Source organism: Salminus brasiliensis, chromosome 23, assembly GCF_030463535.1.
Source record: "Salminus brasiliensis chromosome 23, fSalBra1.hap2, whole genome shotgun sequence".
Classification (NCBI taxonomy): Eukaryota; Metazoa; Chordata; class Actinopteri; order Characiformes; family Bryconidae; genus Salminus; species Salminus brasiliensis.
In genome coordinates, this window is record NC_132900.1 from 28,156,041 (window position 1) to 28,278,955 (window position 122,915).

General features: G+C 43.6%; 3 protein-coding genes across 8 annotated transcripts; 1 reads left to right on the forward strand and 2 right to left on the reverse strand.

Moving 5' to 3' along the window:
* The first annotated feature begins 39,048 nt into the window (after nt 1-39,048).
* Nucleotides 39,049-54,851, forward strand: LOC140545864 (uncharacterized). Of its 2 annotated transcripts, none has more exons than XM_072668887.1 (21): nt 39,049-39,221; nt 42,400-42,490; nt 42,649-42,714; nt 42,801-42,967; nt 43,058-43,224; nt 44,018-44,106; nt 44,251-44,397; nt 45,688-45,792; nt 46,002-46,247; nt 46,687-46,778; nt 46,862-47,050; nt 47,392-47,574; nt 47,724-47,822; nt 48,957-49,046; nt 49,337-49,451; nt 49,716-49,834; nt 51,004-51,117; nt 51,205-51,271; nt 51,497-51,590; nt 52,625-52,793; nt 53,417-54,851. In XM_072668887.1, the coding sequence occupies exons 1-21, from the start codon at nt 39,180-39,182 to the stop codon at nt 53,597-53,599; spliced, it is 2,634 nt and encodes an 877-aa protein (XP_072524988.1). In that variant the 5' UTR covers nt 39,049-39,179; the 3' UTR covers nt 53,600-54,851. The 2 variants fall into 2 exon arrangements, with proteins under 2 accessions (XP_072524988.1, XP_072524989.1); XM_072668888.1 differs by having other exon boundaries at nt 53,514-54,851.
* impa1 (inositol monophosphatase 1) lies at nt 54,771-62,631 on the reverse strand. Of its 5 annotated transcripts, none has more exons than XM_072668891.1 (9): nt 62,576-62,631; nt 59,439-59,531; nt 58,838-58,971; nt 58,604-58,708; nt 58,447-58,492; nt 58,129-58,237; nt 57,436-57,544; nt 56,167-56,318; nt 54,771-55,169 (listed from the first exon to the last, which is right to left on the reverse strand). In XM_072668891.1, exons 2-9 carry the CDS (start codon nt 59,499-59,501, stop codon nt 55,048-55,050), a joined length of 840 nt encoding a protein of 279 aa, XP_072524992.1. In that variant the 5' UTR covers nt 59,502-59,531; nt 62,576-62,631; the 3' UTR covers nt 54,771-55,047. The 5 variants fall into 5 exon arrangements, with proteins under 5 accessions (XP_072524992.1, XP_072524990.1, XP_072524991.1 ...); XM_072668889.1 differs by having other exon boundaries at nt 62,580-62,630; XM_072668890.1 differs by having other exon boundaries at nt 62,559-62,623.
* Nucleotides 62,632-65,749: 3,118 nt separating this feature from the next.
* On the reverse strand, nt 65,750-120,253 carry fbxl7 (F-box and leucine-rich repeat protein 7). Its single transcript, XM_072669319.1, has 4 exons — nt 119,750-120,253; nt 110,555-110,644; nt 71,098-71,703; nt 65,750-69,124 (listed from the first exon to the last, which is right to left on the reverse strand). The coding sequence occupies exons 1-4, from the start codon at nt 119,784-119,786 to the stop codon at nt 68,388-68,390; spliced, it is 1,470 nt and encodes a 489-aa protein (XP_072525420.1). The 5' UTR covers nt 119,787-120,253; the 3' UTR covers nt 65,750-68,387.
* Between the last annotated feature and the right edge of the window lie 2,662 nt (nt 120,254-122,915).

A 122,915-nucleotide genomic window follows, 5' to 3' on the forward strand; every position in this document is an offset into this window, starting at 1 on the left:
GCCCCGCACACAGGCTTTAGCCCTGCACACACAGCCCCGCACACACACAGCCCCGCGCACACACAGCCCCGCGCACACACAGCCCCGCACACACACAGCCCCGCGCACAGGCTTCAGCCCCGCACACACACAGCCCCGCACACTCCAGCCCCCCCAACAACACCTACCTTGACGACTTTATTAGAAACCTCTACCTTGTGTTTCCGCTCTTGCTCTGTGCAGAGGGACCCTGTGGTCAGAAACTGAATTTAGTAATGAACTGGTTAAAACAGTAAAGCACTGAGTCAGGGGAAGTTTTTCCGGGGCTGTTTAGACACAATTAAGACGTGTCTGTTCGTGCCACAGACCCGTAATTACTGTCTGTACAATTAGGTCCCAGTGGCGAGGAATGTAATGTTCAGTAATTAGCCTTGAAATACAACTGTCCCCATTTCTTCTGGGCGGTGGCTACTTCAGGAAACGGGCTACCTGCTATGAGCCAAAATATGCAAATGTTGCCTCAAAAGAAGTCTATAAAAAGGTTATTACTGAAGGTACAGAAGCACCAAACCTCTTAAATATTCAGGAACGGATTTAATAAGTGAGAACTGTTCCGTTACCGTATCCCCCAAGTTTACACTTCTATTTCTGCCTCTGTATGAGGGAAGCAGTTGTACCAGAAGGAAAGTTAAGTTTAGCTCACTTATTGATACACTGGGAGGCAGTTACCTGTGACGTCCGTGCTCTGTTTCCACTGTTGTCCCCTGCCAAACGCAGGTCGGGCGGGCCGTGGCCGTGGGCAGACGGCGGGCATGCGCACACAGCCCCGCACACAGGCTTCAGCCCTGCACACACAGCCCCGCACACACACAGCCCCGCGCACAGGCTTCAGCCCTGCACACACACAGCCCCGCGCACAGGCTTCAGCCCTGAGCGCACACAGCCCCGCACACACACAGCCCCGCGCACAGGCTTCAGCCCTGCACACACACAGCCCCGCACACACACAGCCCCGCGCACAGGCTTCAGCCCCGCACACACACAGCCCCGCACACACACAGCCCCGCACACAGGATTTAGCCCTGCACACACAGCCCCGCACACACACAGCCCCGCGCACAGGCTTCAGCCCTGCACACACACAGCCCCGCACACACACAGCCCCGCGCACAGGCTTCAGCCCCGCGCACACACAGCCCCGCCCACACACAGCCCCGCGCACAGGCTTCAGCCCTGCACACACAGCCCCGCACACACACAGCCCCGCGCACAGGCTTCAGCCCCGCGCACACACAGCCCCGCCCACACACAGCCCCGCACACAGGCTTCAGCCCCGCGCACACACAGCCCCGCACACACACAGCCCCGCACACAGGCTTCAGCCCCGCGCACACACAGCCCCGCCCACACACAGCCCCGCACACAGGCTTCAGCCCCGCGCACACACAGCCCCGCACACACACAGCCCCGCGCACAGGCTTCAGCCCTGCACACACACAGCCCCGCACACACACAGCCCCGCGCACAGGCTTCAGCCCCGCGCACACACAGCCCCGCCCACACACAGCCCCGCGCACAGGCTTCAGCCCCGCACACACACAGCCCCGCCCACACACAGCCCCGCACACAGGCTTCAGCCCCGCGCACACACAGCCCCGCACACACACAGCCCCGCACACACACAGCCCCGCACACAGGCTTCAGCCCCGCGCACACACAGCCCCGCCCACACACAGCCCCGCACACAGGCTTCAGCCCCGCGCACACACAGCCCCGCACACACACAGCCCCGCGCACAGGCTTCAGCCCTGCACACACACAGCCCCGCACACACACAGCCCCGCGCACAGGCTTCAGCCCCGCGCACACACAGCCCCGCCCACACACAGCCCCGCGCACAGGCTTCAGCCCCGCACACACACAGCCCCGCACACACACAGCCCCGCGCACAGGCTTCAGCCCCGCGCACACACAGCCCCGCCCACACACAGCCCCGCACACAGGCTTCAGCCCCGCGCACACACAGCCCCGCGCACACACAGCCCCGCGCACACACAGCCCCGCACACTCACAGCCCCGCGCACAGGCTTCAGCCCTGCACACACACAGCCCCGCACACACACAGCCCCGCGCACAGGCTTCAGCCCCGCGCACACACAGCCCCGCCCACACACAGCCCCGCGCACAGGCTTCAGCCCTGCACACACAGCCCCGCACACACAGCCCCGCACACACACAGCCCCGCGCACAGGCTTCAGCCCCGCGCACACACAGCCCCGCCCACACACAGCCCCGCACACAGGCTTCAGCCCCGCACACACACAGCCCCGCACACACACAGCCCCGCACACAGGCTTCAGCCCCGCGCACACACAGCCCCGCCCACACACAGCCCCGCACACAGGCTTCAGCCCCGCGCACACACAGCCCCGCACACACACAGCCCCGCGCACAGGCTTCAGCCCTGCACACACACAGCCCCGCACACACACAGCCCCGCGCACAGGCTTCAGCCCCGCGCACACACAGCCCCGCCCACACACAGCCCCGCGCACAGGCTTCAGCCCTGCACACACAGCCCCGCACAGGCTTCAGCCCTGCACACACACAGCCCCACGCACACACAGCCCCGCGCACACACAGCCCCGCACACAGGCTTCAGCCCTGCGCGCACACAGCCCCGCACACACACAGCCCCGCGCACAGGCTTCAGCCCTGCACACACACAGCCCCGCACACACACAGCCCCGCGCACAGGCTTCAGCCCCGCACACACACAGCCCCGCACACACACAGCCCCGCACACAGGCTTTAGCCCTGCACACACAGCCCCGCACACACACAGCCCCGCGCACACACAGCCCCGCGCACACACAGCCCCGCACACACACAGCCCCGCGCACAGGCTTCAGCCCCGCACACACACAGCCCCGCACACTCCAGCCCCCCCAACAACACCTACCTTGACGACTTTATTAGAAACCTCTACCTTGTGTTTCCGCTCTTGCTCTGTGCAGAGGGACCCTGTGGTCAGAAACTGAATTTAGTAATGAACTGGTTAAAACAGTAAAGCACTGAGTCAGGGGAAGTTTTTCCGGGGCTGTTTAGACACAATTAAGACGTGTCTGTTCGTGCCACAGACCCGTAATTACTGTCTGTACAATTAGGTCCCAGTGGCGAGGAATGTAATGTTCAGTAATTAGCCTTGAAATACAACTGTCCCCATTTCTTCTGGGCGGTGGCTACTTCAGGAAACGGGCTACCTGCTATGAGCCAAAATATGCAAATGTTGCCTCAAAAGAAGTCTATAAAAAGGTTATTACTGAAGGTACAGAAGCACCAAACCTCTTAAATATTCAGGAACGGATTTAATAAGTGAGAACTGTTCCGTTACCGTATCCCCCAAGTTTACACTTCTATTTCTGCCTCTGTATGAGGGAAGCAGTTGTACCAGAAGGAAAGTTAAGTTTAGCTCACTTATTGATACACTGGGAGGCAGTTACCTGTGACGTCCGTGCTCTGTTTCCACTGTTGTCCCCTGCCAAACGCAGGTCGGGCGGGCCGTGGCCGTGGGCAGACGGCGGGCATGCGCGCGCCAGGCTTCTTTTGTTGAAGGCTGAAAGAAAGGCATAAACATGAATTTGGTGTGTGTTAGCTCAGCATCTCCTCGTGGCCCATGTGACTCACCCAAACAGCTAATTAGAGGCAGCCATGCTTGCCGGGTTACCAGGCAACCGCCCAGAGGGGCACTGGTGAGATTAGCGGGTTGGTGGAGCCCCTGCGCTGCTGATCCTCAGCAGGACTCTTTCACTCACTCACACCTGCATTTCGCGAACATGTGCTTGGCGCCCGGCCTGCTCTCGGAGACCCGAGGTGAGAAAGACGAAATATAGAACTTCTCGTCACCTGGATGAGTGGAGAAGTTGATTTTGTAGGTGGCGGCACAGCTGAGCGGATCCACTGGAGTTCCACTGGAACGAATGCACAGCATGTACCTGTACCTATGCCATGCCACAGACAGTCAGGTATGAGGTTGGTCAGTTGGCACCTGCTTGTCGTATGCAAATGAGGTACGCCTCATGAGACTCACATCATGAAACTTGGACTCACAAGTCTTATGATGTGAGTCCAAGTCGAGTCCTAGTCTCTGAGTTGAGTCTCTGGGGTGCGAATCGTATTTCTGGGATGAATCTGAATCAGGTCTCTGAGATGTGAATCTGAATGGGGTCTCTGGGATGCGAATCTGATTTGGGTCTCTGGGGTGTGAATCTGAATCGGGTCTCAGAGATGCGAGCCTGAATCAAGTCTCTGAGATGTGAATCTGAATGGGGTTTCTGGGATGTGAATCTGAATCGGGTCTCTGGGATGCGAATCTGAATGGGGTGTCTGAGATGCGAATCTGAATTGAGTCTCAGAAATGCGAATCTTAATCGGGTCTCTGGGATGCGAATCTGAATCAGGTCTCTGAGATGCGAATCTGAATCGGGTCACTGGGATGCGAATCTGAATCGTGTCTCTGAGATGTGAATCTGAATGGGGTTTCTGGGATGTGAATCTGAATCGTGTCTCTGAGATGTGAATCTGAATGGGGTTTCTGGGATGTGAATCTGAATCGGGTCTCTGAGATGCAAATCTGAATGGGGTTTCTGAGATGTGAATCTGAATCGGGTCTCTGAGATGTGAATCTGAATTGAGTCTCAGAGATGCGAATCTTAATCGGGTCTCTGAGATGCGAATCTGAATGGGGTGTCTGAGATGCGAATCTGAATTGAGTCTCAGAAATGCGAATCTTAATCGGGTCTCTGGGATGCGAATCTGAATCAGGTCTCTGAGATGCGAATCTGAATCGGGTCACTGGGATGCGAATCTGAATCGTGTCTCTGAGATGTGAATCTGAATGGGGTTTCTGGGATGTGAATCTGAATCGGGTCTCTGAGATGCGAATCTGAATGGGGTTTCTGAGATGTGAATCTGAATCGGGTCTCTGAGATGCGAATCTGAATGGGGTTTCTGAGATGTGAATCTGAATCGGGTCTCTGAGATGTGAATCTGAATTGAGTCTCAGAGATGCGAATCTTAATCGGGTCTCTGAGATGCGAATCTGAATGGGGTGTCTGAGATGCGAATCTGAATTGAGTCTCAGAAATGCGAATCTTAATCGGGTCTCTGGGATGCGAATCTGAATCAGGTCTCTGAGATGCGAATCTGAATCGGGTCACTGGGATGCGAATCTGAATCGTGTCTCTGAGATGTGAATCTGAATGGGGTTTCTGGGATGTGAATCTGAATCGGGTCTCTGAGATGCGAATCTGAATCGGGTCTCTGAGATGCGAATCTGAATGGGGTTTCTGAGATGTGAATCTGAATCGGGTCTCTGAGATGTGAATCTGAATCGGGTCTCTGAGATGTGAATCTGAATTGAGTCTCAGAGATGCGAATCTTAATCGGGTCTCTGAGATGCAAATCTTAATCGGGCCCCTGGGATGCGAATCTGAATCGGGTCTCTGAGATGCGAATCTGAATTGGGTCTCTGAGATGTGAATCTGAATCGGGTCTCTGAGATGCGAATCTGAATCGGGTCTCTGAGATGCGAATCTGAATCGGGTCTCAAGTCTCCAGCTGTGACTCTGAGATAGATCTTCAGGCTCTGTGCTTAAATCTGAGTTGAGTCTCTGGGTGGCAATGTGGGGCGACTCTCGGGTGTGAATCCAAATCCAGACATGAGTGACTGGGTGCGAGTCCAAGTCTCTAGTCTCTTAATCTTAAATCTCTAATGTACAAATCTGAGGTTAGTCCCTGTTGATTAGACTGTGGTTAGCATAGCAAGTATGCTAGCTAGCATAACTGTGAATCTAGCTGAAGTTTTAGTAAGTTTCAAAGCATATGAGACCCGTAACTTACTCAAACTTTAGCTAAATTAGCTATTATGCTAACTAGCTAGCATATTTGCTATGCACAGTTGTGCTGCCTGCATTTACGAATCATAGCACTTTGTTCTGTCCTTCAGATTGAAGGTTTCTCTGTAATGAAAGTGTCCTCATGTTAGGCCGTATCGATGGCAACTTCATGGATGGCGATGAGGTGCATGCAGGGTGCTGGGGGTGAAGTAGTCTTTAAAGAATTGACCACATCAGATTTATCCATTTTACCATCAGCAACATTACATCTAACACTCAGGACACACATGTAGGCTCACTGAGGGCTTTGGACAGTACGGAAAATGGCGGAAGTGCGTCCCGACTGTCTCTTGGTTAGCTGAGTTAGCGATTTTAGTTGCAGCATTTTCCATTTTGCCTTTAGTTGAAGCTCATCTGCATTCAAAAGCATCGTTGGTCATTTCAAGCTACATGCTCATTCCTTTCTGTGTGATTCTGCCCGATAGCTCATAGGCTGCTCCACAACAAAGGGAAATTATATGAAACGTGGCCATTAGCCATACGCCGGGTCAAGAGTGAATGCACTTGAACCCATTAGCCATAGCATTGCGTGCGTGCGCAGGAAGAAGTGTCTAAAGGCTGGGTTTGAACCTGCAGGACAGGGCTTTCATCCCTGTTGCGTCGCGTCTCCTCTGCCCTCCCATGCCTTTTGAGGCTAATTAAAACGAAAAGCAGATTTACGGGTGGGCTCCCTCCTGTCACTTTCGCTCGGCGGCCTGGGTTGTGACTTTCACCTTGAGGGATTGGTGCCTGTTAGTCACGGCTCTTCCAGCGCTGGACTCCCGGCCACTCGCTAACCCCAACCCCTCCTCCTGCCCACTGTACTGCCGTCACCCACCTCGCAGCTAAAAACCCTTCACTCTTTTCCCCTGAAACTCTTCCCCAACCAGCGAGCCTTCTACTCTGTCGGCCAACCAGAAGAGCTCATGACCCTCCCAGACAAAGCCCGTGCCCTCACTGAGAGAGAGAAAGCCAACACTACAGACAAAGCTACGTCACAAACCCAGCTTTCTGTCATTAGAGACACGTGTGAGGGGCTGCTGTTCCCAGTCATTTAATCAGGTCGTTGACTGATTATCACGATGATTAACAGAATTACTATGTGACCTTTTCAGGTGGGGTAATTTGTGTAGAAGAGTGCTAACACTCTAAGCCTTAAAAAATGGAAAACTAGTTTATTAATCAATTTTAAATAATAGTGTGTTATTTCAAAGCATTTATCAGTAATAAGAGTGTTTTTTTCTGCAAAAACTCATATTAGAAGAGATGCTAGTCAACATAAATACAGTAAGGAAGGTAGCAAGGTAGGTACAAGCAAGGTAGTGCTCCCCCTGTTCACTCTGGTGCATTGGACTTGTCAGTTTTTGCATTTTTCTGGACATCTGGACATTACAATAAGCCAAAACAACTGAAAAAAATGCAAAAGTCAGTGTCCAAATACTTATGGACAGCATGTTGTTTGTTTTTAAGTTGTACAAATGCTTAAAAGTGTTGATTTCTTAATAGGTACAGTGAAAAGAATTGCAAATAAAACAAAATATATTACAAAATATGTGTGAATATGAAACCTGGGAGGTGTAAATATTAATAATATTAACCCTTATATTGTTTTACCGATTTCTGATTTTTTTAACATGTACATAACATATTTCCTTCTTTCTAAAAAGGACAAATGACAGCTTACATAATCATTGCGACAACTCTTCTATATACTGTATACTGTACTACTACAATAGACTACTGCCTAACCTCAGGTGCGAATCGACATGTGGGTAAATATTCCGTCATCCTCTGGAAAGTCCTCTTTATTCTCAAGTAAGGAGGCACTTGAGGAGGCCTTTAGTATCGTTGTGCATGACACAGATACCTCTGGTCATTCAAGTATGTGCTGCTGTAAAACCCATAAATCCAGAATATGTGACAGGCCAGAAACAAGGCGTTGTCACTATGACCAGAGGATTGGATGCTGCTAGCCATCGGCAGCCGGGACCCCGAGAGAGCACAGTTGGCCTTGCTCTGTCCAGGCTGGACAGATGACACTTTCTCAACATATCACTCCAGTGCAGTGCTGGCCGACACTGGCATCTGGCGTCTGCTGGCCGGTACATCGGTTGGTTGCCTGGTGACGTTGCGTTGGCGGCAGCTTGGAGGAAATAACAGTGTATCAGTCTTCACCCTCCCAGTGTTGGGAGCATCGCATGGGATGCCTTAACGCCGGCCTTATAAGACCACTTGACTGTCCCTGTAGCGCCCCTTGTGGCAACGCTCAAATGCAGCTTGCGCTTGTGTTGCATTATGAACATGTCCATGTTTTGAGCCTTATGAACATGTAGCTGTTAATTTTCAAACTAACATTGGGCTCAAGACTGACACATGTAAACATCCTCACGTTCTGATTGGCTGTTCTGCCTGTACTGTGCCTCATTCAAGAGCAATCTGGCCTCAAAAACGCAGAGCTTTCAGCAAAAGTGGGCGGGGCTGTAGACAGGATGTACATTATGTGCAGACTACTTAGCGGCAGCAGAAGTTTGGTGGGTGAACAGTGATATTTGCTGTGCATTTGTCCTTTAAGGCATTAGCAGCCTTCTCCTTGTTTAACAGCGACGTGGCACCAGTGGATCCTCATGAGATCAGACAGTGTATAGAGATCAGACGGAGCTCATACAGCTGACTGACAGTCAGGCACAACAGCTGGCACCGCACCACTCAGTGTCACCGTCAGGGCAGCGTGTGCATACGCAATATGTCAGCTGTCTCTATCTTGACATGACAGTGTCTGTGTGTGTTTTTATGTCTGTGTGGGGACGTTTAGCTGCTCGATTTATTCCCAGGTCCAACTAAATGTCACTAAGACTACATATCCCAGCAGTCCACGCTCCACAAAGACCAGCTTTTGCTGGTAGCTGGTTTTAGAAGGTCTAAGCTGGTCAAGGTGGTTGAATATTTACTCATCTAGGCAAAAACATAACCTATGCTGTTGGATGGTCTAGTTGGTCGTCAGTATGGGTCCTACTGGTGGACCATTTTGGTAAAGCTGGTGGATGCATGCAATCAAATCTTCACAGCAATTCTCCAATTCTCCAAACTCTAGTGGAAAGCCTTCTTCTCTAGAGACAGTTACTGCAACAAAATCAGGATTGACTCTTTTTAATAGCCTTGATTCCAGAAGAAACAACAAATGAGCGGGTGTCCCAATACTTTCGTCCAAATAAATTTGGAATAAATGGTGCTTGGATGGCCCTAGCTGTGGTATGTGGTTTCTGGCCCTATGATTGTGAGGTCGCAGGGTTTCGTCCTCAGATAGTATAATGGGCCTCGCTCTCTTTTTGAGTGGGTAGGGCGGGAAAAAGGGATGTAGCCATCTTGAAGAACGTCCTCAAAAAGGTCTTGGCCATGTAAACATCCATGTTCTGGTTGGCTGTTCTGCCTGGACTGTGCCTTATTCCAAAGCAACCTGGCCTCAGTCACTCACACATTTCACACACTCACGTGAGTGGGCGGGGCTGCAGGCTGGATGGGAGGTTCTGATTGGCAGATCGATGCATTTGGGGTTAAGGGAAAACTCTGGGAGTCTGATTTTTCGCTAAGCAGTAAACTATTAAGAGTAGTGTGTGTGTGTGTGTGTGTGTGTGTGTGTGTGTGTGTGCACACGGGCAGCATCCTTCAAGGCTATCCCTCAACCTAACATCTCCTTTCACACTTTGCTGCACAGCGCATCTGCGTCCACTGGCCTGACTTAATGTCTAATTCAGGCAAATAAGGCTGCAGGAGAGCGAAACCAAGTCATCTGACGATACGTAACGCGCCTCCTCCAGAAAATTGGAGGTAATTGATTTCTCTCTCTCTTTCTCTCTCTCTCGCTCTCTCTTTCCTTCTCTCTCTCCTCCTGTTCCTTTCTGTCTCAGGTTCTCCACCTCCCTCCCCATTGTCTTCCTAATGGAATTAAATCAGACCCAACGAGAGAGGGGGTCTTTGGGACGTGTTGTCAAGGTGCACTCATCAGCATGCATTAGCGAGGCCAGGGAGGCAGCGGGAAGAGAAAGAGAACGGAAAAAAAAACAAACAAACCCCCCAAAAAAACGAAAAAGCACGCCTCACCTAGCGCCTGCCTTCAAGGGATTAGCGAACACACAACAATAGCTACAGAGATTAGCACGAGGCATGTGCACAATTAGCCGGCAAGCTGTAAACATCTTTCGAGACAGAATGCGATTAGGGACACTTGGGCAGTATGGGCGTCTTTACATGCTTAATTAATTGTGACCGTACTCCTTCGCAAGGAATTTGTGTCATTTGGTTGTTTGCTCTTGTTCCTTTTTCCTTTTTTTTCTGCTGTAGCATTGTAACTTAGCGCCGTGCTACAAGCGTGCGACTGGCGTTCGCAGTGTTGGGTCTTTCTGTCTTGTTGAACTAGCATATACTACTGTTAAACAAAGGCCCGGACCCAAGCCCACCAGCCTCATTTTAGACTGTAGACTTTTAGGGCCCTATATTACACCCTGCGCAAGGCGAGTCGTGATGCTCACTCCTGCTATGTTACACCCCGCCTTCCGGCTGCATCGCTTACATAGCAACAGTGCTTATACGTATATATATATATATATATATATATATATATATATATATATATATATATATATATATACGCTGATAGCCGTGGTGGTCTCAAATGAGGTGTGTTCAGGTAAGTTTCTGGTGTATTGCTATCTCGGCAACGGACATCACAGGAGCTCCACTGACCAAAAACAACCGAGGCAGACGTCAGCAGTCAGACGTTCGTTGCTTTCTTGCCCCAGCACCTGTATTCCCCAATCCCCCTGATGTTGTGGCCAAAACATCGTATACTGTACACAGACAGGGTCCTATATAGAGCCGTCCAAGAGAAACCCGGAACCGAGCTCGGTTCTTCAGTCTAGCTCACCGACAAGATCTCACTACTTTTTAGTGTTTCTGTGTTTACCTGCATCTGTTCTAATGGGGTCTGGAGTTCCTGCAGTAGAATGAGGTGCCTACAATGTCTGCACAGTACTGTACATATCATATACACTGTATATCAACACAATATTGCTTTTATATGCAACAAAGACCAGGAAATGATGTGATATATTCCATTTGAATGGAAATGGTGCTCACTGTTGAATCCGTGCACTACTTTCTCTAGTGGTACACTCTACACAGAAAGGGGTCCTATATAGAGCCGTCGCCTTTCAGAAAGAACCTTTGAAGAACCTGTTTTTAGGAGCTTGGCTGATGTTGAACTCAAAATTAGAGGACTCAAATGTTCAGAATTTTTAGAAGGAAACAAATTTCTTGTGTGTGTGAACATCCTTGGCCAATAAATCTGATTCTGGTTCTGAAAATCCTCAAATTTTTTTGGTTCAACATCAGCCAAGCTCCTAAAAACAGTTTCTTCAGAGGTTCTTTCGGAAAGGCGACGGCTCTATATAGGACCCCTTTCTGCGTAGAGTGTACCACTACAGAGAAAGTAGTGCACGGATTCAACAGTGAGCACCATTTCCATTTAAATGAAATATATCACATCATTTCCTGGTCTTTGTTGCATATAAAAGCAATATTGTGTTGATATACAGTATATATGATATGTACAGTACTGTGCAGACATTGTAGGCATCTCATTCTACTACAGGAACTCCAGACCCCATTAGAACAGATGCAGGTAAACACAGAAACAGTAAAAAATGGTGAGATCTTGTGAGCTAGTCTGAAGAACCGAGCTCGGTTCCGTGTTTCTCTTGGACGGCTCTATGTAGGACCCCTTTTTGCGCAGAGTGTACCACTACAGAGCTGAACAGTCGACTTGAAGTAGACGGCAACTTTAGGCCTTTTCTAGCTTTCAGAATCAGAATCAGATTTATTGGCTAAGTATGTTTTACACACACGAGGACTTTGTTCGTGTCTCTAACAATATACAGCTACTCTATATATAATTAACAGACATTGCACAATATCCAGAGAACAATACTATACACAGTATATTTCATCATAATTCGCTCAAAGCCATTCTGAGCCTGCGAAAGCTGGATTAGCGCCAGTGTATTTAATTGTAGGTAAAGTTTGTGTCTCCAATTAAGCATTCATTTGAAGCCTATTGCTGTTTCCTTTGACAAAGTTTGTTTCCATGATTAAAGCCCACATGCATAATTACGTTGAACGTTAGGCTCCCACTCATCACAACATCTTAAGAACTTGCAGCGGTGGTGATGGCGCACCGGCCGCGGTTGGAAAACAAAGGTCTTGGGTTCTTTATCCTCCATCAAACAGGTGGAATGATGAAAAGAGCCATTAGGAACGAGCGTCAAGTACGAGCTGAAGCCACCTCGCAAAAAAAGTTTCCTCGTAAGTCTGCTGAAACTTTCTCCATTTATCTTCTTCACTGAAGGTCAGAGAACTGGAGATGAATGCACGGAAAGTTTCGAACCTCCGTACGAATCCGTCACCGGCCTCAAGTACGGGCTCCTCGCGCTAATTAAACATCTGTGCCGGAGTACAGATCCACATTAAACCATGACGCATCCAGCGTGTGGAAAAAGCTGGAAAACAAAAGCAAGGCAGGACAATGGCACGTGGATTCTGGAAGCCCAGTTTCTGACAGGTAAGAGAAGTAATAAATAAAGGGGGCCCGGCGATGGGGCCCGATTGGAATTAAAGCGAAGAAATGTGGATTTATCTCCGTAAGAGATCTGTAATCTAATTTTAACCAATCATAATTCAGCCCGCTCTCATCCCGCTGTTATTCCTCTCCCCTTTCCTTCATCCGTCTTCCGCTGCCTTCACTTCATTTGTCCAGCGGCCCTGTCAGGAAGGGTCTCATCTGGCCGTTTTTCAGAAGTATCTGCACCCGGCTGAACATCCAGAACATCCAGAGTCGAGACCACTGAGAGAAAGTAGTGCACAGACTGAACAGTGAGCACCATTTCCATTCAAATTGAATATATCACATATTTTCCCATCTTTGTTGCATATGAAAGTAATAATTGTGTTGATATACAGTATATATGATATGTAAAGGTAAAGGTGCACGTATTTGTCACTGTACAGTGTGCACTGTACAGCGAAATGTGTCCTCCGCATTTAACCCATCTGGTAGTGAACACACACTCACACACACACATGTGTTAGGGGGCAGTGAGTACACACACCCAGAGCGGTGGGCAGCCAACTCCAGCGCCCGGGGAGCAGAGAGGGTAAAGGGCCTTGCTCAAGGACCCAACAGTGGCAGCTTGCCGAGCCCGGGAATCGAACCCACAACCCTGTTATCGGCGCTCTAACCGCTGAGCCACCACTGCCCCCACTGTACAGTACTGTGCAGACATTGTAGGCACCTGATTGTACTGCAGGAACTCCAGACCCCATTAGAACAGATGCAGGTAAACACAGAAACACTAAAAAGTAGTGAGATCTTGAAGAAATCTATGGTTTGAACAGTCAGTGGAAATGACTGAATCCAGGCAATTCAGGCCCTTTAGAATCTGGATATCCAGTTGGATCCTTTAGGACGTACTGGACCCTGTTCAGAGAAGGTCTACTGATGAAAACAATAGTTCATTTTTATTCAATAAAACAGTTTCGAATTTTAACATTTGCATAAAAAAGTACAAGTTATGTAGGTGATCTAGACGTGACACGAGACTGAACAAGCAAATTTAGCTTAGCTGCTTGCTAATAGTTCCGGCGTTGAGCTGCGATGAGCTGTGGGGTCTTCTGCATTCTTCTAGTAGATCTTTAAGCACTGATTTACCAAAGCAGGTGTTGATATGATGAGAACTATAAATAATACCAGACTCCCCTGAGGAGAACTGAGGTTTGGAAATTTGGTTTAATGAACGCAGTGATGGGAAAACCGTGACTTTTTCTAGGAATTTCTAGGAATACATCAAAGAGTTGATGTATTTACTGTCTTAAGATTGGTGGTCCTAATCAGGTTTGGTTTGGTTCTTAAGTCTTGATTCAAGGTAGTTAGAGGGGTATAAAGCCCCCCAGCATTGGTCGGTGGAGCAGTGGAGGTGCTCAGGGCTCCGTCACTCCAGAGAATGCAGTTCCAGTGGGTGCTTTTTAAAATTTTGTACCTAAGTCTAAAAGAAATCTACTAGAAAAGAACTACACGATGCAGAAGACCACCCTCACAGCTCCACACAGCAGAACTGTTAGCAAACAGCTCAGCTAAATTTGATCTGGCCACAGGCCAGTGCTGGGGGGCTCTGTACCCTCATACTGACTTTAGACTCGTGTGTATGGCATTGAGAATGCTTACCCACAGAGATTATACAGTTCTATAGAGGGGTGTATATAAGGGGTGTTGTGATACTTTTTGACATGTAGATTCAGTTGTTCCGAAGCGAAGGTGCCTCGTGTTCTTCCCGATGCCGCGCTGGCTCTGTGTTTTCTTCTTTGAAGCCTGCCATTTGCGCCACGCGGCCAGCAGCGCTTCAAGAAGGCGGCCTGAAAGGAGGCGCGCGCTGGTGTCACAGCAGGTGTTTGAACAGCACGGAAATATCACACGCCAGCGCAGAGGGAAGTGAGGGTAAGAAAGCCAAGCTGCGGTGAAGGTGGTGGAGGAGACTACATAAGCCACTCCAGGGGGAACATTACAAGCAGCTTTAAATATAATGTGCTGAGAGGTGTGTGCTTTGGACGCCGTCATCCATTTCCTTTGACTCTAATGTGTGCATCTTTGTGAACATCAATACAATTACAGACAGAAGAGCTGAAGAGTGGAAGACATCTGTGGTTTGAACGTGGAGATCTGAATCCAAGCAATTCAGGCCCTTTAGAATCTGGAAATCCAGTTGGATCCTTTAGGACATACTGGACTCTGTTCACACTTGTATCTAGTGCTGTCACTCAACACCCCCACATTTACAGAAAATCACCCACTGGAGAATTCTCTGGGCCAAGGCTGTAGCCATGAATTGCTACCCTGCTACACTGTTTTGAGTATAAGATCCTTGAGGAACTTTTGGAAGTTCTTTGAGAAACCCTTTTCTTCAAAAAAGGTTCCTCAAAGCATTTTAAGAGGTTCCTCCACAGGTTAAAACTGAAGAACCTCCAAAAGTTTCTCAAGGACTTTAGAGAAGTTCCATTGGTTGGGATTTTGGTAGAACTGAAGGCCTGTGGTGTTAGATTTATGCATATTTTCAGAACATCAAGACAATGACAGACAGAAGATCAGAAGGATGGAAGAAATCTATGGTTTAATGTGGAAATGACTGAATCAAGACAATTCAGGCCTTTTTTTCACTGTATAAATCTGAAATCCTGTTGGATCCTTTAAGACCTACTGGGCCCTGTTCACACTTGTATCTAGCACCGTCACTCAACCCCCACTTTCAGGAGAGGAGCACCACATTTACAGAAAATCACCCGTTGGAGAATTCTCTGCACCAAGGCTGTAGCCATGCAATGAATATTTGGGGGGATCTACCCACAATTTGCTGGGGGTGAGGTATGTGTGTGTGTCAGGGGGGAGTTCTGCAGGAAAGACCTTAAATCTGACTGTTGGAGGTTCATCAGTTTCATCACTGTGGAGGAGCTTCTTAAGGCGCCTTAAGGAACCTTTTTCTTCTAAAAACCTTTTCTTAAAGGTTCTTCAAAGCACCTTAAGAGGTTCTTCAACAGTTTCAAATTGAAGAACTTCAAAGGATTCTTATGCTTTTAACAGGATCTTACCTTTTCAAGGACATCAGAGAAGGTCTAATGATGAAAACAATAGATGCCTTTTATTGTAGTTCATTTTTATTCAATAAAACAATTTAGAATTTTATCGCAAGTTATGCAGGAGAGCCTGAGATCTGACTGTTGGAGGTTCATCAGTTTCTTCACTGTGGAGAAGCTTCTTAAGGCGCCTTAAGGAACCTTTTTCTTCTAAAACCTTCTGTGGGACTCTCCCGGCCAGTGCGGGAGAGTTGGCCGCAATAACCGTGAGTGGAATATTTGTATTCATTACATATTTGTATTTATTACATCAGTATATTGGGGGAGCATTTTGAGCATAGCTGAATATTGGGGGGGGGGGGGGGGGGGGGGGCATATCCTTGCTCTGGGCGTTCTAGGATTTCAGAGAAGGTCTAATGGTTTTCTAATGCTTGTCTGTAGTTCATTTTTATTCAATAGAACGATTCTCGCTTATCACTCAACCCCCACTTTCAGGAGTGGAGCACCACATCTACAGAAAATCACCCGTTGGAGAATTCTCTGGGCCAAGGCTGTAGCCATGCAATGAATATTTGGGGGGATCTACCCCCAATTTGCTGGGGGTGAGGTATGTGTTGGATCCTCGGATCCTTTTTGTTAATATGTGCATCAGTATGTTGGGGGAACATTTTGAGCATAGCTGAATATTGGGGGGGGACATATCCTTGCTCTAGGCCTTCTAGGATTTCAGAGGTCTAATGGTTGTCTAATGCATGTCTGTAGTGTATTTTTATTCAATAGAACGGTTCTTGCATGTGAACTCTTTAAATTCTTTTATTAAAGATCCGAAGCCACGTTATTTACATTAGCGAAATGCTAAATGGAAAAATTTCAGGATTGTTTTCCTCAATGTTTTTTGGGTAAATACAGCAAAACAAGCGCTTTAGTTGAATGGGGCTTCGCTGGTAGAACTGAAGGCCTGTGGTGTTCAGGCTTGGAAATCGGTAGGAAGCTAGTGGGGAATCTGTAGATAGTTTTGATCATCTTCAACCTTTTAACATGGCAGGGAAGAAGACTGGAATCTGCAGCAGCTCTTAATGGTTGTTTGTGGCATTCAATTCAAGGCACGGACTGTCTTTCACAAGCTTTGAAAGTTGGTTCGTAATCAAGAGCATGTTCAAGGGCAGTGCCATTAGCCTAGTGCTAGCATACTACCAGAATCGTACCCATCATACCCATAGTGGGGTAGCACTAATGTACGGTGGGTGAGTTTTGCTATTTATGGCCTAAACCTTTTTATTTGCATTATGTCCAAATGTTTGCGGACACCCCATCCACTAAATGCATTCAGCTACTTGCTCACACAGATTGATGATTGATGGTTGAAGGACTGCCAATAGAATAGGACTTTCTGGAGCAGATAAACATGACTACTGGCACCATGCTACTACTAATGCCAGGCGTGGGCTAGAGAGGGGTATAAAGGCCTCCAGTGTTAAACTGTGGAGCAGTGGAAGAATAATGGTTGGTGCTCCATCCAGTACTTTTGGGATAAGCATGGGGGAGTTGGGGAGGATTTAGGTGGGTTGGTGATCATCCAACAATAATAGTGGTAAATAGTGGTACTATTTTGACTATTTTCACCCAAACGCACCACCCTGCATGTACCCCTCCACCCTCTGAATGGGTTTTATAAATGTATATATTTAATATTTTAGAGCAAAACTTTTTAAAGACTACTTAAAAACATCTGTAAATGTTTGCCTCAGGCATCAGGCTGTGTATTAACAACCATTTCACGTGTGATCACCTTCTATAATGCAGCTTTTAGAGGCATTAAACTCTTCAGACGTCAGGTTTCATTCAGCACCGCTGTGAACATTTCCGACTTGGTAAGTTTTGCGATCGAACGGCTCTGAATGACTGTTTACATCTTAGCCATTTAATTGTACAGAAGTGTTCAGAAAACTCAGAGGAATTTAATGGTGAATGGAGTACAGTTTTGAAAGCCTGGCTGTGGTATGTGTATTGGCTGTGCTATGCTATAGACTAGGCTATTATCCAGTAATTATTAGCAACCCAAGCGTGGCGAGCCTTGTGCGCCGCCAGAGCTGCATAATGAGTAACACTGGCCTAAATAATGAATTGACAGTTTTCTTCTCCAAACTGTTGTTAAAGGCCTGTATTGAACAGCTCTTCACTCCCTGCTAGTTTCACACCTTATATTTAACTTTATACGGTAACATTTAACCCCTTAAAGCTCCGACAGCTTCATATCTGAGCTCGGGCCCAGGCTGCAGTTCCCCACCCTCATAATAAAAGCAAATTGTTTTGTTACCTCTTGTATTTTTGCCCCCCCCCCCTCGCACCCCTTGAATTCTACCCTATTCCTTCACCTTCCCAGAGCATGGATCCGCGCGGCGTGCCGGGTTATTTTCGGATGGTAATGTATGCATTTTAAAGACTCCCCGCATTTGAAGCGAGCAGGGGTTACCCACGCAGAGATATGCGTGAGGCGTTTGAAGTCAGTGCGTACTCTCTCACTTTCTCTCACTGACTCTCTGACTCTCTCTCTCTATTGCTCTCTCACTCGCTCGTTACATGCATGAATAATGGATCAGGGATTAGGAATTTATAATGCTCTTGTTTTCACCTTCCGCAGAGCCGTACTTTCTTCTTCTCGCATTCACCTGTGTTGGCCTGCGAGCCAAAAACTCATTATGGCAGGGGGTCCCCCGGCGGGGCAACGGCAGAAGCCGCAGACCGGGCCAGGACCAATCAGCAAGCTGGAGGAGGAATAAGCAGGAAGCTGATGAAGTCGGCATTTCGACAGACGAAGAAAAAAAAAAAAAAACAATAGAAAGCTGTGAAGGACGTATGAATCCGTGTAGTTTTCCCACATTCCCACAGATATCCTGGATGGAACTGTGATATAGCCTGGATGTTCACATCAGCATTAGACCACATCACACACTCTTAGTAATAATAGTATAATAATTAGGTTCTTATTATTATAGCTGCTGTGACACTGCAGATTCATACTGGATTAAAAAGTCACTGTTGATTCATGCTAGATTAAATTATATTATACTGTAGAATTATTATACACACAGTTCTTAGGTCACACACTGTTGATTCATACTGGATTAAAATCCTGTCACACTGTAAAAACTACACATACTGCAGATTCATACTGGATCAAAGAACCACCCCACAAGTATTACTGTCGGACAGTACAAAACAACACACACACACACACTGCAGATTCATACTGGATTTAAATTGCTCCACAATGATTAGTTCCAGATGGTAATAATTACTCTGCAGATTCATACTGGATTAAAAAGTCACTGTTGATTCATGCTGGATTAAATTATATTATACTGTAGAATTATTATACACACATTTATTAGGTCACACACTGCAGATTCATACTCGATTAAAAAGTCACTCCACAAGCAATACTGTCAACATTAACTTTTGATTAATACTGGATTAAAAATGATTACTTCCAGGTAGTAATATATAATATAATATAAATTATATTGCAGATTCATATTGGATTAAAAAGTCACTGTTGATTCATGCTTGATTAAAATCCTGTCACACTGTAAAAACTACTCATACAGCAGATTCATACTGGATTAAAATCTCATCACTGTTCTTATTTTCTAACCTTGAAAACAACATACACTGTTGATTCATACTGGATTAAAATGACTCCATAATTATTTCTCATAGACAGTAAAAACTACTCATACTGCAGATTCATACTGGATTAAATCTCATCCCAGTTATTAATGTCAGACTGCAAAAATTACACACACACTGTAGACATGTTAATGTTGAGGACATCAGATCCTGAGTACCAGGACTCTTATAATTCTCATAATTATTACTGTCACAACACTGCAGATTCATACTGGATTACAATTGCTCCACAATTATTATTGCTAGAGTTGTTGGACGTTCATGCATTGTCGTTCTTGGGTCCTGCCTACCAGGACTCTCGTGCCTAGTATTAACATGTCCACCTGGTACAATACTGTTTCATGGTAGGACATGTGAACTAGCTGCAGTGGATAGGTAGGCCCACAGTAAGTCGTGTTGCGTTATCAGCCTTTGGATTCCATTGGACAGTAGCCGATGGTGATTAGCCGATGACCATGACCCGTGATCATTTCCAGACTTGGTGTCCTTTTCCGAATGCACCGGGACATCCGGCCTGTCCTCAGCACCTCTGTACCACAAGGCGAGCATGCGTGGGACTTCAGCTGCTTCTTTATGTGCTGAAACAAAGGAACAGAACAAGGAAAAACTCCAAAACAAGCAGCGCTTGTTTGTTCTGCTCCTGCCGCTGCCGTTGCCCCGTGGTGATTTATGTTTTCTGGTTGTTTGAGTTTAAAAACCTGCTGCTGCAGCCGAGTCGGTCAGCCAACCCCGGTGATGAGGCAGCAGCAGCAGCAGCACCCGAGCCTTCACAGACACGGTTCAGTCAGGGACAGGAGAAGCTTCTGCGAGAAGATGCCTTTGTGCCCCAAACTTCTGTCGCAGTTTTGATGTTTCCCTACCTACAAATCGAGAGAGAGAGTAACTGCTAGAGCCCGGCTTTACAAAGACGCCGCAGCCATGGGAACGTTATGCCTCGCGGGATTTAGCCCTGCTCACATCTACAAAGCAGTTTTGTCTGGTAATGGAGAATATCCGAAGGGCGTTCCTTTCAGGATTCCCCCCCAAAAATATGCTGATTGGAGGTGGGTGAGAAAGCCCCGTGGCCCGCTGCTTCTATCTGGGAACGATTGTTCTTTTGTAAGAGTCTTGCGTGGGCGCGAGTGCTTTGAAACGGAGACGTTCACTGTGCCAAACATTATGTTAACCACTTAAAAGTAGGTGCTGAGAGAGAGGGGGTGGGGGGGGGTAGGAATCAGGCAGATGTGTCATTCCTCCACCCGTATAAATTTCACTGTATTTGTCAGTAATGGAATGTAGTGGTATGCTAGAAAGCTGGATTTGCAGAATGGTGAGATTTCTATACATATCTATAGCTGTAACTCTATTTTGTAGAAAGGTGACCTCTCACATTTCTGATCTGCCTCAAGTTTTCCATTTGCTCCCTTTATTATCCTTCTGTAAGGCTTCAGAAAGGTGACTTGTACACTCTACAGGCTTCAGCACTCAGACTCAGTGACCTCTCACTGTGAGTTCACTTGGTCTACCTTTTTGTAGCTGAGCTGTTGTTGCTTGTAGGCACTCCCAGTTCACAACGGCAAAACTTAGTGTTTGCCTATTGAGATTGTGTGGTTTGATTGTACAGGCTACACCTGTTAGCAATTGCTTAGTATGCTAATTAGTATTTGGTTAGTATATAAGCAATTCCCTTGAATGTATATGAAATGTGTATATTGTATATATATATATTCCTTGTACAACAGTCTAAACACCTCTTGTTTTAGAGTCTTATTGTTTAGTTGTAGACCGAAAATATCCAAAAAGAGCCTTATAGACCTAAAGCAGCATGACGTAACATTTTTACATCATTACATTAAAATTACATATTACACTGGGCTCTACCGCTCTCAAAATTCCTCCAAAATACATTTTTAGGACCTTTGTCATTGAATAACCCTTAGAATCGTCCTCGAAACTCCCACCCACTCAAGAAAGACCAATTCTGCATAATGCTGCTTTAAGTTGCCGTGCTAATAGATGTGCTACACTATAAATGTACAATAAATAAGCAATAATAAGGTGCTTTAAAGGGCTCTTTGAGTGATTATGGTTTCATAAAGAGTGATTTTTCATAAAGGAGATGTGTGTATGTAAAACCTTGGGATGTTAGGGTTCTTTACCAGTGTAAAGGTACTTAACGCTTGCATCGCTTTTATAATAAAGATCTGTTAGGAAGCAAAACATGGATCTTCTATAGCATCGTTATTTTTAGGAGTACTTATACAGGAGTTTTGCACCTTAGATTGCTTTTCGGTCTCTGCTTCTGCTACTGCCTTTGCTTCTGCTTGAGGCCCTGTTTTATTACAGTAACAGCACCTCTCCTCTGTATATAAGTCATGCCGCCGTGTTCATGGTATTAAACAAAACCAGCGATCCCTCTAGGTGTGTTTACAAGCTGAATTCAGTGCTCCAGATTATGTCTGGTGGAGGGGTAAACAGTAAATAAATAAATAAATAAATAAACAAGCGGCCAATTCATTACATGCATGAGTAAATGTGGTGTCTGTGACCCCCTCTATAAAAGAAATGCAAAGTCATCGAGGTACAGCTTTTTGTCGAGGAGGAGGGAGGGTGGGGTGGGGTGAGGAAGAAATAAAAATGGAAACCTATTCGTCTGCGCCGCCTATTGCTCTCCCTCGCTCCTTCCCTCCCTCCCGCCGTCCCGTCTCCCTTTTCAAACCTGTAAATGTATAACTATCAGCCTTTTGTGGGGGCTAAATCCGGCGCGGAGCGATAGGGCCCTCCCGTGCGGGGAGGCAGAGCGCGGGGCTAAGATGGCTTATTGAAATAGAGCTGGCACTCGTTCAAAGTCACGGGGCGTCCGGCACGCCAGTCCTAAATCTCTCCCGGACACCAGGTCGCGGAGGGTGAAAGCGCAAAACGGAGCCGGGACTGAGTCAGCAGGCCAGAAAGACAGATTTACCAAATTAATACAACACTCAGCAGATTATACGCTGAAGGAGAGGAGGGCTGATATTTATTTAATTCTGTGGCCTATATGTTTATTATTACCCATAAAGCCCTGCCACTCTGAGGGGATTATTTGTGGTGGGGGTGGGATGGCCTGGCCTGGCCTGTATACTCACTTGGCATTCTCGAAGTTCGCAGAAAGCTGCTGTGGCAGACTCACTTGGTTTAGTCGTTGGTTCTTTCACCAAGCTCCGCAGCAAGGAGGGTTTCTAGGTCACCATGGAAACCTTGGGACATTCCGGGTTATTTCAGCCACATTAGGATGGGAAAGGGTGTTCAGCTGTGCAAGCATCTTAATAGAAATGGAAAAACATTGCCAATTGAACAGAGTGCTCTGGTAGGTCACCATGCCCAAAACCTACCAAGAGTCTAGAGTCCCATCCACATCAACACAGCATTCTAGGTACTTTTTGGGCTTTTTATGCTTTTTTTGTGGTACTAATCAGGTTTTCAGCCAGAAATACATAAAAATGTGCTTCATTTAGATCTACTTTGCCTGTTACGCTTTGCTTCTCAAAGAATTTGACATCAAACTTTGAGAGGTGTTAGCACCCCCTTCTGGGCTGGTGTTGTTGTGGTGGTGGTGCTGTGTGAGCAGTTTAGGAACGTTATGGTGTCCTCGTATAGACACTAGAAGGACAAAAGTATTTATATATACATGACCTCTACTTACGGGACGTTACATCCTAGGCAGTTCGAAACAAGGTGGTAGCTGGTTGTGCATGTGTCAGAGGAGGTATGTGTCAGTCGTCACTCTCCCATTGTCGTGAGCATTACGTGTGATAGAGTATTAACGTGTGGGTTGGGTAAAATACATTTTGAGAAGGAAATTTGGCCTGACCCACACCTGCCCACTAGCAGAGATTACATCACTCTGCTGAGCCCTTTTCATTTGAGTGAGCTTTCAACCTCCTAAAAGGGGATATTTTAGGAACTATTGACTGTTCTGGGGTCCTTTTTTGTCCAAACAGGTTCCTGAAGTAAGCAAGACATTATAAGAGCCTGCAGAACGATGGAAAGCATGACTAAACCGGAATTTAGGAATTTGCATGTCCGCATTTGAACTTTCCTTTGGTGTGTAGGTTTCCGCTGACCTTTGCCAGTGCCAATATTAACATTTCATTCAAACTAAATATACAATGCAGGGTTAAGGCGATCTGTCTTTTACACCACTAGTAAAAAGAGAAGCCACACCTTCTTATAAAATGTAAAAAATAATATTAATAAAAACAAGAGGGCTACTAATGTCATTTATTTTATGTTTTTTTTCTGTAATGTCCTTCCAGAGAAAGAACAGAGAGCAGTTATATGGGTCGTGATTAGGCTGCTATTTACTCATGGCTATGGCAACACAAACCCATGTTTAAAGGAGGCATAAGGTACCCTAACTGATTCTTGACATGGACAAATTACTCTAAGAAAATTCTTTAATTGATATAAAAGCTTTACAGTTTGTTTCCTTAAAAATGCTTGTACGAACACCTGTACGAATCCTGAGCCATGCCAATTTGCCATCAGCGTCCAGAGTCTGGAAAAGCACAATTGCCCATACTCTCTCCGGTTCTGTAGATGGCACTCTCTCCTCTTATCACTCTTAAAGGGTTTGTTGTTTGGCTGCCCAGGTGTCTCTTAGCTGGTGAGGTGGAGTTGAGGAACCAGAGCTTTCCTCAGAGCGCGTCGGCTGCCTGACGATGCCGCATCGGCAGCATTTCGAAAAGAGGCGGTGCCCAAGAGTTCTTTATACAGACTCTTTTGGGTCCTATTGAGACCAAAAAGTGTAACCCTCTATTGTATGCTTGTCAGCACCTCTGTTTTTAAAGCATAACTGCACAGAGGTCTGTATCGCATTAATTACAGTAAGGTGCAGCGAATGGCCGAACTCTCGGTCATGCATTTCTGAACACTGCTAGCCTCTGTTTCACATCCAGGGCTGTAAAATGGAACATGACCCCAGAACATTCTTCTGACACACTAACCAATTAGCCTTGCAACTTCCACTGAAACTGGAAGCAAAACAGGCCCCTTTCATTGCCTCTCCTGCCCTCTCAGAACAGAAGGCTCTGATCTGTTTCCCGACCGAGTGTTGGGCGGTTCGGTATTTGCGGGAATTCCCGACATCTATGGGTTGAGGTGCTTTGATCATCAACTTGCAAACTGAATCTCGGCCCTCGTTCTGACTGAGCTGGTCTCAATCATGGTCTTAATCCAGAGGCCAGCACACATGTGAAACATCTGGACCTTTACAGGACAGTTCTCGTTTTTCAGATCTCTCTGAAGTAGCTGTTTTAGAGCTGGAGGTGCTTTCTGGAGGTGCTCGTGCCATGATTCAGGAGTCCTATGAGGTTTTGTTCTGACAGTGATGATATATAAAATATAAGCTTGCCAAGGTCTCGCCCCTTTGACGCCCCCCAGAGCTCCCCACTGCACAGTTACTCAGGTTCTCCACAACGTCCTTGCTTACCTTGCTTCATCTTTGTCTTTCCTGTTCAGCCACTCTGTTTGTTTCCCATTTACAGGTCCAGGTCTAAATAAGAACACCAGACATTTTTCCAGCACACAAATCGATCCGAGAGCTGAATTTGACAATTTTACAAAAATGATTGTGTTCGAATCCCGAGCCATGCAGATTTGCCATCAGTAGCCGGAGTCCAGGTGAGCACAATCGACAATGCTCTCTCCAGGTGAGTAGATGGCGCTCTCTCTCCCCTCATCATATGGGGCAGTGGTGGCTCAGCAGTTAGAGCTCTGGGTTATTCATGACAGGGTTGTGGGTTCAATACCCGGGCTCGGCAATCTGCCCTTGAGCAAGGCCCTTCACCCTCTCTTCTCCCCAGGTGCTGTGTGTATGTGTAGTGTGTTTATTACCACAACCCTTAAAGGGTTTGTTGATTGGCGGCACAGGCGGCTGGTAGCTGGTGTGGTGGAGCTAAGAACCCGGTGCTTTCCTCCGAGAGTGTAGGCTGGCGGCGATGCCGAAACTGCAGCGGTTTGAAAATTTCGAGGTGGTGGCTTGCTTTGCATGTGTTGGAGGAGGCATGTGTCCTTACCCTCCTACTGTGGGGAGCAAGGGGGGGGGGGTTACAAATGAAAACAAAAAAGTGTATTGTATTGAAGTCATACAGCACTTTTAATGCATTCTCCTGATCTATATATGATGTAGCTTTTGGCTTCTATTAGGTAAGAGATCATTGCAGTACCTCCAAATACACCCCCTAGTATGGCTTCCAGTGTACAGTGCACAATTACTGGTTTTAGATATAAGTTCCTAAATGGTTAAATGGCTACATGTAAATGCCAATATGTAGAAAGTGGTTCACACCTATTAATAATCAGAATCAGAAATACTTCATTGATCCCAGAAGAGAAATTGCAGTTGTTTCAGATGCAACTTTTCATGTAAGAATAAACACTCTATAAATAAACACTATATAAAATGAAATGAATTGAAAACAAAGCACAAAAATATATATATATATAAATAGTGGTAATAACTGTGATAATAAATATGGAAAATTATTGTAGTACAGTACTATTATTATTATTGTACATATGAACAGTATAACTTGAGTATTGCACAGATGAACCATAGTGTCACACACTGAGGGAGGAGTTAGAGAGTTTGATGGCCACAGGTAGGAATGACCTCCTGTGGCGCTCTGTGGTGCATTTTGGTGGAACGAGTCTTGCACTGAATGTGAATGTGTTGTAAAGGTGCTTCACAGGGTTCTTTAAGGTGATGCCAGACGGACCATTTTTGGTTCCATAAAATGGAAAATTTCAAAACGTTGGCGTTAAAAAGAGTCTATTCACCGTTATAGTGGACATCCCAGTTCTAGTCATGTAGCTAGACCTTAAAAATAAAGGTGGCTAGCAGGTAAACATCTCTTTAATGTAGAAGCGTTCCTCACAGTAATTTATTTTGCTTTTTTAATTCAGTTTATTACTGGTTTAACTGATATTCAGGCCAACTTAACAAGCAGGCAAGAGGGATTTTATTTGGCTTTTGAGAAATTGCAGTGTTTCAGTGTTAGTCCATTACTTGTCTTTTCGTGACCAAAGGATGGGACGGCAGCACACTCTCTGTTCCCTAAACCAGTCCAAGATGTTCTGATCACTGGTGCCCACTGTATTAATAAAAGTCCCTCCCAATCTTTCAGCTAACAGCCATAATTCATCCTACCAGTGACACACACTGTATTTCCAGACACTCCACAGTATTGCGCTGCGCTATCTCCTCCCGTCTCCTCTCGCTCCAGCCTTCCTCGTGGAGCCCAGCACAGCAGAGTGGCGTTGGCTTTCAGCCATTAATCACGGCTAAAGACCGAGAGTTGGCTTTGTTCAGACACATGAACCCAGTCCACCGACCGTGATGAGCTCACAATTCTATAAAAACCCAGGACCACGCTGAAGGCCTCTGCTTAGTGGGGGAAGCTCATCCTTTAAAGTGGAGGTATCTGTGGCAGGTCCGCTGCTGCTCTGCTGAGCGCTTCCATTTAGTTTTCTCAGTCTCTCTTATCTGGGCCTTCCTCCTGACCCACTTAATGATAGGATGTAGAGAACTCAGTTAAAAGTGTGCGCAGCTAGATCCGCTTCGTTTGTTTGTTTTGGTTAATAATCATGTCACCATGGCAATGAATCAAATAGATTGCTGGCAGTGTCATAAATAAATAAATGAGTCAACAAACAAATCAAATCGTTGTCATGCAAAAACCTCATATCTCCAAAACAGCAACTTCAAAGGAGGAGGAAAATCCTTATTAACTTATAATGGAAGCCAATGGTAAAATATTATATAATAATAATTTATAACAATTATATTTCTTCATCTTCTTTCATGTTTTTCTTATTAATATTAGTGTTGTAGTTGGTGTTACTATTAATAACACATTAAAATAGTATTTCTATATTAAAATATCATATTATAATAGTAATAACAACAATAATTATCATATGTTATTATTTCTAAACATTATTATACTATGAATATTTTATATTATTATTTTTACTATTAATAATATATTACAATTGTAACATTAGAACATTTATTACTCTTAAAACCTTACATTACATTAATAAATAAACTACATAACATTTACATTAAATTTAAATGATTATTCTTTATTATTGCTATAAATAATATATATTTTTAAATATTTTTAAATGTTATTAACAATAATATCTGGTAGTTAATTAATAATAGGCAAATAAATGCATTGAATAAATTAAAAAACTTATTCTTTTTTCTTTTCAATGTTATTAATGTTATAATACTAATAGTATTTAAGATTGGATATTCTTATTTATTTATTTATTATTTTAATAATTGCTATTCTTGTGTTGTTATCTGTTATTGACATTAATAATAATGTTATAGGTAGTAGTTATTAGTAGTTATTAATACTAAAAACAGCATAAATAACATGGTCACTTTTTCATACTGTGCATCATATTTGCCTGGTCAGATATTTTCCGCTAGCCTAGCGGTTTTAAGGCTTGGACGTCAGCCATCTCGAACTGACCCAACAGCAGATGGATATACAAGATAAATCTGACTCCAAACAAGAGTTGCTGAACCTACACAGCTTTTACTCCAACAAACGATCAGATACTGTAAAATCAGACCCTCTGAAATCTAATCGATAGCATTGGCCGCTAAGTCCAGCTACAACCCCACCCCTCCCTTACCCACAGCAATACCGAACCCGTCCTTTTCCTCCTGACCACCCAGGCATTCTGCATTCCCCACACAATAGCCTGGACTGTATATCCATCTGCTTAACCTTTTCCTCCTCGGCCTCCAACAGCGGCGGAGACACGTGATGGAATTGGAGGCGTGGTGCGGCCGAGCGCCCGGCGTGGTAAAGCATCCTCAATTAAAATGGATTACAAAATCAATCCGGCCTCCTTGCGCCGCACAAGGAGAATGGATTAAGTATAGAGAGCTGATCCGAAGGAATTCACGCTATGGAGCCGACACGCAAAAACAATAAGGTGATAAAACGTTTAAGCAGCTGGAATCGATGTCCTTAATGGTTTCGGGATTTATAGGCGGCGAAGGAACTCGTGATGGGTGGCCACTTCCATTTCAATACAGCACTTGCATCACTTCGGCGGCGAGCAAGTTCTTATTATGACGCATCTCAACCCTTTTCAGCTTAAATTGCAAAGACTGGAGGAAAGGAAAGGCTCACAGTTTGAGAGCATAATGGCGCTAAAACCATGCTGGAATTCTGCAGGGGATTAAAGTGCCCCATTATTTCTGCTAACTTCGGTACAATAGATGTCGGTTTCCCACACACAGTGACTTAATGTCTAGTGTCCTGATATAAATTGCATTTCCTGCTACATGCTGACTGGTGCGGCAGAAGAACAGATTGGCGGGATGTCAGAAATGTTGGAAATGATGAAATAACCACTAGGCTTTAGTTGGGGTTCATGTGGAACGCACTTCAGCTGACCTCCAGGCCTTAACATCACTATAGCACCATCTAGTTTACCACTACTGACAGCCGTTCTGTTGCCTTGTTGCCACCCAAGTGTGGCCCACCAGAAAGTTACCTTACGCCCCCCACTTCACCGTCTCATCCAATAAGAGTATGGTCATATGTGTATGCTATACCAACCGTCCACCTCATTGACATCCATTTTATCAGCTCCATGAGGTTTCTCATGTGAGAACCGACCACTACAGGACTGACCACCACAGACCAGCAGACCAGACTGTAGTATTTGGGTGGTGGGTCATTCTCAGCACTGCAGTGACACTGATTGACACAGTAACGCTGGTGGATCAGACAGTTTTTAAACACCTCACCATCATTGCTGGACTGAGAATAGTCCACCTATCAGAAATATCCAGCCAACAGGGTCCTGTGGGCAGCGGCATCCTGTGAGCACTGATTAAGGACTGGAGGATGTCCAACACAGACAAACAGTGCAGCAACAGATCAGAACTTCTGTCTCAGCTGACTTTACATCTACCAGATGGACCAACTAGGTAGGAGTGTCTAATAGAGTGGACAGTGAGTGGACAGACACAGTGTTTAAACACTCCAGCAGCACTGCTGTATCTAATCTGCTAATACCGCACACCACAATGTCAGTCAGTGTCACTGCAGTGCTGAGAATGACCCTTATAAAAGGCTCTTCAAACTCAGACGTCTCTATCTTATAAAAGAATAGTGGAACCAAAAGTGGTTCTTCTAAGGCGTTGTTGGAACAAAGAACCCTTTGGTGAAAATCAGTCTGGACCCCAGCCTCTGGTCGCTACAGTGCAGGCTGTGGTTGCAAATTTGACAGCATGGTGGTCAATGATGTCAGAGAAGAACCTTTTAGGGTTCCATGAAGAACCATTTTTGTAGTGGTTGGCGTGGCGCAACAAATAACACCACTACCTTCCAGTGAGCTACCACACCAAGTGGGAGATTGGGGTTTGATTCCCGGTCTGGGTGGCTATGCTGTGCTACACTAATAAGAGTCCTTGGGCAAGACTCCTAATGCTACATTGGCCCTCCTCTGTAATACGAGTAACCTTGAATCTTACCCCAGTCTCCCATATGGTGTGGTAGCTCACTGGCAGGTAGTGGTGTTATCTATTGCTCCCCAGGTGCTAAAGCAATGGCCGCCCACCGTTCTGGTCATATATGATCGGTGTACCAAGAACCTTCCCGAAGGGTTGCATGGAATTCTTGGTAAAGATCTGCTGACAAACCATGAACTTTACAGGCCAGAACATCTGTATTTTATTTACAATCCAGACAAATGAATGCATCTGTAGACGGGCCATGTACAGGTCAGTTCAGTAATGCTATCAGTGCTGACCAACATGCAGCGCCGCTGCAGGTAAACAGGTCAGCAGTAATGGAGTAAATGCTGCCGTGCCGCTGGGTTGGTTTCAAGGCGAAATGGTCCGCATTCAGGCCAATGCACACTGGCAGGTATGTGAAGGGTTAATGCAGGGTTTCAGACGGACTGCTATTCAGAGCCTGCTGTTAAATGTGCTGTGGCAGACCACGGGGGGGCTGTGGGTGTGTGGGTGTGTGTGTCTCAGTGTGTTTTGGGGGGGGGAGTTGACGGCTGACTGCTCTTTTCCACCGGGGCGGCTCCTCTTTTGCCTCGGCCCCTCCGGTGAAGCGAGCCGGGCCCCAGCCGGGGCTTCCCACTGGCTCTCATTAAGGGATACCAAATCATTATGGATCTCTTCGCTGTCCGCCAGGTCCGTCCAAAACCTCTGGCGGTTGCGACTGTGGGCGATCATTAGCAGATGACAAACTACATTACCCAGCCCCCCACACTGGACTGAAGTGGATCTGACAAGGCCTCTTTACTTCAACCAGATCAAATACATTAGAAGAAAAAAACACCCACAACACACACACACACACATACGTAGACTCTTGGATATTTAGTTTCACTGTAGGATTTCTCCGGCGAGGCTTCTTCTCCAGCGAGGCTTGTTTGGAATCCTTCATGTTGCAGCTGGTCTGGATAGATGGATAGATGAAACATTGGAAATGACTGGGTTGCTCTGCACATTCTCTGTTCTTCTTTTGCATGAAGTTAGAGGGCTTTTTTGTCATCTGGCTAGACTTTACGGTCCCACCCTTGTAGCCAAAGCCCCTCCACCCAAAACACATTCGCATACACATCTGTTTTACTGTAGTTATTCTGGAGGGATGGAGGAAACTATGAAAACTACTGGCTCATAGTAAGCCAATATTCAGACTTCTATTCATTTTAGAGTGCATCTGGTTAGGCGTTGTGGCCCCCAAACGTATAGCCAATGCCCCTTCAAACCCTTCAAGCCATGTGAATAAATGGATACAATTCATGATAAACTAACTGGGCTGTGATTGACGAGGTCAAAAGGCGGAAACATTGCTCTCTGTCACTTCCATCCGATTGTAGTTGCACAGACGAGCAGACACAACAGACCAATAAGGAGACATAACAGACAGGCAGATCCGCAAACATATGGATGGGATGTTGGCATGGGCCGAGAACACCAACCCCTCCAGATAGCACACACTCATACATCTACTTACGTCAAGTGGACACAGCTCTACTTTCGAGATCTCAGAATCGCTGTATGACGCACCCTACACCATGTTTAACGCCTGACCTGTTGTTTAATGTGGACGTAACGGTGCACACACTACATAAGAGCCTGCAGACAAGGCTCATAAATTATGCCAGAGATCCATGATGGAGTGCATCTCACTCATGCATGCTAATCCACCCATTTTGGACATTGCCTTTTGGGCTTAATCCCAAAAATAGGCATTAAAAATTGAGCTGTGTTGCCTGATTTGGTCCAAATCTAATCCAAGATGGGCGTCTGCCTCTGACCACATTCAGCTCTAATCAATTAATTCATTCAATTTTTTTTTATATTTATATAATTATTATAATTATATTTGTAAATTTGCATCCTTTGCCTTCATGAAAAATGTGGTACTTTCTTGCACCTGTATTGGGAATGTCCCAAATTATAGTGGAATAGCTGTAGTCATGCTGGTGAACCAGCTTGTTCTTGCTAGTCATGTTAGTCAACCTGCTTAGTCCTACCAGTCATGCTGGTTGACCAGCATGGTCGAGTTTGGTCATACTGGTGGTCAAGCTTGGTCAGGTCAATCATGCTTGTAGACCAGCTAAACCATCAAACCCAAATGAACCCATACCCTATGCTGGTCAAGAGCTAAGCTGGTCAACCAGCCTAACCAGCTGTTGGCCAGGCCGTTTTTCTTAGCAGGGATGCTAGTCGGATGTTTTTGTTTCTGCCCTCATTTTGCAGATCTACCCGTCGGAAATCACCCCTCTGACTGCTCTGAGACCAACTGTGCCCACTAGGACTCCCAGCTAAGACTGGCTGTGGCATCACGGGGGATTCAGCCGAGGACTGATTCTCCTGACAAACGAGCCAGCGCTTAGACGGCTGGACCACTCCAGACCCTGTGAGGATATTTGGGTTCTGCTGTTTTCCCCAGTAATGCTTCTTCTCTTCCATTGAACAGTTTTGAAATCCCGTTGGTGGTTTGCCTCTGTATTCTTGGCGTGGTTCTTTCTTTCTTTCTTTTTTTTTTTTCTTGTAGAGCGAAGTTGGAGGGTTTATTCATCTGGCTTGACTTCTTGGTCCCACCCTCGTAGCCAAAGCCCCTCCACCCAGCGCCGGGTTTTAATTACATCTCTTTGGTTGGGGCCATTAGCTTTACTTTGCACTCCAATCCATGTCTTGCGCACTGGCTAATTTAAAGGGCTCTCGAAGCCTGCGGGACTTTTTCATATCCTTTCAGGCAAAGCACGCGCAGAACGCCACCACTTTCATGTGGAAAACAGTGAGTGTGTGTGTGTGTGTGTGTGTGACAAAGGCACTTAGCTACTATTAATGTCTGCATCGCTAAGCCTCAGTGAGGTTTTTAAATGGGCTGTCAGGCAGTGCCAGGCTTTGAACTCAGCGTCAGGGTTGTGCCGCCTAACCAAGAACCAACAAAGGCTGCGGAGCTTCCTTGGTGTGCGTGCGATTGTGTGTGTGTGTGTGTGTGCATGTGTATGTGTGTGTGTTGATAGGCTTAATGCACAGCTGGGGTAAATTCACTCCATTGTGGGCAGCCTGATGTTTCTGAGCGTCCTCTAGAGTGAAGTGCGCGGAGAGCCAGTGTAATGAAGTGTGCTCCCATTGTCTGGAAGTAGGGCAGTGGCACAATGCACTCGCGCTGGACCAGGCTATCTCGCCCTGGCTGCAGAGAGCCATTATGCTACCAGCCAGGTGATTCACACTTAGAGACCCCAGAGTGCTTTCTCAGAAGAAGAAAAAAAAAAGAAAGAAACATCTTAGCGTTTCTTAGGCAGAGCTGTGCTGGTTTTAGCTAGGTTTTAGCTTCTCAAATGTGTTTCTTAAATAAAAAAGCAATTTAAAGCAACATTATGTAAGAATTTTACCCTAAAATTTACCCTCAAGATCATTCTCATGCTCCACTGACTTGAGGAAGAGGGAGAATGGCATTTCTGTCATTGCCACTCCGGGCCGGAGCGCTGCCACTGCACTATGGACCTTTGGTGGAGCTGCCCGAGACCTCCCTCCAGAACTGTGTAACGCTGCGTAACCCAAATCATATTTGTTCAAAACCCTCATGCTAGTGCAGTATCTCTCCACATGTCAACAAATGCATGTTTAGTACTGTCCATTAGGTGGCGCTCAAAGCACCATTGGTATTTATGGCAGCGGTGTAAAATTTGAATCATGCTCCACACCTGTAGGGGGAGCCCAGGAGCACAAATACCAATTCTTACATAATGCTGCTTTAATATAACTTAGTCGTGTATGTACATGTGAATGCTTGCATGTGGACACCCCTTCTAATGAATGCATGCAGTTACTTTAAGTTGCACCCATTGCTGACACAGATGTGCAAATGCACGCACACACACACACACACACACAGCTTGTTTAGTCCTTGTCGGGACTACTGCTAATAGAATAGGATTCTGTGGAGAGGATAAGCATGAACTTATTGGCACCATGCTGTCTAATGCCAGAGATTGGCTAAGGAGGTATAAAGCCCCCCCAGTGGGGGTAAGGGTGATGTGGTCTCATGAAGGTTCTTGTTGCTAAATACAGTCAAATCCTCACAGCAATCTGGCACCAAGACTAACGTTAGCAGCAGATCCTTTAAGTTCTGTAAGATGTGACGTGGGACCTCCGTGGATCATATCAGTGAGCCTTAAGGGGTCCATGACCCTGTCTCTGGTTCACCAGTTGGGAGGTACTGACCACTGCATCTCACAGAACCCAAACAGGACCTGCCTGATGTTTTGGAGATGCTCTGACCCACTCAGGCCTCTAGCCTTCACAATTTGGTTTTTGCCAAAGTGGCTCAAAGTGGCTGCTTTTACCACCAACATCACCTTCAAGAACGGACTGTTCACTCGCTGCCTAATATGTAGATCCCAGCCCTTGACAGAAGAAGCCACTGTAGTGTAGTGGTTGGAAGAACACTTGCTCACTTGCTAGACATACTGGAGAGACTGGTCTTCCTCCAGGAGAGCCATGGAAACGGCCAGGCTAACACACATCCAATCACAATGCCTTGTGCCTTTGTATTTGTTTCTGATGCATAAAGCATCATTGTTCAGCTTATCAGTGCTTTCGCTGGGAGCCTCAGCTCACTTGGACTCATGAGCGTCTCTGAAGCGGCCTTCAGACAGGGTAGCAGAACACACAGCACAGCAGGAGGAAAACTGAGGCACAACCGCATTAGTTTTACTGCTTTTCTTATCTGTCTCTGTCCACTCGCTCGCTCACTCCCTCTCTCACTCTCTCTCTCCTTATACCTAACCCCTGTCCTCAGACCACCCCAGACCTACTTCTACCCAATTCTGCGCAGTAGGGAACTGGCACTGACAGCTGAAAGCATTTTACAAATCTTCCTAAATATACAATTAAAAAGGCCTGTGAGCATCAAACTGTATTTATCTTGTCATGGTCGAATAGTGAGAGGTCAGGACATTGGAAGTGACAAGCGGTGGACCCCAAACACTGTCCCCAAAATGGACATAAACACCAGCGAACTAGCGAAACCCCTCGTCAATGCTAGTCAATGTTGTTGTTACTGAAGACCAGCTCATCACCTCCAGACTCCACTGGTTGCCAGCCAGACCTCGTGACTGTGGCTTTACCTGTGCCAGTGTCCTCAGAAAGGGGCAAACAGGAATCCGTGCTAGTCTAAACACTAATGCTAATGCTAGTCAACCGGCTTTTACCATCTCTTCTCTCCATCGTCCTGAACTACCTCAGCTGAACCAAACTGGAGCTAAACTCACATCAGAAGGTCAAATACCGGCTTTGTTCTGGGGAAATCTGGGGAAGCGAGTGAGGGGCAAGGCTAAAAGCTAACCAGCTACAATCTCCTCAGCTCGTCACGCCGAGGGGACAGCAATACCATCCGGGTTTGTTATAGGGGTTAAAACTGTGCTAGCTATAATATGTGGGTTCTGTGAGTCTTCCCTTGAAGGAAGATCTGTGTGTGTGTCATTCTGAGGTAAAATAACAGGGTGGTACATTAGCTTGCAACACTGCATTTAAGCATTTTGCACCTCAACCAAAGTCACGTACTTACTTCTTTTTTTTTTCCACATCCAAGAACATCTTAAAAACGCAGTAAATATATTCTTTGGCATTCAAGTCTACATCCCTCCAGAGAACCTTCGTTTGTCCCCTTTATCTTTAAGCGTTCAGAGATACGCTTGCTAATGTATCCTTCCTAACCTCCATCCGTAGCCCCGCAAATGTGTAGTGACTGCGCGGGTCCATTTTTATCACATTACAACATCTGCCTGGCCAGTGTTCAGTGTCATTAGATATGTTATTAGCTATCAGACGTGCCTTCAGACCCTGAAGATCAAGCATCTATTATAAAAAAAAAGGCTCATTTTCTGGAATGATCTAAAACGTGGGCCGACTTTCTGTGCCGAGCTCCGTTCTTTCCTCCACACATTAGCAGCAGGCGTATCTCAAAGTTTCTGCTTAGTTGCATCATCACTGCCAGCCTCAGTTAAGGCTGTTCCCAGTCTTCAGATAAGCATCCCAGTAGCACCTTTAGCAAGTGGCAGCTGCGTATTCCAGCCAAACCATTTAAGCCCGCAAATGCCTCACCAATTATAGAGGCTGAAGGCCGATGTTTGCCAGCCTCAGTGCCTTGAGAAGCCTTCTTTTCAAATTACTCAGCACGTCGCACAGCCCTGGGCCTCGCTGCACCAAGACGCATTAGAGACAGATTGTGGTCCAATTGGCTCTGAACAGGCCGAACGATATGGACGCAATACTGGCATTTGAAAAACGCATGGCTGAAGCAATAACGTAATGAAGGTGTGGTCAGCCACATATGAAACCACATCTAGAGGATAGTTAGCACTGTAATTTCACTGTCAGCGAAATGACCTATCATTATCTTCTCCCACCAGTGTTCGCTCCTCTGTTTCACCCGCAGAGCTCTTTTGTTAGTCAGACGAACACAGGCCATGAAGCTGGAGCTGTGTACAGCATGTCCTGTGGCCTTTTACCATGTCATGGAAACTGCAGCAGATTCCAGCGTTCGTTTATTGATCACAACCGCTAACAGTGTGCCAACGCTGAATAAAAGGGCCAGGACAGGGCCAATCAGCTTGACCTCATCTGTATAGCGCTATAAGGTTCATACACTGGCTTAAATACAGGCCTAAATACATTTGCATTAATAAATTAATAAATATATAATTTGTTTGCATACAAACTAGCAAAAACCCTTAATATTACTAAACTACATCAGATATCCGTACCATTACAACAGTGGCCTTTCCTAGCATCTGAAACACACCTCATAGACCCGACAGGTATCTATTGAGGCCTGTTCAAATCAGCGTTTGGTGCCATATTCAGCCACATTGGTCATTTCTGATACGGTGCGCTAATAAAGGATTCTCTTATCTTATCTTATCATATTCGGCCATATTGGTCAATTCTGGTGTCATTACATATGCTGTGCCTGCATATTATTATTGGAATAAGCCTTTTTCTAAACGTCTATGCAGGCTGACCTCATCTGTATAGCGCTATCAGGTTCATACATTTGCTTAAATACAGGCCTAAATACATTCGCATTAATAAATTAATAAATATATAATTTGTTTGCATACAAACTAGCAAAAACCCTTAATATTACTAAACTACATCAGATAGCCGTGCCATTACAAAAGTGGCCTTTCCTAGCATCTGAAACACACCCCATAGACCCGACAGGTATCTATTAAGGCCTGTTCAAATCAGCTTTTGGTGCCATGTTCAGCCACATTGGTCATTTCTGATACGGTGCGCTAATAAAGGATTCTCTTATCTTATCTTATCTTTTCATATTCGGCCATATTGGTCAATTCTGGTGTCATTAAATACGCTGTGCCTGCATATTATTATTGGAATAAGCCTTTTTCTAAACGTCTATGCAGGCTTATGTCAGTCATTGCGAAAGGCCTGTTTTAGCCAGTTTCCTGTGTCAAGCTGAGCATGTGAGCGCACCATAGATCAAGAAACACCCAATTACATTTGAACAGCGTATGCAAAAGCGGCAAACATCCATCATCACTTCTGCTCGCCTGTTAATTGCCAGGTTTAGTAGGCGCGTTAGAGCAGGGGTATCAGCAAACTGTGCCCACCCCTGCCCCTTTAGACTGACCTACCATGCTATAGCTCACTCTTACACTCATCAGCACTAAGAGAGGGACATGCCACCACACACACCACTGAGGGATTCAGTTTAGACTCCCATTTTCTCCATTAATGCCGATTCCCTTCGCCTCTAATAGCACCTAAAGAGGAGCAGATGTGCTTAGAATCTCATCGAATGTCAGAGTCTGTTCCATAACACTCTTCCTTTTTTTATCTGGATTTCCAAAATGTTAAACTCGGGGCACGTGTGCTCTCAGCAAAATAATGTTAGCTTTGTCTTCCCACAAGGACACTGGCCTGTTAGCGGCTTTTCTTTGGTTCAGGTTGGCCGGTTGTCCCTGAATCCCGTTACTCAAAAGAAAAGCGTAAATGCTCAGAAATGTGTCAGACACACGAGGCCCTCGCCCCTCGTAATCACCTCCCATCAAGAGACAATCTTTTAAGAATGTGTTTGTTAAAAATTCACAAAAAATTCACAGCTTCTGTTGCCTTGACCTCAGCACTAGTTCAGAACTATGTAGAGCGTTAATTTTAGAACTGTACTACCCCCTGGTGTCATTGTACAGTAGTGCAGGTTGGGGGGACAGTAGGTTCCTGTAGTTTGGTGCTTTATTTTTTTTTTTAAGTTAAAGTCAATCAATCAAACAATCAATCAATTAATGTATTAATAAATATTTCAATATTTCTTAATATTTCTAAATATTCAAATGAAAGAAAGTGTCCCATTCAAGGAGACCACACTCAATATATCGCACCACTCATTCAGCGTCGCCATCACAATGCGCAACAGTCAGCTCACAGGATCTACAATGTCACACAATGCAAATTTAACCCAATAATAGATTTTTTGCTGCTTGATGCAAAAGGAAAAGTTGCATCATCATTTTATAGCTGCCTATAATTAGTTATTTTATATAGGTTTATCTGGGATACACTGCATTATTAGCATCATGACATATTTATGGATTTTCTGGTGAACATTCCAATGGAAATATAAATATATATATATATATATATATATATATATATATATATATATATATATATATATATATATATATATATATATATATTAACTTTTTCTTCACAATTCCAGCTCCTGGTGCTTGTTTAGTTTCCCTTTACCCCTTAAAAGGCCTAGGGCCCGCCGGTGGGCCGAAATTTTGAACACAACTCCCTGTAATTACTGAGTAATACGCCTTAGTGTGTAATAAGCCTTGTTATAAGTTAAGGTTATAAGGCTTTACTGGGATATTTCCAGTATGTGTCAGAAATGAGGGAGACGTAGCCCAGTCCTTAGTGTGTGTTGTCTTACTGCATATTGGTAGCTAAATCTCACACACCTCAATAGTTCACTTCATAAGTGCCCAATAACATCTACACCACAAGTGTGTACTAGCTCAAGTGCGCAGATTGGGACTCGCCCCAGTTTCTCTGGCAACCGTGCAGTTTCGCCGACCCTTATACCATCCGTCCGCCTGAAGCAGTACCGCATTAGCCGCGTGCATGCCGTGTAGATCAGCGCTGCCCGTACTGCAGCCGCTGACGCCAGCGGCTCGAAAGAAAAGCAAAACTCGCTGCCTGGCGTGTAAACTTTGAGCTATGAGAGAACTTGTGGACATGAAACTACTCCCCGGCTGCACCTGACGGCGGACAGCACACTAACACACTGCAGTCGGACTTTCTGGACGGGTTCGGGGGCAAATCCGGCCACTGTTATGTCGCTCGCTCCTGATTTGGAGTATAAAACATTAGCGGAGGTACGTTTCGCCTGGCGTTGAGCTAGCCTAGCTAATAGCTAACAGCTAGCTGCGCGGCTAACCCGGCTATTTTGCTGCAGAAGGTTGTCGTGCCTGAGCTTAAAAGCTCCAAAATGGAGCAAACAGTAGCTAAGTAATCAGGCAGGCAGTGGGTTTGGCTGGCACTGTTGGTAGCTAGCTAAATAATTGCGCGTTTCGAAGGGTAGCGAGCGAGCGAGCGGGCGCCTGTGCTGCTGAGCTGAGTCTGACCGGAATACTAATAGCCTAACTAGCCGCCACAGCACATGAACGCTGGCGACGTCTCCTTTCGGTCCATTTAGTCCGTTTGGGACGTCGGACTTTCCCTAACAGAGCCTAATATCCTAATATATAGCTAGCCTAATATCCATAGCCTAAGGTCCCAGGACCGAGTAAATGAGGGTGTCCTTATTTATCAGCAGCCTGCCAGAGGAGAAGCTGCTGAAGGGGTCCAGCTGCACTCTTTCCTGACACTTCTGCACGTTAAAATAGCTTAAAAGACAACTCTACAGGTGATGCACTACATGGACAAAAGTATTGGGACACCTGCTCATTGATTGTAGTTAGCTGTCGTCCATAATCCAGGGTAATCAGCGACAGGAGCGTTAACTAGATTGTGAGGTCAGGTTGTTGGGTGATCATGATCACCACCTCATCTCATCTCATCCCCAGCTCCCCATCTCATCCCCAGCTCCCCATCTCATCCCCAGCTCCCCATCTCATCCCCAGCTCCCCATCTCATCCCCAGCTCCCCATCTCATCCCCAGCTCCCCAACTCATCCCCAGCTCCCCATCTCATCCCCAGCTCCCCATCTCATCCCCAGCTCCCCAACTCATCCCCATCTCCCCAACTCATCCCCAGCTCCCCAACTCATCCCCAGCTCCCCATCTCATCCCCAGCTCCCCATCTCATCCCCAGCTCCCCAACTCATCCCCAGCTCCCCATCTCATCCCCAGCTCCCCAACTCATCCCCAGCTCCCCATCTCATCCCCAGCTCCCCATCTCATCCCCAGCTCCCCAACTCATCCCCAGCTCCCCATCTCATCCCCAGCTCCCCAACTCATCCCCAGCTCCCCATCACATCCCCACCATCCATCACCATCCAGAGAGCACAGTTCCTCCACTGCTCCACAGCTGGATACTGGAGAGGGGAGGGGGGGAGGGGGGTTGCTTTATACCCCTCTAGCTAGGGGTGGGGCGATATGGTAAAAATACTATTTATAGACTACACAATATTTATCACAGTACATGTAATCACCGATCAAATACATCAGTAGTGACAGATTTTTATAAACGACTATTCAGATCCTCTCCCGTACTAAATACAGAGATTTTAAACCAGTCTAATTACACTGTTAGTAACGAAACCTGCAGCTCATCCATGTTTATTAAGCACTAACAGTCTCCTCCATATGCTTAGAAAAGCATACTGTGATCACGATCGATAAAATATGCCCAGTCATATTGCCCAGCTCTGCCTCTAGCCCACGTCTGGCATTAGGCAGCATGGTGCCAATAGGTTCATGCTTATCTGCTCCGGAGAGTCCCATTCTATTCTATTGGCAGTACGCCTCTACTTCTAGACAGGCTGTGTGTGTGTGTGTGTGTGTGTGTACATTTGCACATCTATGTCAGCAATGGGTGCAACTTAAAGTAGCTGAATGCATACATTAGAAATGTCCGCAAACTTTTGGACATCCAGTGCACTTCTGGTTCTGCTTGTGTGACTAGTTTGTAGAAAGCTGAGGTTCATAGCAGGGCTTTGTGAAGAAAGCATTGCCCAGGAGACATCCTGAAGTATCCAGACATCCCTTGTCATCAGGGAATCTCTCTACTTTACGTCCGTCTGCAGACGCAGGCCTTCATTCACACAAACAGCTTGTAGCTGTGAGCTCCATAGAAATGCGCTGCCAATAAAGTTGCCCATGTCCAATACCAGCATCATCTAGAGGGGTACAAAGCCCTGGTTGTTGGAGCTGCGATCTCTGGAGTGATGGAGCGCCATCCATCCAGTACCTTTGGGATGAGCTGGAAGAAGCAGTAGCAGAAGCAATCCTCTAACATCAGCAGCTGACCTCACTGACGTTTTTGGGGCTGAGTGCAGTCAAATCCTCAAACATCTAGTGGAGTAAAGGCTGCACAGGTAGGGTGGGGGGGGGGGGTCAGTTGATTTCTGAAGATATGTTAGATGGCAGTGAAGTAGTTTAATAAGGTAGGTGTAGTGGTGGGTTCGCGTTCTGTGTCAAGGCATTTTCCTAGTCTTCAGCATTCACACCAGTGTCATTTAAAGCCATGCTGCAGTGTGTGTTGTGTGATCTCAGAGCTTAAAGCATGTATTAAATTGTGTACATCATTGCCTTGTATGGTATATTACATCAGGGCAGATTGTATCTGAGGTTATTTACTTCAGGCTGCATTTTTGTTGTTTTTGAGTAAGCATTAAAAGCCGATCAGCATGGTTTTATTCAAGAATGCACCAAGATCAGATTTTCAAGTATCTGGTGATACCGAGTACCAGTACCGACACCAACTCTGGCTTAAATACTGAATAGACTGCACTTTTTTATATCTGATCCCAAATCATATTTAATAAGCTTGAAAGAACAGCGTTTACTGGTTGAGTAACTGCAGGTTTAAAACGTTTCAGAGCTGTGAAACCCAAAAAATTGCCACAATGCAGAAACACGTGAAGCTAGGGAAGCAGGTCGAGCTTAACCAGATTATAACTGATTTGTAATTGGTGTTTAAATTCACATTTCAGAGCAGTGACAAAATTGCCTGTTAAGAAACAGAAAAGTGCTTATTCAGCCATTTCACATTCAGGTGCACAAGCTGCTAAAACTCAACTTTTGGGTTCAGAACCAAAAAAAAAAAACACCACATGGAAACAAAGTGCTGATGTAAAATTTCCATTAAATGTCTGTTTAATGGTCATAATGGTAATAGCTATTTATGACTGGCTTTTACTGGTTATTTAAACAAAGTATGCAAACAAAAATGTACTAAAACTAAGTGTAGGGTGTCAGTAAGCTTCATGGTATCACTGTTTTCTATTGCAGAGACTGATACTGTGTGTAAGTGCCGTTTACTTTGTGGGTTAGTTTACTTGCTTGCTTTCACTTCAAGTGTGTTTATTATGTTTATTATTGTCTTTTACAGTGTAACTATGTCTTCCCGGCTGACGTTCTGGCTGATGTCAGGGAAGTCACAGCTGCTTTTCCTGATCTGCAACTGCATGAGGAGTATTACTGTAAGTTTAGTTTTTATTACAAGAAGACCTGCTGACCTGCTGTTACTCACTTCAATATGCCGTATCGCCCATGCTGCTTCCTGTTGTGTTTTGCAGTCTGTTGAGTTTGTTGTGCAAGCAAACTTTCGACCGTAAATGGTGTCTTTTTGCCTCTGCAGATTATCCGAACAACGACAGGAAGAAGCTGGTTAACTTGCGTGGCACCGTCCCCATTCTTTATGAAGGTAATAACAAATTCCACAAAAAAAAAAAAAAAAGAAATTCTTCCCCACCATCACATGCATAGCTCAGGAAATGTGTGTTTCACAAGGTAACAAATACAACATCCCAGTGTGTATCTGGATTCACGAGACCCACCCACAAAACCCGCCACGGTGCTACGTCTGCCCTGCTCCTTCCATGGTGATTAACAGCAGGAGCAGCAGTGTGGACGCCCGAGGCCATGTGCGTCTTCATTGTCTCAGCAACTGGAAAACTGTGAGTCAAGCATTCACACCTATCCATATGACAGACTCCGATACCATTTCCAGTGCGGGATTTTGCAGCTTCTTATTATTTACTTGACAGGGCTGGTCCAACCTGTCCATTGTCCTGGAGGAGATGGTTGCTGCATTTCAACGGGAAACACCCCTTTTTGCCACTCGTCCAGTACAAGCTGACAAACTACCTCCTGGCACAAAACATTCACCTGCAGAATGGCACGATCATCCCAGACCTGCTTCGACTCATGGCAGGTCAGTAGCACAAGCTGAAACACTAATGGGACTGGAATTTTAGAGGAGTACCCACCCCAGTCTTTAAACACTGGAAAAAAAAACATTTTGATAAATATAAGTATAAATACAGTACTAAAACAGTATACATGAAATGATCTGAATAGACCTGATATTATACATTTAATATATTGAAGTGAATTTATTGGTTCATATTGCAATTACAGTGTAAATTACTATATATCAGCATGTCAACCCTTGGTGTAATTTGAAGGATTTGCCTGCATTATTGTTGACCAAGATGATTTACAGTAGAGCTGGGCAATATGACAATATTTTATGGTGATAAATGATGTTATTGTGATACACAATATGCTTTACAAGCATATCGAGGATATTAATATTTTGGGTCATGCGTCCTGCCTAATATCAGCAGCCGGAGCCCGAAAGAGCACAAGGGGCCTTGCTCTCTCCGTGTAGGTAGATGTCGCTCTCTCTCTCCCCATATCACTTCAGTGTGATGCAGTGTGATCATCAGAGCTGGTACCCAGTGCTCATCTCTGAGCGTGTTGGTTGCCCAGTGGTGTTGTATCGGCTGCAGTACGAAAAGAGCATTACATGTGATGGGGAGAGTAGGTTGTTTAATTGGGTAATTTGAAAAGTATTGGGGGAAAAATATATAGGCTCAAAATTAAGTAAAAAAATCTATATATTTTATATAAATATATAAACATATATAAAAATAAGCAGGATAAAGACATATAATAAAATGCCAAATCTTGTAACAGCTTTTGTTTGTTTTGTGTTTTTGCAGTTGGCCTCACGCTGGCAGTAACTCTGTGCAGAGGAAATCCTCTCACCCTGAGATGTTCCCGTCCTCTATGAGCCATTCTGCCAGCAACAGTAAGCTCTCCCCTCCCTTCCTAGCGCCTGTTTTGCACAGAATGATTTCCTGAATGAGAATGAGTTCTGTTTAATCATAAAATCATAAACTATTGCGACACTGCAAACTTTCGTTTTAGTTTTCTTGCTTCTGTCTCTGCTCAGCCCTACCCAAGAGTGCCAAGGGTGCAGATGAAGGGAGCAGTGTGAAGAGATCCTACACACAGGAGCTGTTAGACTTTGGAATAACATTTGGAGCACCAGACGTCCAAAGCAACCGTGCCACAAACCCATTCATCAGCAGCGGCACTGGTAAAACCTTGTGTTTGTTTGTTTATTTTTTGTATGTTTTGTATCATGGCAAGGAACAGACAGACCCAATTTCCATTTAGAGACATGCTAGACATGGTAAGGTATTCATCAGGGGTGTTTCTAGACTCTACTTGTTGGACTGGGTCACACAGAGGATTTAGAGGGGCACAGCTGTACTCTCTGCTTGTCTAATAATATTATTTAGTAATAATAGTCATTTTAATAATATGGCAACAACTAGTTAGAAATAACATTCTGGTTATTATTATAGTTATTATATTAGAACTATTACTGTGATACATGCACTAAATAAATATACATGTACAATTGTTATTCCCTCTTTGCATCATCTGCCTTTGCTTCAGGGGTCTAATATGTAGCTATTTTTGGTAGGTTATACAGTTAAAAGTGGCCTAACCCGAAACATATATCAATGAGCTATTATTACGTTGTCTGTTGCCTGCCAAATGTCAGGGACTTTGACTTATGAACTTTATTGTCATGTAGACTATACAGCAGGAGCGCACAGCTAAACGGGATTGCGTTTCTACAGACTCCAGTGTGCAAGTATAACACAAAATAATTACGCTAGACAAGTAGACAGATCAGACAGCAGCAACAGACATAAAAATATACATTTACATTACATTTAGATTTACGGCATTTACCTGACGCTTATCCAGAGCGGCTTACAAGGTTACTTGTATTACAAGAGGTGGGCCAATGTAGTGTTGGGAATCTTGTCCAAAGACTCAAAGATTATTGGTGTAGCGCAGCATAGTCACCCAGACCAGGAATCGAACCCCAGTCTCCCACAGGGTGTGGTAACCCAGTGGCAGGCAGTGGTGTTATCTGTTGCACCACACCAACCATTCTATACACAATATATGGCATACAAAGCATGTGTAGAAAAATATATTGCACATAGTTAGAGTATTGCACATTGTTTACAGTGGTACCCACTCTGTGCAATATATATATATATATATATATATATATATATATATATATATATATATATATATGAGATGCTGTGGCATTATGGGAAATGTAGTGCCTGGTGGTGGTGAATTTGTGTGACGTGAACTTTAGTTCTGCTCAGCAGTGCAGGGTAAAATTGACTTTTTGACGCTGTGATTTTATATATATATATATGTGTGTGTGTGTATGTACAGTATATATAACATGTATGTATAACATATTGTTGTGTCAGTTGTTTGTTACAGTTCAGATTTCCAGCAGCAAACGTTATTTTTGTTTTATTTAAATAAAAGATTTTGTCTTTTCTAGCGCCAAACACAAATGTCCCTAATCCAGATGACCTTGATCACCTGTTTAAAAGCCTTCAGCTGGAGAGAGTTGTCAATATGTACCAGCTTGACCACAGAGACAGAGGTAAGAAGCTGAAAGTGAAGAATGCCAAATCACCTAATTTAAACTAATTAAACAAATATTTCCTCTGAAATGTTTATAAGCAGTTATTTGCATATATAAATGCTCCTACAGAGGATAAAATGACACAAAATCCACAGATTGTCTTTTATGAATTCCTTAAATAAATATTAATTAATTAATATGAGCTCTTTTGTATTCTTCTTTTATAGATATTCCCCATGCTTGGAGGCAGAGTCAGGGGCATGAAGACGGTCGCTTTGCACAGCCAGGCTTACTGGATAATCGGCACAGGGTGTTGGTCAGCCATCTCCCCGTAGGGGTCTCTCCAAACAAAATGAAAAACAAGCTCACTATTTACTTCCAAAGGAAACAGAACGACGGAGGGGAGGTGGTGGCAGTGTTGTACCCTTCTGCCCAACCAGATCAGGCTGTGGTCACCTTCAGACACTACAAAGGTACCTGGAATGAAGTGATCTTAAAACTAGGGGTGTTGATCTTTGACCTCATGATTAGTTTGGGTACATAGGTCATAAATGCTGATGCTGAAACTCAATGCAGAGGTTTAAATCAGGACAGGTCTAAAATGATTAAGCACTGAGCTTAGTGAAAAACAGTAATTCAAGCTGTAATTTTCTCAGAAGACGGCTGGGAATTACCAGCGGAACCCATGTAAATTTAATCCCATCTGAATAGGGTTTACAACATATGTCTGAATTATTGACATGGAAGTGGAACACTGTAAAAAAAATAAACCCATCTTATGCAGACTATCAAATCATAAACTTGGTTTTATGCCCAAGTCTTCATTAATAAATTAAGATTCTTTCAAAAGTCTGGGTTTTTTTGGAGTACGCTGTGCCATGCCAACCTAATTTGTGTAAACATTTCATGCAGATGCAGAGCATGTTCTAAGAGAGCCAAACCGGGTCATTACGGTGGACGACCAGCAAGTTCTCATCCAGGTGAAAAAGTTTGAGGGCTCTCGGGTAAGTGGACTGTAAGTCAGAGCTCACGGAGTCAAACGCCTTCTTCCACATTTCTCCTCTAACTCTGAACCCTTCACCGCCAGGTGCTCATCCCGGAGGGCGTTGGGGGCGAGAAAGCAGAGATGTTCAGGACCATCCTGAGTCTGGAGGGCTGCAGTTTCAGCTCTGCAGATGTGCTAGAAGCTGTGCAGGCGTGCCGAGACCTCCCGTCCGCACTCAAGTACCTCTCTCATGACTGCCCCATCTGCCAGGAGCAGATGTCCTTCAGCAAGGTGAGATAACACTAGGCCCTTTCTTCTCAAGGTTAGCAGAGCTGTTCTCAGTCCGAGTCCTGGGGGAGTTTTGTGTTTCTCCTGCTTTAGCACACCTGATTTAATTCAACTGTCTATACAGGTTTGTTTAGTGTTAAAGAAGTGCTTTGCTTAACCAAAATGCTATTCAAAGTGCTAGTCTGCTGCTTTGGAGAAATAGAAACCACAGAGGCAAGTCTATTTAGAGCACTGTATTACTGACACTGTATTCACACTGTCATCTATAAACATGAACAGAAACCACATAAGTGAATCTACTCTAAACACTAAATGTAAACTCTTGCTACTTTTTCTGTCCTCAGATGATCACCATGACTCACTGCTCTTGTACGTTCTGCGAAAGCTGCTTCAAGGCCTACTTTTCGTCTGTTATTAAAGAGAAGAGCATCGTCCATGCGGTTTGCCCACTGTGTAACCAGCCCGATGTACGTGGAGCAGGACGCAGGGAGGAGTCCATGGAGTACTTCAGTCTTCTGGACACGCAGGTCTGCAAGCGAGACAGGGTTTAACATGTTTCATTTGATGCATTGTCGTTTTTTTTTTATGTGTCTGAACAGGTGAATGAGACCTGATTTAGAATGTTTTTATTCTATAGCTGTCTTTTCTGCTCCTATCTGCTATCTGCTGCACACAGATCAGGCATTATCTGGACCCACAGACCCACGAGCTGTTTCAGAGGAAACTGAGGGACCAGGCTTTGCAAGAGATGCCGAACTTCCGCTGGTGTGCTCATGTAAGCAGTTCTCTGTCTCAGTCCTTCAGCACACCTACAGTTTCAGCAATGCTAATGTTTTAGTGAAGACGAGACGGCATGTGTACATTTGCTTTTATGTAAATTAACAACCAGTGGTTATACCTCACTACTAGCAATATTCCCTAGAGATTTCCAGATCAATATATATATATTTTTTTACCCCCTATCTGATTCGAATCTCTTAATTCTGACTATCGATCGTTACTGATCTTTGTATTTCTATAAATAATACAGCAACGACTGTTTTAAACTCTGGTGTCTGAAGAACCTCCTCATCGGTTCTGAATGTGCTGTTCAGAGCTGGTTTAGAACCAAAGAAAGGAGCGTGGTTCTCTCGCTGGTAGAACAGAGCGCTTCCACCATACTTTGGGTTTTAACCAGGCGTAATTCAGGAGTAAAGACTGGATGGGAGGAACGTTAGATCTTCCCAAATGTATGTAATGGACTAAAATATCTTTGTTGCTGCACTACTACAGCCAAACTGGGTGTTATTTCGGCAGCGTGGAGAGGAACGGCAGAAAATACGACAGTTAATCTGTCAGAAGAATATCTAAACTCTCCACTCTTCCAGATAATAACACACTCTTTACCTGCTGCTCTGGGAGCAGTCTGCTGTTGCTGTGTCACATTTACAACAAGTTTTTCTCTTCCCCAAACTCTCCGTAACACCATAATTAATTAATGCAGCGGTCGTGGTTCTGCTGTTGAAATGTACACTCTGTAACTGCAGCACTATATAAGGTGGAATAAAGAGTTAGTATTAGAGACCAACTTTAGCTTTTGTGTTGGCTACTAACTGGTAACAGCACCACACTTATCAGTTCAAATAAAGCTCTGTTTTGTTTTGCTCACCGAAATAAAGTCACAGAATATTCCAGGATAGTTTTTGAAAAAATAAGAAGTTTGTCTGCAGCAGCTGAGGATCACGCCTGTTAATTGGGCCTAGACGACAACAAACCTTAAAACCTGATACCCAGTCCATTAAAAACGCCTGGATCAGCCACTGATCCTGAGTCACTGGACTGTATCTGGACATCCCTTATATTCACATTTGTGTGTTTGTTTGTGTAAATCTCTCTCTTTCTCTCTCTTTTTTGCTCTCTCTTTTGGCAGTGTTCTTTTGGGCTTCTCCACGAGGCTGACAGACTGAGGATGGATTGCCCCAACTGTGGAAAGAGCACATGCTTTAATTGCAAGAGCCCTGTAAGTAAAGCTTCTACAAGAGGCCATTACAGCTCTATGTCACCATGCTCACAGTGCTAATTTGCAATTACATAATGTAAGGACTACTTCCACCGAAACTGAATTACTTTGTTAATGATGAATGAACATGAGTCACTGATTACTATCATGCGTTTAAGAATGTCTATTTTTCTGATATTGTTAGCATTTTTGAGGGGGGGGGGGGTTGCAAGCTGATCGTTAAAGGTTCTTCTTATTCAGTTATGCTTTTAATTTGGACATCTCTATTCATTACTGCATGTCTGTTGCAGTGGGCTTCCCAACATGAGGGACTATCCTGTGAGAAGTTCAAGGAGTGGCAGCAGCTGAATAGCCCAGAATATCAAAACTCACGTCTGGAACTTCTTCTCAGCAGGAACAAAATAGGTCTGATGCTAAGTACTATAAATACATATAATGTGTAAATACCTAAATAAGCTATGGTAATATCCCAGGTTATTTAGATTTAGGTTAAGGATGGGCAGTCGAGTATTTCTAAGTGTATTTCCATATTGCCCACCAATAATACATATAGTCCAGCCCACTGTTCTCTCATACCTGCATCTGTAATAATTCTTTTGTCCTGGGTTATGGTGTCCTTCCCACAGACAAAGCTCTCTGTAAATATACTGCCTTGTTTTTTTTTCACAGATTGTCCAAAATGCAAGTTCCGCTTCTTTCTATCTAAAGGTGGCTGTTTACATTTTAAGTGCACTCAGTGCCAGCACGAGTTTTGTGGAGGCTGCAGTCGTCCATTCAGAAACGGCTCTGTGAGTATTTCCCTCTCTCTCAGCTGTCTCACCAAGCTGTCCTTTTATTGGGCATTCATAGAACACCTGCAGGTATACTGTGTCCAAATGTTTGTGGACACTTCTTCTAAAATATACAGTCAGCTACTTTAAGTCGTCCCTGTTTCTGACACAGTTGTGCAAACGCACACTCGCACACAGCTTGTGTAGGCCCCGTAGAGAAGCTTTGCCATGTCTAATAAATTCCAGGTTTGGGCTAGAGGGATATAAAGCCTCCCCTGGAATTGAGCTGGAATGATGATGGTGCTCCATCCAATCCTTTTGGGTGTGGTTGAGGACATCCTGAAACTATCACTGAAACAAATCTAATCCTCACAGCAGTGCTCCTCCAAAATCTAGTAGAAAGCTTTATTCCCTGGACAGTAGAGACAGTTACTCCAGCAAAAGCAGGAAAAGCACTCTTTTAATACATTTGATTCCAGAAGAAATCTTGTGTGCACTTGTGTGGGTTCGTTCAGGTTTGTCCCATAAGAATCATGACATCACCAGCATTCATGCTATTTTAGTAATGTAGTTATTGAGTTAGTAAGATTTTGTATTTGAAAAGAGATGTCACACAACCCCTATTAAATACAAAAATAATCTTATTCCTTCAAGCATTTGTGCCACAAACAAGCAAGACTATTTTGGTGTGATTTGGCCTCTGATGTGGGGCTGAGCTGCAAAACAGGCAATAAAATTTCATTTCTCAAAAATGGTGCCAGCACAAACAGTGAAAACGAAGATCTAATTTTATTTAATTTCTAATTTGAGGCTAGCAGGGTTCGAGATCTTGCAGGTCTGTACTTATATATTATTATATATAATTATATATTATTATATTATATATGAGTGGCTTTATTGCTGAGATGCTCCAACCTCTAAAGTATCTAACCCTAAATTACTCACTGTGTGCTGAGGTGGCTGCCCACCATTCCGGTTGTGTGTTCTCACTGTGTAAGTCACTAGTATGTGTTTACTGCAATAGGTGAGTTAAGTGGCAGTAAAGGTGTACTTAATCTCACTCCTGTAGCTTAATAATATGTTAATGATAAAACTTACAGCATAATACTGACTTGTTTGTGCATCGTTTGTCATATTTTCACTGTCTTCAGCTGAGGAAATAGAATTTGTATTGTTTGTCTGTGCAGGCATGCGATTTCTCCGCTGAATGCGGCACTAAAGGGTTACACGCCCACCACCCTAGAGACTGCCTGTATCACCTCAGAGACTGGAATGTGGCCAGACTGCGCAGCCTGCTGCAGGTGGGTGCTTTCTCTGAGGCTCTCTGTTGGTGAAGTCCCTCTTTTGGTTTCACTGGCTTTGTGACTTACATCTACTTGCTTTTCCAGCACCATGGAGTCGCGCACCCGCTCATGTACAGACAGAGGGAGGGATCTATTCAGGGTGGTCAGAGAGGTATTTGATTGATTAGAAGCTTTAAAAAAAAAAAAAGGGCATTGTGTGTAAAACCGCAGTCTGAGATTGTATCTCGTAAAGATTGATGTCTTTGCTGCTCAGTTTGCTCTGTATTAAAATCTGCAACATTTAAAGCATAGTGTAATTCATTTGTAAATAATTATTTTTAATTATTTTATAATTAATTATATTAAATGCTGTAAATCATGATTGCATCTCTTGCAGTTGTGTGTGCCGTGTTGGAGCACAAAGAGATGGGGAGCATGAGAGAAGAACCCTGTGGGCGGCCGGCGTTACCAGAATACAATAGTTACTGCACGTATGTCACACTTTCACGTTCTACACCACTGCCACTCCTAATTATCGATTTCAGCAAATGATCCATTTATATACACCAATCATCCATAACATTAGTACCACTGACTGGTAAAGTAAAAAAAAAAACATTAATTATCTTCATCTACAGTGGAATCTGTCAAGGGGTGGGATCTGCATATTAGACAACAAGTAAACAGTCAGTTCTTGAAGGTGATGGGTGTAAAAAGCAGGAAAAATAGTTAAGCGTAAGAATCTGAGACACTTTGACGTGATCCAAACGGTGATGGCTAGAAGACATCTCCAAAACAACAGGCAGGTCTTGTGGGTTTTTTTCTGATATGCAGTAGTCAGTATCTACCAAAAGTGGTCAAAGAAAGGACAACCAGCTGGCGACAGGGTCATGGGCACTTAAGGCCCTACCTCACCACTTACAGTACAACAACATGATCTTGGAGCCAGAGACCACAGGACACCTTTCGAGGTGTTGTGGAATCCATATTATGGATTATATATGGTATCAATGTTATGGCTGATCAATGTATGTCATATATTGTAAACGCAGAACTCTCAGAAACAACTCAGAACAATGGGAAGGGGGATAACGCTATTAAAAGCTCAAAACCTGAAAAACAGGGAATGGATTGTGGGGAAAATTTAGTGTTTAATAATCTTTAATTCACTCTAGAAGGTATTTAGTAAAAGCAGTAGCGGTTCATCATTGCTGCTTTTGTCTTCTGTGGCTTGAGCACTTTCCAAAATGATTATATGAATAATTATATGAATACTGTAATACTGTAATAAACTCATACAAACCAGTCTTTAAAGGTAGAATGTTTAGAGGCTCTGATTAATATCCTTTTGGTGCAAATTGATGAGTTTATATACGTGTGTGTGTGTGTGTGTGTGTATGTATATATATATATATATATATATATATATATATATATATATATATATGGCCATAACATTGTACAGAACACTGTATCAGAATTGCATGAATAATCTGACTCGTGTTTTTGTGGTTGTTTGCTGAAGGCTGCATTACAAGGAGTGTTTGGTGGAGCTGATTAAACAGAATGGATTAGACCCAGTGGTGCTGTTCAGTGAGCCAGAACTGCGGGCAGAACTGGACCGCTGGAAGGTTCCCATCCCAGAAAAACAGCCTCTCGAATCAGACAGGCTCTACAGCGAACGCCTACGAAAGGTCAGACGGGCTTTGAGTTACTGTTAACTGAGACAGTGGGGTGACACTGATTTGTGGACGGATTCAGCATTTCTATTTAACTTTTTTTAATCCACTAATGCACTGTAACCCTTGGAAGTCTAAGGCCAGAGATTCTTTGATCGTTTGGAGTTCATGTTTCTTGTGAAAACATACCTTTACTCGTGTTATAGACGAGCACCTTGACCTGTTGTCATAGCCTTGTATCTCCAGATGTAAGTTACGCACAATCTGGCAAAGATGCTTTACAGTTGAACCGTATTTCTGTGCTGTATTATAATTGCAAATATGTTAAAAGAAACATCAAATTTGATGATCCGCTCCTGTTCGTAGACTCCAGAGGGTTAAACAACACAAACGCACAAAGAGCTGTTACACACCAGAGAAAAGCCAAGGCTTTGTCAACAAAAGAATACAATGAGCTTCTAAAACTTACTCATGTACACAACCCATTTTCTAAGTGAGTGACCTGGAATATTGCTATACTGCTTCTTGGCAATGAAACCCCATAATTACTACATTTACATTAAAGACTGGACTGTTAACACTTCACACTGATGTACTGCTGATGCTACATTTAAATGAATGTGATGCTCTCACTTCAGATCCTGATCGAGAGGGTTGCTTTGACTCGTGTTACTGCTCCACGACTAAAGCCTACAGTTCCTCCAACCCCATCACCCTCTCCCTCTACCCCCCCAGCTGCTGGGGCTCCTTGGTACTCCGTGCTGAACCCAGGCCGAGCCATACCCGAAGACTCTCAGCTGCTGCTGCTACTCAATGACTGAGCAGACCACTTCAACCAAATGCTCACAGCGTATGTGGTCAGCACAGACCAGGTGCTGGAGAGCTGTGTCTTATTCACCAACATTCTGCCTAGGTTGGAGCTTTTTGTTGCAGAGCAGAAACCATCGCTGCATTCTCTTGTGTACATGTACAGTGAAATCTGTAAGTATTTGCACTTTGACAGTTTTTGTTCTTGTACTCCAGTTTTCCCCCCAATATGGAAAAATATGTATGTAGTGCTGTAAAAGCAAGCTCGGCCTGATTTAAACTGGCGATCCTCTGATCGTAGTGACAGCGCCTTAGTCCGCCGTCCCACTCTGGGCCCTGAAATCAGCTTTAAGGAAGGGTGCTGGATGAACTATGTTCGAAAGACATCCTACATGTATGAAGAGCTCAGCCTTTTAGCTTGCTGGCCTGATTTGAACTGGCAATCCTCGGCTCATAGTGACCGCGCCTTAATCAACTGGACCACTCAGGCTTCGAAGCCAGATGTGCAAAAGGTCAACTTTGAGGAAGGGTTCTGGATGAACTATGTTTGAATTACAGCACTACATATATGTAGGATGTCTAAGCAAGCTCAGCGTTTAGCTTGCTGATAAGTGGGAGGTAGAACAATATGGGTTTATGTCATTTTACCATAACCCTGGTGCATGGACATGTAGTAGAAAATTACAATAAGTTTTATAGGATTTGAACTAGAATTCAATTCTCTGATCCTTTTTTTAAATCCAATGTGGAGTACAGGTCCAAACCCACAAAATACTTACTGTCCTCATACTTACACTTTTTACCATTTTAACAAGTGTTAAAGTGGTTTAATATTAAGGACACAGTGAAGCACGCTGATCTGAATCATGACATATTGATTCACACAGGTGCGCTTACTCTGCTTTAGCACTTAAAACCACAGTGAAGCACTTATGTTAGAGTAACTCCTAATTTTCCAGATCTGCAGGTGTTTTCTATTAAGCTGTTTTTTTATTTCATCATTTTAGAGAGTAACTGTGCTCTGTTTTAATGTAAGTAGTTATTTGTTAAGTCATGTGCATGAATGCAGTTTTAATAAGCACAGGAATGCACTTTTTGATGTGGTGTTATAAAAATAATAATGATGCTGAGTGCTGCAGTGAAAACCATTTAAAAACAACACTAATATAACTTTAACTTTGTGAATAACTGTGAAAATAAAATGTTTATTTTTTCTACCATGTGTCTTTCACAATGTGCCAAATAAGCTTTCCAAAATGATAAATAACTGGATTCACCTTACAAAATACCAAAAATTCAGACTAGATAGATTCTTCTATGTTTAAAACCTCTAAACACTGACTTTCCTGTCAAAATGCAAATCAACCCCCGTGTTGTATAAAATTCTTGAACACCTGGTTATTGTTCCTCACGAGCAAAATAACAAGGACAGCATTCAGTGAATTAATCACAGAGTCACTGATTAGTCGAGAGGCGCGTCGTCCCGGACAGCAGGATACGGCTCCAGCTCTTTGACAATTCTTGCAGCGATTGTCTTGTTGTTGGCTGCAATGATTCTCCTAGACATCAGGTCCATTGGTCCTCCTGCAGCGTGGTCACATTAAGAGCTTTCCTTAAAACAATACTGGTTGATTCTGACAGTCAGTTTTAGAAGTGCTACCTAGCTGAATCTCCTTAGCCTAAATGTTGTCAATCAGCCAAAACCTGTTAGTTTCTCAAACTACAAACGGTATCAAACACATAATGGAAGCGAATTAGCACTCAGTACAAGCTCTGTAGGAGTTTTTATGACCCACTCTAAAATGGGTGGCAGTAGGAACCATCCTGAAGCTTGTATATTTTCTAGACCTTTGTCTCTTACTGATTACATTTTGGGTACAAAGGAACAGATGACTGGATGGACAGATGATACAACCTGACTGCAGACTTTTTGATCTCACCAGTCCCTCTGGTCCATAAATGGAGACTAGACTGGGAAAACTAAGCAGCCCATTCTGCCAAAGGCTTCACTATCCCTCTGGTCAGTCTACAGCATTTTAACTCCACCTATTTATACTGAACTTAGGAGGAGTGTTTCAGTCCGGACTGCACATCCAATCAGAACAACCCATTTCCCCTGGAGAGGGACCTTCCTGTAGGTTTCCGCTCATCCCATTCAGCCAATCAAGCACTTCAGGAGGCAGTAATTAGTTAGATCAGGTGTGATCAATTAGTGTTGGATCTGTAAGAAGATCTGCATGAAGGTCACTCTCCAGGAGCAGGGTTAAAGGCCACTGCTCCAAGTCTAAAGGTACAGCCTGTTTAATTCTTAAGGGCTAAAGAGAGGTTGGATGGTGGTCATTTAGAGAGGACTGGTGATTAGTTTGGACACATAATCTAATTTCTAATGTGAACCTCGGGAACATTTTAAATGTTAGAATCTGAAAAGCAAAGGAACACACGCTGAACATTATGACTGAAATAAAATAAGAAGGGAGAGGGAGCTACTCTTGGCATATTCTAGCCTGAACTAATTCTGGATTCAGTTTGGTTCTTTTTTTAATTGGATTTTAAAACGCTGCACTTAGAAGCCTGTTCTTACCCTCCAAGTCCATGAGGACTCCTCCTGCCTCCTCCACAATGACCGCGGCAGCTGCGACGTCCCAGCAGTGAATCCCGATCTCGTAGTACGCCTCCACACAGCCAGCAGCAACCAAACACATGTTTATCGCAGCCGAACCGGCACCGCGCAACCTTAAGAGAGCGAGAGAGGAAAGCGAGAGAAGGATGAGCATGTATTCTGTCTTAATAGCCATATCTGTCATATTTAGTCACTGTTCCATAAAACGTAGCACTGTTGGCATATGGAAAACCAGACAGTTTCTTTAAGCTCAGCATTAACAGTACATTCTATTACACAGATTCATATTCAGGCCAGATTCCTACATGTACTGAAGATTTACAGTGTCATTAAAAGGAAATGGTGTCATAGTAACATGTAAACGAGGATTTTACAGGAGCTTTTACCGCTTCCATAATTCTGCCACTACGTCTCTTCTCGTTTGCATTCACCACTACAGATTAATAAACCACACAGTCATGCACAAAAAATCCATGTGGATGAACCGGACGGTACATGACCAAAGATGAAGCCAATGAATCTGCTTCTGAGTATTTTTTCCAGCAATTTGTTAATATTGTGAAAATATGTGGAGGTTACTGTTACATTTAATATGATACTGATTATTATTTTTAATATAAATTCTGTTTCCTTTTTTTCTTTTATTAAGAATCAGTGGCCTAATGTTCAGCTTGTGTTCCTGTGCTTCTAAGATTTTAAAAAGCGTCATGCATTCACATGATTTGTTTTTATTAGCTGTTATATATATATATATATATATATATATATATATATATATATATATATATATAATCTCAAATATGGTAGCGTTAAACAGGCAGCACCACACCGATTGCCACACATTTTGCATCCTATAGAACCATTACTACTGCTAAGTTTTAATAATCTGGCCTGTAGTTTATAAAACAGGCATCTGTGATTCTATATTTCGAGAAAACTGCTCTCCATTATTTCCACTAAAATCATTTGTGGGATTACTGCAGTTTTGTTTTGTTAGCTTCTCTCAAACATCCCCTTTAATTAATCAGCCTGTAAGCAAGACTTTGAGTTTGGGCTCAAATGACTCATTTAATTTAGCAGCAGATAGATCTACTGTTGCGTAGCTGCTGCTAACTACTTCTATCCAGACAAACCGTGTGAGTTAATGGCCAGGCACTGTAATGCTAATGTAAGCACTGTGTGTGTGTGTGTGTATCTGTGTGTTAGTTTGAGACAGAATGTGTGACACACCCGTGCACTGGCAAACACAGAATCTTCCTCATGTTGGAGAAAATCTTGTCCACCACTTCAGGATCTCTGTTTGAGCCGAACTCTGTGGCAATGATTGACTGATTGATCTCTGAAACAAAATAAGGATCATTCAGGTTCAAACTTCTACATCTTTTAAATGGTACCATATAACTGTATTCAAGTGTACACTAAGAATTACAGCCTTTTTAACACAACCCCTACATTACACAAGATCAAAAGTAATTGGACTGAGTAAATTGACTAAACTGACTGATGACCAGCAGTTTCATGACCAGGTGTGGCCCATGTTCTTTGGACAGATGACCAGGACTAATTTGTACCAGAATGATGGGAAGAGAAGAACATACTGGGGGCACGAGCATGGACATGTTTGGCTACCAATTGAACTGGATCACTTGTGTTTATTGATGCTCAGATAAAGTAAAACCCTGAAAAACTGATAGGTCAGCACTTTAGAGTACAGACTATGACTCTGACCATGCTGTAAATCCAGCTCAAGAGATTCTGGTTTTAAATCTTTAAAACTCAAAAAAGACTACGAACATAATCCAAATCTTTCTGCACCCGTTCAGAGAACAGAGCCAACATGACAAAAACTGTGTCTCTGTCCAATTACTTGACCTGACTGTATACGTGTTTCTGTACGCCGCACATTTTGGAATAAGCACTGACCTTTCTGGTCCGACACCTGGAGAGGTTCTCCATTGCAGAATGCTCCCTTCCCCCGCCGTGCCGTGTACATCTTATCCTCCATACAGCTGTACACCACACCAAACTCTAACTGCAGGACAAGCACAAACACTGCACTTTAGACCAGCTGAATAACAGCATATATAAAATCAATGCGTAATATACCTAATATAGCGTCGCTGTCATGCAAAAACCTCGAATCTCTTTTTTTGGCATTTTTCGCTTTTTGACATTATGCAAATCAGGCAGTTTTTTTACAGTGTATAAATATAAATGTGGACATATTAAAAAGTCTCTTACCTTTTTATCAACAGCAAAGCCAATACAAACAGCAACGAAAGGGTACCTGCAGCAGAAAAGCTCAGTCAGCTCGTCACACTGTAAAGACAGTCCATGTAAAAACACATGTAACGGCCTCTAAGGCCATGTTGGTGTAGAACTGGGATGATTGCAGCACCCGTGCACAAAATTAGTGGTTCCGTCCACCGGGTCAACGATCCAGGTTGGATTGTCTGATAGAACACAAGGCTGCCCAGCAGCCACTGACTCCTCACCAATAAAGCTAAAACAGACAGGAGACAGTAGTTAAAATACCAGATGCCATTTAAATACAGTAAAACCAGGTCTGAGTAAACACAGTACAGCAGAAAGCTTCAGTACAGAGTAAGAGTGGGACTGACGGTCACGATACCCATGATTCGGGAACTTCTCCTTCACAGAAGCAATGATCAGCTGCTCCACTTTCTGGTCAGTTTTAGTGACCAGGTCCACCGAGGAGCTTTTGCACATGATCTTCATGTCATTCTGCAGAGCGTCCCTGACAATCTGTGTGTATAAAAATGAAGGAAAGAGCCAAGTGTGCTGATCAACCATAACATTAAAGCCCAATATTGCGCAGGTCGCTGTGTCGAAGCATGCGACTCCAGACAACACAGCATTAACTGCATTCACTCCCTATGAGCCTTGGTCCCGCGAGACCCTCTCACCAGTTCATCGGTTGTTCTTTCTTGAAGCCCTTTTGGCAGGTACTGACCACTGCATTCCTGCCTGATGTTTCTGACCCAGTCAGTCGTCCAGCCATTAGTCGTATGGCTCTTGTCAAAGTTTTCAGCTTCTAACACCAACATTAACATCCTCTTCAAGAACTGACTGTTCACTTGCTGCCTGACATGTAGATCCCACCCCTTGACAGCTGCCATTGTGACCAGATAATCAGTCCGACCCGATTATTAGTGAAAGGGAAATGATGTTTTATTCTTCTTTAAAGACTGTACACAAACAAACACCCCTACCTCTCCCGCCTTCCGGGCCACAGTCACAGCGTGGTCCATGACCTCTTGCCAAAGATCAGGCATCTTGCCCCAAAGCAGTTTCCCTTTTTAAACCTGTAAAAAAACACAGCAGTTAGACTTAAAGCTTCTCAGCAATGTGAATCAAACACTCCTACCAGCAGCGCCAGCCATCAAACATGCCGCAGCTGATCAGCAGCAGAAGCTCATAAATCCATTACCACAAAAGATCAACAGCCCTGAAGGCCAGGCAGTTTTCCCCTCCGTTATTCCTTATAAAGTGATTTTCCTAAACATACTTCGCTGTGCGTCACCTGCTCGGTCTCTGGGGTCCCTAATGGGCTGAAGTCAGTCAGCCACACACTGCTGGCCTCCACGCTCCGCTTGCGACCCTCTGCAGCTCATAACCCTGAGCGCAAACGGCACAGCTCGAAGAAATCTGTCCCATCCATTACAGAAAAGCCTCTCCGCTCGCCCTGAATCCGAGCTGGCAGCAGTAACGTGAGCCGAGTCAAGTCTAATCTGTATGTGAAAATCAGATCGAGAGTCTGTCTGCCTGCCACTGCTTTATCCCACACGACGCGGACAGACGTGGGAGCCGATTCTGTCCAGTGCTGGTCATCCTCTAACAATTATCTGCAAAATGCACCATATGGACCAAAGTATTGGGACACCTGCTCATTGACTGATTCTTCTGAAATCAGGCTTCTGCTGGAGTAACTGTCTCTACTGTCCAGGGAAGGCTTTCTGCTAGATTGTGAGGCATTGCTGTGAGGATTTGATTGCATTCAGCGACAACAGCACTGATCAAGAGTGAGATCAGGCCTCAGGCCTCCACTCCGCCCCACCTCACCCCAAACTCCCCAGCTCATCCCAAAAGACAGAGCACATCTAAAATGTCCAAAATGCTGTGAACACTCCTTATTAGGAGTTCCACATACAGGGCTTCTAATGCGCACGCGCACACACACACACACACACACACACACACACACACACAGCTTATATAGCCTCCATTAAAAAAGCACTGCAACAACAAAGAGACGATGGCATTAGGGGTATAAACTGTGACTGGACTGTGAATCAGACTAGCATCAGTACCTGAGCTCACTGATGCTCTCTTTTTGGTTGAATGCAGTCAGATCCTCACAGCAATGTTCCAAAATCTTACGTAAAGCCCAGAAGAGAAGAGTTATTGAAGAACAAGCCCCTTGGATTTTGGAAGAAACATTGTACCAGCATGTGTCTGCAAACCTTTGGCCACATAATGAAGAAGCTGGAGGTACGGAGATGTTCCACTGGGTTCATATTTGCAAGTGATCGTTGTTTGCATCCAGGACAAGCAGCTGCAGGACCTTTTTTCACTGGAAGTGTTTGTCTGCTGAAAACCGGAGCGTTTGGATTTCCACGGGCTGCAGCAGGAGCTGAGGGGCGTCTACAAAATGCACTACACAGTAAAGATGCAGGAGATGATCAGCAGGGAGGAAAATCAGTGCACGCTTTATTAAACACAAATTGAGCCTTAAGAGCCACAGTCGTCCTTTTAGCAGCCAGGTTTTAATAATTACTGTTCTGCTACAACAACAAAAATACTCCAACAGACCAGACAACCAAATTCACCATTAGTGCTGGACACAGATAGATTTTGGCCTCTGCCTTTAACCCATCCGTGCAGTAAACACACACACACACACACACACACACACACACACACACACACACACACAATGACATGTGAACATGTCCGGAGCAGTGGGCAGCCAATGCTGTGGCACCAGGGGAGCAGAGAGGGTTAAAAATGTGCCCAAAAATGTGACATTACATACATAACATTAATTACAGTAGTTGGACTCAACAGATTGAATTATTTGAAAGTCATGTGGTTTCTACGTTTCGCTTAGTGTTATATATATATATATATATATATATATATATATATATATATATAGTGTGTATATTTATTAATTATTCTTATTCTGCTTCTCTCTTTTTATATTGATCGTAAGAATTTCATTGTACTGTGTAACTGCTTGTCTTTGCTGTGCATATGACAAACTTTTCAATCTTGAATCTTACACACACACACACTATATATATATATATATATATATATATATATATATATATATATATATATATATATGTGTGTGTGTGTGTGTGTGTGTGTGTGTGTGTGTGTGTATATATATATATATATGTAATAACATTATAATATATATTACAGATTATGTGTTACTAACTCACCTGTATTGGTGGACAGTTTATACACACACACACACACACACACATACATACATATATTTGTTGGTCTGTCTGTCTATTTATGTTTAATATTGATATGAATTTACAGTAATCCACCACCACACCCTAGAACAGGTTAAAGTGACCTATGGAAGAGGTGCAGTAGGTCATGTGTGTTGAATCCGATCAAGTACAATTGATTTAGAACAAAAAGTTTTACTGTTTTAAAGTTATTGAAATTATTTCAATAATTCTTATGTGGTCTAGGAGTCCAAGAGTAGTCATTGTCAAGTATTTTTGTTAACAAAAAAAATAATAATAATAAAAACTTATCATCTGTGCTAAAAGGACTACTGTGACCCATGAGGCTCAATTCTCGCCTCACCTGCGTCTTCACCGTGTACTGCACTTTGTAGACGGTCCCTTAGCTCTCGCTCAGGTCGCGGCAGCCCGTCTAATCAACAGACAAACACTTCCAGCGTAAAATCACTTGTAGCTGCTTGTCCTGGAAGTGAACCTGCTTAAGAAAGATTCTTCAGAAGAATCTGCTGAAGAAAGAAATCCGATGTAACGTTTAATGGAGCCGTTACTCCTCACCAATACAAACGCCGCGTTCACGTCAGTGTCGCTTTACGCTGCTAATTTCCAAAACGTGTGGATGGGCATGAGCGCCGGCCGGCGTGTGGCATAACGCCAATCCGTATACCATAGCGATCATCATAAACTCCACTTCCTGACTACAATTAGCTTCTCAGACGCTTAATAACCCAACAGCCGGGCAGCGTAGACACCGCGTAGCGTACACTCATTTACAACACAGCCTGTATAAGAATAACGCCATAATAAACAGTTGTTATAACAGCAGGAATCTCATTCACAAACCCAGAAACGAGACTCACTGACCGAGCCGGAGCGTCCTCACCATGAAGAACCAGCTTAGCAAGCTCTTACTCTGTTCCGCAGTGCAGGAACCAGCGGCAACACACAAATAGCGCATGTCGCCACCTAGTGGACAAGGTGCATATCGTCGCCTATCGCTTTATGATCTGGCGGTTAGTCTTCAGTGTGTATTACATTTTCAAGATGGACCAACAGAAATGCTCCAAAATGACCTGAAATACAATCTTTTTGCATTGAATTCATTGAAAATGTAATTAAAATTAAATACAGTTGGAGATACAAGGTTTGAAGGTTTGTCCAACAATGACAGGATTCAGCTTGCAAATACCAGTACTAAAGGGTCCGTACAGTAAATTTTCTTATGTAGCTTTTTTGTCCTTAAGGTCACTGTATGATGTTGCTGGGGATTGGGGATTGGTGTGATTGGGGATGGTTGGTGTGGCGCAACAGATAACACCACTACCTGCCACTGAGCTACCACACCATGTGGAAGACTGGGGTTCGATTCCCAGGCTGGGTGACTGTGCTGCGCTACACCAATAAGAGTCCTTGGGCAAGAATGATACTCCTAACATTACGTTGGCCCACATCTGTAATAATATGAGTAACCTTGTAAGTCTCTGGATAAGAGCGTCAGCTTAATGCTGTAAATGTAAATGATTCATTGGGATTGAGCAAGGCCCTTCACCCTCCCAGCTGCCCACTGTGTGCTCACGGTCACTGTGTGTGCTTGAGCACTGGTGTGTAGTGTGTAGAAACGTAGCCTGGATGGTAGGGTCAGTCTGGTGGGGATGGTTTTCTCTGCACACGTTGGGCCTGTTAATACCGCAGCCTGCTTAAGCATTGTTGCTGACCATGAGCATCCCTTCCTGGCCATAGATCTTCTAACGGCTACTTCCAGCATGACGATGTACCAAATCACAAAAGCCCAAGCGTGTCAAACTGGTTCAGTAATGAGTTCAGTGTTCCTCAGTGTTGGTTCTTCCCAGTGACCTGATCTGAATCCAGAAGAACGTCTTAGGGATGGGAACGGGAGAGTCGGAGCTTGAGAGAATATTGTGGAATCCATGCCATGAAGAACTGAGGGCCACCCAGCATTGCATCGTAAAGTGTTCCTAATAAAGTGCTCGGTGAGCGTTTATGAACCCACCACGTGGTTCATCCAGACCTATTCAACCCATGATGAATTCATAAGGCATACTTTAGCAGTGACTTTAATGAGACGCAATACAGAGCAACCAATCAAAGCAGAGATAATTTACATATTAAAGGTGCAGTAAAGAGTTAGTTTAACTGTAAGGGATGAAGAGTGGTTGGAAGATGGTCAATAAATGAGGACTTTTTTGGTACATGGGGCCAAACCAGTCTCATACATCGATCGTGGCTGGATTATTATCTCAGCTAGTAGAGGGAGTGTTGAGTGTGATGCTCGCTTGACCATTTGAGAATCTCCTTTGAGCTGAAGCTGAAGAGTGCAGAAAAAACAAGGTCATAGCCCTTTAGTGAAAGGCTGAAAGGCTTTGGTCAGCATTTCCATAAACAGTCTTCCTTCGATCAGACTTTAAGTGGCTGTGAGGAATGTTTCTTACTTGCTGGTCGAGTCAGAGGTCAAGTTTAATCTGCCCAGTGTGAGGGCAGATTGGTCATTAAGGGTTGGCAGGCTCTGGTAAAGCATAAGACCGGTGAGGGGAAGTTCCTGCCAGGCCACGTCAAAGGAACTGAACAAAGAACCCCTTCAAGATCATCAGCGCTCATTAGATACAATTAGTCCAGCTTTCGTGAGAAAAAGCAGTGCAAGAAAACCCCTTAAATATTCTAAAGAAAACACACGACACAACAAGCTCCCTTTGTAATATGGCTTTGACCTTCTTTATTCCACCGTAACGCCCCCCCTTTTCAGAAACCTGAAACAAACTGACCATTACTGACCATTTTTAAGGTCATATTTGTTGTAGAAAATGGCACTGGTTCATTAATTTCCTTGTTATTTTACAAGTAATATTAATTTTATGTAAAAAACAAAAGTGAAAAATGGACTTAATGCATCTTTAAAACGATGAACCAGACATACATTATATAGACAAAAGTATTGGGACACTTACACAGGAGCTTTTGTAACATCTCATTATAAACCCATAGGCATTCATATGGAGCTGGTCCCCCTTTGCAGCTCTAACAGCAGCAGCAGATCTGGAGCTCTGCAGTTACTGAGTCAGTTGCACTATGAGAAAAGTCTGAGCTCAGCACTCGGCCCCGACCCCGCTCTGTAACTTTATGTGGTCCGACACTTGGTGGCTGAGTTGCTGTGGGTCGTAAACACCTCCACTTTTAATAATACCACTCACAGCTGATGGTGGAAGATCTAAGAGGGAGGAAATTGCCACCCATTCTTTCACTAATGTGTGTAAGAAAGGCAGACTGCATGGCTAGGGGCTCAGTTTTATACACTTGACTGACTGAAACACCTGAATTCAATGATTAAAAGCTGTGTCCCAATACTTTTGTCCACGTAGTGTAGCTAACATTCAGCACGGCAAAATCACATGTAAACATTGTGTAAAACTGTAGGCTACTGTGGTCAAGAAAGTTGGATAATGTTACATACTGTACAACGGGTCAAATCCAATGTGTTTCTCACCAGCATTAAGTTTTAATATTATACTTCATTGGTTCTCCCACGTCCAAAATAGACCACAAACTGCACTGCCGGTCATTCGTTCCTTAAAATCCCTTTCAAAATAGAATACATACTTCTGTACAGGTTACCGGTAATGTAATCAGGCAAGTGTACAGGGAGGGTATCAGAAAAATACAGACAGAGCGTATATAAATATAGATTAAAAAACATAAAAACAAGTCCTTGGTAAAATCAGTCATATTAAATGACAGTGGACGTTTCCATCAGTGACACTTAAAGGATGCGATACATTAGGCTGATTTTGCTCCAAAATTTGGTGACCATTTTGAAGAAACCAGGTGTTTTAATACATACATGACACTGGCTTTAGTTTTTATGCAAACAGATAACTGACCCCAGCTGGGCAATGCTAGCCAACTGACTAGCAAGCTACTTACGTTAGCTGGCTGGCTAAAGTGTTGATGAGGTAGCTCATATGAACCTTGTTGTTTCAGGGAGGACTCACTGTAGTTGATTTTATATATATATATATATATATATATATATATATATATATATATATATATATATATATATATATATACACACTTGTACTTATGTGGAACAAGGACACACAGTGGCATTGATGCGAAGCACCAAAAAATGTATGTATATATGTATAAATATATATGTACAGTGGGGTAAAAAAGTATTTAGTCAGTCACCAATTGTGCAAGTTCTCCCACTTAAAAAGATAAGAGAGGCCTGTAATTGACTATGAGAGACAAAATAAGGAAAAAGAATTCTGAAAATCACATCAGATTTTTTAAAGAATTTATTTGCAAATAATGGTGGAAAATAAGTATTTGGTCAATAACAAAAGTTCATCTTAATACTTGTTATATATCCTTTGTTGGCAATGACAGAGGTCAAACGTTTTCTGTAAGTCTTCACAAGGTTGGCTCACACTGTTGCTGGTATGTTGGCCCATTCCTCCATGCAGATCTCCTCTAGAGCAGTGATGTTTTGGGGCTGTCGACGGGCAACGCGGACTTTCAACTCCCTCCAAAGGTTTTCTATGGGGTTGAGATCTGGAGACTGGCTAGGCCACTCCAGGACCTTGAAATGCTTCTTACGAAGCCACTCCTTTGTTGCCCTGGCAGTGTGCTTGGGATCATCGTCATGCTGAAAGACCCAGCCACGTTTCATCTTCAATGCCCTTGCTGATGGAAGGAGGTTTGCACTCAAAATCTCACAATACATGGCCCCATTCATTCTTTCGTGTACACGGACCAGTCGTCCTAGTCCCTTTGCAGAGAAACAGCCCCAAAGCATGATGTTGCCACCCCCATGCTTCACAGTTGGTATAGTGTTCTTTGGATGCAACTCAGCATTCACTCTCCTCCAAACACAACACAGTTGTTTTTGTACGAAACAGTTCTACTTTGGTTTCATTTGACCATAAGACATTCTCCCAAAACTCTTCCGGAACATCCAAATGCTCTCTAGCAAACTTCAGACGCGCCCGGATCTGTACTGGCTTAAGCAGGGGAACACGTCTGGCACTGCAAGATCTGAGTCCCTGGCGGCGTAGTGTGTTACTGACGGTAGCCTTTGTAACGTTGGTCCCAGCTTTCTGCAGGTCATTCACTAGGTCCCCCCGTGTGGTTCTGGGATTTTTGCTCACCGTTCTTGTGATCATTTTGACCCCACGGGCTGAGATCTTGCGTGGAGCCCCTGATTGAGGGAGATTAGCAGTGGTCTTGTAGGTCTTTCATTTTCTGATTATTGCTCCCACAGTAGATTTCTTCACACCAAGCTGCTTGCCTATTGCAGTTTCAGTCTTCCCAGCCTGGTGCAGGTCTACAATTTTGTTTCTGGTGTCCTTCAACAGCTCTTTGGTCTTCACCATAGTGGAGTTTGGAGTGTGACTGTTTGAGGTTGCAGGTGTCTTTTATACTGTTAACGAGTTCAAACAGGTGCCATTAATTCAGGTAATGAGTGGAGGACAGAGAAGCCTCTTAAAGAAGAAGTTACAGGTCTGTGACAGCCAGAAATCATTTACTTGCAAATAAATTCTTTAAAAATCAGACAATGTGATTTTCAGAATTTGTTTTCTCATTTTGTCTCTCATAGTTGAGGTCTACCTATGATGTCAATTACAGGCCTCTCTCATTTTTTTAAGTGGGAGAACTTGCACAATTGGTGACTGACTAAATACCTTTTTTCCCCACTGTATACATACACACACACACACGCACACACACACATATATATATATATATATATATCTATGCTGTCACATTAAAAACCCTGATTCTTTTTTGCAGCTATATATACTAACAGAGGTTCACAATGAAGGTGCATATATTTGTCACTATATTTTGTACAGCGAAATGTGTCCTGATAGTGAACACACACACACTAGTGAACTTGGGCCTGTGAGTCCGGGTATCGAACCCACAACCCTGTCATCAATAGCCCGGAGCTCTAACCGCTGAGCCACCACTGCCCCTGATGATGAATAGACCAATAGAAATGCTCCAAAATGACTTGGAATAAAGGTTTTATGACAGCAATGGTATATGTATATATAGGACTATAGTTGATGGTGGATAGATGAGCTACCTCCCCAACATTTAAGCTCACTAGCTGATTTACGTATTTGTCTATGTAGTTGGCTAACATTCGTCCAAGCTGGGCTTCTTCCACCCAAGCTGAGACTTTGACCAGCTTGCTGCTGTTTGTGCGGGACTGCAGCTACATACTACTGTCTGTACATGTGCTGCAGCTCTATCTGAACAATACAAAACACGACCAGAATGAAGACTTGCTTCTCATTGCTAATCATTGCTAGTCTTTTGTCTTTGCAGTGTATCATCACATTCAGTGTGCTGCTTTTCTTTAAACATTGTCACAAGATTCCCACAAAGATTGTCTTGGCAATTTAGTGTATCAACAAACTTGCTGGAATACCTCAGCCAGAAGTGCTAGTGTTGCTGATAATGAACGGAAACAGGGCTAGTTAGCACTGTGCAAATGAGATTATGCTAATCCCCATTAGCTTTCATTCACCATAGCAAAATGAGCATTTTCCGCAGACGTATCCCACTAAAAACAGCCGGTTCTTTCTATGTAACAGCCTTCACGGTAGGAGCCACTGTATCTCCTCATATTTCAACGTCCCTTAGCTTTCAAAAGAAGGCTGGGTTGGTGTGTTCGATGACGCAACGCTTGCAGTGGCGCTTGACGAAACGCAGCGCCTCTAGTGGCACGTCACAGTCTTGCACGTTCAGCAGCTGCAGGTCGAAGCAGTTAGCCGCCACAACCTGCAGGCCGCGTCCTGTGATGCTCTCGCACGCCTTGACGCTGAGTCTCTTCAGGTTGAAGCAGTTTAACGCCAGCAGCTCCAGGCCTGCGTCCGACACCAGCGGGCACTTGCCGATGTCCAGTGACTTCAGCTTGAGGCAGCTCTTGGCCAGGTGCTCGATGCCGTGGTCCGTGAGTCCTTCGCAGCCGCGCGCGTTCAGGTAACGTAGCCGGATACAGTACTTAGCGATGTAGCGCACGCCAACGTCCGTGATGCGGCCGCAATGCGCTATGCTGAGGTAGCGCAGGTGGCCCTCGAGCTTGGCGATCTCGCGCAGGCCGAAGTCGCTAATAAACCGGCAGTCGCTGACGCTAAGCTCGCGTATGGACGGGCAGTAGATGACGAGGAAGCGGAGGCCCTCGTCGGTCAGGCGCACGCAGCGGCGCAGATAGAGGTGCGTGAGCTGAGTGCAGTGAGCGGCGATGGTGTGCAGGCCCTCGTCCTCCAGGGCGAAGCAGTCGGTCATGTCCAGGTAGCGGATGGAGATCTGCTGGCCGTGGAGAGGAGACAGCTTGACGGACGCCTCTTGGGTCAGGCTGATGCAGGTCACCTTGGAGCACCCTGCAAAGGAAGAAGAGACGGTAAAATTACTTTTCAGAATAAGTACTGCAGGTATGGCAGTAGTGGAATGGTGGAAGAACCTTTGGTTAATGATCACAGGGTTGTGGGTTCGATACCCATGTTGGCTAAGCTGCTACTGTCCTGCAGCACCAATAATTTTATTGTCCTGTACAGCTTCTGCATGAATAAAAGAGGTAAAGAGTTCCACAGGTTTTAAGGATGCTATATCAGCATGTGCCAGCAGAGGGAGCCACACTGCATCATTATCCTCTGGAGGAGCATCAACTGACTGGAGACTGAAACAGCGTAGTCCAGCAGGAAGTAGTGCAGGAAGTCCGAAATAAAACACCAGGAAAGGGCTTGGTGGAGAAGGAGGAGGATTTTTGGAATTTCTCACTTGCCAGGCATTTCATATTGTTCCGTCTATAGTGTCCTCCCGGGGGTTCGGATATTGTTTTCAAGGTTGAAGAAGAAAGATGGATGGCTTGGGCTGGGTGGGGGGGGGGCAGGGGGTCCGTGAGTTGGCTCAAATTCAGTTTACGCAAACCGTGCCGTGACGACAAAGAATAATAAATCAGGGAGAGATAAATCTGACAGCAGTCCTGCGTAGTTCAAGAAATTCATACTGGAAGCAACGTCTCCAATAAAACAACAGAACAGCCCTCTTCTAATTTACCCTGTATAGAAAAATCATTCATCAGCAGTGTCAAATCAGTCAATGCCTTTATCAGTCATTCCCCTAATGAGCGCAGCAGACCATCCCAAAGCACTCTGAAGTCAGAGGTCCTGGTCCTGCATGGGCTTATTTTCCTCCTGGAAAGTAGAGCGCTTGGACCGAACGCCAGAGCTATTAATACATTTCCCAGCCCCGAGAGGAAGTCGTGGACATTTCAGAATAATCTATGAGGAAAAAAAAGAGCCCCACAGCTGTCTCCTGTGATGAGCAGTGAGGTGGAGTAGAACCAGCCCCAGCAGTCTGTTCAGGATAGCAGCGTTGGGTTGCGCTGTGTGTTTAAGGAAACTCCACTTTTACTGTGAATGTAGTCGGGCCGTGACAGAAGTTAGCGCTCTCCTCCAAGCGTGTTCAGCTGTGTTAGCACAGTCAGTGGGTAGCTTCATGTGACTGTGAGGAAGCACATGCTAGCCTTCCTGCTAACCCTCCCAGCACTCCCAGACTAAATTGGGAATAAACGTTTCGTGTTTCGTTTTGCACTGGAGCTGTGAGACTAGTGCTGCTAAAATAGTAGAAGCTTATAACTCACCGATTAGTACGGCGTAAACTGGTTGCCTAAATCACCACAAGCTTGCCTGAAACTGCACACACTTCCTTTGATCGTAGCAGTTTTTAAGCTGAGCAGTGTTTCTGGAGCGGGCTGTTTTTAGGTTAGGCGGTGTTTGACTCAGGCTGTGTTTGGGTTGAGCTTAATTTGGGCGGGTTTTTTGGGATATGCTGCGTTTTGGCCGTGCCGCGTTTGCTGTCAGGATTGTTTTCTTCTAGGAGTGTTGCGGAAAGTTCACATGGTTGTGTGAGGTCAGGGGATTTGAATGATTCATGTTTGAATGAAGCGATGTGGGGGGAGCGCCATCTACCCATCCCCGATGGCTAGCAGCATGAATATGATGTTTTCGATGATCTGTGAGTTCAGTGAGTCCTGTTCTTTTGGGGCGCATAAGAGACCTGACATGCACTTGAGTCTCAATGGATGAATATATAGAGGTATATATACACATGCTACATGGAGTGCTAATGGGCGTGCGACAGCAGCCCAGGCTGGGAAAGTGGGAAGCTGAGGGGGAAAAAACACCATATGACTAATATAAAACAAGCCCAAAAAGACAGTGAGTCATTGGACTCGGGTTAAATGGCTCAAATTAAAGTTAAAGGCGCCGGGCTTCTTAAAAATAATAATAATAATAAAACAAAAAATGAGTGGTTTGATAACTCTAGACTCTCACTAATACGAGATGTCTACCTGAGATGTCCAGGTGCTCCAGGTTAGGGCATCGCGAGACCACCTCGAACACGGCCTCGTTGGACACATTGTAGCACCCGGCCATTTCCAAGCGCCGGAGCTCTGGGCAACACTGCGCCACCGTGTAGAGGCCGCGATCAGTCAGTCTGCGGCAGCCGCTGACCACCACGGTCTCCAGGGTGAGGCAGACGTTAGGTGTGTCCTGGCAGAGGCGGCGTGTGAGCACCCTCAGGGCACGGTCCACGTGTAGCACATCGCCCGTCAGCTGCACAGTCCGCCACAGCCTTGGGTCCCAAGCCAGGTTGTACCAGCGGCGGCACACGCGTGCACAGCGGCACAGCTGATTGGTAGGCAGGTGGGCGAAGATCTGCAGGAAGGCGTGATCCGGCAGAACGTCGATGGGTGCCCCTTGCTGGTCCCGAGGCTGCCGCATGCACCGCTGAGGGTGCGTGAGACCGGCAGGAGGCGGCGAGTGCACCATGGCAATCGTCTCTGCGGTGAAGGAGGAAGATGAAGTGGAGGAGCCATTGAAGAGGGCAGGCGAGGAGCGAGGAAGGATGAGAGCCGGACTGGGCGTGCTCAGCGTCCGCATGCTCACGTCAGAGTCTGAGGAGAAAGGAAGAGAAAACGTGAGGACAAAAGAGAAGAGGAAAGACTAATTCAACCCTTAGCCCAAATCAGTCAAGAGATTTTTGGGGGTCTTTAGTTTTGCCCTGGAGCTACAAAGCTAATGTTGCTAATAGGACAGTATGACATTACATTTACATTTACGGCATTTAGCAGACGCTATCATCCAGAGCGACTAACAAAAGTGCTTTGCTATTCACCCAAGAAAAACCTCAGCTAGTTTGAAAAGGCTAAAAATGTAAAGACACCTCCAAGTTTAGACTCTACTAAACACAAGTCAATAAGGTGACCCCTCTGCTATTCGTCCAAGTACTCTCAGAAGAGGAGGGTCTTCAGTCTGCGTTTGAAGACAGCGAGTGACTCTGCCGTTCGGACACCCAGGGGAAGCTCGTTCCACCACTTTGGTGCCAGGACAGAAAAAAAGCCTGGACGCTCGTCCAGTTGACTTCGGTTGAAATGAATGAAGGACGACGGGCTTACTGTTTTCTAATGATTGTACTGGTGTTTAGAGGCATTATGCAAAAACAGCTAAGGACAAATGGCAGATTTTATGTCAGATGAGTAACAACTGCTGCATCTTCAGATGAGCTAATGAGCTAACGGAGCTAACAAAGCCTGGATGCTACAGAGGGCACTTTCCCTCTATAAGGTCAGTGGACTCAGTGGACAATGTGGTAATAGTTGTGTTTGTCAGAGATATGCGTGGTCGCTCTTTCTTTATTCTCAGCATTAAAATAAGTCGATTGGGACGCCCCTACTCTCCCTTTGATTTAATCTCTCCATATTTTCCCTTTTAAAATGAACAGGGGTTTCTCAGTAAAGAAACCTTGAACAAAAATTATTTTGCATAGTAAAAAAAAAAGAAAAAACAAATGAGCAGTGATTCTCCAAAATATCCTGTCCTCTGTTTGTATCTTCGGGTTTATTAATAGCTCATTCATGATTCCTCTGTTTATATCCTTCCATCTTGTTACTGGTCATCCTGTTCCTCGGCTGTTCCAAGCTGAATTGATTTGCTCTTGTTTTCCCCCCTCCCAGTGAACTGATCATTCTCCTAATGTGTCCAAAATAAGAGCGTCTCGGTTTGGTTATCTGGGCATCCAGTGAGAGATGATGATGATGCTTTATCTGATCAAGCATCAAGGATACTGCAAAATCCCAGTGTATTCAAATGAAAAGTGAATTTGTATATTTGTTAAATGTTCAGATAATAAAGGGAATAAAATGGTACCCCAGAGCATCAGAACTGAAAAAGGGCTCTAAAGAGAATCAATGAGAAATGGTTAATAATGAGACTGCTGTCTTTAGTAGTGTTATTATTTTGGCAAATCTGAGCTCAACATGAGACTTCATTGAGATCTGTACTAAAACTGAACAAGCCTTTATCTCAGGAGACACATGTGAGCAGCAGGAGACCTATGCTCAAGTCTCCTTTGTCTTTTTTTTTATTATCAGATCTCATTGTTGTCTGAGAGAAACTACAGAGATTAAGGAGATCTCATTTGTAATTTTTCTTTCCTAGCTCCACCCACAGCGCTCTGAAATTCATTACGCAAAAAAAAAGTAAAGAGACAAGCTGTTGAAAAAGCGTAAGCCAGTCTACTTCTTGAGTCATTTCCTCAGCAAATCTATTATCTTTCCTCACCTACAACAGGCTGGTCCTCGTCATGCGCTAACTGCTAAGACACACGGCGTGTTTCAGGAAATTCGACCACTCGGCTGAGGAAGCCATATTAACTGACACTAATCTCCCGCAGCGTTTCCTCAGCTCCGGAGGCCCGTCTGGTCCACTCAGATCCCCCTTGACTGGACACATGCACCCGGGCCTCACATCCTTTTTCCGTACAGCCCTGACAGAACTGTGGGCCTAGCAGAGCTTTCCAGGGGACACGGTTGTATTTCATCAGGTACACACGCCTCAACTTGGGTCACACGAACCCTACCTTGGCAGCACACTGATCATTTATTTATTCTGCTATGTTAATTGTTCATTACATTTAAATTTAAATTATTATTTATTATAAAAAATAAATGATGCCTGTGAATACTGAATTACAGCAGATTATCGTACTTGAACAGTGATCTACTGGAAACTACTGTAGCTACTACATAAAAATGCCAGTGTAAACGAACCCAATTTAAATCCGATTGGTCAGACCACTTTAGGAGGTGCTCTGATCTGAGACGCATTTGAGACATGTTATAGCATTGTAACCAAAAGCCCTCCCAGTATAACCCAAACACCAGTATGGTGGTGGTGTACTGCTGCGTACCGAGCGAGTTTGCATATTCCATCCCACAGCAATCGTATTCAGTCTGACTGACCGGAGACGCATTTGACCGCTGAGTGTATCTTACCCAGATCCGACTCCGAAAATAACCAGGTGTAAACGAGGTCACTGACACTGTACCAGTAAAGTCCTACTTGCTACACTTTTACTAACATTTAAAGAAAATAATGTTAAAAGTTCATATTAGCTGTTCTTATGATATCGTGGCTTCGTAAAATGAATGATCGATAAGTACGTCCATATACACCACATCCAAAAGTATCCAGACACCTCTTATTCAAATGATCTGACAAAGGTGTCCTTAAAAAAGCACTGCCAATAGAATGGGATGCTTTGGTGACCCTAAGATTACCATGCCCAAGTGTCAGCTGGACGGCAATAAAGCCGCCCTGCGTTGGGCTCTGGAGCAGTGGAACTGTGTTCTCTGGAGTGATGGATTGATCAGTTGGAGTGGCAGAACTAATCATCCAACATCAGTATGCAACCTCACTGTTGTGCTTGTAGAGCTGAATGCAGTCAAATCCTCCCAGCAATGTTCCAACACCCAGTGGAAAGCATTCTCGGAGGAGTAGAGGCTGCTTATTAATATACTCTTGAATTCAGACGAAACATTAAATGAGCAGGTGTCTACAAACTTACGGACGTATAAGTGTGACTTGGACATTGGTACAGTGATACAGAGCTACATTAAGGAACAGAAGATACACTTTGTGCAGTGTGGTGTGGAGTTATAGAGGTTTGGACCATGGGAAAAGGGGTTGCCAGGTTCAGGCTTTTAAGTAGCCTCTACTGAATAACATCTGATGCTTACGCTGTATGTAATCCATTTACTCAGGATCACGAGCAGCGAGGCTGTTTCTCCCATTGACACGGCCTAACCATGTCCACAGTGTTGTTCTCTCTGGCAGATGGCTTTTGTTCCCAACAATTCAAAATAATAAAAGTGGGAAGCAGTAGGATTTAGCGGGGAAGCTGTGTTCCTCCCCATATGCCCCCACAGATGAGCAATGTTTTCCCATCGTGTGGCAGCATACTGGCAAACTGGTGGCTGGCTTTCCAGTTCAATGCCACCACGTGTCCCCATATGGAAACCACATCACAATAAAAACAGCAGCCATCCAAAACAAGTCCAGCCCGGGACGACTTTTAATAAAGCAATAAGTCAAGGGAGGCCATGCATTACAGAGATTTGGGATGTTGTTAGCTAGAACCCTCTTAATCGCTGTAAAATCGCTGCAACACATGGTCTTAAGTGGCTTATTAAACAGTGACAAAATTCAATTAGAAAAGTACATTTCCTCAAAAACTGCAGGGTGATTGGCCAGCTTGTGCAATTTCCAGGTGGTTGCAATGGGGTTGCTAAGTAGTTGCTGTGCTGTTCAAAGCGGCTGCTAAGATGTTTAATATAGTATCCCAGGTGGTTTCTGTGCATGGGCTAGGCAGCTGCAATGCTGTTTCATGTGGTTGCTAAGCTGTTGCTAAGCATTTTGCCATGGTATGCCCAGAGGTTGCAAAGGTAGTTGCTAAGCTGTTACTAGGCAGTTGCTGTGGTGTTCCAAGTGGTTGCTAAGCAGTTGCTATGATGTCCCAGGCTGTTTCTAAGCATCGGCTAGACAGTTGGCATACTGTTCCAAGTGGTTGCTAAGCTGCTTGATATGGTATCCCAGGTGGTTTCCTTGCATGGGCTAGGCAGTTGCATTGCTATTTCTTGTAATCGCTAAGCTGTTGTGAAGCAGTTTGCTCCCTAGTGATTGAAATGGTTGTTAGGTAGTTGCTAAGCTGTTACTGATCAATTGCTGTGGTGTCCCTTGTTGTTTCTATGTGTTGACAAGACAGTTGCTGTGCTAGGAGCTGTTCCTGGCAGTTGCTATGTGGTTGCTAGGCAGTTGCTACGCTGTTCCAGGTGGTTCCTAAAGCTGGTGCTAAGCAGTTGCCATGGTGTCCCCGGCGGTTGCTATGTGGCCACTAGGCAGTTGCTATGCTGTTCCAGGTGGTTCCAAGATAAGCGGCTGCTATGGTATCCCTGGTGGTAGCAATGCAGTTAGGACTAAGCTATTGCTAAGTTGTTGCTATAATGTCCCAGGTGGTTTCTCTGCATGGGCAAGGCAGTTGCAATGCTATTTCAAGTGGTTGCTAAGATGTTGCTAAGCAGTTGCTATGACTACTGGGCAAAACAGTAGTTGGTCTGCTTCATGGCTCCACTCACAGCACAACAGCTTTTTACCATACAAAAGTCAACTGACCTGTGCAGTCAAACCTGAAGGCACCTGTACACATACGGCCCGAAATCCAGAAGGCGGCAATGCCGCTAAGAACAACATGTAGACGTAGTGCGTGTGAAAGGGGCACAGGCCAAACGATGGCCAAAACCATACAGCTTTGGAAATGTGTCCCACATGCGAACAGATAGAGCCGTATAGTTTGGAGTGTGCGGCCTAAGCTGCCCCGGTGCAGGCCGAGGTGTGCAGCACAGCCAGTGCGTGGGACGGACTCATGCTGTGCGGACCCACTGGAAGCTGGCAGGGGAAGTTCAGGCCAATTATGCTTTTTAATGTCACCACTGGAGATGGAGCGAGGGAAGTGGCCGTGCTGGCTGGCTTCGGGCCTTCAGCTCTCACACGCTACAATACCACCCTTTCTGTAAGCACAACCAGCTTCTAAAGAAGCTCCCAGAATGCAATTACAGAGGCTGGACCGAGCTCCTGCACCCCAGGAGAGCCCAGTTGACTGCGTTTTAGCATGCTAGTCCACAGTCGCGTCTAGGAAACAAACATCAAAGTGAAAAACAAGTCATTAAGTGAAGGAGAGACGAATTTCGGGAAGCGGATTGTAATCGTGATTTTGAAATGGTGGCCAATCAGCCATAACATTAAGACCACCTCTTTGTTTCTACATTCACTGTCTTTTCCATCAGCTTCCATATATGAGCACTAAAGTTCTATAGTTCTATAGTTCCAGACTGTATCCATCTGTTTCTCTGCAGACTCCATTATTAGCCTCCTTTCACCCTGTTCTTCAATGGTCAGGACCCCACAGGACTGACCACCCCAAAGCAGGTAATATTTGGGTGGTGGGTCAATAATGCTAAAGAGTTGTTGTTACAGTCTTAAAAGCTATGGTAGGTTAGCTTTTTTTTTCTAGGCTAGCTTGGCTATACTCCTGTGGTCCAATAAATGTAGTATTATAGTTTTTTTTCTGCTGTTTTGTGAATATTAAGCTACCAAAATCAAAATGTTTTGAAACTTATCACCTTAAATTTAGTTTATAATGCTAGATAAAGTAGGAGCAAGTGATTGGACTGGACCTCTGTGGAGTTTCTGAAGAGCGTTTCAGGTAAAAACAATAGACTGGACCCACAAAAAAAAAACCCCAAAAAAACATGTGGGTCATAAGACGGATGCCTAGCACAGCTACAAGGTAACCTGCAACCTTGTATAAACTAGAAGTCTTCAGTCATGGCGCGTTCACTGGTTTCTTTAAGAGGCAGAACTGAACTGAATCTTTGTCAAAGGTCAAAGGTTTACACCCCTATTTTGTTCGGTTGGCACTGCAACAGAAGAACCGCTGAAGAATCAGCGCCTTGAGCAATTCTACGATCACCTCGCCGGACAGGGCACACGTCAGGATTTGCCCAGCTTAGATCACCTCTATGGAACAGACGCTGTGCCGCGAGTGTGCCAGGCTGCTAAGAAGCAGAAAGAAGAGAGGGATTAAGAATTCACTAATCTCCTTTCAGTCTTAATCAGAGGCCTATTTGTAAAAACCTCCACCAAGGCTTCTGTTGCCCCCCTACCCACCAAATGACCCCGAACACACAGAGCTCTGCCCCGGTTATCTGCCCTGTTTCTTCAAATGAGAGTCTGCAGCTAACAGGCAGCCATAAAAAATACGCCACCATACACATCAGAGCCTTTTCTGGTGTTGGAGATGTATTATAGTAGCTAAGCCTTACAGATCAAGGGAATATTGAGACTAATTACATAGTAATTACACTGTACATATGTAATAAATTACTTGTAGGGAAGTAGCAGGTAGCAATACAGTGAATTGTGTTGTAGGACACCATTCAGCAGTTTGGAGCAAATTAGCTCTGGGCTAGCAGAGCTACCAATTACCAATTAGCTCGGGATAGGGTCTTAGAAAATAATTTGGCAATGCCCACATTTTTTGCATGATGTCAAAAGTTTGGACACACACGGTGTGTATGAATGTATGTTGGTCATCATCTTAAAAACAGTTGATCCAACTGCTAAGGTGACCATATTTTTGTTTTTAAGAAAAAGAGGACACATGGGTTCACACCGTTGTTAGCATGTGGTGGCTGAGGGTGGGTCAAGTAGGTCTAAGTTGTATGTTGAACTGAAAGGAGGTTATCTGGTCATATATGCTATTAAGCCTATTTATTGGTCTTAGTCAATAAGTAAATGAGTAAGTATTAATGCTCACTAACATACTGTAGCTGCATGCTGTTTTTAAGATGATGATCAGCAAACATTAAACCAGGTGTGTCCAAACTTTTGACTGATACTGTTCATTCTCATGCAAAAATATGGGCACTGACAAAAGATTAAAAACATGCAAGTCACCTTTCCATAATTATTGTTTATTGGCCAAATTTAATGTTACAAAAAAATTAAATACATTTTAAACTCAGTCAATTAATAGGAATTATGTCCAAAATGTGGAGGAAATATTTAGATTTAAGTTTGTTTCCAGTGGGTGGTCAAATGACCTCCCAAATTGTCACAGAAGAATGTATTACGTCCTGTCCAGGCCACCACGAAGCTCCATAAGAATCCTCACTTTCATGACCACTTCATGACCACGGTTTCCACCAACTGCCCAAATTCTAACAACGGTGTTCCTCAGACAACCATTTGTAGCCACTGAGAGACTAATCTTAGAAAAGCAACAACAATCCCAGCCCAGTTTGTCTAAGCACTTCCCATTAAAGCCTCTTCTTCTGCCTTCCTTTCAGCGCGGGACATGCCTGTCTGCAGTGCATTATGGGCTGTAAATTGGTATTCCAGACAGGTATGATGAAGAATTCAGACGGGCTGCCCAAGCAGCCTGCGCATTAACCCCTTCCTGCAAAATCTACGTTCACAGCAGCGCAGGAGAAAGGAAACAGTTTCCCAGTAAATTTCTCATCACCCAGTAAAGGCCCTTAAGTCTTTCAAGGCCTAAACCTCCACGCTGAGCGATAAGCTACGTTTCTGCAGCCGTGCACTTAATCCATCACGTCGGGATGAAGCTTTACATTCCTGTTTTGATGTATCTCACATAAAATGGAGCTCGTTTTGGTGTGGTTCACCTGTTCGGCCTCCTAATACTCCCAAGATCTAGAACAGAAGCTCTCCGAACAGCTAACAGGTTCCATTAAAGGGCCCATAGCCTACTTTCCTCATGGATTTCTTGGATTTTTTGGGCATGAAGTGCTCTTTTTGTGTGGTTTTATGTATCAAAAACAGCAATAATTCAGTTTTACATGGCAATTTTTACACTGCCTTTCTGTATTCCTTAGCATTAAAATGCAACAATGCTAAAATCTGTATTTTTAAAGCCCACTTTAGCACAAGTTTACTTTTTCCATGGAATGTTTAAGTGTAAGGGAAGACCATTCATTGTGTTTATACTGAACTAGGGTTGAATGGTATTTCTTCATACCTTTATAACAGAGGAAAGGGATGGTTTGGTTGTAGAGTTATACTGTCTAAAAACTAAAAAGAAAAATTACAACGTTTGCTTGCAGGGTGATAAAGTGAACACTGCACAGTGTTCAATAAATATTAAACCGTCAATCTGACCATTACAAATGTTCAACTGCTCTGAATCAGGAGAGAGAAGCTGGTTAACAGCATTAGCAGCATAACAGCCTCCTCACCACAGAACCAATTCAAGTCAGTCTGTCTGAAAGCCCACTTATAAACGTCTAGATGAGAAAGACTCGGGCGACTGGTGGCTGACGATCGAGCGGCTGCTGCCGAAAGGACAGAAAGGCTGAATTTGAAGTTTTGTGTCCCTGGTTTTGGATCTGGAGCCACTCACTAAGCTAAGCTTTGCTTAGGTAGCTCAGTTACAGCTCCACTGAGTATCAGACAGTCCAGTGCAGCTGCTGTTGACTAACTGCTGAGCTCCCGACACTGAAGTGTTGACCATAAAAACTTGTGTCCGAGAGCGAAGTTGAGCGACTGGTGTTGGGAGAGACAGAAAAGGGAAATGAGAGGCCGGATCTGCTGTGTTTGGACTGGTAGCCAGTTATCTAGGATTAGATACGTTGACTAGCAGGCTAAACACCACAGCACAGGCCATGTTTCAGCTAACTGGGGCTCAAATCACACAAAGCCTCATATCTGAGAGCACAGAGTCGAGTAAATGGTCGTTTTCAGGTACATTCGGTAGACTGGTTCATCCAGGTTTGCTTGCTGTGCTTGGGCTTGTGTTTATTCCCCACCATTTTTCAAGACCTCACCAATCAGTGAGCTGCCACAGCGCCCCCACTCTGTGGCTCTCTTAAATGCACATGGGCGAATGAGCTTATTTAGCCTATCTGACCAAGTACTAATTTTGAAATACCTCGTTTTTTAAATATCACAGTACTACTACTACTACTACTACTACCGTTATACCACCCAAGCCTACACTGAACTGTAGAAACTGAGCAAACTTTAAGAAGTGCAGAGACACGCAAGTACAGCGTTTTCAGCTTCATAAAGTCAAAGATTGTTTCCGCTCATATTTGGGGCCTCCCCATCCTGCTCCCAGTGCGGAGGATTTGGAGGCATTATAGGATTAAGATTGTAAAGTAGCCCACTGTCATCCCATCTAATAGGCTCGGGCATGTATTCTCCAGAGTCAAAACAACCGAGTGAAGGTCTTCAACGTGGGCCGGAATGTTATTTAAGAAGTGTTACGCCTTTTTCCGGATTAAGGTCCAAACAAGCCAGTTTTCAGAAGCGAAACCAATCATTTTCATAGTAATTCCAAAGGCTGTTGAAGATCAGTCCTGAGTCTTTAAGCTTGCTAAGTGCCAGTTAGAGTAGATTTACTCTAATCAGTGCTAATGATTCTAATTACACTGTACTCATTCATGATGAAATGAGCACTGAAACATTAACATTTAAGAACACAAAACATTTCACTCTCCGTTCTAAAGCTTACTGGAAATGACAGTGGCAATAATAACAGGCCGCTTGTTAGTGTTTCAGTTTCAAGAAGCCAAAAGGGGAAAAAAAATAAAAATAAATCGCCAACTCAGTTTAAAACTACAACCAATGAAAGCTTTTGGGGACACCTGATGCTCTGACCACAGATGTACACAAATGGTCTGAATTTACACTGTATATAAATACGCAGATGGCCCCTTCTAATTAGCGAGCTCAGCTACTTTACGGTACACCCATTGCCAACCGAAAGGCAGTCTAAGGTCAGAAAGCCCAAAGCAAAGGCCATGAAGCCTGCAAACACTAGGCTGTGAGGCAGCGGAAGTGTGTTCTCTGGAGTGATGGAGCTCCATCCAATACTATGATGACTAGGATGAGTTGGAGCAGTGTTTCTGATCAAGAACTGAACATCCAACATCGGAATCGAACATCATTCCTGTGGCTGGATGCAATCAAATCCTTCCAAGATGAGCAGAGGAGTACCTCTATAGTGATTATTCTACAGTAAGTGAGCCAAAACTGTCAGAATCTCCCTAGTTATGCTGTGATTGGCTATCAGTTCAACATCACTGGACAGTTCAGTACGCTGGGAGGTGGACACTAGCTGCCAGTTCTGATTCATTAGTTAACCAACGGCCACGCTGGCTAACATCAGGCTGACTGATGCAGGGACATGGAGGGCCATCCTACCCTGAGAGATGGCTCTCTGGGCCTCCTGATTACGGATGGCTATGGCATCTCCGGTGATCAAACTGACACTTTAGACGACTGCAGTACTACAGGATCTCCACGATTTTCCTGCAGATGTCACATTGCGCTACTTGCCCTATGTCCTTCCCGAGTCATGAAGCAATGGATGCTTTTGAAGAGTCTCTCAACCGTTTACTTGGTCTTGGTGGTAGATTTTTCAATTTAGAAAAGAGAGATCCCGCAGACTGATTAAAGGGGTGATTATGATGGCATATTCAGTGTTTCAAGTGGTCTCCAACTGCTGAGTTATGGTTTGACTTGATATGTGAACACGTCAAACCGTCTCAGACGCCTCTAGATGGGCGTACAAAGGACCCAAACTCAGACCCCCCCCCCCCTTCCCCCTTCCAGAGGTGGTCTTAGTCCACTTTTAGCATAGGCAGGTTTGTCTGAGCTCCTTTTAAAATGGGCATTTTCTCTGCGTTACTTAATACACTACATGTCCAAAAGTTTGTGGACACCCCTTCTAATGAATGCACTGTTAGGTTGTACCTATTTGCGTGCAAACAAACACTCTCAGCTTGTCCCTGTGGAGAAGTACTGCTAATAGAAAACGACACTCTGTAGAGGATATACCTGAACCTTTTGGCACCATGCTACTTAATGCTAGCCATGGGCTAGAGGGGTGTAAAGCCCCCCAGCATTGGAACTACATCTGGTTCTCTGGAATGATGGATGGTGCTCCAGCCAATACTTTTGGGATGAGGTGGAGGGGTGGTGATCAGCCAACAGACAGTTATTCCAACAAAGTCAGGATAAACTCTTTTTAAATACCCTTGATTTCAAAGGAGGCAACGAATGAGCAGGTGTCCTAATACTTTTGTCCATATATCATTTGCATTTATTGAACTTTTGATGGGCAGTGTGTATATATAAACAGATCAGTATCAGAGCGATGGGTCCAAGTGCAGTGAAGAACCCTGACACTAAGATAAGCAATGAAAAAGAGGTCTTACTGATGACTCCTTCAAATGACAGAAGGGAATGTGTGGAATGCCATTTTGCCATTCAGCCCATTTCACAGAGCCCCTGCAAGCACTCAGGTTCAACACTCCTTCAGCGGCTACACTGATAAAGCCTGCTATTACTGAGCTTTCTCTGACTAGCAACTGCATTTTTGGTTCAACTGAATATTCCTACATGAATCCAACACAACCTGAAGGACACTCTCCTTGACCAATCTCCTTGAAAATGTTCCCACGGAGAGTAAATACGCCGCAAATTTGACAACAGAAGTGCTGTTTCATCTCAGGAGAGTTCCAAGAATAATTGCTCTGAAGTACGCACGGCGCAGATTGGTGCTTATCTTCAGCCTGGACTTTTAACCACAATCGGAGCAGAAAATCTCCTCCCTTCTGAAGGATGCAAATGAGATGTTTGGCGTACGAGTGACTTTCCATGTTTTCTGCAGACTCCTGGAGAAGGCCTGGAGTTCAGGTGAACTGGAGGTCACAAACAAATGCTCACGCTTGCACCCATACACACACACACACACACACACACACACATTCTCTTGTGTTGTTTAGTTTCACAAAGACATTCGCCCTTAAAGAAGCTGAAAGTTACCCTTTGGCTAGAAAGAAAGATGGTGACCATCTGAAATATGGCCAGAATTAGGGTAGACTCCTCAAAACAGCCCCTTCCATCCCCTCCCATCCCTCTTCAGCTGAACCTGACACACTACAAGGGAGCAGGCAAGCTAGCATCTTTAAACTCAACATGCTGCTTTGCCATCAGCAGCCAGAGTCCAAGAGAGCACAACTGGCTATGCTCTTTCCAGGTGGGTAGATGGTGCTCTCTCTCTTTTTATGCACTCCTAAAGCAATGTTGACCACCAGTTAGTTGGTGCCTTAGAGCTGGGGGTCCGGCACTTTTCTCCAAGCATGTCGGCTGCCCTGCAGTACCGCCTTAACGACAGTTTGAAAAGAGGTGGTGTGAGACTTGTGTTAAGTCCTTAACCTCCTAGTGTAGGGAGAATTAGTAGCTAGTACTAGGGGGAGCTACGGATAGGTGGGAGAAATTGAGAGAAAATTAAAAACAAACAAAAAAACACACACGACTGTGGTACACGTGGCTTAATGTAGCATTATGTAGCATTTTGTTTCTTAAAATAGCAGCCTCAAAATTATGTTGCTTCACTGACTGCAAAATAGGGAGAATAGCATCTCTATAGCTGCTACTCTGCACTACGTAACTCTGGTGAAGCGAGCGGGGCAACACTCGCTCAATAAGTCATTGTTATATTTGTCATATTTGTCAAATAAATCATATTTGTGTCAAATCCTGTAATATGATTATACTACCGCCTTAGTCCACATGCTTCTTTACCTTTTTCACTCTCAATGATGGTTGTGTATCCCTCAGCTTGTACAGAAACACAGATTTACATGCGAATTACACTTCCTGCCTGTAGGGGGAGCCCTGCTCAGCAGCGTCTGCTTAGAAAGACCAGTTCCACAATTTTGCACAAGCAAAACTAGGCTTTGGAGAGCAGCTGGAGAGCTGATTGCCTGCATAGCTTGATGTTGCTTGTCTAACTTACCAACACATGCTAATGTTGGTTAAATGATCCAGACACAGTATAGCTATAGTTCAGAAAATGTTAACAGTATTTGCATGATTGACGTAATTCCTTGCGATGGTTACCATAATGAACCCAGGAAGCCAAAGGTGTTGTTCAGGTGTCCAGAGGAGGAACCAGTCAGAAAACCGAGCTTTTTAACCTTCAGAATATGAACAGCTCGTGCCACCCACTGAAAGAACAACAGCCTCTGTCTTTTGGGTCAAGTCCAGTTACGTCGTTCCACAGGCCTAATCAATCACGTTTGCTAAGCGCTGATATTCAAGCTCTTACATGAAATTTCCCTTCAGTCAAAGGGAGCAGGATGTGATGTCATGAAGCCCGTCTCCTTCGTTTCGACTTGGGCTTTGACCTCTGGCAGCAGATGGTAACCTGATCTCCCCGTGAGGCCCTGGAAACCTGTCACATTTCGCTGTTCGAGGCCAAAGTACTAAAGCCTTGCTGAATTTTGATGAACTCATTCCACGTCCAGCACGCCAAATCTACTGACTTATGCCATGTACAGATCACAGGACCCTCAGAGTCACACTTCGGGACTTGTGGTCCTGGAATCCGTCATCTTTACGTTGTTGTTGCTTGACTGATTAGCGAATGGAGGTCATGGATTAAAAGACCTTTTACCAGCAGGAAACCCCAACCAATCTGTCTGGTCTCTAGAAACTCTGGTCTTCAAAACACATGCGAGAAGTTACTCAGGAAATGACACAATAACATGCATTGTTTGTGTGCCGATTTGCAGCGGAAAAACAAAGCCCAAGCAGAGCTGCAGGACTTCTTGTACAGCTTGTTGGTGCTGTACAGCCTCACCCCATATCTTTTCATTTTCATTGGCTATAGCTCGCCACCGCACTCCCTGCCAGTGACAACCGAGTCTGAACACTTCCCATACTGCTGGACTTGGTCTGGGGCTGTGGGATCAATCCTTGTTCTGGTCATTGTCAGCTGTCGCTGCAGCGCCCCCTTGTGGCAACATTAAAAATGCATTGTTATTTGAATGCTACATGGGCCTGGGTTTCTGCATCTTAATTGCACAGTACACACGATACCATAAACTACTATATACTATATATCTTATTATTATTAGTGCAGGTTTGGCAGGTCAGTACACAAAATATTAACATACTAACCCATCTTGTACTAACAGGAAGTTATGAAGTGTTGCTATGCCAACATACAGCACTGCAAGTTTTTCAGCTGCCATCGCTGCTGCGCTTGCATCGTAATCCGCCATTTTTACGATAAATGTTCCAGACGTGAGTAGCTCCTCCCTTTCCATTTCGCATTGCATTGTGGGATAACAGTGTAAACCATAACCACACTCTAAAATAGGCTGGTTCGGAGTGTGCATCTGTGATGTTTGAGTATACTCAACTTTGACACTTAACTATAGTACATACTGCATACTCAAAAAATAGTATTAGTAATTGGTAAGCAATTTGAACGGACATGTTTGGAACTGGACTTCACTTCCTTATGATGAACTAACAATTATGATTCAGGAGTATTACATAAATAGACATTGCATACACAAATTAGACTTACTTACATAGTAATCTGTGTTTACATTGAAAATCAAATGCATTAATGAATTGATTCAAATTTCATTTGAATTTAATTTCTAATTCATTCATTTCTAAATGGATTGTAATCAATTCTAACACTTTCAGGTCAAAGCTTCAAAGCACTGACGAAGTTTCATCCCCTACTCAGGTAAAGCACGGCAGTGAAACAATCCAGCGTGAACCAAAGCTGCTGCATATGAGAGAAACGTCTAGACATAAAATGATTAACTGGGAGGATTTACGTAGGGATTTTGTCTTTCTTTTTTTTTTTGTTTTGCATGGAGGCAGCATATGGCTGCTTCAGCTCTCACTGGAACTGTTGACAGACCAGGTTCTGTGGGCCTGGCCGATCCAGCAGTCTGACCACATCCCCACGACAGGCACTGGTCCCGCGAATGCCTGGGCTATGCCCCCTTCCAGCTTCCAGCGGGGCATCTTGCTTTGATTAAAATGCCTTCTGCGCTTCTCATGCGAGATTCTTCTGGCTCAGCGGCACTTTGCACTAATGCATTTAGGAGCAGCTGCGCTCGCTCGCGCACACACACACACACACACACACACACACACACACACACCATCAGCGGGCCCACATGGACAAATCACTCACAGACATCTCGCTACACACTCCTCTGACAATACACCAGCGATACATATTCAGGCACATGTCAAGATGTGTTTACAGCAGACTAAGTCAAGTGCTGGAGAATGAAAAAGTTGATCGGCACGTAGGAGGAGGCATCAAAACCAGGCAAGCGCTCTGTTCTCTCGCAGCAACGCAGTAAATCTTTCAAAGATTATCTTCTTCCCAAAATGTCTAACCGTAAAACATCCAGGCATGCTGGGCGAAAAATCCAATTTATAGTTATATCCTTAAACCGGTGTTTAGTGGCTAAATTCTCTTTCTTTAAGTTTGTACTGGAGCTACGTGGCTAACGTAGCTAGCCTACAAGCAATGGAAAGTCCACTTATTAGATGGACACTAAAGATGTCTCTGCTGATAAACTATCAAACTATATAACCTTTAAAAGATAAGCTAATTTATAAATGAATGCTAACGCTCCTTCTTAACAACTAACCATTAGTTAGCCCAGAGCTGGACACCAAACATGGCTGATCAACTAGAGGGAAACGATTTTTTTGAAACCTTTAATTTAATACATTAATTAAAAAAAACGCTAATGCTGTCCGAACTTTCCCTGGGTGTCCGAGTCGCTCGCTGTCTTCAAAACGCGGACAGAAGATCCACCTCTTCTGAGAGTACTTGGGCGAGGTGTAGAGCCTAGTGGACTCCACACTGACCACTGTATTTAGTAGTACCTAAGCTTTCAGAGATCTTTTGGGTCTTAGCAGATACAAACTAGCTAACCCATTCACATTAAACCACTATAAAACACTATATTCAAAAATACATGTTTTACATATCTGCTAGCTGCTGATAGCTGAATGCTAACCTAGCAAGTTGGCATTTTACGGATGAGGTCATGCTAACCGGTCTCGCTGAACTGCATTCATTGTTAGCCACAATAGTATTTTTGGTCAGACCAGAAGAGCATTGCATGTTGTATCAGGTATCAAAGCAGTGGGAGCTGGAGAACAGGGTGGGACGGGCTGGAGGAGAAAAAGCCCTAGTTTGTTATTCTGTTCTCTCTCTCTCTCTTTCTCGTCCGTCATTTGTTCATTACGGCATGTCCAGGGGTCAGAAGCCCCTCCCTGCCTCATCCTTGATGTCGCCATGCTCTAATTATCATAAAACGGAGCAGAGTAATCGGTCACTGTAAATATCACAGGGTCCCCTGACAGACCTTGCTTCTGCAATGACTCATTCCTACGAGCACAGGATCTGTTTTATTAAATCAAAAACATCATAGAGGAAATATTCAAACATCTGGTCTATAAACGAGGGCTTTGCCACAGTAAAGGAGGCAGAAAGAAAGGGGGTTTCATGTCCCTAACTATTCCGCTTTGCCCTCTCTCTCCCCTCCCCGAGTTTGGGGGAGAACCACTGATGATGCAGAAAGCAGAAAGGGTCTGGAGAAGCATTCTGAGAGTCGGATCACTCCGTGGCCCGGCCTGGGCCCACATGCTCTCAAATTAACTCCACGCACACACACACACATACACACACACACACACAAATGCTAGCGAATTACAAAACTCAAAATGAGCAAATGAAACAGGCAGAGCAAGGAGGAGAGGAATAATTATTTTTATAATTATTAGTTACACTGATATTAATGATATTCTCATACTCATGTAACGATGCCATCCTACCATCTCTTAAAGTGATATTTTGGACAAAGATCTAAAGTTAAAGAGACACTTTGACCAAATATAAATTTTTTACAACCTCTTCACCTATTAAAACCATGGCTACTTGCTGCCTACAGTGGTGGTGCAGTGGGTGGAGTAAGATTTTACAGTGTAAAGCCTAGGACTCCATTCTGATGGCAAATCTTAAAAGGTGACCATTACAAATGTTCAACTGCTATGAATCAGGAGAGAGAGGGTGGTTAGCATTACCTTAGTTAGCAGCATAACAACCGCCTCACCACAGAACCAGTTCAATCTGTGTGACTGAAAGCCCACTTATAAACGTCTAGACGAGAAAGGCTCTAGCGACTGGTGGCTGACGATCGACGTTACTAACACCCACTGCTGACACAGATGTGCACATGCATAAATACAGCTTGTCTAGTTCCTGTAGAGAAGTATTACCAATAGAATATGACTCTCTAGAGCAGATGTTGGCCAGACATGGACTAGAGGGGTATAAAGCCCCCAGCATTGAGCTGTGGAGCAGTGGAACCGTGGCCTCTGAGATGATGGACGGTGCTCCATCCAATACTTTTGGAGGTGGAGTAATGATCATCAAACTGATCATCAAACCCCCCTGCCGTTTTTGTCGCTGAATGCAATCAAATCCTCTCAGCACTGCTTGAAAATCTAGTACTAAGCCTTGCTTCAAACCATGCCAAGTTGTTAAGTAATCTTATATAAACTTACTAATGTGGTTTCAGACATAGTAATCCAGAAAAATGGACAGAAATACACTGCAGAATCAAAACACGCTTGACAAGTGTATTTGGTAACTCTTGGCTGCCAAGCTAAGCATACAGCGGGGTTTTACAGAGGGGATGACAACACACCCAGGCCCCCTCCACCCATTTATTAAGCCAGAACAGCCATGTGCACCAAGCTCATTATTCAAGGCCCTCATTGGTCTTACAGAGACCTAATCTCCAGCACTGAAGGCTAATCTGCAGGTTGGGCTGCAACTGTGCTTGGACAGACATGTTGTTGATCCAGGGCTCCAGGGCTCCTGTGATCATGAGCTCAATGTGGCTAAATGCTACAGCTAACACTGCCATCCCACCTTACTGGAATCTGTGGCGGCCAGTAAACATCTTGAATAAACCTACTCTCACTCTCACACATTGAATTTCATGGACATCGTGCCATAGCAATGATGGTGACAATTAGCTATCTAGCATTACTTTAATATATATAAAAACGATCAGGCCCATCACCTGCTGAAAATAATCCTATTATAGCTTGACATCAAAGACAGCAAGCAGCTTATGATGCAGCGCAGTGCAGTGACGACCTCCTGAAAGGAAGAAGTGACCTCACTGGATTCATTTGGGCACAAAGGAAATAGCTGCCCACTGACTTCCTGTACTCTCCTTTCTGTTCTCTTATACAGGAAGCCAGTGCAGGGACAAAGATGTCTATATTGACCATGAAGGCGCAGAGTGTGTCCAAGTGTAGTGGTCTACGGCAACTGGTCTAAATACAGTGCAGTACTGACTTAGAGTTTTGCTTTATAGAATTCCAACAAATTGGACCAACATGGTCCAATACTGTGGATAATACTGTGTAGGTCTACGTTGTGCCAGCTCAGACCCATCGAGACATCAAGACCTCTGAAGGTGTCCTGTGGCATCTGGCACCAAGACATTAGCAGAAGATGCTTCAAGTCCTGTAAGTTGTGAGGTGGGGCCTCCATGGATTGCATTCGCAACTGCATCCAGTTCACCGGTTGTCCTTCCTTGCAGCACTTTTGGTAGGTACTGACCACTGCATACTGGGAACACCCCACAATACCTTCCTGATGTTTAAGAGATGCTGTAAACCACCACATATTGGTTCTTGGACATCGGAATGGCTAAGATTCTTACGCATGTCCATACTGAGAAGTGACTGTTCACTTGCTGACTAAAAAGAATATTCCACCCCACAGTGTAATGCAATCTCAGGCAATGCTTAATCGTGTCTGGGAGGTGGTTCTGCCCACTCAGCTGATTATCACTGTGTGAACTTGAAAAAGAAAAAGAAGGAACAGAGTTGAATGGAAACATTAAGCTGTAACTACACCAAGGCCCAAATCCCTACCGCACGGCTATTGTGCTACACATTCCAAGGCCAAAAAGCTCCTTAGCCCCAGGCTCTGATCCCCCACCCAGCTATAGGACCTTATGATGGAGCGCTCCACGTGCCCTTGAGAGAGCACTCTTCATCTTGCTCCAGCGGGAGGGCATGCGGGGTCTTGTTTACTTTGTCCTCCCCACATGAGAAGGGCGCCCATCCCCCTCTCTGAACCAGCCCGATGTTACATCTCACTAAGCAACCCGGCGGCACCATATGGCGAAAATGCTAATATTGAGATTACACTCCTACATGCGTTATGCTTTTCGGTATATTAAAAACACTTTAGGCTCAGTCTCAGGAAGCAGCCTCAAACCATGTGCATGAATAATCATGCCGATAAACTTTATTCTTCATTAATGCAATTGTTACTTATATGTATGTATTTTATTGCTTTTTTAATTATTACAAAAAAGTCTGCATCACTTCTAATTGCTGAATCCCTTAACCCAGCGTGGAACACTGGGTTCAGAGCGCAGGGTCAGCCATGCTACGGTGCTCCAGGAGCCGAGAGGGTTGAGTGCCTTACTCCAGGGCCCGACAGACAAACTTCAATAGCCATCATTGGGCCAGATTCTTTAAACATGGAGGTAATGAAGCTTCACTATATGGACAAAAATATCAAGACCTGCTTATTCACTGTGTCTTCTGAAATCAATGGTATTAAAGGTGAGTTTATTCTATTTTTGTTGGAATAACTGTCTCTACTGTCCAGGGCAGTAGGCTTTTTACCAGATTTTGGAGCATTGCTGTGAGGATTTAACTGCAATCAGCAACAGTGTGTTGAAAGTGTTGTGAGGTCAGGATGTTGGACCATCACCACCCCACCTCTTCCCCAACTTCCCGCTCATCCTCATCAAAAGTACTGGAACGAGCACCATCCATCATTCCACAGAACACAGCTCCACAGCTCAACGCTGGGGGGCTTTATACCCCCCTAGCCCACACCTGGAGTCCTATTCTATTGGCAGTACTTCTCTACAGACACTAGACAAGCTGTGTGCTTGTGTGCATTTGCACAGCTGTGCAATTAGGTGCAATCTAAAAAAGCTGAATGCATTCATTAGAAGGAGTGTCCACAAACATTTGGACATTTAGAAAATAAAAGAAACTGAAAATGAATGAAAGATTATGGGGCTCCCAATACTATTGTTCAGGCAAGTGTATGAAAAGAAGGATGTATACTTTATTTTCCAGTGTCCCTTAAAATGATGATAAAATGTCAGCATTTGCTGTGAATAGGAAAGTCGCTCCTCATTGTGAGCGTGACACAAACAGCTATGAAGCAACAGGGTCAGTAAAGCCGCAGTAGATATACACCTCAATAAAAGGGACTCTAGCATAAATTGTAGAAAACAACTATAATTTGCTGCATTTCAGGATAAACATTCCTGAAAGAAACTTGCTTGATGTACCTTACAATTTTCTCATGGGAAATGCAGTTGAGAAATCAGTTAGAGTCCTGGCTTCCGAAACCTGCCTGTCTGCAGCATCGTCACTATCCACTCACAGCTTTGGGATGCCTAGAGCTCACTGGAAAGAAAAACAGTGTGGTTGAGTGTGGGCCCCTCTTTAAATGCAATGTTCTGGCAAGCGTCTCCAGACATCAAAAGCTTGTTGCCTTTATAAAACCTCCATCAGGAATCACTGCAGCCAACCAGCTAGTTTTGCTGAAGTTGTGCTTCAACAAAAGAGCTTTCAACCTGGAATAATACTCCAACACTCCTATCACTAAAATGTACTTTTGGTCCCTAAAAGAACCTTATTTGAAAAAGAGATAAGATGAGATATAAGAGTGAAGAACCTTTTAATAGGTCTAAAGAACCTTCACATAATGTAAAGGTTTTATAGCGATGTACCAATACAAGGGTTCCTCCTTGAACCTTTACATTATGTGGAAGTAGAGGTGAGCAATATGATGATATTTTATCGAAACTGTAATAGATTTTGTTGCTGTAATATACACAATATAATTTTATATATATCTATGTATATCGTCAGAATGGTCAGTCGAAAAGAATGACACATTTCATTACAGAGAGTATAATTGGCACCGTTTCATTAGATGCAGTGCAGCAGAATATAAATTACTGTGCTCAGTACGTGAGAAGAGTATCTGAACAGCAGTTTTGAGAATCTGCCACTACGAACTTCCCCTATGTGGAAGTTCTTTTAACCTTAAGGGGCTGATGTCACAGACTTCCCATCTAAATAAACGTTTCAGTAGGACCTGATAATGTTCTTCAAGTAGTTAATAAGTAGGAATATCCCCATCTGATATGGGGGGCCGGTATCAGCTATTTTAATCCCAATCCGGTTCCGAGTCAGTTCCAGTGTTCAAAGTGCCATCTGGTGTCCTCAAGGTGCCATTAACTGACATTATTGCTCAGCCGGCAACAGTAAGGACGTTCTCAGAATGTAAATAAAAGAGTTTGGAGTCTATATAAAGGATAATATATAATATATAGCGGAACATAAAAACAGTGCTGGTCAAAAAACAAGAAAAAGGTGTGTAGTTCTCCTGCTAGTAAAAATACAGTATTCCAGCAATAGTTTTGATTCTAGTCACCTGCAAAATTTAAGATAAAAAAGTGGTGGGAGTGAGGGCAAAAATCTACTAGGCTTGGGAATAATGTCTGTTATTGATACCTCTGAGGATGTCAGAGCACAGTGGTAAAAACAAAGGTTCGGAACTGGATAAGGTTTAAAATAGCCAAGACCCAATCCATTTAAATAGACCTGGATCAGCCCCAATCTTGATCCACTGGATTACATTGGGACGTTCCTACAAGAAATAAAGCACTGTTTACACTTCAAATAAACTTCAGCCTTCAAACAGCAAGAATATTAATAACTCATCATCATCCATTTCCTGCAAAGTTTGCAGCCCCCATCCTGTTTCACAGTCCTATCTCTCTTTGTCAAGGACCAAGGACACCCAGAAACACCGAGAATTTCTCAAAGCAGAGAAAGCAATACCTCCTCAAACAGCCATAGGCTAAAAATCTTGGTCCAGACCAGAATATTAATATTAATAAGAACCAACGGCAGTATAAGAAAGTTAATTCTCAGAAGGCAACCTAGACGTTCCTACACTGTTCCAGAGCAGGCAATTCTCACCTCAGCTTTAGCCAGCTCTTCCACCTGTTTCCTCTCGGAAGCCGCAGAGATTTGTTAACTTGTCACAATGGGTCAGGCGACAGCTTCCACCTGAAAACCCACGCCCGGAGGAAAGCGGAACACAGGGCCGAGTCCATCCAAAGTGTGGTTGGTTTAAACAGGCAAAAGCAGTGTCAGGAGGCGCTGTAACACAAACACCTGCTGAACGTTTCCCTTTGAAAACAGCTTGGTTTCCTTCTGCAGCTGGACGGCTTTCAACACTCCTGGTGTACAGACTGAATGGAGAGACAAGGAAAATCTCCTGAAGGAGAAAAAGAATAAGAGCATACGTGCCTTACTTCTCTCGTGAAACCGAGCTGCTCGTTCCTAATTGATAAAACGCTCTCTTCCTCTTTAAAAACAAGACCCAGGAGTCAGAAGTATAAAAAGAAAACATCAGCAGGAGTTACACTACATCTAGGCTTCATTCTTGGAGATCATTTGTAGGCTCTCAAATCACCACCAGGTCATTCTAGCGCTGTCCGCACCGACACCCGCAATGAATCTCGTTCTTGGCTTTTGTCAGCAGTTAAATTGCATATTTGTCCGCGCTGTTTTCTTAGACACAATCCTTCTGACCATCATGACTCTCTATGGGTTTTTTCTGGACACTTACTCACAGAACTGATATTCAAAACAGCTGACTGACCTCTCTCTTAGCCAGGGACAAACTGGTCACTGCCAAATTTCAACTGAATGCATGGAGAGAGAGAAGAGAACTGACGTGAGAAATCTGACGAGTCCAGATGTGTCCAGACCGGAGTACTGCATGGCACAATCAAGCAGGTAACCATGATCTGTGGTGTGCCCAGTTGACCTTTACAGTGGATTTGGTTGTAGCACTATTTTGGCAATCACTTACCCCTACATGTTGCATTAGTATTGGTTGCATGTCAAACAATTCCATACAATAATCAAGATAATTCAGAATAATCTGAAATTTAGCTTGCAAGAATGATATAGTTCGGACCTGGTAGCTGTTAGCTTAAACATGATCTGGACAAAAGTATTGGGACACCTGCTTATACCTTGTTGCTTTCGAAATCTAGGGTATTAAAAAAAAGGGTTATCCTGCTTTTGTTAGAGTAACTGTATCTACTGTCCAGGAAGGAAGGCTTTCTAATAGATTTTGGAGGACTATTGCTGTGATGATTTGATTGCATTCAGCAACAAGAGCGTTAGTGAGGTCAGGATGTTGGATGATCATCACCCCACCTCATCTCATCCTCAATTCCTCCACTCTTCCCAAAAGTACTGGATGGAGTCAATCATTTCAGAGAACATGGGCATGATTCTCCAGAGAGTCTATTCTATTGGCAGTACTTCTCTACAGGGACTAGAAAAAAACTGTGTCTGTGTGTGTATATGCACATCTGTGTCAGCAATGGGTACAACTTAAAGTAACTAAATGCATCCATTAGAAGGGGTGTCCACAAACATTTGGACATTTCGTTACTATCATCAAAACACTGTTGAGGAAATCTTTTGGAAGGATGCAGATCCATCCCTCCAGTCTAGTTCCAGAGATTTGTAGAATTGATGCTAAGGTGAACTGAAGGGGGGGGGCTGGTATGGTAGGTGTCTGGCTGGTCTGGACAACATTTTTTGATCCCAATTCATCCCTAAAATATGACGAAATATGGTCCTGGCTTGCACATTTAACCAATCTCCTCTTAGACAATGCCTGGATAAGGCCATAACAACGCTCACTACAGTTCAAACGCAATACTAATGAGAATTATTCAGAGCACGTTGTCGAGGCAGTCTTTTGGGCGGAACCTCACAAATCCTATCAAGTTGCGCCGCATACCTCTTTACCCATGATTCCTCTCCAAAACAAACGCCATGAGGAGCCAAAGAAAATTCACCCAGACTGGGCTTTCCGAAGCCCAGATAATATAAGACGAGGACAAGCTTTTCCAGAACCCGCACAGTATCAAACGAGAGCAGTCTGCTGAATGTAACACTAGGCCAGGCTTTCCAGATTCAGGTCGAATGAAACCGAAGTGTTATATGGAGTCTCGAGAGAAGACGTGAGCATGCTGGATCCTAGACTGGAAGCATACAGGCCTTCTGAAGAATAAACATAATGCTATCCAAAATCATTGCAAATGTACCAGTCCTACCATGAGCCCACTACAGTCCACCAACTGTTATGTCAGAGCTATACGCATGAATTCCTGTGTAACTTCATCCTGAAATTTTACCTGACATTTTTTATTTTAACATTAACACAAATGTCTAAGCATGAGCGCTTTTCCAAGGACATGCCGTTAAGGACCTGGCTGACTTGTCAGAGCAAGTGTGACTGTAATTAGGCTACATACTGTAGCTGATGTTAGATAAATGTCGAACATGAAAGCTGATATTACCTAGATGAAGTACTCTAGCCAATGTTAACTTGATGTTAACTACTCTAGCTAATATCAGATAGATGTTAACCACTTTAGTTAGATGTTAGCCAGATGTTAACTACTCTAGCTGTTTGCTGCATGTTAACTACTCAAGATGATGTTAACTAGATGTTAACTACTCTAGCTGATGTTAGCTAGATGTTAAGTACTCTAACTGATCTTAACTGAACATTAACTATTTTGGCTGATGTTAGCTAGATGTTAACTGCTCTAGCTGATGTTAACTACATGTTAACTACTCTAGCTGATGTTAGCTAGATGTTAAGTACTCTAACTGATCTGAACTGAACATTAACTATTTTGGTTGATGTTAGCTAGATGTTAACTACTCTAGCTAATATCAGATAGATGTTAACCACTTTAGTTAGATGTTAGCGAGATGTTAACTACTCTAGCTGTTTGCTGCATGTTAACTACTCAAGATGATGTTAACTAGATGTTAACTACTCTAGCTGATGTTAGCTAGATGTTAAGTACTGTAACTGATCTTAACTGAACATTAACTATTTTGGTTGATGTTAGCTAGATGTTAAATACTCTAGCTGATGTTAACTACATGTTAACTACTCTAGCTGATGTTAGCTAGATGTTAAGTACTCTAACTGATCTTAACTGAACATTAACTATTTTGGTTGATGTTAGCTAGATGTTAACTACTCTAGCTGATGTTAACTAGATGTTAACTACTCTAGCTAATATTAGACAGGTGTTAACCACTTTAGTTAGATGTTTACCAGATGATAACTACTCTAGCTGTTTGATGCATGTTAACTACTCAAGTTGCTGTTAGCTAGATGTTAACTACTGTAGCTGATGTTAGCTAGATGTTAATAACTCTAGCTGATCTTTACTGAACATTAACTACTCATGCTGGTGTTAACTAGATGTTACCTACTCTAGCTGATGTTAGTTAGATGTGGTAAGTCCACAAACCGTGAAAAAAATATATTTCTCAGACAAACTAACATGCCGGCACATCGTTCTCTAAGGTAAAAAAAAAAATAGAACGTATTTCTCTGTGTGCAGTTAACTAACAAGCCTCCAAACACATGACACCATGTCAGAATGTTAAACCAGCAGCCCTTCATTCGTTTTCTTTTCCTTGCCCTGAGGTGAACCCAATTTCGTTCATTAACTCTTTCAAATGTCAAAATGTCAATTTTAAAATGAGACATTAATCTAGCTGACATCAGATAATAACACAAACATCTTCATTGGGTCAAACTGCTTCTTTTGCAAGTCTCTTGAAATGTTGTAACTGCACTGAGTATCAAACAGCAGATACTTGGATACAGGGTTACATCATTTGTACTCGTTTGCAATCACATACAGAATCACAATCGAAAGATTCAATCGTGATGCAATGGAGCACGATCCAGATCATTGGTCACATCCTTGTGTTTCCGCTTTACTTACAGTACCAGCTTGCCAAAAGTAAAAATAAAAAAAAAGGCCAAGAAAAATGAATAAAAATCACTTACTGTCCATTTATAGCTATGAGTGAACAAAGCCAGGCTGCTTAAGGCTGTGCAGGGCGATCTCAGTGGGGAACAGGCTTTGACATAAACCCCATCTACCAGAGCAATAAAGCAACACAGTGAGGAATGCAGAAAGAAAACATATTGCTTTATATCTGTTCTATGCCCCTCTTGAGGAAGTCGATGCCTTATTCCAAAAGTATTACAACATGAATTGCATAACCTCCAAGACTCACAAAAACTGGATTATACTCGGCGGACGAGGAGGCCTATTTCTTTTTATAAACAAAATCGACCCCTATTTCTTCAGACATACGACAAACAATAAATTTTGCTCCTTTAATGGAAAAAGGGCTCAGGGAAACCCTTACAAATCCTTATCTGACTTCCAATAACACGAGGGAGATCTGGGTAGAGTGACCTCCGACGAGTCAAATGAAATGCTTAAGCCATAAATCCACAGCGTTAAATTTGACACGAGGAAGAAAGGCTGGAGTTCTGTGGAGATTGAGGTTGGGTGGAGTTAAATGTTCTTCTCGCCATTCACTTTCCAGATGTGTTTTTGGTGCTAACACTTTCCATAAATGCACTCAGCTTCCCAGGTGTAAACCAATAAACTGGAGAATTTGACACATTTAAGTACAAAACAATAGGAAAAATCACGGAATTGTACGCTCCAGCAGAAACGGCTTGACAGGAGCAAATCTGGAATGCAGACTCCCAGCTAACAGTGATGAAGCATGAATGGAACCTTGTAATATCTGTACATGGTCTTGATAAACAATCCAGTAACGGTAAGTTCAAATTTGCTTTTGGGAATTTCGATTAGGAATGCGGAATGTGTTCAAAAAGTGCAACTTTCTTCATGCTCCCAGCACACTCCCTAAAACAGCACCTCAACCTCAACTGAGGGGACACTTTATCTTAGTTTTGGACTGCTCTGATTTTTATATATATATTTAAACATCTGGACACTTGATCTTTATTTAGACAATACTGAGAGATGGAGGTAATCTAACTAAACACATACAACTGAAAAAATGTCTTCTAATATCATTTATAAAACTCAAGGAAAAGAAATGCAATTTTCCTGTAAGGAAAACATTAGAACTCCCCCACATTTATTACTACTTCAAACGTCTAAAATCAGAATCAGAACATCAGCTGCAAATAATCAGAACATGGTTAGAGAGGATTCTGGAGGAGTCTGTCTTATGTAGACCATAGACATTTAGTCTGGTCTGCTCTTATTGGTTGAAGTTAGTGGTGAATATCATCACCATGGCCAAATCCAAAGAGCTCTCTGGGGCCTTGAGAAAGAAGGTTGTAGATGCAGAGGAGTCTGGGTAGGGTTTTAAACAGATCTCAGAACACTGAGAAACACAGCTGAAAGATTTCTGCATGGAGGAATGGGAAAATCTTTCTACCAGCTGTCAGAGACTGCTTGATGGTTATAGGAAACACGTAATGTTAGTTATTTAAGCCAAAGGGGGAAATACTGTTACATTAGGCCACAGGGTGTCCTAACTTTCACCTCACAAGAAATGTGCATTTCTATTAAATATATTTTATGAATGATGTTAAGTAATTTCTTGAGTCCATTTTCCTAACATTGTTTACATGACATTATTGGTAAGTTAATTTCCCAAATTTCAATTTAATAAACAAATACATATTGTAAAAGTTTTTAGATTCCATTCCAACATTTTCACTAGAAACATCCTGCTAAATCACCAATAACATCTTAGGAACATCTAAAAATTTTAAGAAAGCTAGACTATATGTTTTTTGTTTTGCAGAACAACCCAAGACAGCATTCCTTGGATGTTAAAATGGTCACTGCAAATGAAACTGAGGTAAAAGTTATTTGGAAAGTTCAGGAAGTCTTAGGAAAAACATTTTCAGAACGTTCCAATAAGAGTCCTTCCGATATTAGACTCTATTAGTCATTCCAGCAGAAGTAACGTTTGGGAACTGTTGTTCTAACTTGAGAGAAATGTTCTGGGAACATTAAGGGACATACTGACTGTTCTCTGACCATACTAAATAAATGTTTGTAGAACGTTAAGCGGTTGGTGTAAATCAGGTTGAGGTAACATTTTGGAGAACTTCTGGAACCATTAAAAAAAAAACTTGCGATGTTTGGGGAACATTTCACATCAATATTCCCATAACTAAAATGGAACGTTGGGGCAAGGATTTTAGAAAAATAAATGGTTAGTTGGAACGCTGCCTTGGGAAAACTGCCATCAGTGACTGTAGCTATGCACCACTTTCCAGGATAGTGGAGGATTGTGCATGTGTTTGAGAGAGCACCTTTGTGTGTGTGTGTGTGTGTGTATGTGTGTGTGTGTGTGTGTGAGAGAGACCCCTCGCTGCCTCCCACAGCATGCAAATGTGTGTGTTTGAGTGAACTGTAGCTCAACCCACACTCCCCCTCTCGAGCTAGCTCCAGACGTGGAGCTCAGATTTCCGAAGAAAACTTTGGAGGGAAAACATCACTTTTTAAGCAACACCTCTCAGTACACAGGCCAAATACGCATAGCGCACATGCTAAATATGCTAACGTCTTGAGCGCTCTTTCCCAGAAGGATTCCATACTTGCTTGTCTTAGCCATAGCACGGACTAGTTGTCATAAGACATGAATAACAATTAATAACAGTAGGGGAGAGCGGGGTTGAAGTGGACGAAGTACACAACTCCTGAACTTAAGTGAGAGTAGAGATTAATTAATCAAAATATAGCATGTATACCAACATACACTATATGTACAAAAGTATTGGGACACCTGTTTATTCATTTACTGCCAAAATCGAGGGTATTAAAAAAAAGGGGTTGGGGGAAGAGAAGAAGGCTTTCTACTAGATTTTGGAGGAGCACTGCGGTTCATCCCCAACTCCCCAACCTATCCCAAAAGTATCGGAGGAGCACCACCATCATTCCAGAGAACACAGTTCTTCCACTGCTCCACAGCTCAATGCTGGGGGGCTTTACACCCCTCTACCCCACGCCTGTCATTAGGCATTAGGCATGGTGCCAATAGGTTCATGCTTATCTGCTGCAGAGAGTCCTAATGTATTGGCAGTACGTCCCTCCAGGGACTAAAAAAACTGTGTGCTTGTGTGCATTTGCACATCTGCGTCAGCAAGTGGTGCACCTTAAAATAGCTAAATGCTATTTTCATTAGAAGCAACAAATATTTGGACAAGAGCAGATGGGTTAGGGTCGAGTTCTGGGCCACACTGAATTTGGGTGCAACATAGCTGGCTAGAGTTGGGCCAGTTTTGGCCCAATACAGAAATGCTGTGGGTCACATGTCGGGTCACATGTCGGGTCACAAAACTATGGCAAACGTTAAAATGTGGTTCTATAGCTGCTGCGTTCTCTCCACTGCTGCGTTCTCTCCACTGGCTTCCTGTAGCTGCTGCCCGCATCAGATTCAAAACCCTGACACTGGCCTACAAAGCCAAGAATGGACCAGCCCCTCCGTATCTGATGGCAATGGTCAAAAGCCGGTCTGCACCAAGAGCCCTTTGAGCTTCAAGTACGTCTCGGCTCGACCCGCCATCCCTCAAAATCCACAGAAGACAAGCGTCTAGGCTTTTTTCTGTCTTGGCACCGAAGTGGTGGAACGAGCTGCCCCTGGGTGTCCGAACGGCCGAGTCGCTCGCTGTCTTCAAACCCAGACTGAAGACCCACCTCTTCAGAGAGTACTTGGACGAATAGCTGAGTACTATGGTCGCCTTATTGTCTTGTGTTTAGCAATGTCTAAGCTTAGAAGTATCTTTTGAATTATTAGTCTATTCTAACTAGCTGAGGTTTTTCTTGGGTAAATAGCAAAGCACTTTGTAAGTCGCTCTGGATAAGAGCGTCTGCTAAATGCCGTAAATGTAAATGTAAATGTAGCTGGGATAGTTTTGGGCCACAATACATGAATGTTAATTAGGAGGCCAAGCATTTTTAGAGTTCTAGAGATACTGCTTCTCATCCCGATCTTACAACTGTCAGCAACTAGCCTTCTGTGCCGACCACCCCCATTCTCTTTGAGTCTTCTAGTCTAAATGATCTCAAGCTTGCTTTAACTGAAGATGCAAAAAAACACTGGAACATCCTGAACAGTAGCTTTTAGTTTATATGAAAAGTAAATTCGTCAAAATAACATCACATTGCTACAAATGATGCAATATAAAGTAAAAAGACACCCAATAAACTCAATAACATGAAGCAAATGCTAGCCTAAACACACGACAGCACATTCTGGCAAATTACAGCATAACGAGTCAAAAGAAACCCAATAAGCTAAGCTAACGCTAGCCTAAACAAATGTGCTTTAAACCCGGTTTTAAAAAAAACAGATGCTCGGGTTCCTAATATTCTCTGCAAATTGAGTCACGTACTGCCTCTCGTGAAGGAGCACGAAGCAAGACGATACTTGTGCTTGTGGTACAGCGTGTGCAGAGAGGCTCCGAAATCTAATAAAGCTCCAGTAATGAGGGCTCCTCCTGTGGGGAGGCAACTCGCTCTCCCTTAAAGTCCATTCAGACAGGGAGAGTGAATTCCACTGGTCTGACGCAGACGCTGCCTCTGTCACTGAGGACTGAGCGAGGAAGCCGGAGACTGGAGCGATCCACTATTTCTAAAATCAGTTCATCCAGAGATGTTATCTACTCTAGCTGATGTTAGTTAGATGTTATCTACTCTAGCTGATGTTAGTTAGATGTTATCTACTCTAGCTGATGTTAGTTAGATGTTATCTACTCTAGCTGATATCAGATAGATGTTATCTACTCTAGCTGATATCAGATAGATGTTATCTACTCTAGCTGATGTTAGTTAGATGTTATCTACTCTAGCTGATATCAGATAGATGTTATCTACTCTAGCTGATAACAGATAGATGTTATCTACTCTAGCTGATAACAGATAGATGTTATCTACTCTAGCTGATGTTAGTTAGATGTTATCTACTCTAGCTGATATCAGATAGATGTTATCTACTCTAGCTGATAACAGATAGATGTTATCTACTCTAGCTGATGTTAGTTAGATGTTATCTACTCTAGCTGATAACAGATAGATGTTATCTACTCTAGCTGATATCAGATAGATGTTATCTACTCTAGCTGATAACAGATAGATGTTATCTACTCTAGCTGATAACAGATAGATGTTATCTACTCTAGCTGATGTTAGTTAGATGTTATCTACTCTAGCTGATATCAGATAGATGTTAACTACTCTAGCTGATGTTAGTTAGATGTTATCTACTCTATCTGATGTTAATTAGATGTTATCTACTCTAGCTGATGTTAATTAGATGTTATCTACTCTAGATGATATCAGATAGATGTTAACTACTCTAGCTAATGTTAGTTAGATGTTATCTACTCTAGCTGATGTTAATTAGATGTTATCTACTCTAGATGATATCAGATAGATGTTATCTACTCTAGATGATATCAGATAGATGTTATCTACTCTAGCTGATAACAGATAGATGTTATCTACTCTAGCTGATATCAGATAGATGTTATCTACTCTAGCTGATGTTAGCTAGATGTTATCTACTCTAGCTGATGTTAGCTAGATGGTATCTACTCTAGCTGATGTTAGCTAGATGGTATCTAGTCTAGCTGATGTTAGCTAGATGGTATCTAGTCTAGCTGATGTTAGCTAGATGGTATCTACTCTAGTTGATGTTAGATAGAGGTTATCTACTCTAGTTGATGTTAGTTAGATGGTATCTACTCTAGTTGATGTTAGATAGAGGTTATCTACTCTAGTTGATGTTAGTTAGATGGTATCTACTCTAAAATGGATATTAACAAGATATTTTCTACTTTAGTTTATGTTAGCTAGATGTTTATTTCTCTGGTTGATATTAGCTGAATGTTTTCTGCTCTAGCTGAAATGAACGAGATGTTAGCAATTTTAGCTGATGTTAGCTAGACATTCTCTACTCTAGCTGATGTAAGTTATAGGTTATCTACTAACATGATTATGGAGGAGAAAGATCTTGTGTAAAAGTTGAGGTCAGCAGTCAATGTTGTACCAGTTAGCCGTGTTAACCTGCGAGCTCATCTGAGGAGGCGGCCTCATTAAAGCCTGTCAATGTGCATGCTCTACATGTGCTTGTCTGCAGTGCTGACTTTTAGATTACAAGTGTAATGCAGCTCAGAGCCAAGTAACAAATAAATGCATTATCTGTAAATGAATACTTTGCCTCATTTTGGGTAAGACACCGCTGCTGAATTCACATGGATGTTGTCCTTGTCCTGTGTTGTGCAGAATGGCACACTTACGGCACTTGTGAGCACCCCTCTAATTGCCGAAAGGATAAATGGGACTTTATAATATGGAAATTGTGAGCCAACCAAACCAATAATTAATATTGTTTATATGCATATCTGTCAACGCTGAAACATCCATTTTTGTACATCCAAAATGTAGATTCCTCTTTTTGTGCTGCTGAGCAGAGCATCCAGTGCATCTAGTCTTGAGCAAAGCCTTTAGAGTCATCTTTTAAAAAGCCCAGTTTACAGTTCAAGGATTAGCCCAGAAAACACATGTTGCTTAAAGATGGAGCTAGCGTGGGGCTAATGATTGCTTCCAGCAGGGCTAGGAAAGCTCGCTGGCCTAATTACCTCTGATAAAATCAATCCGACCTTGGCTCTGCGTTCCTCCACACTCTCGATGGGGCCTGAAAACGAGCTTTTATACACTCCATGCAGTACAACACAAACCTGTCACTCCTCCAAACAGTCAGATTTCTGGGTTAACTGCACTTGAAAGGCATTTCACAAGTGTGCAGCAAATTCACCAGCGCCTACTCAACACCATCTAAAACTGGTCTCCACTGTACACTACTTTCAGGTTGGACGGCCCTCCAGCCCAGCAAGCAGGGAATGTTCCCACGACTTGGTCTGATATTAAGGAACTGTTGTCTAAATAATAGGAGCAAATATTATTTATGTAACATTAATAAAACATTTACTCTAGATGTTAGCTGTTCGATCTGAGGTTAGCTGGATATGATCAACTATGGCTGATGTTAGCTAAATGTTGTCTACTCTAGCTTATGTTAGCTAGATGTTATTGACTATAGGGCTGTGTATTGGTAAGAACCTGGTGATACGATGCATTATGGTAGAGGTTACGATTCAATATACTGTGATTTATTGCGATACTGCAGGCAAAACAATTTCTTGCAATATTTTTTATTTAATAATTATTTTCATATAAACTTTATTAAAATTTTTTTAAAAAAATAAAGTTTACTATAAAAATGCTTACTTTTCTACCAGCAGTGGGATCTGAACCACAAAATGAACCCTTTCTGACACCAATCTTTACAAGTAAACTATTAATAAAAAATGTATACTGTTTTTGAAAATCGATGCAGTACTGCAAAATATAATATAGCGATACTTCAATATTCTACTATCAATATTTTTCTTACACCCCTAATCGACCATGGTTAATATTTGTTACCTACTGATATTATGTAAACTACCTGTTTGCTAGATGTCATCGACTATGGTTGATGTTAGCTGCATGGTGTCTACTCTAGCTGATGTTAGCTAAATGTTATCCACCATGGTTAATGTTAGCTAGAGGTTAAATTGGACAAAAGTACATGCTGCTAAATACAGCATTAGCAGCCATCGAAGGCAGGTCTTCGTCTGTACTTTAGTCCATTCTTATAGTTAGCAGATATTACTGGCAGTTTTCCAATATGTGCTGTGTTTAGAAACTCATGGGATGGACTAGACAAACCAGACCAAGTGCAAAATATGTACTTTAAGGTTAAGAGTCACATTCCAGAATGACAGCAGCACTACGGCGCACTGTTCGGCACGCTGCCTAACTTTTAAATATGCTCACAGGGGGCTTACATGCGGCATTGGTGAGGGAAAACTCCACAGGAGGCGTGACATCAAATATCCCCAGTGAAGAACTTCAGAAGACCCGGGACGGCTTTGTGTTCTACCCACACAATGGCGCTTCTCAATGCTACGTGCCAAGCACACGCTGCATTCGAACAGTGCCACACTGCTGCAAGGGAAACGTGGCCTTGGTCAGTTATCACTAAGGAAGTGGTAAGAAAGGCCACTCTCTTAGAACAATGCTATCTGCCCGAGCTGACGCTGCGCTGCCCCAACGCTTTACAGTAGCCGGTTTAGCTCAGCATTCTTTTCAGTACTGAGTAAGCCGGATGAGTCACCCAGGAGCGAACCAGTGCGCATAGCTTTCCAGCAGTGGCAGACAATGAGGCAGCAGACGTACATTAACCCAATCCCACCACGTTGGAATTCTCTGTCTTAATAAACAGAGCGCTTCCTCAACCCATCCGAAGTTTGGCTGTTCGCAGCGCTCCGGTCCCTCGTGACAAATACAGACCACATGCAGCGTGCAGGGTAAGCAAACACTCACAAATCCTTATTTTATAGTTTGTGGCCTTTGCACTGCACTGCGGCCTTTTATTCTTACGACCCGCAGTAGCCTTAAATCACCTGGTGATATCCAGGATTACATCTGCCTGGAATGCAGTGGGGAGCGATGAGTCCAAACCTTTCACATGCTAACGTGTTTGGACTAAACTTGGGCTAAAGAAAATATATTTTAAAATGTACCGCTCACTTTCATCAATCATCTTCATCAAATGTACTTGTATAGCAATTAGTGAAAATAGAAGAAATTAACAACATAAGACGACATGAAAACCCAAGGCCCCCAGTGAGCAGCCAAAGGCGACAGTAGCCAGGAAAACCTCTCTCAGAGCTGTAGGAAGAAACCTTGGGGGGATCCAAGACTCACAAGTGGACCCATCCTCCTTTGGTGATGGTTAATGGTGTTAATAATAATGATAGTGGCAGATAGTTTAGATTCGATGTAAATTTTAACATAGTCGTTAGGTAGGCAGCAGTTAGCAGTGGCAGGAGGGTGGGCAGCTGGTCTGACACAGGTGGTAGGGGAGCCTGGTGGTAAGTCTGGTGGGTGACAGCTGGTCTAATGCAGGTAAAGTGGACCCCAGCGACCTTCTGGGTTTTTTCTCAGTGCTTACAGTCCACTCAGGGTGTTGCTTATGGTATTGGCCATAAAAACTTGTGTCTGAGGGAGTAAAGTCGAGCAACTGGTGTTGGAAGTAACAGAAAGGGCAAATGAGAGACCGGTTCTGCTGTGTTCGGACTTATAGCCGGCTTTCTAGGCTTAGATAAGTTAGCTAGCAGGCTAAACACCACAACCCAGGCCGTGTTCCAGCTAACTGAGGCCCAAATCACACAGGTTTAGAGGACGAAGCCTCATATCTGAGAGCACGGAGTTGAGCGAATGGTCTTAGGAGTGTTTTCCACTGTTTTCAGCCTCATTCAGTAGACTGGTTGATCCAGGTTTGCTTGCTCTGTCTTTCAGTCGAACTCAGTGTCACTAAACTTGCAACTACGGTGGGCTTGTTTTTTTCCCACCTGTTTTCAGAGCGTGCCATCACCAATCAGTGAGCACCCACAGTGCGAGTCAACAGTTTTAAATACAGAAGAATAGGGTGTTACCGGTACAGTCCTTCAATGATAAAAGCAACACTTGCTTTTCTATTATATGGTCCCTTTTAAAAGAATACTTGATTTATAGAGGCAAGGCTGCTATTCTGGCAAAACGGGGTGTTGATAATGACAGCAGTTCAGCTTCGCAGCCAGCAAAGCATAGGCTAAGCGTAGTTTACACCATGAAGGATAAGGCCTTTCTCTTCCCTCCTGCTGACGCGGGAAGCAGCATCCATAAATCAGCCTCTCCGAGGCCGTCGGCCGGAGTGCAACTCTGACATTACTGCGGGTCGACGGCGGGCAGACTGAGACTGGGACAAGCCCGGCACCACGGGGGAGGGCGGGAAAAGGGGGGTAAGTGAGATGGACTCCGGCCTGCAACCACACACACACATACACACGCCGCAGCCTGGCTCCCAGCACGCCCTCCCTGGAGAAGAAACCTCCGCCCTCCACGAGCTACACACTCTCTCCGCCCTCCACACACTCCACACCCCCCCCCCCCTCCCTTACACCAGACTGTTATTGTTGTTTCAAAGACTTTTTCTGGCGACAATGAGTTGGGCAAGGACAATCATGGTGCGGTTATGAATGTACTACAGGCCAAAACTTAAAATAAGCATTTTTTTATTAACCCAGACCAAAAAGCTGTGTTCACACTTTCTTAAGTCTGTTTTTGTTAGACTGAGTGTTTGGATTTCAGGTTGCAAGAACCTAAATTGGATTTATTTGGTCATCCTGTAACCACATTTGCTTGTATATCCATATTAGTTGCTATTATAATGACAAACGCATGAATTCGCTGACTTGGGAGGGTCTCAAATCTTGCATCTTGCATCTTGCACCTTGCATCATGAATCATGTTGATGCTCAACTGACTGCAACAGGGAGAACGGCCTCTCGGTCATTCTCACTCCAAGCCGGAACGCTGCTACTGCACTATGGAGATTTGGTGGAACTGCACAAAGCCGCTGGGAAGAACTGCATAATGCTCCGTAACCACAGTCATTTTTGTGCAAAATCCTGTAGTATTACTCTACCACCTCAGTCCACTTTCTTCTCTACCTTCAGATGCCGCTCCTGTATCTTTTAGCTTGTCAACAAATGCATGTGTACAGCTGTCCATAAGGTCCATAAGCTCACATAACACAATTTGTATTTACAGCAACAGTGTAAAAGTAAATTACCCTCCCTGACTGCTACTATAACTAGCTAACAGAGGGTCATAGTATATTTCACACCAGCGCTGCACACTTAATCAACTTCAACATAAACAGAACATTGGTGTAAGCTGACCTGGTCAGCTTATAATGTTAACTAACTAACAAGCTAACAAGCTCTTGCAGTGATATTCAGATCTTTCTGGATGCAGTCACTGAAAAACTGCAATGTCAAGAATCACCATGCCTCAAGCGACCAAAATACCACATGAAATCTGATCTCATCGGTCAACCACAGTCGCATGTCGAGAAATACCATTTGAACCACATACTAACAAGGCTGATCTGATTCAGTGCAAAAGTTTACATTCAGTAATATACCAGTTTAATTGAAAGAAAAAAACAACAACAACAAAAACATACAGAAAAACCTATTTGAATAATAAGATCTCCGCCTAATCTCATCATTGGTCACCAAAATCTTAGCTGTAGAACCCTTACATACTTAAAACTGTCAAATCCAATCATTTCTTATGGCTCTACACATCTGAGAAATCCCTTTGGAGTCTGTAAATTTAGAAGAGGAACTCGAGGAGTTTCTAAGTTTTCTAGTGAACGTCTTCCAACCTAATGCTCATCTTCTTTTTTTTTGAATTCAGTGATCCTTCGTCAATATAATACAGAAATTTGCTTTATTTCTCCTGAGACAAAGATATGTTGTCTGGAAGAAAGACATTTGTCTAAATATATGGCTAGTGAAAAGGCATACTTAGCTAACTAGCATTAGCTGGTGTAAAATTGGTGTTGCCATATTTGGCATATAAAACATCCACAGAATTCATTTTCACTGTTTTTAGTATCATATAATTGTTTGCAATGGGTTGTATACTCATAGTTTTATACTCAATGCTAACAATTATATGATACTAAAAACAGCCAGAACACGACTTTCTAATGTTAGACAGCTAACTAAACCTCAGCTGTGTTTATTTTGGACTTGGTGTGATCGTGCAAGACAATGTGGAGAACTGATTCAGCGCCAACAAAGCTCAGCCCATAATTAAGCTTTTCATTATAGAAAAGGTTGGGTGATAAATGTAGTTTGATATTATGTGATATTTCACTACCTCATGTGTGGTCAATCAGTCAAGGCACCTGCTAAAAACACTAGAAGTCATATATATCAATCAATCAATCAATTAATTAATCAACATTTATTTATTCTCAGAGTAAATGAGTTTGAATACATGCCCACACATTTCTAACAACCTGCTCAAAATGGAACATGGCACAACACCTGCTGCCAAAAACTATCACTAGATTTGAGCTACAGGAAGAAAAATTGTTACTTTTTATAGTTCCCAGTAGAGCTGGGCACATATTTGATATGACAATATTTTATCATATTGTAATACATTTAGTTATCATGATACACAACATGCTATTCTACGCATATTGAGGCTATTATCAGTGATTAAAGAACACTGATCAGCTGCATGTTTCATTACAACTCATTTAATTTCATTGTAACTAGACTGGTTTAACTGGGTAAAGTGCAGTGGATGTGAATAAAAATTACTGTACTCATTATGTATGTACAGTATAATACATATTACATACAATGAGTATTTGATTGGTAGTTTTTTAAAAATCCATCACTACATCTATCATGATAGATATTGTATATTGTAAAAAACATCCTTAAATATTGTGATATAATATTTTTACCATATCGCCCAACCCTAGTTTCCAGTCAAACTACATCCAAAACCACAGTGTGCTAGTCGTTATTTACTGGAACAACTTGTGTGACGGTAGCCTCATAGCTGCAGTGCTAAACTAAAGAAGGCAAAGGTGGACATGGCTTGGCTGAACGACTACATCTGGCTTTAGTGGAAAGCTGCGTACATCGGATTTCTTGCAGAACGTCTTGCTTCTTTAAAGTAAAAATAAATAAATAAATAATTAAATTATATAAATAAAAACTAATAGATACGGTTTGACTATCCTGACCTTCTAGTCCATTTTTTCCAATGTACACACTTCCAAACTATGCAACTTTTTCCTTAAGGCCGTTTCTCTCTTTTTTGTTGAAACAGAGCAGGACTGCAGACTCAATTTTGGAAAAGTAAAATCGACTCAGATCCTCCACTCGGAGCGATGATCACAGTCACTGCTTTATTTTCATTATAAAGCGTCTCAAAAAAGGCCTCATTTTTTCCAAAAATAGTCAACAAGGCAAAAAAAGAGGGAGGGGAAAAAAGAAAAGGCAGTCCAGTGACAGCTAATGAGGACCAGATGCCCTACCTTCACTGGTAGCTGCATTCTTTGGAGCTTTGGTGGACGTCTGATCTGTACTTGAACTCAGGTCGGAGGAAATGCTGGAACTGGCCTTCCCTGCAATCAGAGAGAAACAGAAACACCCCCCAGGACACGTCAGGACACCCACCGCAACATCGCTCACCGCTACGGCACATGTTAGTCATAATGAACAAAGAGAGAGACAAAGAAGAAGATGGAGAGAGACAGAGCGCGAGAGAGAGATTTGGGTGCATATGGTGCACACGGTACAAACAGTAGCCTACCAGCAAACACAATGGAAGTCTTACCCAACAACGAGGGCTGCACCATATAGAGGTTATCGATCGCAGTGCTGGTCCTTTGACATTACTGATCGCAAAAAGCTGCAGAATTTGCATACTGAGAAATCACAGAACCAAGCCCAAGCAGAGCCGATATTTTCACAAGAACCAATCATGCTTTTGTTCCTACTGGAGCTGGAAAGCATTGCAAGGCTCTGATACCTACCCCATATGTAGTGAATCAGTTAAAGATCATGTATAAAAACACCCAAAAGTCTAAAGTCTTTTTTATTTATTTATTTAGCTATGACATCACGCTAACTGTTTCCTCCAAGGTTCCATTCCATATTTATTTAGCTATGACATCACGCTAACTGTTTCCTCCAAGGTTCCATTCCATATTTATTTAGCTATGACATCACGCTAACTGTTTCCTCCAAGGTTCCATTCCATATTTAGCGAGCTATGACATCACGCTAACTGTTTCCTCCAAGGTTCCATTCCATATTTAGCGAGCTATGACATCACGCTAACTGTTTCCTCCAAGGTTCCATTCCATATTTATTTAGCTATGACATCACGCTAACTGTTTCCTCCAAGGTTCCATTCCATATTTAGCGAGCTATGACATCACGCTAACTGTTTCCTCCAAGGTTCCATTCCATATTTATTTAGCTATGACATCACGCTAACTGTTTCCTCCAAGGTTCCAGTCCATATTTAGCGAGCTATGACATCACGCTAACTGTTTCCTCCAAGGTTCCATTCCATATTTAGCGAGCTATGACATCACGCTAACTGTTTCCTCCAAGGTTCCATTCCATATGTAGCGAGCTATGACATCACGCTAACTGTTTCCTCCAAGGTTCCATTCCATATTTCCATATTTAGCGAGCTATGACATCACGCTAACTGTTTCCTCCAAGGTTCATTCCATATTTACATATTTAGCGAGCTATGACATCACGCTAACTGTTTCCTCCAAGGTTCCATTCCATATTTAGCGAGCTATGACATCACGCTAACTGTTTCCTCCAAGGTTCCATTCCATATTTAGCGAGCTATGACATCACGCTAACTGTTTCCTCCAAGGTTCCATTCCATATGTAGCGAGCTATGACATCACGCTAACTGTTTCCTCCAAGGTTCCATTCCATATTTAGCGAGCTATGACATCACGCTAACTGTTTCCTCCAAGGTTCCATTCCATATGTAGCGAGCTATGACATCACGCTAACTGTTTCCTCCAAGGTTCCATTCCATATTTCCATATTTAGCGAGCTATGACATCACGCTAACTGTTTCCTCCAAGGTTCATTCCATATTTACATATTTAGCGAGCTATGACATCACGCTAACTGTTTTCTCCAAGGTTCATTCCATATTTACATATTTAGCGAGCTATGACATCACACTAACTGTTTCCTCTTAGGTTCCATTGCATATTTATCTAACTATGACATCACACTAACAGTTTCCTTCAAGGTTCCATTCCATATTTACATATTTATCTAGCTATGACATCACACTAACTGTTTCCTCCAAGGTTCTATTCCATATTTATCTAACTATGACATCACACTAACAGTTTCCTTCAAGGTTCCATTCCATATTTACATATTTAGCGAGCTATGACATCACACTAACTGTTTCCTCCAAGGTTCCATTTCATATTTACATATTTAGCGAGCTATGACTTCACGCTAACTGTTTCCTCCTAGGTTCCTTTACATATTTATCCATCTATGACATCACGCTAACTGTTTCCTCCAAGGTTCCATTCCATATTTACATATTTAGCGAGCTATGACATCACACTAACTGTTTCCTCTTAGGTTCCATTGCATATTTATCTAACTATGACATCACACTAACAGTTTCCTTCAAGGTTCCATTCCATATTTACATATTTATCTAGCTATGACATCACACTAACTGTTTCCTCCAAGGTTCTATTCCATATTTATCTAACTATGACATCACACTAACAGTTTCCTTCAAGGTTCCATTCCATATTTACATATTTAGCGAGCTATGACATCACACTAACTGTTTCCTCCAAGGTTCCATTTCATATTTACATATTTAGCGAGCTATGACTTCACGCTAACTGTTTCCTCCAAGGTTCCATTCCATTTTTACATATTTATCTAGATATGACATCACGCTAACTGTTTCCTCCAAGGTTCCATTCCATATTTACATATTTACCTAGCTATGACATCATGCTAACTGTCAGTTGCTAGCTTCCATTCAGTGTTTCCATTCCATGTTTACATATTTAGTTTAGCTATTGCTTTGCCATACATTTCAAGGCGCACTGCAGTCACGATCTATAGCATTACAGTCAGAACACTGTATTTTGTAAGTATTGTCCAGCCCCATCAACCACAGTTACAAAATCTTGCCAACGAATGCTTTGCATTTCTTTCCTGCTCATCATAAACTTACATAATCATCCTGGCATCCCTTACAGATAGACTGAAAGCCAAAGACAGAAAGTCTGACCAACAAACTGGACTGAGCGAGAGAAGGGTCATGTGATCTGCAACACTCTGATTAATCACACATGTTTTCATACATTGATGAAGTGTTTTAGTTTCATGCCATTAACCCCTTAAACCCTAAGGGTCTGAATGTGGGCCCACACTTCAGCTCTTCTCTCTCAGCTACTCAACTCGAAAAAGTAGTTTCACAGTTACTGCAGCAGTTACAGACTAATACACATTAAGAACAACAGTATAATGACCCAGGAGTTTTTAGAGGTTAAGGGAGGTTTTATCGATGCATAAATAGCACACGAAATTGGCAATGACAATGACGGAGTGGTGGGAAAGCTCCTCGAAGAAAACAACAAAAAAAAACCACCTCCACATGGATCAAGATGTGCTCCAGAGCTACGTCGCTATAAAGTATGTTTACAACAATACTACAAGCACAAACACAACTACAGCTCGCGTAAGCTTTTTATTTGACCATACAAGGTCTGACAGAGGGAGCTCCCACATACCGGGCAGGAGGGGAAAAATCATGCTTTGCTGTGTAAACAGACCTGTTTTTCATGAAATAGTCTCGCAGTGATATCAGTGCATTAATTTGTGGGTGTGTTTATCAAACTGAGCGGTAAAAGGCCTGCGAGTCGGACCAAGTGGCCCTTGCTCATGCATTTAGCCCCTTAATTTGACGTCCAGTTACATCACCGGCATTGTTTATTGTCTATTGTCCCTAAAGAATGCAGACTTCACTCTGAGTGAGATTAATAGGCTAAACACATTGTAATGATGGGACCTGCCCAGGCCCGCACTTCGTTCCCATGCACGGGCCACCAGCAAAGTGGACCATCAAGGCTGAAGGCGAATGGCTCAGTCTTAACCAAAGTGGACGGAGATTCGCAAACCAACTGGACCAGTGAGGTTATGAGGAACGCAGTGGGGTCAGTGACGTCATTCATTAACCCCTTGGACTTCACTTTGAATAATTCACGATAGTCATGGCATGACTGTTTGATAAGTCTTAAGAGACATGACAAGATAATAAGACTATGGTTTAAGAGTTGATGGGTTTAGGGGTTAAGACTTAATTAAAGTTATTTACCTCGTATCATAATATGTAGAGGAATGCCTGGCCCCCATTTAGACTGGCCGCAAACACTGTGCTTAAAATCAGGCCATAGTGAGAACAGGCCTGTGCTGGTAACAGAACCCGTGAGCAAAAATAACTGCGGTAAACTTCAGGACTGGGGTGCTCTATTGTTTTTGTTTTAACAAACACATTTTGTTCTGGCAATTTTATGATGGTCATCAACACTGAAGTGGATCCAGAAGCAAAAGCAGCAATATGGCTTCTCAATTCCAGACGGGCTGAAGTCGGCTATGACTCTCATTTTTAGGTGCCAATCGAGTCTCCTCAGTTCAAACACATAGAAAAGGAGAAATCTGGCAAAATTAATCAATAATACACTATAATACACTACTATGATCTGCACTTTTTAACTTCGTATACTCCCATCTCCCACTTCCGAGAAGTTATGTGACCCGTTTGACCTTACCAAAGATATTTTAGGAGTTAATGATAGCTATATTTTAATTATACTGCCAAAAAACACACCCCACTCCTCTTAGCATTAGCCATGCTCCAGACACTAGGAGGGTAAGGACTTCTCCCATACATGTGAAACCAGTCACCACCCCTTTTTCTAACTGTTACCGATGCAGCATTACCAGGCAGCCGTCACACTCAGAGGAAAGCGCCGGATCCCCAGCTCCACCGCACCATCCAACAGACCCCAAGTGCTATTTTCGCACCCATTGATGGAAAAGTGGCACTAGCTAACACTAGTTAAATTAGCTCAGCTGATTACTATAGTTTAAACTGTGTCTAAAACTCCTCTGTCTGCTCTTTTGGGTGGGTAGATGTTCCAACACTGGTTGATTAATTTACATACATTACATGGACAAAAGTATTGGGACACCTGCTAGTTTATTCTATCTTCTGAAATAAAAAATAAAAAAATAGTTTATCCTGCTTTTGTTGGAGTAATTAGTGTTAGTGAGGTCAGGATATTAGATGATGGTCACCACCCCACCTCACCAGCAACTCCCCAACTTATCTCAAAAGTACTGGATGGAGCACCAACCATCATTCCAGAGAACAAAGTCAGTTCCAGTTCCAGGCTTTATACTCATCTAGCCCACGCCTGGCATTAGGCAGCATGGTGTCAGAAGGTTCATCATGTTTATCTGCTCCAGAGAGTCCTATTCTACTGGCAGTACTTCTCTTCGGTGACTAGACAAGGTGTGTGTGTGCGTGTGTGTGCATTTGTACATCTGTGTCAGCTCTGGGTTCAGCTTAAAGTAGCGGAATGCATTCATTGGAAGGGTGTCTACAAACATTTGGCCATTTAGTGCATTTTTCCACTTAATACAAAGTAAAATACTATTGATGTGATCGTTATGGAAGGCCACCTCTTTGCTGAGAGGCTGGCTAAAGGCTGACAGCAGATTACAAACATCTCTGTGTGGAATCAAGTCCAAGCTATGGAGATGACTCTTAGTTGCCAAGCGCTTGGAATCAGAGGCTGCAGCCACACGTATCTGGATATTTTCAAAAACATAGCTTCTCTTTTGCTTTTTGGTCTACAATCCACACAAACACTGCATTTTAGGTGACTGGAAAACACTCTCCAGGGTGGAGATGTTCGAGAACACTGACATCACGATGTTAATCTGTGTGTGGCTAGCTTTTAATTACACTGAGACAGAAAGTACTGCGCTCAGGTTTGGGAAAAAGCTACTAAAGCTCCACCTCTCTGCCTGATTAGCAGTGTGTGGAGGATTCAGAAATGGTGTCAGTTCAGCAATGTAACATTTTTTAAACTTCTTTCATTGCACAAATCCGACCTGCTGTTTGTACACAATGCAGTAACCTTTGTTGTAGAAAATGGGCTTCAGGTTTGCGCTGTTTTTAGGTCTGTTTTGGCCTTTGTGTTTGTTCCTTGAGGACTTTCACATCCAACTTTGTGAGGTGTTAACGGTCCCTGCTGGGCAGGTATGCTCACGTGAATATTGGAGTCGCTTTTGCATTCTAATGTGAATAAAAACCACAAATAAAAACATATGTTTTCAAAAATATCCAGATACATGTGGACGGGGACTGAAAATCGACCTTTTGTTTGAGAATCAATTGCGCTCTCTCCCCTTATCACTGTTGAAGCAATGTTGGCCAGCACAGGCACATTTGTGGTGCCAAAGCTGGTGTAGCATTTAGTAGTTTTCCTCAAAGCGTGTCAGTTTGAAAAGAGGTGGTGGCTGGCTTTGCATGTAATAGAGGCTACATTGGTTAAGTCCATACCCTACTAATGTTGGGAGCATTGATAGTGCTAGGGGGAGCTACATATGGTTGGGTTAATTGGCAGTGCCAAACTGGGAGTAAAAGGGAACAATTTGACAAACAAAGTAGTAATTGTAGCTTATTGTCATCATTTTGTAATTGGTAATACATGGAAAGTGACTAAGTGACTGAAGCTCCAATTGTCTAATGTTTAAGACACTTAATAAGCTCATGCACATCTGTCCTGACATACAACAGCCCAAAAAGAGCAGCGACCTATAAACAAACAAGAGTGAAATTTCTGTGGATAGTTGTTTTATACGTACACTTCATGCTTGAACATACCAGGAGGTTTTTTTCTTTCAAGACTTCTTGCGGTGCCCTTCAATGCCCAAAGCTAAGCTCTTAGCAGTTTTGGGGTTTGAGAAAACCACTTTTTTCAAAACACTCCTTGTCTCTGGAGCTTTCTATTCATGGCTCGCAAAAATTAGCCCTTTCTTCTGCCTGGCACTTTTGACAGCAGCAGAGCGGATGGTGGTACCTTCATGTCTGCTGAGGTGAATCACTTCTAACCCCACCTGTCAACAAGAGACCTCCACAACTAGGTTTCAGAGGCTACAATTTCTTTTAAGACGTTGTGGTCCATGGCCAAGGCTGTCATGCCAATGCTCTGATGATTCCACAATTATAACTGAGAAGAAGCTGCTGTAGAGCAGGGCTGCACAATATCGCGTTCGATAACTGCTATCATGATGTTTCCTGACCAATCACAGCCCCAGATCAGCGTTTCTTTCAGCGAAAGATGCTTAAAAACTCCAAAATCAGTTGCTAAACCCTACCCTCCAAGTCCGTTCTAATCCTGAAGCTGCTGCATACCTGTCAGGGCACAGCAAACAGTGTAATGATAGGTGGGACCGTATGAACTTTGGAAATTCCAGAGCTGTGGTACCATCTCGGTGGAAATTTATTGGCTTGCTCTCCGAGTGCCAGCTCCGAAGACGAGCCAAACCTTGACCTTCCTGAGAAATCTGGTGCGCTTTAGCGCACCGCAAGCCTCCGACGCGGCCAAGAGCTCATTCTGCGGGTGAGAGGGCCCTGGCACCAGTGCTGATCGTTATGAAATGTTCTAAACACGGCCTGGGCCAAATTGCCAGTCATGGTACCCAGCTTTCAGTGACTCAGTGCCTGTCTTCACTTTGTGAGAAGGACTAAACATCGTGACTTGTTGGTTCTGTATGGGTGTCCTGTCCTGAACAGTCCAGCAGTTTGGTGATGTCCCTGCTCAAACTCAACCTTCTGAAGGTGCTAACTGAGGATGGGCAATGGCAGTAAAATTACACTGTGATAGCTTGAGACATTTACATGATACTCAATATGGTGGAATGGACGATATGCCTCTAGAACAGAGTGTCAAGAACAGAGTGAAGCTATATTTAAAAACCTACCAAGCAAAACCATAGTCCAAGCTGCATCACTGTTAAGGACTTCATCAGGTGTTTCGCCTGGCTCATGTACAATAGCACAAAATAGAGGGAACTAAGTTTTTTTAATAATATTGTATTTCTAAATTTACACAAATTTTTAGCCAATTTGGAAGGTCAATTACACAACCTCTGTATCAATGCCCCCAACCCTGGGAGGGTGCAAAATAGCTTGAGCCAGCATGATCAGAGCAGATTTCCAGCTTCAATACAACAGCTATCAGATGAGCAACATCAAATTGGGAATGATGTGATGAGGAAGTACCATCAACCCCTCCCTGACAGAGCAACTGTGCTCTCTTAGACTCTGACCTGGGATTCAAACCATCCTGAGATCATAGCGGCAGCGTCTTAATCCACTGGAGCGGCGCTTTCCTCTGAGCGTGCTGGCGGCCTGGTAATGCTGCATCGGTCCTTACCCTCCTTACCCTCCTAGTGTCGGGAGCATTGCATTGCTAATGCTAAGAGGAGTGGGGTGTGTTAATTGGCAGTATAATTAAAATATAGCTCCTAAAATATCTTTGGTAAGGTCAAGCGGGTCATGAAACATTTTGGACGTGGGAGTTGGGAGTATACTAAGTTTTATCACACATTGGTTTCACACATTTTCATGAATGCTTGTTAGAGATGCATCATCAGCATCAATCCCACATCCCCACAAGACCTGCCAGACGTTTTGGAGACGTTCTGACCCAGTCGTCTAGCATTCACAATTAAGCCTTTGCCATAAATGCCTCAAAATCTTACACTTGCACATTATTTCTTTTTTCCTGATCTGGTTGTTTACTTGCTGCCTACTATGTAGATCAAACCCCTTGACTGTTGCCAATGGAAGATAATCAATATTGACCTTAATTCTCGTCTCGTACTGTAAAATAACCACAGCTTGGAAGTATAATGGTGCTAGAGAAAGGATTCTCTGATTCCACCAAAGAACCACTTTTGATTCCCTGAAGAATACCGCATATAAGAGACGTACGATATCTGAGTATTAAGAACCTTCCCATGATTAAAGGGTTCGTCTTAGATCATTTACTATGTGTGACGGTTCTTAAAACTTCAAAAAAAAAAAAAAAGAAAGTTCACAAGTACCCTTCCTGCCCCCTTTATCCTTCAGTTAGTTCACATCATGTGGAACGTTCTTTAAACCTTAAACCGGGTTCCTGGCACTCCCTTGGCATCTCCTCTACAAAAATGGTTCTTTAAGGATCTGTTCATTTCTAAGGGTCCTTGTGAAACCAGACCTCCTTAACTTTTGAGAGTGTTCTTGCCAGTATACATCACAGCTTACTTTTTGGACTTGCTCCACCAAATGGACCCTCAAAACCCAAAGCATAGCCTCTAGGAGCACACCCTAAGTGGGTTCCCCATCAGAGCAAAACCCACCATGATGAAGTTACTGTTAAACTGTTGGTTTAAAAAGACTGTATATCCCATGCAGCACAAACCAAGGACAAATCTGACCATGCAGTCCTCAGACATGTCCAGAAGAAAGAATCAGGCAAGGTTTTGTGCTGCCCACGAATAAAGAGAAGAAAAGGGAGAAGAAGAAGAAGAAGAAGAAGCTCGACCATGACTCAACGTCCATGGCTCAGCCTTGAAGCACTCACCTTCGCTGCCACTCTGCTTGCCACTGTTCGCCCCCATGGTGCCCAGCGCCCAGCATAATCTACCCGCTGCTGCCCTCCACACGGTCCATACACACCAGCGCGGGGTCGAGGCGAGGAAAAGGGAGGATAGGGAGTAAAGGAGGCGATAAACTCCACCGTTAGCTGCTCCGACCTTCTCCTCTGCGCTTTAACAGATCCATAACGGCCCGTCTGCAGCCCGTCTGCTTTTGCTGGGAAGTTAAAGGGGGGGATCGTTTAGAAGGGTCTCCAAACGTGGTGCATGTCGAAAAACGCGTAAACCCTGAACGTTAACGTGCTGCTCGACTCCCGGATAGAGAGCAGGCATGCAAAAAAAGAAAGAAAGAAAAAAAAAAGAAAAAGAGGAAAAAAGTTTGGGACTGTTGCGTCAGGACTGGACCGCGCACGCGCTCCCCTCCGGGCCGACCACGCGCACAATTTAATAGTGAAAACTAAATAAATAATAGGTTTAATAATAAAAAACTATTATAACGAAACGTGGTGCAAATAAAGACCACCGCTAACAGTGACTTCAACTGACCCCAACTGCCCACCTTTGTTCAGAAGGGTGACAAAAAATCTTAGCTCGTGCAGCTGTTCGCCAAGAAGTCCAATAAAAGTCCGAATGAGTATTAATAATGATGACTTTGTGCGCGAGCACTGCTCCGCGTGCGAGTCTGGATGGTTTACGGTCTCGAGGATCTGTATTACTTCAGACGAAAGTCGCCCAATCAGAGTCACCGAGGCGCCCCCTGCTGGCCTGCTTCTGCCAGTGCTGCTCGTTTAGTAAATCGTTCCCTCACTTTACGGTTTAGTTCAATGGAGGGAGAAATTTATTCAATCGAAGGAACGACGAGTTCACTCGAGGGGACTGTCTATTAAATTAAGGGAATCGTACATTTGATTTTTAATCTTGAAATTTTAGGGGCTCCGCAGTTTGGGCTTCACCCATCCATCTGATGTTTACATGTCAATAAAGAACAGAGTTTCAGAAGTACACACTACTCCAAACACTACACTCAAACACTAAACACTCTTTGACTAATGTAGTGCACTACAGTACACTAAACACTACACTCCTACTGGTGTAAAAAGGATAAAGGATAAAGGATAAAGGTGCACGTATTCGTCACTGTACAGTGTGGACTGTACAGCGAAATGTGTCCTCCGCATTTAACCCATCTGGTAGTGAACACACACTCACACACACGTGTTAGGGGCAGTGAGTACACACACACACCCAGAGCGGTGGGCAGCCAACTCCAGCGCCCGGGGAGCAGAGAGGGTAAAGGGCCTTGCTCAAGGGCCCAACAGCGGCAGCTTGCCGAGCCCGGGAATCGAACCCACAACCCTGTTATCGATATCCCGGCGCTCTAACCGCTGAGCCACCACTGCCCCCGCGTAGTGTACTACACTACACTAAACACTACACTCGGACTGGTGTTGTACACTACACTACACTAAACACTACACTCGGACTGGTGTTGTACACTACACTACACTAAACACTACACTCGGACTGGTGTTGTACACTACAGTACACTAAAAACTACACTCGGAGTGGTGTTGTACACTACACTACACTAAACACTACACTCGGACTGGTGTTGTACACTACACTACACTAAACACTACACTCGGACTGGTGTTGTACACTACACTACACTAAACACTACACTCAGACTGGTGTTGTACACTACACTTCACTAAACACTACACTCTGACTGGTGTTGTGCACTTCCCTAAACTAAACACTACACTTGGACTGGTGTTGTGCACTTCCCTAAACTAAACACTACACTCGGACTGGTGTTGTACACTACACTACACTAAACACTACACTCGGACTGGTGTTGTGCACTTCCCTAAACTAAACACTACACTCGGACTGGTGTTGTACACTTCCCTACACTAAACAGTCTTTGACTAGTGTTGTGCACTTCCCTACACTAAACACTACACTCTGCCTGGTGTTGTGCACTACACACACACACTAAACTCTACACTCGGACTGTTGTTATACACTTTCCTACACTAAACAGTCTTTGACTAGTATTGTGCACTTCCCTACACTAAACACTACACTCGGACTGAAACTGTGCAATACACTTAATACTACACTCAGACTAGTGTTGTCCACTGTACCGCACTAAACACTTCTCAACTAGTGTTGTGCACTACACTGCAATAAACACTATATTACCTATATTACCTAGCAGCAGCTGATATTTCACAAAATTGAGAGGAGTTTTATTTTGATGCTCTTAACATCACATAAAGGAGGTCTTTTAGAATACTTTGATTCATGTCATGTACATGTGAAATGAACTCACAGGAAAAACAACAGGCCCAGAAATGCACGACACATTATTCGATGTTATCTACGTTTGTTGATCTCATTCTAAATGTTTAATGTTGAAATGTCTAATGTGACATCGTCAGCCAGCCTTTTGCTCTACGTAGCAGCTGGCTTGCTGCTGCGCTATCGAAGTCGAGCGTGTAGTATGTTTACGTGGGAAGTTGAGCATGTAGTTTATTTACTCGTGAAGTTTTCCGGAAGAGTTGAGGATCCCAGTGTTCCCGTAAATCTAGTCCCCTACAGCCCTCAACTGAATAGAAAAGCTGACGTGAAAATTGGCAAAATGCTCTCAGTGGCCATGTTATGCCTGCTAGACTAGCCTCACTACTGAGGCCTCTTCTACAGACCAGAATCCACTACATCTTTTTTTTTTTTTTTTTTTTTTTTAGAAATGCCCAAATCATTCCCAATGTTGACAGATAACTGGCTGCCAAATGCAGAGGTGGGTGGTAATTACTTCCATCTTCACAGTTCGGTGAACTGAAAACTGCTGAGTCTAGAACTGCAGAGGAAATTCATAGTAGGGAACAACTGGTGGGGGTAAACAGTGTATATGTACTGATGTACTGTAAAGCTAGTAAAGTGTGTCTGCAGATCTGTGTGTGAGTTTAACACATTCATTTTCTTTCATAGCACAAAAAGACAACCTTGAAAAGTAGCCAGTTTTACAGGAAACACATAACTTATGTCAAATTCAATTTTAAAATGAAATTTGATTCCACTTTATCTGAATAAGCCATGTCAAACCACACATTACAAACCATACATTAGAAACATTCAAAATGTCAT

Coding starts and splice junctions, on each gene's coding strand:
- LOC140545864 (XM_072668887.1), top strand. CDS start 39,180: ATGTCGCTCGCTCCTGATTTGGAGTATAAAACATTAGCGGAG. Junction 39,222..42,399: donor AGTATAAAACATTAGCGGAG/GTACGTTTCGCC, acceptor TGTCTTTTACAG/TGTAACTATGTCTTCCCGGC. Junction 51,591..52,624: donor GAATACAATAGTTACTGCAC/GTATGTCACACT, acceptor TGTTTGCTGAAG/GCTGCATTACAAGGAGTGTT.
- impa1 (XM_072668891.1), bottom strand. CDS start 59,501: ATGCCTGATCTTTGGCAAGAGGTCATGGACCACGCTGTGACTGTGGCC. Junction 58,493..58,603: donor ACCACTAATTTTGTGCACGG/GTGCTGCAATCA, acceptor TTTCTGCTGCAG/GTACCCTTTCGTTGCTGTTT. Junction 58,238..58,446: donor GCTTTGCTGTTGATAAAAAG/GTAAGAGACTTT, acceptor CTTGTCCTGCAG/TTAGAGTTTGGTGTGGTGTA.
- fbxl7 (XM_072669319.1), bottom strand. CDS start 119,786: ATGGGGGCGAACAGTGGCAAGCAGAGTGGCAGCGAAG. Junction 110,645..119,749: donor CAAGCAGAGTGGCAGCGAAG/GTGAGTGCTTCA, acceptor CTCTGATTGCAG/GGAAGGCCAGTTCCAGCATT. Junction 69,125..71,097: donor GGAGCACCTGGACATCTCAG/GTAGACATCTCG, acceptor CTTCCTTTGCAG/GGTGCTCCAAGGTGACCTGC.